This window comes from Cornus florida, unplaced genomic scaffold (genome assembly GCF_030987335.1).
Source record: "Cornus florida cultivar Cherokee Brave unplaced genomic scaffold, ASM3098733v1 CherokeeBrave_3.0.0_Hap2_Chr04, whole genome shotgun sequence".
Classification (NCBI taxonomy): domain Eukaryota; kingdom Viridiplantae; phylum Streptophyta; class Magnoliopsida; order Cornales; family Cornaceae; genus Cornus; species Cornus florida.
Genome location: NW_026775574.1, coordinates 41464191 through 41608369, shown reverse-complemented (window position 1 = coordinate 41608369; position 144179 = coordinate 41464191). Strand labels below are relative to the sequence as shown.

At 35.2% G+C, this 144179-nt stretch overlaps 3 protein-coding genes, 1 long non-coding RNA gene and 1 other non-coding gene across 9 annotated transcripts; 4 read left to right on the top strand and 1 right to left on the bottom strand.

Annotated features, from left to right (window-relative positions):
- Positions 1–47184: 47184 nt before the first annotated feature.
- On the bottom strand, positions 47185–49086 carry LOC132303197 (uncharacterized). The gene is made up of 2 exons (XR_009481119.1): positions 48434–49086; positions 47185–48106 (listed from the first exon to the last, which is right to left on the bottom strand). It is a non-coding gene; the product is annotated as an uncharacterized LOC132303197 (long non-coding RNA).
- A 10891-nt stretch (positions 49087–59977) lies between these two features.
- LOC132303195 (magnesium transporter MRS2-F-like) lies at positions 59978–84757 on the top strand. The gene is made up of 4 exons (XM_059800357.1): positions 59978–60510; positions 63137–63298; positions 75039–75167; positions 84484–84757. Exons 1-4 carry the CDS (start codon positions 60124–60126, stop codon positions 84538–84540), a joined length of 735 nt encoding a protein of 244 aa, XP_059656340.1. The 5' UTR covers positions 59978–60123; the 3' UTR covers positions 84541–84757.
- Positions 70980–71077, top strand: LOC132305609 (U6 spliceosomal RNA). Its single transcript, XR_009481650.1, has one exon. It is a non-coding gene; the product is annotated as a U6 spliceosomal RNA (small nuclear RNA).
- LOC132303196 (magnesium transporter MRS2-F-like) lies at positions 81770–92532 on the top strand. 3 transcript variants are annotated; one of them, XM_059800360.1, is made up of 5 exons: positions 81770–82006; positions 82784–82869; positions 88246–88391; positions 90999–91128; positions 92046–92532. In XM_059800360.1, exons 3-5 carry the CDS (start codon positions 88288–88290, stop codon positions 92319–92321), a joined length of 510 nt encoding a protein of 169 aa, XP_059656343.1. In that variant the 5' UTR covers positions 81770–82006; positions 82784–82869; positions 88246–88287; the 3' UTR covers positions 92322–92532. The 3 variants fall into 3 exon arrangements, with proteins under 3 accessions (XP_059656343.1, XP_059656342.1, XP_059656341.1); XM_059800359.1 differs by having other exon boundaries at positions 82778–82869; XM_059800358.1 differs by lacking the exon at positions 82784–82869.
- A 21296-nt stretch (positions 92533–113828) lies between these two features.
- Positions 113829–122886, top strand: LOC132303194 (filament-like plant protein). Of its 3 annotated transcripts, none has more exons than XM_059800353.1 (5): positions 113829–114291; positions 115118–115311; positions 117238–117418; positions 118589–119931; positions 122265–122886. In XM_059800353.1, the coding sequence occupies exons 2-5, from the start codon at positions 115201–115203 to the stop codon at positions 122634–122636; spliced, it is 2007 nt and encodes a 668-aa protein (XP_059656336.1). In that variant the 5' UTR covers positions 113829–114291; positions 115118–115200; the 3' UTR covers positions 122637–122886. The 3 variants fall into 3 exon arrangements, with proteins under 3 accessions (XP_059656336.1, XP_059656339.1, XP_059656338.1); XM_059800356.1 differs by lacking the exon at positions 113829–114291 and adding an exon at positions 114313–114420; XM_059800355.1 differs by lacking the exon at positions 113829–114291 and adding an exon at positions 114586–115017.
- The last annotated feature ends 21293 nt before the right edge of the window (positions 122887–144179 follow it).

Here is a 144179-nt window from a genome sequence, read left to right as displayed (position 1 = left end):
GAATTTAATTAAACATCAATAGTTAAATTCTCTAAATTCCAAGTTAATCCAATTAACCTCAATTTAATATATATTGAAAGACATGTCATGGTCATCATATATATCAAATAACAAGTTAAGTGATTAAAACACTTAAAACAAAATTAATCAAGCTAATTAATTAATTTCCTCTAGATTTTTAAACAATTCCAAATGCCCTCAATTTAATCTATGTTAGAGAACATGCCAAGGCCTATTTAAATACCACATTACAACTTGATTTAATACTTGATACAACCACGTGAATTAAACTTTCACTAAAGATAAATATTAAATAAAAGTTGTAATTCTTAATCAAATGATCCAAATTTAATATATGTTAATCAACATATCTAAGCATAATTTCCTATCATGTTACAATTCAAATCAAAGTTATACATCATCATAAATTTTAAATCTTATACAAAGAAATAAAAATTACTAACTTTCTAGATTTGATATAAGGCATACATATATGTTGTATAATCATGGCAAACACACAATACAACACACAAATAATCCTAAAACATTCCCTACCTCAATTGGAAAAAAAATCCCAATTACCACCAAAATGAAATCGCCCCAAATTTTCGGTCCGCAAAACAGATTTTTCAGCTTGCTACCTTCAACTTGTAAAATTCATAAAAAATTCAATTCTAACCCAAATTGAATGAATCCAAAGCCCAATGAAAGCTTAAACACTGTAATTTGATAATATTAATTTAGTTTAACAAAATATTTTCCCAATTGAAATAGTTTTGACCCACAACTTTGAAACAAATTCTGCCCAGAAAATACATTTTCAGCCTGTAACTTCCAACTTTGAAAATTCATGAAAAATTTATTTAACATCCAAATTGGGCAAACCTAATTTATTTTGGAAGTAAACATATGAGAGTGTAAAACTGAAAATTTAAGCCATGATCCAATGTCAAAAGTTTAGTGAAATAAATCATCTAAAAATATGTTTTCCAGCTGCAATAAAAACATGGACAGCAGATAGTTTTGGATTTTTAAAAAAATTTAGAAATTCTCTAAAATCGTGAAAAATTCTGACTGGTGTAAAACCCATGGGGGAAGTTCTAGTAAAAATTTTAAGGCAATTGAAGCACCACAGCTCCATATAAAAATTTATTTCCGGACCGAAAAGGAAAAGCTTCAAATTTCCAGCAACTAGCTTGCAATTTCAAAAATTCATAACTAATTCATTTTAACTCCAAATTACATGAAACCAAAACTAAATGAAAGCTAATTGAGTATATTTTCATATTCTATATTTAATTTGACAAGATTAATTTCAAGTTAAAACAGTTTAAGGGCAAAATATAAGTCCTTCTCTTCCATGCATGTAAAACACTCAATAATGACATAAAAATACTTCAAAATAATAGATTAATACCTCACTAGAGAATTGAATCTCTAGATAACAAAGCAAAACTAGGAGTTAGGCTAGATCCTTCAAGTGTTTTGAAGAGGAGGATGAGGGGAACAAAAAGTATTCCAAGTTTTATGGTCTAAAGTAAGTGGAAGGGCCTCAAAGATCAAGGTCAATGCCTAAGGCTTCAAGCTTCATCCATGGAGGTTAGGATTTTCTTGTAAGGAAGAGAATGAAATAATGTGGTTAAGTATGAGTGGAGGAAATAAAAATCCTCCACTCACTATGTGCTTTTACACCATGGTTAACACACACATCTATGGTCAATTGCACAAAAACCCTCATTTAAAACCATAATCCCAAAGTGGCCCAAAGATATTTGCAAGACTAAATTGTGAACCTACACTTGTCACCAATCCATGGCTCCTACCTAGGCTTAATCCCACACCTACACTTGTCAACCATCCAAGCTAACAAGTGCACCAATCCTAAGCCAACAAGTGGGTGAATCCTCACCCTCCAAATGTCATCATCCAATGCATTAAAGTGTTTCCACACAAATGTCAACAAGTGGACCAATGAGAGTGTGACACTTGTCACACTTTTCAAAAATTACAAAAAGGTCCTTTTTAAAAATATCTTCCAAATTTAATTGCAAAATGATCCCCAAGATGAAAATTAGTTACTTTATTTAATTACACTAAAACCCCACAAGTTAAGAATAATTACACTAAAGTATGCATTAGTGCCCCTTTATGAAAGAAGTAAGCAATCAACATGTTTTTCTAGAAAAGTAAAAATACCACTATCATGGAAATCAAATATCATGAATGCATGCAAAACTGGAATCAAATCCGAGCACAAAAAGTGAGGTTATGCAAGGAAAAAGGATAAACGAGAAAAAAACAAAATGTAAATAGTGTTCGGAAAAATAAAATATGAAAATGACACAATTCCCAAAGGAAGTTGTCAATCTAAGGAAAAGAGTCTCGGAAATCATTCCAGAGTACTCGAGACGACATCAGGTGATGAAAAACCAAACCCAAAAAGGAAAAGACAAATGAAAAAAAATATCCGTTAAAATCTGAGAAAAAGAAAATGAAGAAAAATAACCGGGTCATTACAATAAATATCAGCAGGAACAAAATGTAATGCAGTATCCTCGAGAATGTGCTGACGAGACAACTTGGCAAGAGCATGGGCGACCTCATTACCATGCCTAAGTACATGGCTAAGTCGATAATAAGTGAATCGCTGAAGTGCCACTCGAATGTCAAACGAGACTGAATGAAACTCAACCGGACCACAATTATCGCCTTCAACTACTTGGACTACCAACAAAGAATCACACTCGAACCAGCACTTTTCATAAGACAAAGTTGAGGCCCAGATAACTGTTTTACGCAAACACATAGCCTCAGCCATAATAGCAGTCGAAGCTGGAAAAGGGGAAAAAAGCATAGCATGTAAAATAATTCCCCTAGAATCCCTAAAAACAGCACCACCACCCCCAATCTGAGTAACCGAAGAAAAGGAAGCATCCACATTACATTTAATAATACCCTCCGGTGGAGGCAACCAACGAGAAGGGGAAGGATGGCCTCCGGCCTGCGAAGGAGTTAAATCAACACCTGAAGAACTAGAAGCCTCCTTAAACTCCCAAAAGGAGGAAAAAACTAACGAAACCACCCCTGGCCGATCAAAAAGCCAGTCATCAAATATGAATTTATTCTGAGCCTTCCAGATACCCCAACAGCAAAAATCCACCAACTCTAAAACATTTTGAACCTCGTCCTTCGTCCCCGAGCACTCTACTAAAGTCATCCACCAATCCACAAACGAAAAAGATTGGTCCACCGAAAAATCAAAATTGAAAGGCAATAATTTTCAGATCTGAATAGAATAAGGACAAAAGAAAAGCATATGGTCCAATGATTCCTTCTCAACACCACACCTGGGACACACAACATCAACAAACATCACATGGATTCTAAGAAGATGGAACATTTCCATAAAAAATACTGTAACTTTGGAGGGATTTTGCATTTCCAAATACTACGCCATAGCAAGTGTAGTCGAGAAGTAACAGAGTCAGCATCCTGGAGTTGGCTTTCCCCCTGGTGCCCCAATCGAAAAGCCAGACAATAGGCGGACTTGACCGAAAATTTACCATTAGGCTCGCCATCCCACCCCAACCTATCTGCTCTAGAAAATAAGCTAAATGGATAATTAAGAATAGCTTGAACAATGGAAGATGGAAATAAAGATTGAAGCAAATTGACATTCCAACCAGTGCGCTGAGATTCAAACAAATTTGCCACTAATTCAGGAAGCTCCAAATGAGAAGGTCGGGTCAACCGACCAGACAAACTAGGAACCCATCGATCATTCCAAATATTAATAGAAAGACCATTTCCCACAATCCATTTGAATCCCGCAGCAATGAGAGATTGCGTAGACCAAATACTACGCCAAGCCCACGAAGGATTTGAGCCTAATCGCGCCTCTAAAAAGGAGCAATTGCAAAAATATTTGGCTTTGAATAGCCTAAAAGCCATCCCAGTATGGTTAACCATAAAATTCCAACCTTGTTTAGCTAACAAAGCATCATTATAGGCCTCAAAATTTTGAAAACCTAACCCCCCTTCCTCTTTTATATTACACAAACGGTCCTATTTTACCCAATTAATAGAAGCAGAGGCACTTTCTTTACTCCACCAAAAAGTACAAACATACTTCAGAATGGAATTGCAAAGATTATGGGGCAGCTTAAAGCATGACATAACATATGTGGGCAAGGCACTCAAAACTGATTTAATTAAAATTGCTTTACCTAAGAGCAGAGATTTTCAAGAGGCTAAGCAAGGAGCGACACGTTAGGAGATATAATAAAAAAACATCCCACTTAGACCGACCAATAATCGCAGGCATTCCCAAATATTTTGCACACAAACCCTCTTCCTGAATTCCAAGCAACTGACATAAAGCAACACGATCCTCCAAACAAGTATTACGTGAAAAGAACATAGAGGATTTAGAAAAATTTATTTGTGGCCCAGATGCCCATTCATACCTTTGCAATAGGTGCTTAAGAAAAACAATCTCAGTAGTAGATGCTTGACAGAATACAATGGAATCATCCACAAAGAATAAGTGAGTAATAGATGGAGCATGGGGACACACCCGAATCCCAGATAAAACTCTATGCTGGAGAGCCACCTGTAAAGATTGAGACAAAGCTTCAGTGCACAAAATAAATAAATAAGGAGATAAAGGATCCCCTTGGCGGAGACCTCGCGCGGGACGAAACAACCCCACAGGTTTACCATTGATCATGACAAAATACGAAACCGTGGAAATGCATGCCTTAATTAAATTAATCCAATGAGCATGAAAACCCAATTTGTTAAGCATTCCAAACAGAAAAGGCCATTCAATGCGATCGTAAGCCTCACTTATATCCAATTTCAATGCAAGGAATGAATGTTTACCTTTACGTTTAATTTTTAAGTAATGAAGAATCTCATAAGAGATCAAAATTTTATCAGTAATATGATAGCTCGGAACAAATGCACTTTAAGATTCACTAATAAGAGATGGAATAATTTCACGAAGCCGATTAGCAAGCACTTTAGCAATAATCCGATAAGCAACAGAACATAATGAGATTGGTCGATAATGGGAAACCTGTGTGGGTGATTCAGTTTTAGGAATTAAAACAATATTAGTATGATTTAGACTAGATAAAAGATGACCCGAATGCATAAAGCTACATACTACAGCAATGAAATCCGCCTTAAAAATATTCTAATATCGCTGATAAAATAACGGAGTCATACCATCAGGACCCAGAGCTTTGCAAGGCTACATAGCAAAAATAACTGCATGAATTTCCTCCTCAGATGGCGGCCGAATCAATCGATTATTCATATCAAGAGTAACTCGGGGCGGAATGTGCTATAAGAAATTATCAATACCAATCGGATCAGAAGTACGAAACAAGTCCTAAAAATAGGTAAGAAAAGGAGCTTGAATCTGAGAATCCTCTTCAATCCAACGACCAGATGAATCCTCAAGCCTAGAAATATGATTGCGCCGTTGGCGATGAAGAGTAGAGGTATGGAAAAATTTAAAGTTGCGATCCCCCAATTGTAACCATTGAATCCGTGACTTCTGAAACCAATATAGTTCCTCCTGCCGCCATGAAGAGTGCAACTGTTGCTTCACAAGATGGACCTGCTCAAGATCGTAATCATCCAGGTTCTCTTTCAAATGTTGTAATATAATTTCAGCTTGCTCAATCTGGCGTCTTGAGTTAAAGTTGTTAATCCGAGCCCAGTTGATGAAAGAACGTTTACATGACTTGATTTTTTTATAACACCGAAACAAACGAGACTCAAAAACTAGAATACTCCATGCATGCCAAACAATATGCTCAGACCTAGGATCAAACACTGATGAGCGCTGAAAAGTGCGTATTTAAACCCCTTAAGCTTAGGTATTCTAGGACCTTTATCTATCTTATTTTACTGTTTTGTATTGATTTCGTATTATTTCCATTTTCAGGTACTTATCCCCAAAATAAGCTAACTCAGCCAAATAAGAGCATAATTGAAGCAATTCTGGGATAAATCAAAGAAAGGAGCAAAGTAGAGCAAAAGGAAGCAAAGGGTGGAATTTTAGCAACTTCGATCGATCTCAAGAAAAGTTTGATCGATCCAACTTTCATCGATCTCAGCACTTCAAGATGGATCTGAGCTATGTTTGTTCCTATTCAAAAATCTCAAAGTTCGATCGATCCAACCTCATTCTACGATCGATCGAACCATCTTGTCCTTATCCAAATGATTGATCTTATCCAGTTGTACCACCCTACCAACCACTTTTGTCCTTTTTCCAAAAATATCTTCAAAATATCTCAAATTTGTTTTTATCCAAAAAGGCACCACCATTGAGGATCGATCCAACTTAAATTCGATAGATCTCAGCCATGTTCGATTGATCATACCTCAAGTTCGATCGATCGAACCTCCCAAATCCCAAGAAAAATCCAAATTCCAGCTCATTAAAAGTTGTCTTATATCCAATCAATAGAGGATTATTGGTGTACGAGCCCAGCTCATTTGGGGTGATTTTTGACCTACCTATATAAGGAATATGAGCCACTTTGTTAGAGAGCCTTTTGATATACTTTTGATACACATACTTAGGGAGGAGCAAAAGAGGAGAAGGAGGCTAGAGACACCATTGGAGACTCTTCATCAACCAAGCAGCAAATTTCTTCCATGGAGCTTGGCCTTGAGGGTTGGAGGACATCATCCATGAGTGGCTAGACATCCTCTTGGGGCTAGAGTTAGCCCTAAGCATGCTTTCTACTTCTTGATTTATGTATTTTTGAGGGGATTTGTATTGTGATTCATGTCTTGATACTTTTATATATATAGATATTGTTTCTTCAATGATTTATGTGGTTTAATGCTTCCAATTAATCATTTCATTCTATCCATATGTCTATGTATGCTAGAATAGATGTTTATGTGTTTGTCTCTATTTCTGTGTTATTGATGCATGTCTATGTGTGTTGATGCTATAGATCTAGAGATTATCAAGACATAGTGTTTAATGTGTGTTCTTGTGGTTTATTTGATGGTTCATACTCATTTCTTGATGGATTGTACCTCTCCCTTAGTTTAATTAGCTTAATTTCATGTCATTAGCTTTGATGTAGTGTAGTTGTTAAATAGGAGGACAATCCATACTTGTTGTTGATGTTCCATACTTATGAAAAGCATGTAACATATATCTCTAACCTTTTGATGTGTTTGGATTATGAGCTTAAAGAAAGGATTAATGGCTTAATTTGATATGTTATGATATCCACCTTGTTGTTTAGATAATATATGCTTAATTTGTCATCCATGCTTGTTAGAACAACCACACACACACACACTTTGTTGCAATACATGTTTTTCCCCTCATTAATCATTCATTAAAGGTGTAGAAAAGCTATGCTTAGTGGTGATGTCTAAACCCCAAGATCTCTCTCTCTTTTATTCTCTCTATTGCATTATTGTTTACTTAGTTTAATTTGCATCTAGTTTAATTCAACCAACCAACCACTATTTTGATCACTCGACCTACTAACCCTAATTTTGATTCCTTAACCTAGTTAGACCCTCAATCCCTTGGGACGATCCCTACTCACCCTAGCTATATTTTTAGTGAAAGGTAGTAGTGGCAATTTCTAAATATAAAACTTGGCCATATTGCATAAACTTTGGGTTCGGAGTGCGACGACCACCAAGTTTTTAGCGTCGTTGCCGGGGATTGATTGATTGATTGGTAACGTCGTATTTGTGGAATCAATTAGGAATTAGTACTCTTTTGATCGTATCTTTACTTTGTTTTCAATTTTGTTGCTTATTGTATTTGTTCTTATTTGACTAGGAGTATTAAGCTAGGAAGCAAGCAAATGATATTCTAAGCAAAGGAGCTAAGCAAGCAAAGGAAAAATGCTAAAATCATAAAAAAAAAACAATTGCTAAGCTAAGCTAAAAATTTGGAGTTGAAGTGCTAAAAGACCTTTGTGAGCTTTTCTTTACTCATCCCTTAGTTAAATCGTCAGCCCGCGTGGAGGCTTGTATTTCAATTCTTAGATAAATCGTGAGCCCGCGTGGAGGCAATTTATTTTTCTTGCATATTGTTTAAGCATAAGAGTATGAGAACATTGTATGTGGAGGAAGTTTGTTGATTATTGACTTGTTGTGAAGGTGAAGTGTTTGTGTCATTGCTTGTTGTTGCATTGTGCATGCATGGTCGTAGATCGTTGAGACCCACTCTTGTCCCTTTAAATTTTCATCTTTAATCGATTGTTCGAAACCCTAAGGGAAGAGATAGTTCTAGTCAATCCATTTCATCAATGGAAGGACACAATGAGGACCATGTGGAGGACCTTGGTCACATAAACCAACAAGGTATCCTTCACCCCAATGTGCATCATGATAACATGCAAGTTCCATTAGGCATGCCAAGGCCATTTGTTCATCCACCACAACAACAAGGCCAAGTTCCATTGGGAATGCCAAGGCCAATCTATGCTCCACCACCTCCCATTATTCAAGGCAACCAAGGTGCCCATGTTGCACCTCCAATTGCTAATCCTCCCCTTGCTTTAAGAGATCACTATGTGCCTAATGAATATAATGCACCCACATGCATTCAATTGCCACCATTTAGAGCACACCACTATGAAATCAAGCCACAAACAATTCAAATGCTTCCTAATTATCATAGACTTCCAAGTGAAGAACCTTACAAGCATTTGGATGAGTTTCTTGAAATATGTTCCACCTTAAAATACACGGACATGCCGGAGGAGGTCTTTAGGCTTAAACTTTTTCCATTCACTCTTAAAGACAAGGCAAAATATTGGTTTAACAATCTTAGGCCTTTTTTAATAACTTCTTAGGCGGAAATGGAACAAGAGTTCTTGAAGAAGTACTATCCAGTTTCTAAGACCAATGCCATAAGAAACTCAATTCGAGAATTTTCACATGGGAATGGGGAAACATTTCATGAGGCATGGGGACGCTTTAATGAATTGCTTAGGAAGTGTTTACATCATGACATGCCCAAATGGCAATTAGTTCAATATTTCTTTGAGAGCTTATCGGACAATTACAAAGGCATGGTTAATGCTTCCATAGGTGGCTCTTACATTAATAGGTATAAGGATGACGTGTGGCATCTTTATGATAGCATGAATGAAAATTCTTTGCATCGTACTGTATCTTCGAAGAATGGTAGAAATTTTAGTGGTAGGAAGAATGTTGGCTTACATCAAGTCGACCACTCCAATGAAATTGCCGCCGAAATGAAATCATTATCTCAAAAGTTTGATCAATTTTTTATCAACCAAAACTCGGCGAATCAAGTATCTTCCTTCCCTAACCATTCTCATCATGCATCTAATGAGACATGTATGACTTGCTCAAGTGTTTTACATTCTACTTCCAATTGTCCCCATGGACATGTGCAAAGTGAGCATCATGAACAAGCAAATGTTGTTTTTACTAATCAAGGGAACAATCCTTATGGAAATCATTACAATCCTAGTTGGAGGAATCACCCAAATTTCTCTTGGAAAAACCAAGGGGAGAGCTCAAACCTTTCCCAAGGCAGTTTTCAAGAAAAGTACATTCCACCTCCACTACAAGGCCAAGGTTCCTAAGGTTTTAGATCATCATACCAATCACAAGGAAATCAATTCTCTAATTCTCATTTTCCTAATCAATCATCATATTCCCAAGGAAATGTTAGAAGTCTCGCTTTTAAAGAGAAAGTTTTGACCACTTTGGGCACTTTAGGGGCAAACACACAATTACTTCATTCTCACTCTCAATCTATTGCTAAGCTATAAACTCAAGTAGGGCAAATAGCTAGTACTTTGAATGCAAGAGAGAAGGGAAAAATGCCTTTAAATACCCCACAAAAGCAATAATGTGTTGTGGAGACTCATTCCTCATCGGAAGGTCACACAATAGAGCATGTCAATGCGGTGACTACCTTGAGAAATGGAAGGGTTGTGGACAACCAAGTGGGTGTGTCCAATGAAGAGAGTGAACCGGTGCAACCACGAGTTAACACCTGTCCCATTTCATATCATATTCCTCATTCATTGCATATGCATGACCATATAAATGAGAATGCGTTGACAAGTGATTTGAAAAGTGATTTTGAAAAGAAAGATTTGCAAAATGACTTGAAAACTTCTTGTGTTGAAGAGACTTCAAAGAAAAATTCTGAAAAAGTTTTTGAACCAAAAACTCCATTTCCGGATGCCTTAAAAGGATCCATTTCAAATGAAAAACAAAAGGCCAAAGTAAATGAAATCATGAACGTGTTTAGGCAAGTGAAAGTCAATCTTCCACTTTTGGATGCAATCAAGCAAATTCCGGCTTATGCCAAATTCTTGAAGGACTTGTGCACCCAAAAGAGGAAGAACAAAAGCCAAACACCTAGAAAAGTGGTCTTAACCAAGCAAGTGAGCTCAATTTTGCAGCATAACACTCTTCCAAAGTTTAAGGACCCCGGTTCACCTACCACTTCATGCATCATTGGTGACCATATCATTAATTGGGCTCTTCTTGACCTAGGAACAAGTATTAATCTTCTTCCATACTCGGTATATGTCAAATTAGGCTTAGGAGACTTGAAACCAACGTCAGTGGTTTTACAACTTGCCAACCAGTTAATCAAAAAGCCTAGGAGTATCATTGAGGATGTTTTGATTAAAATTGATAAATTCTTCTTTCCCATTAATTTCGTTGTCATTGACACGGAACCGGTTCCAAATCCTAAGAGCCAAATTCCCGTTATCCTTGGCCGTCCTTTCTTGGCAACTGCAAATGCCAACATTAATTGTAAGACGGGGATGATGAAGATCTCATTTGGCCACATGAAGGTAAAGTTGAATATTTTTAATCCAACCCCCAATTCATTTGACAAGCATGAACAGATTAATGTTGTAGAAAAATGTCATGACCTTAAAAGTGAAGGAATTGAGTTTTTGTGTGAGACCAAAGTTCCAAAAAGTCCATCTTCAACCTTGAAACCAAATAAAGTTGTTTCAAAATCTTGTTTTGAAAGGGCGTGAAAGCCTAAAGATTCTCTTGAGCAAGGACCGAAAACGTCTTTTGAGCTTAATCCAACAAGTTCCTTAAAAAACCATTTGTTGGGTGGAGTTCAAAGCACTTATCACCCCATTGAGGAGGGGATGTACTACAAGATGTTTGATCTGGGCTAAAAGAGCCCAACGTCTTGCTACAGATGTTAAAGACTAGCAAGACATTTCATAAAGTGTCAAAACCCTATTCCTCCCTCATTTCTATCTTTAATTTCATTTCTTGCGAAGTTTAGATATTGGCTTTGGGTTCATATGCATTGCTAGGAACTTTAATTAGGATTGCATGCACTTTTATGTTGAAATTGAGCATTTTGCATAAGTTCGATTGATCTCAAAGGAGAATTCGATCGATCGAACTTCGACCTGCATCCAACACTTAGAAAATTTTCGACCTGTATCCACCTACATCCAAATCACCTCTCTGTCCCATTGATCGAATTTGTTCTCAGATCGATCATAAGTCCTTAAATTGATCCAAAACTCAAGATCGATCGATCTTAAGCTCGAAGACTTAGAAAAATTTCTGAACCCAAAAACCTGCATATTTTTAGCTCTCTGTCAGATCGATCGAAAATTTGTTCAGATCGATCTCATTTCTGGAATTCATTGCTTTGACTTTGTTTTGAATTTTTAATTTTAAAATTCCAAAAATATTTTATTTTATTTATTTTATTTTATTTTATTTTATTCCATTTTATTTTCCAAAAATCACAAAAAGATTTTATTTTATTTTAATTCTTCAAAAATCCAAAAATTTTTATTTTTAATTTTTAATTTTTAGTTTAAGTTTTTAATTTTTAATTTAAATTAAAAAAAAAATCTCAAAAATTTCAAAAATACTTTTAGAAGAGATCGATGCCAGTTCGATCGATCTGAGGATTCAGTTCGATCGATCGAACTGGCATGAGAATTTAAAAAAAAAAAAAAAAAAAAAAAAAAAAAAAAAATGAACCGAGGGTTTCTAGATCGATCTAACCCTCTCAAACCCCTTTGTCTCTCGTCGCCGCTGCACCCACCTTCTCCATCTCCGGCGAGATCTAAACGTCGATTCTCTCTCTCTCCTCTCGGATCTTCATCTCATTTCATCTCATCTCATCCTTCAATTTGGGTAAGATCTGAATCTCATCTTATATTTCAAGCTTCAATTTGCTTCATATATGTTTTTTTTTTCATGTTAATCCCAGATGTTTTAATGATGATTATTGCAATATCTGAAGATTTGAAGCTTTGTATGTATGTGTATATATGGTTGTATTTATTTTCGAAATTTGATATTTTTTTGGGAGTTTGGGCCTCGTTAAGTGATTAGGATTGATGCTATGTTATGTTGATGGGCCCACGACCTTGTTCGTGAAGGCCCCGTGCCATCCACGTCACAGATCTGTGACTGCTCATGTTCTTCGCACAGTTCGATCGATCGAACCTATTTCTCAGATCGATCTAGTGAGATCGATCGAACTTAGTTTGTTAATTTCTCAGATCGATCATGTGAGATCAATCTCACATTTTTTGTGATCGATCGAACTTCACAGATTTCATATACACATTTCATGCATCTTATCTTGTGTCCATGATATCTCATTCATGCCCAATGCCTGTGATTTTCCACATTGGATGCATTTTACACTTATACTGCTTAGCATGTTCACATCCTGTCACTTCCATAGATTCATGTCATTTATCTGTTTTGTCTATCTTACTTGATATACATGATTCTATTTTGTGCTTTAAATTATTTATTCTGGCACTGACTTCTCTTGCAAGTTTTCAATTATTTTACAGGCCATGGCTCAGGTCAAGACTGTAGCTTGCGAACACTATTACCGCCAAGGTAGGCAGACTTTGGATGACGGGGCCGGTCCATCTCATGCCTAGGACCTCATACAGGAGGAGCCAGTGGAGCCCACACAGTCTCCCCATTCTAACAGCAGATTACACTCTGATGTTGGCGCATCTCCTTCTCATTCGACTGAGGCTGAGCATATACCATCTCCACCACCACAGCCAGCTCAGCCAAACGAGGAGTTAGACCAACCATTATGTAGATACTCACGCCTTTCAGTGGCGCACGAGTTGGTCTTCGATATAGATTTCTTTTCCCGATCGGTACGTACCCGATTAGCATATGATGATATACTACGGAGAGGCAGCCATTCTTACCCCTGTCACAGACCCGGAGTACCCGAGGCTAGTACGGATGTTTTTCCAGAACCTCCGGCCTGCCCCACGTAACACGGCGGAGCTGAGGACCACCATTGATGGTCACTTAATTTCTATTACAGTGGACACATTGTCCAGATCTTGCCACTGTCCATATCACTGCCCTCCAGAGCTACAGGACACATATCCCACTCTCTACAGGCCATCATATGCGGACGTGGCAGTTCTTCTCACAGGTCACTATGCCGATGGCGAGACTTTCGCCACCCGCACTTATCTTCCAGACGACCTGTGGTTTTTCGGATCTGTCTTATACCATAACATCTTTATGGCCGGCCATAAGATACAGCGGAGAGGCGACTTTTTGACAGCTCTATACGCATTCTATTCAGGGCATTGGCTATCTATCCCAGCACTCATCTGGAGCATGATGAGGAAGCTCTATGATGACTACATTAGCAAGGAGAGGCCCAGAAGGGCTAAGTATCTCCCATTCGGCCACCTCATCACCCAGATTCTACATGATCAGCATTATCTCTTTCAACGACGGGAGCGCCCTGAGAGAGGATCCTGTACCTTCTAGAAGAAGGACTGGGATAAGAGCTACAACACTATTATCGCGAGATTACAATATGACGTAGTAGAGGCGGCAGAGGAGCTAGAGGCTGAGGAGGCAACAGCAGCAGCAGGCCCGGTAGCGGATGACATACCAGTCGATTCGGCTGCCGTACATATAGACATCGATTTGGAGTAGCCTGCCGAGGACGCAGAGCAACACTTCCCAGTTGGGTCACCCATTCACGTACAAGAGCAGACTCAGGATCATCGTTCTCCCGATCCAACACCTCAGGCTCCAGATCACATACCCAGCTTTGGAGAGCGTCTTCAGACTCTGGAGGACATAGTGGTATCTATCCGCGCAGAGACTGTCGCCCTCAGAGCTGACATTGCTTCCCTCCGCACGGATGTCATGGCCGCATTTCGTGATCTATCCCGAGACATCCGCAGAGCACACCCTGCCGGTCCTGCCTCATCCACTTGAGATTCCCAGTCCCTCTTCCTTATTATACTTGATATTTGTGATACTTGCTACATTTTTGTCACTGTATACTATTTTTGCAACCGTTCTGTCGGCTTTAATTTTATGATATACTATGCACTTTATCCTGTTTTATATATATGCTTTCTTTATGGATGTCATATTCTTATATTCTTATATCTGTCTATTTGACTCCATCAGGTGCATCTCAGTGACTTCAGTGAGAGAGAGTGCTACACAATTTTCAGGACCATCCTTTTTCCTCTCTCCTTACTTCATTTCTTATCCCATTTACATTTGCATGTCCACTGTGCACTATTATTATCCCCTTTATTGTCTAATGAACTTTTATCCAGTGCTATCTTTTCAGAACCATAGTTAATCCCAAGTTTGGGGGGCTATGCCACCCACTTTAGATACTTCAGTCCCGACCATTCTTTGCCTTAATTTCACTGGTATACTCTTTCCTTTTGTTCTCTTTGCACATTGAGGACACTGTGCCATTTAAGTTTGGGGGTAATGGTGTTTTGCAGTGTTTGTTTTTAAATTCAAAATTTTGAACATGACTTGTGTATTTGAGGGATTTTCTATGATTGGTCCATGATTAGCTATGATTTTGATCTTTTGAGGACTATATTGCTTAGAATTTAAAAATTGCATGACTTGAGAGTCCAATACTCCTTGTATGCCCTGTGGATGCCATTTAGGAGTAAATTTTTCAAAAAAATTGATATCTTGCGTACACTTGTGGTCCACATCATCTTGATTTTGTGATTGTTTTGATATTCACTCTAGTATTCTACACTAGCACAGGCGCACACTAGCATTTATTTGTGGGGTACATGATTTGTTGATTATTGAATTGGTTATATCCCAATTGGGCTAATAGTGCATTGAAAGCTTTCGTTCTTGATAAAGGTGGATAACAACCCCTTTTCACTAAGTAGCCGAGATTCTAGCCTCATCAAGCACTGAACTTCTCACACCGAAAGGTGGAGGGCCCAAACTCTAGGTTAATAAATGAACTTAAAAAAAAAAAAAAAAAAAAAAAAAAAAGAAAAAAGAAAAAAGGACTTCTCCCAAAAGGTGAGAAGTGGGAAATGATTAGATGGCGGTTGTTTTGATTTATAGCCTAATTGATTTGAGTTTGTAAGTCCTTAGAGGTGTTTGAACACCTAATGCCCTAAAGCCGTCCGGTTTGGGAGTCATTGACCTAACGCTCGATCTCATAGATCGCTAGAAAGCTTAATAGATCAACACATTGCACTATGCTTCCATCTTTGATCCTTAAAAAAATAATAATAATAAATAAATAAAAAATAAAAAAATAATAATCGATTGAAAAGAATAAGCGCACCTAGAACAATAAAGCTTTAATAAAATGTCCACTTTTTGTCTTGATGATTGATACTAGATTTGTGTGCTAGTTTGAGGGTAAGGATGTGATTAATTCTTTAGTTGGCTAAGATAGCAACATATTTGATGCATGTCCACTCAAAAAGGATTCTAGACTTGTTTTGATTTGCATGATCATTTTCTTAATGTGTAGAGGACCATACTTGCTTGCTTGATGTTGAAATTTTGGGAGATTGCTTAGAAATGTTTGAAAAATTGCATACTTGAGGTAGTTTTCTCCCAATGCTTGTTTACAATATTGGTGCCTCTTTTGAAAGAGAGTTTAATGTTTGTGGGTATCATTTCTGGAAACCCTCACGAGACTTCACTCGTCCACTAGGGGTAACCTAGGGGTTAAAAAGGCTTGTTGCATATGCTAAGTGCAATCGTGTTCCCTACGAAAGTGGCGTTATCCATTTATTACTTTCTAGTTCATAGTTGTATAGTTGTTCATTTCATTCCTTTACTTTCTAGTTCATTGCTAGGGACTAGCAATATTTAAGTTTGGGGGTGTGATGAGCGCTGAAAAATGCGTATTTAAACCCCTTAAGCTTAGGTATTCTATGACCATTATCTATCTTATTTTACCGTTTTGTATTGATTTCGTGTTATTTCCATTTTCAGGTACTTATCCCCAAAATAAGCTAACTCAACCAAATAAGAGCATAATTAAAGCAATTCTAGGATGATCAAAGAAAGGAGCAAAGTAGAGCAAAAGGAAGCAAAGGGTGGAATTTCAGCAACTTCGATCGATCTCAAGAAAAGTTCAATCGATCCAACTTTCATCGATCTCAACACTTCAAGATGGATCTGAGCTATGTTTGTTCCTATTCAAATATCTCAAAGTTTGATCGATCTAACCCCATTCTATGATCGATCGAACCATCTTGTCCTTATCCAAATGATTGATCTTATCCAATTGTACCACCCTACCAACCACTTTTGTCCTTTTCCCAAAATATCTTCAAAATATCTCAGATTTGTTTTTATCCAAAAAGGCGCCGCCATTGAGGATCGATCCAACTTAAATTCGATAGATCTCAGCCATGTTCGATCGATCGTACCTCAAGTTCGATCGATCGAACCTCCCAAATCCCGAGAAAAATCTAAATTCCAGCTCATTAAAAGTTGTCTCATATCCAATCATTACAGGATTATTGGTGTACGAGCCCAACTCATTTGGGGTGATTTTTGACCTACCTATATAAGGAATATGAGCCACTTTTTGAGAGAGCCTTTTGATATACTTTTGATACACATAATTAGGGAGGAAGAAAAGAGGAGGAGGAGGCTAGAGACATCATTGGAGACTCTTCATCAACCAAGGAGCAGATTTCTTCCATGGAGCTTGCCCTTGAGGGTTGGAGGACATCATCCATGAGTGGCTAGACATCCTTTTAGGGCTAGAGTTAGCCCTAAGCATGCTTTCTACTTCTTGATTTATGTATTTTTGAGGGGATTTGTATTGTGATTCATGTCTTGACACTTTTATATATATAGATCTTGTTTCTTCAATGATTTATGTGGTTTAATGCTTCCAATTGATCATTTCATTCTATCCATATGTCTATGTATGCTAGAATAGATGTTCATGTGTTTGTCTCTATTTCTTATGTTATTGATGCATATCTATGTGTGTTGATGTTATAGATCTAGCGATTGTCAAGACATAGTGCTTAATGTCAAATTCTTGTGGTTTATTTAATGGTTCATACTCATTTCTTGATGGATTATACCTCTCCCTTAGTTTAATTAGCTTAATTTCATGCCATTAGCTTTGATGTAGTGTAGTTGTTAAATGGGAGGACAATCCATGCTTGTTGTTGATGTTCCATACTTATGAAAAGCAAGTAACATATATCTCTAACCTTGTGATGTGTTTGGATTGTGAGCTTAAAGAAAGGATTAATGGCTTAATTTGATATGTTGTGCTATCCACCTTGTTGTTTAGACAATATATGCTTAATTTGTCATCCATGCTTGTTAGAACAACCACACACACACACTTTGTTGCAATACATATTTTTCCCCTCATTAATCATTCATTAAAGGTGTAGAAAAGCTATGCTTAGTGGTGATGTCTAAACCCCAAGATCTCTCTCTCTTTTATTCTCTCTATTGCATTATTGTTTACTTAGTTTAATTTTCATCTAGTTTAATTCAACCAACCAACTACTATTTTGATCACTCAACCTACTAACCCTAATTTTGATTCCTTAACCTAGTTTGACCCTCAATCCCTTGGGACGATCCCTACTCACCCTAACTATATTTTTAGTGAAAGGTAGTAGTGGCAATTTCTAAATGTAAAACTTAGCCACATTGCATAAATTTTGGGTTTAACGACGATCCACCACCAGACACCCACCGGGTGTCAAAATGAAATTGACAAGATTTTTTAGGAAAATGCGGTACAAGCTCAAGAAGTAAAGCACTATGATCAAACCCCGCCACCGTAAGATGACGAAGTCATGCCTGAGGAAACATCTGTCTCCACTCCTTACTACTTAAAGCACGATCCAGACGTTCCTGAATATTACCCTATCCACGACGGTGGTTACACCACGTAAAAGGATAGCCCATAAATCCCATATCCAATAATCCACAATCAGACACCAAAGTTTGAAAATTCTTGAGAACCCAATATGGTTTTGCAAGACCACCCCGTTTTTCGATCGGAGATAACAAATCATTAAAATCACCAATAAGAAACCACCCATTACCCCACAAAGGCTGTTGTCTTTTAAGGTATTCCCATTGAGTCGCACGAATACGATCGTCAGTACTGGCATAAATAAAAGTAATAAACCACGAACCGGTCCAAACTGAACATAACTCCACTGTAATTTAATATTCACAAAAATCCATAATTTTAAATAAATTGTCGATCCGCCAAAACAAAGCGATACCCCCCGCCGGTCCCACTGAATCCACACACCAAACAGAAGGCAGCTTGAGTCGGTGTTTCAACCGTTGAAGATTCCGCAAACCAGTTTTAGTCTCAAGAAGAGCAATAATATCCGGATTATAAGTCCGTTGAATTCTCAGTAATTGGCCAACAGCAAGAGGATTACCAATACCTTGACAATTCCAAACCAACACTCGTAGAGAAGGAGGATGAAACACACAATGAGATATAAATAGAATATTATGAAGAGAGGGAACAACAGAGGTACCTGAGGAAGATGCAATGTCGCCAGAAATAGGACAATGACGACGCAAAGGATTAGTGCTCGAGAAAGAAGAAAAAGGACGGCCCAAATCAGTGGAAACAAACTCAGAATGGCGGCCCAAACAAACAGCCCGACTTGGGCTCAATCCAGAATCCTAGATTGGAAACAGAGGCCCAGCAGGAAGTAGAAGCCCGGCCCACAAAAGAAGGCTCAGCACCCTCGCGTACACCAGACGTTGGATAACTGGCTTGGGAGGCGTGCACAACATCAATGGAAACCGCCGCCGGGCAAGCCATTTGCTGATTGAGCAAGAAAGACAAGAACTCCCAAGCAACCAGAAAGAAGACAGTCTAGACAATCAAATGCCTCAGAGGCGCCACCAGAAACAACACCAGGAAACCAGCGGTCTTCCAAATCTCGAGCAACAGACAAAAAAATAGCCAGAGCCCTCTCACCAATCAAGCAGTAACCAAGGTGAAGAAGGAGCTGTTAGGAAATGTGTGCCCTAGCATAGCAAATTCTAATTATGGATTGTAAAAGTCATGGTTTCTTATTTGGATATTATTATTAAAGCATTATACAATTGGTGAATGAAATGTATTATTTTTCGATTCTTTATGGAATTGATGGTGTCTACTTGATTACAAAATATATTTATATATGTATGCAATGGCAATTAATACTATGATATAAATTAGTAATCATAAATGGTTTAAAGTCGGTAATTATGGATGGACATTTAATTAGTTAAGACTTAAACCGAGTCCACGATAGATTGAGATATATTGCGAGAGCTGTCGTATGCAATTGCTCTCTATCACAGTCATGGCTTTTGACTCTCAAGCATGAGAGAAGTATAGACTCTTTTATTAATTAATAATTACTTTGATTTGTTCGGCGGATACCTCGGGATCCTTAGATCGACACTTTGGGTAGTTATGTAATTAATAATTAGAGGTCTATATTCTCAATATTTGCATCAGTGCTATTTGTATTTATTTTGTTTTGATTATGGTTGATCACAAATTAAATTCGAAGGCCTTCGTATGTTTTAGACAAATGTTTTCTATATATATTTATTTAATAAATTATTATTATTTTTTTGTCAAATAAATATTTTATTGTGATCGAGCCGGAAATAATCAAAGGTAACAAAATAGTTATATTAATTATGTTGTCGGATTGATGGCTTTAATTATCCGATAAATAATTAAGTATAGAGGGGTCAAAATGCAACATTGACTTAGAGGTTATTTACTATTTAATTGGAGTGCAATTAATTTCTTTTAGTGGAGTAGAAATTAATTTATGAATTAATTGAATTGGGTCCATGGTTTAATGGACCGGACCAATTATTAATTTATAGGAGCCAAGAAAATAGTAAGCCCAAAAGGATTCTCACCAATAGCCCAAGTTGATATTGGAGTCATGTTAGGATTGAGAAAGTTGAATTAGAGATGGAGAATGATTTATTGTTTCCTTATTCTTATTTTTATTTTGCCTATATATACATGAATTCATGTATATTTTAGGGGTGACTTGGAGAACAAGAAAAAGGAATACACTTTCTCTCTCTAGATTTTAGGGTTTTGTTTTCTATTCTAAAGGAGGCTACCACCAGCCTAGATTCCAAGGTCATTCATCAAGGCATATTGGTGATTCCTAAAGGAAAGATAATAATCTAACGGAAGGAGAAAGGATCTTGCTAAAGGGATCTACAATAAGTGAGAACATTCACTTTAGAGGAAAGTTCAAAAGGTTTACTCAGACCTTTGATGTAAGTATTCAATCTGTTTATTGAATTATGCATCATCTTTTATTTCTCTTTGCATAAAACTTGTCTCTGTGTGATGAATCAAGATCCGTGATTGCAAATCCCTCAAAAGTTTTAAAAACTTGCACGTTTCCCAACAGTGGTATTAGAGCACATGGTTTGATTCATTACTAGAGAACATGTGTTTATAAAAATCATATTCATGGATCCAAATTATATATACATATATAAAATTATTGATATATGTTGATGTATGATTTATTATGTTGATATATATTAATACATGATGATGTATGTATAATTGTGAATGGATGATGATGTGTGTTTGGGCCATGGATGAAGCTTATAGTTATATAGAATGTAATTTTATTTTTTGGATGAATGTAATTAAGGCTTTGTTTTAGCCGTTTGAAAATTCAATGATGTAATTTAATGTTTTCCATTGTATTTCAAATTGTAAGTATTTATTAAAGCCATGTAATATTCATCAAAGGATGCTATGAAGCTTCAAGAGGGTCCGAAAGGGTTAAATTATGCTTCAGTAATTTTCTGGAATTTTTTTGAATTTTTTGGGAATTTTTTGAGGCTTAATTTAATTTTCTAGGATTTTTCCGGATTTTTTGGAATTTTTTCGGCTTTTTTCTGGTGGCCGGAGCTTCGCCGGCGACGAGAAGGGGCGTCGGAGGTGGCCCGGATCAGGTGTGGCATGTATTTGGTAAGCCTGGCGCGTGTTCCACACGCGCCAGGGAGTTGCATGGAGGGGACAAGCTGGCGCGTGGATCTCACGCGCCAGCCAAGGGTGTGTCACCCTCCACGTGCTTGAAGGCGCGTGGAGGCACGTCCCACGTGCCCCAGGCGCGTGGGAGCGCGTGAGGGCACATCCCACGCGCCCCAATCGCGTGCCGGCGCGTGGGGGTGCGTGGGAGCGCGTGCAGCCTGCCCTAGGCGCGTGCCAGCGCGTGTAGGGTCCTCCGGGCTCGTTCCAAGCGGTGTTTTGCTTCTCCTGACGCGTACAAGCTTCCTGTGGGTGTTTACAGACAGTTGAAGGACGCCCGTACAACAAGAATAGTTTTTAACTGTTAAAAGCTGAATCCATTGGCCATTTATATTGCTTCTGTCTATTATTTGATGCATGGAATAGTTTAATGCTTATTATAATTGTTCATGCATTGGATCTATGATTTTTAATTAAATGGCTTGATTTATATTAATTAAATTATGAAGAAAAATTGGATTAGATTGCTAATTAATTTGAGAGCATTTATTGGGAAACAGAAAAATTATTTTTGTAAATTATTTTTTGCCTCAAATTAAAGATTAGTGAATCATTTAAAATCCATATATTTTCTAAATTTAATTGGATTAAAATCAAGGCGTTTTGCATGCATTAAATCATGAATTAAAAACCCTAGTTTTATATTATTAAAAATTGAGTGGGAGCGGGGATTTTTTATACATTACCCCATGGCCTTCATAATTATAACCATTATGATTAGATCTTTAAAAATAAGGCTCCACGCATGATTTAAAGAGTCTAGATTACAAGAATGGTTGCCTCACGAAAATATATTTATTAAATAACCATTATAGTTAGATCTTTAAAAATAAGGCCCTACGCATGATTTAAAGAGTCTAAGCTATTAATGGCAATATATTTAATATTTGTTTTTTTGTTGGAGCATTAATTATGTTATACACTCAATCTAAAATCAATAGTATTAGCTCCCCAATGGAGTGGTCTATACTAGGTGATTTTAGAAAGGCTAAATCTAATCGGGAATTATTTCATATTTAGATAAGGCATTGTCTAAAGAGATATGGAAATAATGAGTTATTCTCGTCAATAAGCAATAATGAATTCCGCCAACCGGATAAGTTATTGGCATATTAATTGTCCGATTTTTCATGCAATGTGGTTAAGGGACCCACAATTAATTAATTATTTTATACTTGCATGATTATTATTATTCACTTTATTTATTGTATGAATGCTTTTATTTTCAGATTTATCATGACTAGTCCATTCAGTCCACTTGCAAACATACTAAAAGAAAATCGATTAACTAGACCTAATTATATCGATTGGAAAAGGCAACTAGATATTGTACTCACATATGAGGGGTTGAATTATGTGCTTACTACTCCCAGACCTTCTCCACCTTTTCCTGAGGATCCTCCTGAGGAGCATGAAGTTTTTAAGAAATGGAATAAAGCAGATGAGATGACTAGGTGCTACATTCTTGCTTCACTCTCGAATGTACTCCAAAGTCAACATCTTCAATATCTCACTTCTGCAGACATCATGCTTAACCTTAAGGAAATGTTTGGGCAAATTGGTAAGAGTGCACGCCAAAATGCTATGACAAATTTGATGACCATTAAGATGGTCCAAGGTACTTTAGTTCGGGAACATGCTTTAAAAATGATTGGTTTTTTAAATGAACTGGAAATCCTTGGATGCAACTTGGATGGTGAACTTCAGGTTGACATGATTATCGCTTCATTGCCAGACTCATTTAACTCTTTTAGGGTTAATTATTACATGAATAAGCTTGAGTACACACTCGCTGAACTATTGAATGAGTTGGTAACCTTTGAAGGGATAAACAAAAGCAAGGGTGCATCTATCAACTACACTCAGTCTGCTAGACCATCCACTTCTAGGCCCAAGAGGAGGGGCAAGAAAAAGAAGAAGGATGGTGCCAAAACTGTGGTTGTGCCAAACAAAGTAATCCAAAAGGATAAGGGAAAGAAGAAAGTGCGGGTTGAAGGCGAAGGAAACTGCTTCCATTGCGGTCAACCGGGTCACTGGAAACCTAACTGCCCAATACTTCGCACACAAGGCAAAGGAAAAGGTATATTCATTGTTGAGGCATGTAATGTGGTTGAATCTATAGATTCCTGGTGCATAAATTCTGGAGCCACTAATCATGTTTGCAATTCATTGCAGGGATTCCAGGAGTCCAGAAGCCTCAATGAAGGAGAGATATACTTGCATATGGGATCTAATGCCAAGGTGGAAGCTAAAGCAGTGGGAGTGGTTCATATGCAGTTTGATAGTGGGAGGAGTCTTATTTTAGAAGATTGTCTTTATGCGCCAAATGTTAGGCACAATTTAATTTCAGTTTCTTCGTTGGTTTGCAAAAATTATATTTTTACTTTTGGAAAAAATGTTTTAATTAAATTAAATGGTTGTGTTATAACTTCTGGTGCATTGAAAGATAATCTATATGTTTTAACTCCTAGCTCATATCAAATGCAAAATTATGAATTAAATGCAACTTCATCTAGATTGAATGTTAAAAGAAAAGCAGTTTCTCCAAACTCATTGTATCATTGGCATCTACGATTGGGTCACATCAATCAAAATAGGATTCAAAGGTTGGTTAAAGAAGGTTTATTACCTTGTGAGGTAGAGGAGCCTATGCCAACTTGTGAATCCTGTATTGAAGGAAAGATGACTCGAAGGGCTTACTCAGCCAAAGGAGATAGAGCCAAAGAACAATTAGAGTTGGTGCACACAGACGTGTGTGGTCCCATGAACACCCAAGCGAGAGGAGGGTTTGAGTGCTTCATCACTTTCATTGATGATTATTCACGTTTTGGATATATTTACCTAATGCGACACAAGTCAGAAGCTTATGGAAAATTCCGTGAGTTTTAGGCGGAAGTGGAGAGTAAATTAGGTAAACTTATCAAAACACTTCGATCTGATCGAGGAGGTGAATACCTCTTGGGGGAGTTCAAGGATCATATGGTCAATGAGGGTATTGTGCGCCAGTTATCCGCACCTGACTGCCCTCAACAGAATGGAGTGGCAGAAAGGAGAAATAGAACTTTACTTAACATGGTTAGATCTATGATGAGTTTTGCTACATTACCTCTATCATTTTGGGGATTAGCCTTAGAATCAGCGATGTATATTTTGAACTGTGTTCCATCCAAGTCTGTTTCAGGAACGCCATATGAGCTATGGTTTGGACGTAAACCTAGTTTAAATCACATGCATATATGGGGGTGTCCAGCACACGTGCGAAAGAAACAGGCAGACAAGTTGGAAGCAAGATCAGATGCATGCTTATTTGTTGGCTATCCTAAGGGCACTAGAGGTGGATTATTTTATGATCCCAGGGACAATAAAGTTATTGTCAGCACTCATGCTGTTTACCTGGAGGAGGATTATATTATGAACTACAAACCTAGTAGCCAAATAGTGTTAAAGGAGATGGTTGGCACGTCAGATATACCCCCAGTGGACACACCTAATATAAATACTGAGAATGATGAGACACAAGAAGTCCCTGTTGATTTACCATCATCTAGTACATCGATTCCTACACCGGTCCTTCGGCGTAGTGGGAGGACTATCATCCAACCCGAAAAACTCACACTTTTGGGTGAGGTCTATGAGGCCATCCCCGATAAGCATGAGTCGGACCCAGTAAGCTATGCGGAAGCGTTGACCGATATAGATGCGAATCGTTGGAAAGATGCCATGAAATCAGAGTTGGAATCGATGTATTCTAACAAAGTCTGGGATGTTGTAGAACTTCCTAGTGGGGTTCATCCCATTTGTTGTAAGTGGATCTACAAACGAAAGAGAGGAATGGATGGGAATGTTGAGACATTCAAAGCTAGACTGGTTGCCATAGGCTTCACTCAACGTGAAGGTATTGATTATGAGGATACATTCTCACCAGTTGCAATGCTTAAATCTATTCGCATTCTTTTGGCCATTAGTGCTTATTATGACTATGAGATATGGCAGATGGATGTTAAGACGGCATTTTTAAATGGCCATCTTGAACAAGACATCTACATGAGGCAACCAGACGGTTTCGTAGTTAAAGGTCGTGAGGACTGTGTATGTAAGTTGAATAGGTCTATTTATGGACTTAAGCAAGCTTCACGCACATGGAACATTTGTTTTGATCAGGCAGTCAAATTATTTGGCTTTGAACAAAACATGTTTGAACCTTGCGTTTACAAGAAAAAATAGGGTAATGTCATCATGATTCTCGTTTTATATGTTGATGACATCTTGCTCATTGGTAATGATGTAGAAGCATTGTCATCAGTTAAAAGGTGGTTGTTCAATAAATTTGAGATGAAAGATCTTGGAGAAGCAAGCTATATTCTTGGGATCAAGCTTATGCGAGATCGGGTTAAAAAGAAAATAGGCTTGTCTCAAGAGTCTTACATTGACAAAGTTCTGATCAGGTTTGGAATGGAAAACTCTAAGAAAGGGTTTTTGCCATTTAGACATGGGTTGGCTCTTTCTAATGACCAGTCTCCCAAGACTGATAAAGAAATTGAGCAAATAAGGCGGGTACCATACGCTTCGGCAGTTGGTAGTCTCATGTATGCCATGGTCTGTACCAGACCGGACATCTGCTACTCTGTAGGGATTGTCAGTAGATATCAGTCCAATCATGGACTTGATCATTGGTCAGCTGTGAAGAATATCTTAAAATACCTTAGAAGAACTAAGAATCTAATGCTCATTTATGGAGGTGATGATCTGGTTTCAGTCGGATATACGGATTCTGATTTTCAATCAGATCCTGATGCCAGGAGATCTACATCTGGATATGTGTTCAAGTTCAATGAAGGGGCAGTTAGTTGGAAGAGTGAAGCAGGGTTGTACTGCTGACTCAACCATGGAAGCAGAATACATTGCAGCCTCTGAGGCAGCAAAAGAAGCTGTTTGGTTGAGAAACTTTCTAATTGAACTGGAGGTTGTGGAGCACATAGATCGGCCTATAATGCTTCATTGCGACAATAGTGCAGCTATAGCCCAAACCAAGGACCCAAAATTTCATAAAGGAACAAGACACATTCAGAGGAAACATCATGTGGTTCATGATATAGTAAAGCGAGGAGATATACTTATGGCTCAGATTGCATCGGAACATAACCTTGCTGATCCATTCACAAAGGTTTTACCGATCAAGATGTTTGATCGTCATATGGAGAACATGGGAGTTAGATGTGATTTGAATTGGCTATAAGTGCAAGTGGGAGCTGTTAGGATATGTGTGCCCTAGCATAGCAAATTCTAATTATGGATTGTAAAAGTCATGGTTTCTTATTTGGATATTATTATTAAAGCATTATACAATTGGTGAATGAAATGTATTATTTTTTGATTCTTTATGGAATTGATGGTGTCTACTTGATTACAAAATATATTTATATATGTATGTAATGGCAATTAATACTATGATATAAATTAGTAATCATAAATGGTTTAAAGTCGGTAATTATGGATGGACATTTAATTAGTTAAGACTTAAACCGAGTCCACGATAGATTGAGATATATTGCGAGAGCTGTCGTATGCAATTGCTCTCTATCACAGTCATGGCTTTTGACTCTCAAGTATGAGAGAAGTATAGACTCTTTTATTAATTAATAATTACTTTGATTTGTTCGGCGGATACCTCGGGATCCTTAGATCGACACTTTGGGTAGTTATGTAATTAATAATTAGAGGTCTATATTCTCAATATTTGCATCAGTGCTATTTGTATTTATTTTGTTTTGATTATGGTTGATCACAAATTAAATTCGAAGGCCTTCGTATGTTTTAGACAAATGTTTTCTATATATATTTATTTAATAAATTATTATTATTTTTTTGTCAAATAAATATTTTATTGTGATCGAGCCGGAAATAATCAAAGGTAACAAAATAGTTATATTAATTATGTTGTCGGATTGATGGCTTTAATTATCCAATAAATAATTAAGCAAAGAGGGGTCAAAATGCAACATTGACTTAGAGGTTATTTACAATTTAATTGGAGTGCAATTAATTTCTTTTAGTGGAGTAGAAATTAATTTATGAATTAATTGAATTGGGTCCATGGTTTAATGGACCGGACCAATTATTAATTTATAGGAGCCAAGAAAATAGTAAGCCCAAAAGGATTCTCACCAATAGCCCAAGTTGATATTGGAGTCATGTTAGGATTGAGAAAGTTGAATTAGAGATGGAGAATGATTTATTGTTTCCTTATTCTTATTTTTATTTTGCCTATATATACATGAGTTCATGTATATTTTAGGGGTGACTTGGAGAACAAGAAAAATGAATACACTTTCTCTCTCTAGATTTTAGGGTTTTGTTTTCTCTTCTAAAGGAGGCTACCACTAGCCTAGATTCCAAGGTCATTCATCAAGGCATATTGGTGATTCCTAAAGGGAAGATAATAATCTAACGGAAGGAGAAAGGATCTTGCTAAAGGGATCTACAATAAGTGAGAACATTCACTTTAGAGGAAAGTTCCAAAGGTTTACTCAGACCTTTGATGTAAGTATTCAATCTGTTTATTAAATTATGCATCATCTTTTATTTCTCTTTGCATAAAACTTGTCTCTATGTGATGAATCAAGATCCGTGATTGCAAATCCTTCAAAAGTTTTAAAAACTTGCACGTTTCCCAACAGGAGCACCAACCACTAATACCATCAACAAACGGACCCCAAACCACAGTAGCAATGGACACCATGACGCTCACAAATAGAAGCAAGTCACAGATCACAAATAACCTCAATAGTAGCGAGGAACAAACAGATAGCGAAGTAAGATAGAGGAGGATAACCAATTACCAACAACAACCATAAAATCCTCCCCAAAAAGAGGAGCAAGAAACACAAATCTCGATGTAACGAGCGAACCTCTGATCACAAAGAAGCCTCGACGGCGGCGAGGAAAAATTATTGTGTGTGAAAACAGAAGATGAAGAAGATAGACTTAAAACTGCATTCAAATTAAGTTTTTAATATTGATTCTCACGGGGTCTGATTCGGTTCCTGGTGGATTCAACACTACTTTCACTTGAATTTTGCAACCTATCGGGAATTTCAGAGGGACGTGGAAGGTCATGAGTAGCTATTGGAGTCATTGTGGTATCATAGATAAAACGTTGAGTTTCAATCCTCAAGTATTATTCGACAGAATCATACAAATTCATAGAACATTATTTTATTGCGCGACATGTATGAGGACAAGGAATACCTGACATCTCCCACTCCCTACAAGTGCATTAACCACCTTCACCAAGAACAACCTTATACATTACATTATCTGTATCCCAAAGCGAACGCACAATATGTCAGCTCCATCAAAACCAAGCCCTTTTTCATGTTATCTTAAACTTTTTATCCTTTAACGGACTTACTGGAACATTCCACTTCTCCATCTGCATCTGTTTTTTTGAAATAGCAATTCAGTTTAATGTTTGTGTAGTGCTACAAAACAAATTGACTAATTGATAAACCTCATTCCTTATAGACCCATGCATTGAAACACTATACCTAATTCATGTAGTATTTATCCCACCATTTTGTCATAAGGAGAGCATTGGACCAATTCTCAGGAGAACGTTTCAACACCCACTGGTGCAGCAGTGGTCGAAATGCGCCAATGCACTCATCCTACACGTGTAGTATTGGCGCATTTCGACCAATTCTAGGGAGATGAGTGCATTGGTGCATTTCGACCGCTGCTGCACCAAATTGGAATGTTCTCTTGAGAATTGGTCGAATGCTCTCCTTATGACAAGACAATAGGATAAATACTACACAAATCAGGTAGTGTGTTTCAATGCATGGGTCTATAAGGAGTGAGGTTTATCAATTAGTCAATTCCAAACAAGGCACCTTAAAAATCAAAGGGTCATGCCAAAGAAACCGCCTACACGTGTACGGGTAAAGGCAATATTATTTAAGAGAGTGGTGGCGGTTTCTTTGGCACGACCCTTGATCTTTAAGGTGCGTGCCTTGTTTGGAATTGATGAACTTCATGTAGTTATCCGTTAAATGTCGAATATACCAAAAAAACATGATATCGAGATCCAAACACTTCTTTTACATATGTTAACAAACTCCCATTCCTATAAGTTAGGATAGTGATATCCCACTCCTTGACTATTTCTTTCATCTTTAAAATATACCATCTCTAATTTTCTCCATTCTCCAAGGGTACTACTCTATAAGCAAAAGGATACATTCCATTGCTTGCATCGTACGCCGTAGCGCCAAGTAATGTGCCCCAGAAAGGCCCAGTGAGGAAACAAGCATCCATGGAAATTAAAGGTCTACAGTGTTCAAAGCCTCGAATCGAACATTCGTATGCCATGAATAATTTTTTGAATTTATTGTCAGCAATAGTTTCTAACTCAACAACAGACCCAGGCTTCTTTAATGTGTTCACAATAATATTGGAGTATAAAGTAACCTTGCTCAGGCCTTCCATCGATTAACTGTTTTGAAACCTCTTTTATCCTCCACATTTGTATACAAGTCATTTTCATCTTGGGTTTATGTTTCGATCATTGTACATATCCTTGGGATACTGTTGTGATTCAATTAACTTTGGGGCTATCATTTTACCTAACATCTTTGGACTAATTTTTACCTTTATATCAGACATGTCCTGCGCACTGTGTGTATGTCCATTTGTAAACCTCTTCACCCTCACTGTATCACAATTCCCGTCACAACGAGCACTAACTAATTTTCCAAGGATATCCTTCAACTTGACGTACTATCTTATAGTATTTTCGACTACAATGTAGAAACTTAGGGCCTGTTTGGTGTTTGTTCTATTATGTTCTGTGTTGTTCCCTACAGTGCTACAGTAGCCCATTTCAGAACACATGTTGTTTGGCCCGTCTTGTTGTGTTCTCAACAATAGTGGAACACTTTCAGAACACATCCACTATTTGGCCCAAAAGGTGGAACAACAATTTGGTGTTCTATGTTGTTCCAGGCCCATCTTTTCATCTTGTATGTAAGTCATTTTCATCTTGAGTTTATGTTTCGATCATTGTACATATCCTTGGGATACTGTTGTGATTCAATTAACTTTGGGGCTATCATTTTACCTACCATCTTTGGACTAATTTTTACCTTTATATCAGACATGTCCTGCGCAATATGTGTATGTCCATTTGTAAACCTCTTCACCCTCACTGTATCACAATTCCCGTCACAATGAGCAGTAACTAATTTTCCAAGGATATCCTTCAACTTGACGTACTTTCTTATAGTATTTTCGACTACAATGTAGAAACTTAGGGCCTGTTTGGTGTTTGTTCTACTATGTTCTGTGTTGTTCCCTACAGTGCTACAGTAGCCCATTTCAGAACACATGTTGTTTGGCCTGTCTTGTTGTGTTCTCAACAATAGTGGAACACTTTCATAACACATCCACTATTTGGCCCAAAAGGTGGAACAACAATTTGGTGTTCTATGTTGTTCCAGGCCCATCTTTTTTATTGTAGCGGAGATAATTTTTATTAGGGCAAATCATTTCAGCCTTTCAGCCTCCCAATCGCCTCCATCTCTATTATCGTTCTCAACTCTGGAACTTGCTCCCTCTCTCTCTCTACAACTGCAAACACAAAATCTACAAGGATCAGAAGTTCCAAACCCGCCTCAATCTGTACCCCCCCCCCCCCCCCCCTTCTCTCTTTCTCCAACTACAAACTACAAAATCTACAAGAATCAGAAGTTCAAAATCTACAATTTTTTTGAACTCTGCAATTTAGATTGTGAGTATGGGTTTTGTTTTAATTTTTTTTCAGATTGTGAGTATGGGTTTTGTTTTAATTTTTTTTAGGGCAAATCATTTCAGCCTCCCAAATGCCTCCATCTCTATTCTCGATCTCTCTCTCTGCAACTGCAAACTGTTATGGGTTTTGTTTTAATTTTTTTTAGGGCAAATCATTTCAGCCTCCCAAATGCCTCCATCTCTATTCTCGCTCTCTCTCTCTCTCTGCAACGGCAAACTTGTATGGGATTTGTTTTAATTTTTTTTAGGGCAAATCATTTCAGCCTCCCAAATGCCTCCATCTCTATTCTCGATCTCTCTCTCTGCAACTGCAAACTGTTATGGGTTTTGTTTTAATTTTTTTTAGGGCAAATCATTTCAGCCTCCCAAATGCCTCCATCTCTATTTTCGCTCTCTCTCTCTCTCTGCAACGGTAAACTTGTATGGGATTTGTTTTAATTTTTTTTAGGGCAAATCATTTCAGCCTCCCAAACGCTTCCATCTCTATTTTCGCACTCTCTCTCTCTCTGCAACTGCAAACTTGTATGGGTTTTGTTTTACTTTTTTTTTAGGGCAAATCATTTTAGCCTCCCAAACGCCTCCATCTCTATTCTCATTCTCAACTCTGCAATATTTTTTTTTAGGGCAAATCATTTCAGCCTCCCAATTGCCCTAGTCTCTCTCTCACACACAACTGCAATTCTGTGTGTATGGGTTTTGTTTTAATTTTTTTTCTAAATCAACTAATCAAGCTCTGTAATTCTTATTTTGCAAACTAATCAAGCTTTGTAATTAATTTATTTTAATCGTCAAAAAAATAATAATAATAATTTCTATTCCAAAATTCTCACTCCAAATTTTCATCCCAAACATGTTTTGTTCCCATTTCAGAACACTACATCACAAAACACTTATTCTGTTTTAGGCTAGAGCATTACACTACACTACACAACACTTCCCAAACGGGCCCTTAATTCCCAAATAATTCCTCAAAGCAAATTCATTTTCCAACTTTATCGAATGTCCCGTCGAACCAATAGTGTTCTCTCAATAAATTTAAAAACAATTAGCTATAAACTAGCATTGCTTGTAATTTGTTCAAACTTAAAGTGATCCAAAATTCAACACGCTTAAAAAAGAAAATATATCTACTGTGAGCCACCCCAACTTTCTCTCCCACCTGACCAAAAACTACATTCCCTATTCTTAGGGTTTCCTAACACGTTTAGGGTTCCTTGCTGCCATCAAGGTTTTTTGTGTTTTAGGCTAGAGCATTACACTACACTACACAACACTTCCCAAACGGGCCCTTAATTCCCATATAATTCCTCAAAGCAAATTCATTTACCAACTTTATCGGATGTCCCGTCGAACCAATAGTGTTCTCTCAATAAATTTAAAAAAAATTAGCTATAAACTAGCATTGCTTGTAATTTGTTCAAACTTAAAGTGATCCAAAATTTAACACGCTTAAAAAAGAAAATATATCTACTGTGAGCCACCCCAACTTTCTCTCCCACCTGACCAAAAACTGTGTTCCCTATTCTTAGGGTTTCCTAACACGTTTAGGGTTCCTTGCTGCCATCAAGGTTTTTTGTGTGTGTATAGTTTTCTCGCATCGATTGCTAGTGGTGTGATCGGCTCTACCAATTCTGGGTGTTATTGGGCTCGATTTTTACTCTTCTTCTTCCTTTTCTTTGTTTCTCCTTTTTCCTTTTATGTGTTAAATAGGGATTTTTTATTCCTTTTGTGGGTTCGATAGCGATTTAGGTATTTCAGTTTGGTTTTTTGCTTTTTGTGTTATGTCTTCCTTTGGGTGTTATTCCCGATTTCGGCTTGCTATTGGCAAGCTTCTTGTTCTGTGGAAAATTTGGTGGAATTATATTTCGTTGTTTTGGCTTCTATCAATTGATTTGTTCCATCTTGTGACTGTCTTACATGGTGGGTTGCATTGGTGTTGTTTCTTATTTTTTTAGGGCTTGGTGGTTGTGGTTACTGTCTATTGGCGAATCTTTCATTAGGGTTGTGATTGGTACTGTGTGTTGCTTTCTTTAAACTCCTTTCTTCGGCTCTATAGTTCCCTTTGGAACTGGATTGGGATTGGAGGTACCATTCCGGTGGTGTTGTACTGCCGGCTTTGGTGGTCTGATCGGCGATGTATGTGGTTCTTCTCTTTTTGGGTGATTTGTTGTATGCACATTGATCACCGGTGGGATGCTTGATTTGCTTTTCGTTTTGTTAGCTAGTCAGTTTTGTGGGTCGGCGGCTATTTGGTGTGCCCATTTTCAGCTGATATCATGGCTGACGTGTTGTCATGACTCTCTAGATGCTTCATTTGGATTGTTGTGGGGCTTGCCTCTTGAATTTGTTCTTTGGTGATCTAAGGCGGTGATACTACAAATGTCATGGATGACGTTAGACCCTGATTTGCTTACTGATTTGTTTGGATTGCTGTGGACCCCTAATATTGACTTTAATCTGGGTGTATAAGGCGGTGCTGAGGCTTGTTCTTTTAGGTACGAATTTTGATACTGCTCAGTCTTATTTTCTTTGCCTATGTAAAAAGTGTATGGTTGGGATTGTTTGGCATAATGACTATGTTTTTGTTTTCATTGTTGTGGGTTTTATATCTTAGTCTCATGATGTTGCTCTCCGTGGTACCATCTTTTTCTACGATTGGATTCTTTGCTTCCTTCTGTTTCTCAATCTCTTTGTGTCTTACTTTTTAGTTCAATTTTTGTTTGATTCCAATGGTGGGGCGACTTTAGTGGGGGGTTATGGGTTCCTTTGTGTATTTTTTTTGGACTTTTATTGTTAGGTTGGCAATGGAAGATACTTTTATTGCCCAATTCCGTGGTATGACGTTGACCCAAAAGGAAAAGGAGCCTATTCAGCTGTCGGTGGATGATATTGCCAAGATTGATCACTTATGTCGATCGAGTTTATTTGGGAAGGTGTGGGCCTCTAAAACTACTACTTTGTCTAGTGCAAAGTTTACCTTTGGTAAACTGTTTAACAAATTATGGCCAAAAGACAAGCAACAGAAGCCTCTTGCCAAGCGGTTACAAATTTTTAAGGTGGCGCAAAATTTGTTTCAGATGGTTATATTAAATACTACTGTTCGGCAGCGTATGTTGGATGGTTGTCCATGCTGAGATTTTATCTCTTATAGTACAGCTGTAGGATTGAATTATTTACTCCTTGATTGAGGGCTAATTGGTAGGTAATTAGTTACCTATTTTAGCTAATCATATTAAATAAATTGGATGTAACACTCATCAATGAATTATCGAATATAATTTTAATTCTCGTATTCGTTCTTTGAATTGCAAGATGGTATCAGAGCCATCCTTGAACCGTATTTTTTAAATCTCTTTGAATTTATCTTTGAAATTCATTGACTTGTACACATACATTCATTCACCATACACATACAACAGACGCCCACTGCTATCACAAATTGAGCCCGCTACCACCATTGATTCACCAATCTCCAGGTCCGCCGTCGCTGTCCATAGCCGCCGCAGAACCACTGCACTGTCCATAGTTGTCGCACTGTCCATAGACGTCATCGGATCTGCTCTCGATCCGGCCATCCCAGAACCGACGAACCATTGCACCTTCACTGCCTCACCGTTGCACCGCCGCCAGCACTCTGCCATTGCCGGATCTGGATCTGCCATCTCCAGATCTCTTTACCATGGCCGGATCTCTCTGTCGTCGCCGGCTCTCTCTGCCATCGCAGCCATTCCAGATTCTAGTTGAATCTATTATTTTGAATCTCTTTTTGTTTTTCATTTAAATAAATAAATAAATAAATATATATATATATATATACATATACATATAAAAAATAAAAAATAAAAAAAACCTCTTTTTGGCCACAAGTGTAATCCTATTCCAGTTCTGGATTAGTTCAAAACTAAACCAGTTTTGTAACCTCATTTGAAAACTAGGTCTGTGATAAACCAGTTCAAAAAAAAAATAATAATAAAATAAAATATTGAATCATCTAGAGCAGACAAGTCTACCTATAAATACACTCATTGCAACTAGACTGGTCATACCAAAAGTCGCTGTTTCAAACTTGTGGGATATCCGAAATGGTGGGATCCTCGCCGTTGGAAGAAGAATTCAACAAAGACCTCCACTATAGCAGTTGTTAAGAAAACAGATACTAGTGGTTGGGGAAGGATCTTTGACACTCACTGATAATCTGCATTTAGATTCTATTTTAGTTGTTCATCTTTAGATTCTAATCTTTTGTCAGTTTCCCAAATAACCACAACTTTATCTTGTGTTGTCATTTTTTGGCCTGATTTTTGTGTGTTTAAGGACATCCAAACAAAGCAAACGATTGGTTGTGGTATTAGGCGAGGGAAACTGTATTACTTGGACTTAATGTCCAAAAGTTCTGGCAAGCTGCGACAAGCATTGATAGTGGATGGTTCTGAGGGGGAGAGAAAACAATCTGAAATCTGGCTGTGGCATCGACGTCTAGGGCATGCTTCTTTGGTTATCTGAAAAAATTATTTCCTAATTTGTTTGCAAAATGTGATGTTTCTAGTTTCTGCTGTGATGTTTGTGAACTAGCAAAGATCCACCGTGTTTCGTATCCATTATGTTTGCATAAAAGTCCACTTCCTTTTATACTTATACATTTTGATGTTTGGGGTCCGTTCAAAGTCACTACTTTAGGTGGATCCCATTGGTTTGTTACTTTTATTGATGACCGTACCAAGATGACCTAGTTGTGCTTGATGAAGTCCAAAAGTGAAGTGAACTTATTATTTCAAAAGTTTCATAAAATAGTTGAAACTCAATACAATGCACATGTTCAGGTTCTCCATAGTGACAATAGTGGAGAATATCAAAGTTTTGACCTTCAGCAGTATTTGGAAGCACATGGAACTATTCATCAAACCACTTGTTCCAATACACCCCAGCAGAATGGGGTTGCAGAGCGAAAAAATCGACACTTGTTAGAGGTTATTCGTGCTTCATTGATAGAAGCACATATGTCATTATCGTATTGGGGAGAAGCACTTACCTCTACAGCATATCTCTTCAATCAAGTACCTTCCAGCTCTATTGCCTTCCGGACACCATTGCAAGCTCTCACTGACGCAGTTGTTGCCCCAACTGTCCTAAATCTACCTACTCATATATTTGGTTGTGTAGCATTTGTACACCTCCATAAGCATCAACGTAACAAGCTAACTCCTCAAGCATTGTGATGTGTTTTTCTCGGATATGCTACTCATCAAAAGGGGTATTGCTGTTATCACCCTCCCATTCGACGAATGTTTATCACAATGGATGTTGTCTTCCATGAAGACTCAATGTATTTTTGTTCTGTGTATGAACTTCAGGGGGAGTACCAGAATGAAATTCAGACTCTATATTATGATTATCACATTTTTTATGACGGCGATTCTAATGTTAATGACTCACAAGTTAGACCAATCAATCAGGAATCAGGCGAATTAGATTCGAGTGGTATAAGTTTGGATCCAAATGGTGATGCACGCCCAGAAATGGAAAGTAACCAATCAGGAAGCAGGAGAATTGGATTCGAGTGGTATAAGTTTGAATCCAAGTGGTGATGCACGCCTAGAAATGGAAAGTATGGCGCCAAGCCCATCGTCGTCCGAGTTCGAGTCCCTCATAACTGATATATCAAACCAATCACTTACTGAGGATGTTCCTGATTTAGTGTATGAGCCATTTAGAAAACAATTACCACCGCGTCACACTAGAGGTATTCCTAAACCCACATATGATCCCGAACTTTCTAGTAAAGTTAAGTATCCCATGAATAATTATGTATCGAACCATCATTTATCATAATCAAATTTGTCATTTGTAAATCAATTATCTACTGTATCTATTCCTAACAGTTTACAGGAAGCCTTAGCTGACCCTAGGTGGAAAGCAGCTATGAACGAGGAGATGAAATCCTTGCAGAAAAATGAAACTTGGAAACTCATTGATCCTCCACTCGGAAATAAACCAGTTGGATTTACACTGTGAAGTATAAAGCAGATGGCACAGTTGAACGCTTTAAAACAAGATTGGTGGTGAAAGGTTACACCTAAACCTATGGAATCGATTACACAGAGACGTTCGCACCTGTAGCCAAAATAAACACAGTTCGTGTCTTGTTGTCTTTAGCTACGAACTTGGATTGGCCATTGCAACAATTCGATGTGAAGAATGCCTTTCTGCATGGTGAATTATCTGAAGAAATCTACATGGATCTCCTACCAGGATGTATGATACCCGAAAAGTATAGTCGGAAGGTTTGCAGGTTAAAAAAAATCATTATATGGGTTGAAACAATCTCTAAGAACATGGTTTGGAAAATTCACAAAGTCTATGATAGCCTTTGGCTACTGTCAGAGCAATTCAGACCATACGTTATTTCTGAAGAAACAACAGGGTAAGATCACTGCACTCATTGTATATGTAGATGACATGGTGGTTACAGGGAATAATCTTAAAGAAACGAAGGCTCTCAAGAAGTACTTGTCCATAGAATTCGAAATGAAAGATCTAGGTCTTTTGAGATATTTTCTTAGGATCGAAGTATCTCGATCTAATAAAGGAATCTTTCTATCTCAAAGAAAATATGCCTTAGATCTATTATAAGAGACTGGCATGACAGCATGTCAACCAGCTAAGACACCAGTGGAAGAAGGACTGAAGTTATGTATTGAGTCCAACCAAGTACCTGCTAATAAAGGAAGATACCAAAGACTTGTAGGGAGATTGATGTACTTAGCACACACGAGACCGAATCTGGCTTATGCATTGAGCATTGTTAAGTTTATGCATGATCCTGGAGAGCAACATACGAATGCAGTTATGCGCATTTTGAGGTATTTGAAATCTGCTCCTGGAAAAGGAATTTTGTTCACTAAAAATGCTGGTTATCAAAGCATAGCTGCATATACTGATGCTAACTGGGCTGAAGCTATAGATGATAAGCAATCTACTTCTAGTTACTTTACCTTTGTAGGATGTAATCTTGTTACATGGAGAAGCAAGAAACTAAATGTTGTTGCTCGCTTGAGTGCAAAAGCTGAATTCAGAGGTATGGCGCTTGCACTTTGTGAAACATTGTGGTCAAGACTTCTATTGCGAGATTTAAGTTATCTACCTGGGCAACCTATTCGACTATATTGTGACAATAAAGCAGCATGTGATACATGATTGTACGAAGCATGTTGAAATAGACAGATTCTTCATTAATGAGAAGTTGGATGGGAAAATTGTGGAGTTGCTTAAGATTCGATCTGAGGATCAACTAGCCGACATTCTCACCAAAGCAGTCTCAAATCAAGTGTTTTCAAAAATTTTAGACAAGTTGGGCATGTGTGACATCTATGCACCAATTTGAGGGGGAGTGTTGAGATTTTATCTCTTATAGTACAGCTGTAGGATTAAATTATTTACTCCTTGATTTAGGGCTAATTGGTAGGTCATTAGTTACCTATTTTAGCTAATCCTATTCTATAAATTGGAAGTAATACTCATCAATGAATTATCGAATATAATTTTAATTCTCGTATTCGTTCTTTGAATTGCAAGAGTCCATAGCTTTTTGACGGTCATTTAGTGGTGATTAAAGAATGGGAGGAGGGTTTATTAGGGTCTGATGCTATGTTTCAAGTCTCTCCTTTCTGGATCCAACTTTATGATGTGAATGCTAATTTTCTTTCTAAGAAAGTTGGGAACCAAATTGCTTCTACCTTTGGTTGCTGTTTAAAAGTTGAGCTGAGGGATAAAAGTATAACTGAAGGGAAATGGGAAATAATAGTCGTGTTCTTAGGCTTCGGGTGGAGATGGATATCACGTAGCCTCTTTGGCGCTATATTTTTCTTACTAGTCTAACGGGTGATGAGTCAAGAGCGCAAGTTAGGTATGAGAAGCTTCCGTCTTTTTCTTTTGCTTGTGGGATTATCGGTCATCAATGGAAATCTGTCCGAACGGGCTGTCTATGGGTCCTGATGATCTTAAGGAGTATTAGAAGATGGGGATACTGGTAATGAGGGAGGTCTTGCTGGCTCTAAATCATCTTCCATGTTTCGTCAGATTTCTCCTTGGGAGGGTAATCAGTTTGATCTGCATGCTAGTGGTATGGGTTTTCTTATGGGAGCCAAATCCAGGAATGCTGTGGTGGTTCTTCCAAGTGTGGGAACAGGATATTGGTAAGGGTGAAGTTGCTGGGCCTGTGGGTCTTCCTGTCGTGTCGATGGATACCAATCTTATTCCAGGTTCATCGTCCCCGAGTCATGTGGCCTCACTACAAAATGATGACATTCTGGTCTCGGCACCGGTCACATCTTCTATTAAAGGTCGCATTCTTCCTTTGCAAAAGTGGGATCAATTCTCTAAAGGTTGGAAGAAAGGTAAAAGTCGTGTCAAACCAGTGTTTGGGTCTACTTCTAATTCGTCCACCACTTATCAGAGCCAAGGTTCTTCCCCAGTTCAGAGGGTCGCAAACGCCGTCAATCCATTTCTGGTGGTTCTCAAGGAGGCCGTGTGCGTGGGGAGAAAAAGCTTAAAGTTGTGGTTGCTGGTACAGTTGCTTAGACCGTGGTAATGGATGCGGTTGGGAGTGAGGTTGGGTTGAAATCTAAATCTTCTTAAAAGGCTGGGCTCATCTGATAGAGTCATATAATTCCGAATCGTCTCAGTCTTTTGCGATTCAACTAGCATTGCTTGTGGGGGCTAGTACTCCCACGGTGTCTGACACCTTTTAATCCATGTTATTGTCAAGATAGTGATCTTGGCATGGGTGTTAGTTAGTGTTGCTAGCTTTTGTTTTTGTGGTACTTTGTGGTTCTCGTATGGATGCTGTTGTGTTATCCTTGCCTGTATATGCCATATGGCGCTCTTCTTGCCAGGCCAAAAAAAAAAATTTCATTTACCAACAGTTTGAAAGCTTCCGGACTTTCAAACAATCCACACATCCCATCTAATTTTTGAACCAGGGCCGCATAGATCAAGCCCACCCATACGTTTTTATCAAAACATTGACTTACACTTATTAGAGGTGCACTATTGGATTAGATGTCTTCTAAAGGATGATTGAATGCATGAGACCCTGTGATTCAATTATACAGGATTCAATATTTAAAGTACTCTCTCCGTCCCTTTTCAATTGTCCACCTCGTATACTGTGACTCCCATTGAATGCATGAGACCCTGTGATTCAATTATACAGGATTCAATATTTAAAGTACTCTCTCCGTCCCTTTTCAATTGTCCACCTCGTATACTGTGACTCCCATAATTGGGAGTCACAGTATACGAGGTGGACAATTGAAAAGGAATGGAGGGAGTATATAATAACTAAAAACTATGATTGGTAGTATGCGAGAAGCCATGCACAATAAATGTACCTTGAGCTAATAGTATTAGATGGCAAGATTGCGTCCTCAACGGTTCTATACACATCAATGAAGTAAATCGCAGCTGCATTATCATTCATTTTAAACATTGCCCTATGGGAGTCACAGTATACGAGGTGGACAATTAAAAAGGACGGAGGGAGTATATAATAACTAAAAACTATGATTGGTAGTATGCGAGAAGCCATGCACAATAAATGTACCTTGAGCTAATAGTATTAGATGGCAAGATTGCGTCCTCAACGGTTCTATACACATCAATGAAGTAAATCGCAGCTGCATTATCATTCATTTTAAACATTGCCCTTAATGAACCGTTGCTATTCAAATATAATAATTTGCTCTTGTTAAATTTATTTCTATGCAATAACTTTTTTCCATCCAACTGGAATTCAAGTGATGTGGATAATTGCTGCAAAAACCCTACATGTGTCGTTTCAACATTCACAACAATACCCATTATCGTACCACCACGATGGTTAATTTCACCGCCGGATGGTATGATTTCACCATCAAAGTGGCATAGACAAATGAACTCATTAACCTAGTTTTCCAACATTGATGTAGTGCTATATAAGGAATGCAAACATAATTAATTACAAATCTTCCTCACCCCATGCAATATAGTTAGGTATTTTATTAGTTGAAATTCTAACAATTTCATGCTCATCACAACCCGTGTCAATGAGGACTATATAATCTTTGGTCTAAAGGACAAACTTTGTATAATAATTAATTAAAATTAAAACACTTTAAATTATCCCAACAATGAATCAAAATGATTAGTAGTGTGAATAGATGCTTTATTTTCCAAGTCTTGGTTTCATACCCCACTAGAATTGCTTAAAGGGAAACAAAGTTCCCTAGCTAGCATCCATCCTATGTACCATTAGTTATTTCTTTTAAGTCCAAATGCACATAAAATGAGCATTTTTCTCTAAAAGTATAGAAGAAAAGTTGATGTTTCACTTTATTTAACTGAATAAAGTTCAGAAATATGAAAGGACTCACCAGCATTAGCCAATCATAAAAGTGTTGTCAGATAGAAAGATTGAGAAAATTGCCCTTAAAACTCTACTTTTCCCAGCTACAAAAATTATTATTATTATTTTTAACATTTTCTATTACTTGAAAATTAAATGTGGGGTCAGAGTTTTTACTAAAGACGTATTATAGCTTAGTAATATCTCATGTATGTCATGAAGTGGAAGGTTAACAGTTATTTGCTAATTATAAGAGAACAAAGGGGGTTAGAATTTTTAGTGAAAGTCCAATTTGAATTAATTTCCAAGGATTTTGAAGCTAGGAAGAAGAAGATAACAAGATCATCGGCCACTTTTTTTCCATATCTTATCATCAAAAACATGAAATAAAACAATACCAATAATCAATCTCTTTAATTAATTAATTGAGAACATTCAAAAGCACTTATGCAATTTCATTAGCATAATTTCAAGATTAGCATCCACAAACCATTTTTAAAATTGAACCTTTATTTATTGGTGTTTTAATTTCAATACACATAATATGCCTTCAAACAGTAGAATTAGTAAAAGTAGAAATATATAAATACCAATAACAAACAAGTGTAGTGTTGAACATATATAACAAATGACTCCTTTAAAAGTTCTCAACATCAAATATCAAATCCTCAACATCTAATACTAAAAAGCCCCCAAAAGAAAATAAGTGAAGAAACAGCTGGAAATCAACAATAAATTGCCAATACAATACTTAATGCGTAAATATAATCATATATATATATATATGAATTGAATATTAATTCAAGTACCAGACTGTGAGCATTGGCTCACTTCCACATAAAAAATTGGGTAAAATGCAAAAAAATAAACCTGAACTATTGGGGTATTGCAACTAACCCCCCGAATTACAAACCCCCCCCCCCCCCCCCCCTCCCCCCCAAACTATGCATTTGTTGCAATTTACTCTCTGAGTCAAAATTCCGATACCGAAAATGCCAAAAGACCATTGTACCTAAATAAAACGACACAATTTAAGGCTAAGGAAATCTGCAGTTGCTAATGTGGAAAGGGCAATCTAAAGGACTAATGAAAAGGCGACAACAAGGCAATTGTGATAAGGCTATAGATATATTCCCTCAACCACACAACCCCAGTGGCGCCATTTTCTGTCTTCATCAAGTAGCAGTTGTAGAGTTTTGCAAGTCCTCGATCTCTTGACTAAAACATTAACATCTCTCTTGGTACAAGTGTTGAAGCCTACATCAATAACTCTCTCACCCTAAATAATTGATTGAAATCATTTCTAAGTTGAGTTTGTAGATGAATTTTTGAGTAGTTTTATAACCATTGTCGTTGTTTTCTTGGTATATATAAAGCATATTTTTCATTTTGAAAGGATTCGAAGTCTACATATGATGTTGATGTTGTTGTTTTCAAGTAATTTTTCGATGCCTTTGTGTCACTTAATTTTTAGTTTTTTTTTTTTTGCCTTTTTCTGTTGATGACTTGGTTTCACCTTTTTTCTACCTTTTTTTTGTCGAATGTTGTCTGCCTTTGTGTTGCTTAATTTTTAGGTTTTTTTGTGTCTTTTTCTATTGATGTAGTTGCTTTCAAGTCTTAATTGTGCCATTATTTTTTGTCAAATGTTGTCTGTCTTTATGTTGCATAATTTTTACCTTTCTATGTTTTATTATGTTGATGTAGTTGCTTTCAAGCCTTTTTTCTGCGATCTTTTTTTTTTTTTTGTTCAAATGTTGTCTCGATCAGTAAACTTTGTCTTCATGAAACAGTATAAAATTATTCATGTCATTGGTGGTCCCTCTATTGAATATGTGTTTTTTATGCTTTGTAGTGGTTAGGTAGTCCTTGTGTATAAAATTTTGTTAGTTGTCATTTATTGAATTGTCTTTGTTATATGAATGTTTTTTTACACCTGTTCAGTGTATGTGCACACTTGCTGATAATAATTTGTCTGTACACTTAATGATTGAATTGATGGTCTGTACATTTATTCACTGAGCCCACTTGTTTATTTAATTATGTTGTTATAGATGGATGGTAAGTACACCATTGAAGTGCATCATAGGGGTATTTTTGAGAAATCACACCCTATGACATACATGAGAGGAAAAATCTCAAATTTTGATAATGTAGACCAGATAAGATGTCCTTTATTCAGATTCAAGGATGGCAACTCAGTTGGGATATGGGGAGGTCAGTGAAGTGTTCTACAAAGTACCTTATCAATGACAAAAGTTTAATGAAGTCAAATGTGACTTAGATGTATTTAGAATGTTTTATAACCATGAAGCCCATAAGGAAATCAACAAAATTAAGTTGTACATTGTTGCACCAATCTTGTTGAATGAACCACCAAATGAGGATATCTTAGGTGAGGATATCTTAGGTGATGATGTGGGCTGGCGTGTAGGGTGGGATGAATCAGACCCATTGCTCCTGCGTCAAGTCCATATGGTCCTAATGATGAGTTGATAAGCTTGAATGGATCTGATGATGAAGTTCTTGATAGTGGTTCTATGTACCAAGAATACATTCCTTCAAGGGATTTAGGAGAAAAAGAACTAAAAATAGGTATGAAATTTGGCTCTGCTGAAGATTTTAGGTTGGCACTTAGAGAGACAGCATTGAGAGGTAAGTTTGATATAAAGTTCACAAAGAATGATGGAGATAAGGTAAGTGCAATATGTAAGGCTGAATATGGTTGGAGAATATATACAAGTAAAACAGAAGGTGAGGATTGTTTAATAGTTAAGACATATGTGCAAGACCATGCAAACTGTCTTTGGTTTCATAGCAATGCACAAGCCTCATCATCCTTTATTGCAAACAAATACTTAGAACAACTGAGATTGAACCCAAAGATGCCTTTGAGTACACTTAAGAGCACTATTGCTTCTGATTTGGACATTGATGTGTCCAAACACAAAGTGTATAGGGCTAAGAGGAAAGCATTAGAGATGATTACTGCAGTTTAATATGAAAAAATGAGAGATTATTGTTAAATTGCAAACTGAGCCCACTGGTGTTGAGAATGAGAGAAGGTTTATGAGGGTATTTATCTGTTATGATGCAATGAAAACTGGTTTTAAAGAATGTTGTAAGCCTCGTATTGGTGTGGATGGTTGCTTCCTAAAGGGACCATATGGTGGCCACCTTTTGAGTGCAGTGGCCAATGATGGAAATAGACAGATGTTTCCAGTGGCAATTGCAGTTGTGGAGTCTGAGACAAAAGATTCTTGGGAATGGTTTATGGGAGAATTGATGGATGCTATAGGACCTTACCAAGATATAACTTTTATATCAGATAGACAGAAGGTACACTTTCTATTTAATTTACTTCTATTTATGTTTAAATTCTATTTTAATTTAATTTTGTGGTCTGTTTTATTCTACTTTTTTTAACACTAATTTTCTGTTTCATTTGTCTCATGTGTAGGGTTTAGTAGAAACCTTTGAGAACATTATAGAAGGTTCAAACCATAGATTTTGTGTAAGGCATCTGTATAAGAATTTCAAACTCAAGTTCAAAGGATAACAACTAAAAATAGAGTTATAGGAGGTAGCAAGGGCATATACTAAAGCAGACTTTGAACAACATATGAGGAAAATAAGGGACTTAAATGTGGAAGCTTATGAGTGGTTAAGGAAGGTGCCAGCTGTTTTGTGGTCAAGGTCAGGCTTTACCCAAACTTCAAAATGTGATATGGTCATCAACAACATATGTGAAAGTTGGAATGTAGTTATTGTTGATGTAAGAGATAAGCCAATAATATACATGATGGAATGGATTAGGAGGCATCTAATGCTAAGGTTTCAATGCAAGAGAGAATGGATGTTATTACAACAAGGCTTGTTGTGTCTAGAAATTCAAAAGAATCTTAACAAAGTGAAACACCAAGCTAGAATGTGTAAGGTGCATTCTATTGGTGATCAAAAGTATGAGGTTGAATGCTATGGAATAAGTGAAACAGTTGACATTGACAAGAAAAATTGTAGTTGTAGGGTGTGGAATTTGACTGGCATCCCCTGTAGGCATGTTGTAGCATGCATCTTTATGAAGACGGAAGCTCCTGAGGCATATGTTCACCCATACTATCACAGAGAAACCTACCTCAAGTCCTATGCTGGTTTAATCCTACCCATTCCAATAGGAAGGTTAATGAAAACAAACCCCATTCAACCACTGCTTCCACTACACTATAGGAAGCCCACTGGTAGGCAAAAAAGGCTAGAAATAAGAAGAATGATGAACCCAAGGGTGGAACCTAACTTAGTAGGTCTAAGGAAAATTTGAAGCGTTCAAGTTGTAAGAAGAGTGGCCATAACACAAGGACCCGCAAAGCACCTGAGCCATTGGTGATTGAGAAACCTCCTCCAAGAAGGGGAGGTAGAGCACCCATTCTTGGAAGGGGAAGAACAAGAGTACCTAAGGGCATGACAAGCAGAGGAAGAGGAAGAAAGGGAGGAAGAGGGAGAGCCAGAGGAATTGAAATTCCAGCTCTAGTACCTTCAAACCAAGAGTTACTTTTAATATGATATTTATGATAATTTTCATGTTATGTCTACCTTAGCTAAGCTAACTTGTACCACTCATTTTAGGTTTTAAACATACCCTTTACACAACTGTCACAAAGTCAGGCATCATCTTCTTCTAGGTATGCTGAAAATAATCCCTTATGTTCTTTTTATGTTGGTATGACTTGTTATAAATCATAACAAATTGGTTGGTTTATTAACAGGTTCATGATGGACAGTGAGTATGCCTGTTGGTAGTGAAGACAGCCAGTAATTGCAACTTTTGTTGATGTTTTTTGTTAGTGGATGGCCACTTTTATCTACAGTCTTATTGCTGTCAATGGTTTTTGTCACTCCAAGTTGGAGTTGGAGGTTGTTTTGTTGCTGCCATGGCTCATGCTGACTTTTTGGTTATTGTATATGCTCATGGGATAGGAGAACTTTAGTTCTATTTCCATATATGTATGTTATTAAGTAGTAGTGATGTTGCTTATGTTTAGAATGGTTATGTTCTTATGTAATTACAGTGTACTTTGGTTGAACAGGCTTAGTGTCATTGAACAGGTATACTGTCATTAAACTGGTTATTTCCATAAATTTGTTTCATTGCAATTAAAGGTTCATGGTGCTCAGTCATTTGGTTTTAATGTATATTTATTTGCTTGCAGTGTGTTTTGAATGCTTTGAAAAATTACAATGTAGTTTGGTTGAACAGGCTTTTAGTGTCATTTAACATGTATATTGTCATTAAACAGGTTATTAAATTGCACTTTTAATGTGTTCCATTTGTAGTTGTCATCGAACAGGTCATTAAATTGCACTTTGCATGTGTCATTGGCATGTATTGCAGTGTAGTTTGGTTTTCACAGGCTTAGTGTACTTTGAATATGTTCCATTTGTTGTCAATGCAGGCTTGCGTTATTGCAGTGCAGTGTGTTTGTGCATAATATCACGTCAAAAGCACAACACCATGGCACTTAACATTACAGACTATGCAACGACCCGAAATTAGGGGCACAAATAAAACATAATTCGGAAACCGTCAGAATAAATTCTCCAAAAATCATCCAATTTAAAATCCATAGTCCATTCATTGTCCCAAAACACGTCACAAACAACCTCAAAATCTACATAATGGGTACTCCAAATTTCATACAAAAAAAAAAAACAAAATTCATCAGGACAAGAGTGCTGAGTTAGGAGGAAAATCTGCGCAACAACTACTTAAAAATTCGTAGAAAATTCGTTTTAAATCAAAACGGAACAAACAAAAATGATTTGAAAACTAGATTCAAAGTGAAACACAGCTGAGAAACTCACAGATGCTAAAGATTTTCCAATTAAATCAGATTTGAGAAGTAAATCAGCAATACTTAGTTTGAAGAAAACCTGGGCAGCAGATACTTCAGAATTTTTAGAAAATTCATTTGACCTCCGAAATTGACAAAGTAAATTCATTTTGACAGTAGGCTTATGAAAGAATAAATCTGGAAGTTTTGATAAAGATCCGGTGTCAAGAAGTTGGTGAAGTAATTTATTTAAATTCTTATTTCCAGCAGGTGTAAAATCTGGACAGTAGATAATCTCGAATTTTTATAAAAATATATGCTACTCTAAAAATTATGAAATTTTATGGAGAAGTACTAGATACATAAAGGAAGTTTTGGTAAAAATTTAAAAGCATTTAGAGCAATACAGCTCCTTGGAGAAATTATTTAATTTTCACAAAAATACAAAATCCTTGTTTTCTTACTTAAGCTCCAAATACAAATTTCATCACAACTACAATAGAAGGATAGGTATAACCAGTCTCTAAGTGAACATAGAATGGTTTAGATACAAATTAGGCACTTGAAATCACAAATACATCCAATTCCTCAAATAAATTCATGCAAACATTTTCTCAAACACTTTATACACAAAACTAAATGGTCTCCAATGCTATAATTTTCAGCCACTCCCAATTGTTCTCCAATGATCAATACAACCTGCAATATGGTAGGGTGAGACACAAGGTCCCAGTAGGAATAAACTGTAACAAAAGTTTCTAAGGAAATTCCAGCATAAGACATAGCCATGAAGAACATGCTTTTCAAGTATAGGAGTAATATGCAGCTCAATTACACATAAGAATGAAGCAACAACCTTCAAATAGATTCGGCACAAGGATTTTAACAATAATGACAATAATCAAGTAGTAATCAAGGGTTCTGCAAAGCAGATGAAATTGTAACACAAGGAACACTTTCATGGCTACAAAACGTAAAATAGGGAACCAAAATCACCAAATAAACAAATGTTACAGTAAACCCTACCTCAATCATGCTAGAAAAGGTGAGATAATGATGGAAATGAACATGCATAAGGTGATAGTGAGAGGCTGGTGGAAATCTGGCCAGCACTTCCTTAATCCTTTCTTCCCTTTATTTTCTTCCATGGCTGAACCTCCCTCTTCTTATTCTCTCGGTTCTGCTCCTCCTTCTCTCTAATCCTCTCTTCCTCTTTCCCTTTCCTACACCTTGGTTTCTGTTTCATGCCCCAAGTGAGGGACACAATTGAATTGTAAAAGCCACGGATTACTACTGTGTCTTTATGTGGGCTGATTGTGAGGACACATCATTTAAGTTTTCCTATAAGATTGCCACACGTATCTCCACTAACAATTCTTTCTTTAATTTACAAAACCTCCACCAATAAAAATTAAATCACTTTAATGTCCCAACTCTTCTAACAAGTGATAAAGACCCCAAATGATATAAAAGTCTCAAAATAAAAAAAAAAATCATCCATTAATCAAATTTTTAAGCTTAATCCAAAATCCGAGGTATTACAGACTACCACTTAAAAAACACAATAACTACCAAGGATTCTTGCAAATAGGCATTTCATTAGTCAACAACACTGTTACAAAACAGAGTTTGGCATCATCTTCCTACATAACATCCAACTATATAACCCAAACCTCCATAACATCATACACCCAAACCTCCATATAACATCATACAACAACCAAAACAGTCTTAACCTACATTTCATTCACTTAAGGGCAGAGAAAGAAATAAAACTAAAATAGAGAACCCAAAGAATATAATGCTTCCCACAAACATAGCCATTGCAAATGATGTGATGGAATTGAGAGCTGTTGGAGGAACTTCATCAGCCAGAGGGACAAGAGGACCAGCTTGAGGACGTCAATTGATGTTTGGTATCAAAGCAGGAGTCCCCCATTCAAAAAACTTGCAAACTCTTCTACTGCACTTATAATATAGCCTCCCAAGATTATCCGCGGAATCAGAAATGACGAACTCAGAAATGAATATAGAAGCTATCTAGCCACACCAACACCTCTTATTCATCATTCGAGGCCACCATTATCCATTATCAAGACCTTCAAAAAATTAGAACTATATATATATGTACACGATCTCTATTTGTACAGTTAAACTTGTCAATATAAAGGCAAATACAGAGAGAGGATTACCTTATATATATCTATATACCCTATAAAAATGTATTCAATTTATAATATTTATATACATTTTAAAACACTTAATTTAATGTAAAAATTATTATGACGTGACTTTTCAACTTTGCAATTTACGTTATACACTTTTTAATTCCTAAAAGTTGCACCGTATAGAATTTCAACCTTTTTTATATTACTTACCAATACACTCTTACACATACAGATTAAACTAAAAATATTAAGCATAACTAGGTTTTGTTTTTGGAGATAATTGCATTTTGTTTGAGTTATTGATATAAAGAAAAATAAAGTAAAATAAGGGTTACCAAAAATTCCTCTTTCGATTTTGACTCACCCAATCAAAAAGTCTATATATACATTTTAAAACACTTAACTAATTAGTTAAAAAATATTATTACGTGACTTTTCAAGTTTTCAATTTACATTGTTTTTTTCAAACACTTAATTTAATGTAAAAATTATTATGACTTGACTTTTCAACTTTGCAATTTACGTGATACACTTTTTAATTCCTAAAAGTTGCACCGTAAAAATTATTATGACGTGACTTTTCAACTTTGCAATTTACGTTATACACTTTTTAATTCCTAAAAGTTGCACCGTATAGAATTTCAACCTTTTTTATATTATTTACCAATACACTCTTACACATACAGATTAAACTAAAAATATTAAGCATAACATAGGCTTTGTTTTTGGAGATAATTGCATTTTGTTTGAGTTATTGATATAAAGAAAAATAAAGTAAAATAAGGGTTACCAAAAAAATCCTCTTTCGATTTTAACTCACCCAATCAAAAAGTCTATATATACATTTTAAAACACTTAACTAATTAGTTAAAAAATATTATTACGTGACTTTTCAAGTTTTCAATTTACATTGTTTTTTTCAAACACTTAATTTAATGTAAAAATTATTATGACTTGACTTTTCAACTTTGCAATTTACGTTATACACTTTTTAATTCCTAAAAGTTGCACCGTATAGGATTTCAACCTTCTTTATATTATTTACCAATACACTCTTACACATACAGATTAAACTAAAAATATTAAGCATAACATAGGTTTTGTTTTTGGACATAATTGCATTTTGTTTAAGTTATTGATATAAAGAAAAATAAAGTAAAATAAGGGTTACCAAAAAATCCTCTTTCGATTTTAACTCACCCAATCAAAAAGTTTATATATACATTTTAAAACACTTAAGTAATTAGTTAAAAAAATATTATTACGTGACTTTTCAAGTTTTCAATTTATATTGTTTTTTTCAGGTTTCTAATTTTCGCTGTTATACACCTTTTGATTCTTAAACGTTGTACCTTTAGGATTTTAACGGTTTTTGATATTTCATGCCAATACACTTTTACACCTTTAGCTAGATTTTTAATATGATTTTTTTTTTTTGAAAGTTACCTACTTAACTACTAGCACCTATTTGCAAAGCCAAAAATCTAAATAAAATACACACACTCTTTAGATAATATTCTATTTTATATATTTTGATTATCAAGTTGTCTTCTTTTAGAAAAGAGTTTCTTTTAAATTCACACACTTATTCATATTAAACACCTTTTTTTTTTCATAATCAAAGAGTTTCTGTGCGGTTCTCTATTTATTTTTTTTAATAAAAAATAATAATTCATGCCAATACACTTTTACACCTTTAGATAGATTTTTAATATGAAAAATAATTTTTTTGAAAAGTTACCTTAACTACTGGCACCTGTTTGTAAAGCGGAAAAAAAACACACATACTCTCTCTCTTCAAACACCTTTTCTATTTTATATATTTTGCCTATCAAGTTGTTTTCTTTTAGAAAAGAGTTTCTTTTAAATTCACACACTTATTCCTATTAAACACTTTTTTTTTTCATAAAGACTTTCTGTCCAGTTAAAATATATCACCTCTCTATTTATAATTTTATTTTTTTTATTAAAAAAATACGTGAAATATTTCAATTACCTAATTTTATACTGAAATATGAATGATTATTAAAAAAATAAATATGAATGGTTATGAAGAAAGTTAATGGTAAAAAACATTTTATAGTTGAATAGACCTTTCATTTCATGAATAGGTGTGTTGTAGCCTATAAATAAAATAGTAGTCCAATAAAAACAATATATGTTTTACATGTTCCTCTTTGTTTCTTTTCTAATCTTTCTTCTTTTGTCCATCCAATATACTCTATCATGATATATATATATATATATATGTATGTATGTATATATATCTTGAATTTATGATCAACATGTAAATGAAAGAGTTGATAAATGTTATTCAACGTCACAATTGTCCTCAGTCTCCTGACTCTCCAAGAGGCCAGAAATAAGTTTCTTACTGTCTCATTCTAATATGTTTTTATTAATTGATATTTTACTGGATTATTATTATTTTATAATGTTTTATTTATACTATTTATATTATGTAATAACAAAGTGTTTTGGCCTCTTTATATCTTATTTGTGTATATAATGTGTTTATTTTTTCATGTTGATTTTCTATCTAATTCTTATTCCTTTTTTGTTTAATTCTCTAGGAAATGTTGTTCTTTCATAAACGTTCTCTACTTTGCCTAATTCTTTCCAAAGTATTTATGATTCTGTTATATAATGTCTTTATATTTGGAAGAGATTTTTGGAAGTATGTTCGTTGGAGATTTAGGATAAGAATGCAAAGGTGTTTAGAAAAACTTATTAAAAGTGTTTAATGGAGTTTTATTTTTCATTATATTAAGTGAAATAAATAAGTGCATCTTATACCTTTTATGAATTTAGAAACACTTTTAATAGCAAACACTTTTAGAGAAACGAGATGGTTGACAGTTATAGATTCTATGTATGAATAAATCGTAATACTTACTCTATATAATATCTTTTATTTATTTTTAACCTTTCATTTATCTTTCATATATTCTTTTTTTTTATTATTATTACATAAATCTACTACCCTCTTACATATGTACTCTAGAGGAATTTTAATGGTTTGAAAAATAAATTTCAACTTTATTTGAACAACTTTATAGGTCTCTATATACATAATATGTTATCATACATATTGTATTCTATTCAGTCATATATTAAAAAAACAAAATAGATATATGACATATAGGTATAATTATTAAATTTTTATTGCAAGTAATGTTTGGTCATGATGTAGTGTTTAGAAACGTTATTGTTATATTCTAATACATCATATGATTTTATATAATAAATTTCTTGTAGAGTTGATTCATTAGTTTTTTTCATTGCTTTGCAAAATAAAATTATATTCTTTAATTGTTCGATAATAAATACCGCAAGAATATTGGGGTTTCCATAAAATTTTGTATAAAGAGATTTTGAAGATGATGAAAAGTATGAAGAGGATTGAATTAGTGAGTTTTAAATCCTTATTTATCTTTGAGATTAATAGTCAAATAGTACTCGAACGAATGATTGAATGATAACTTAAAATTTTGAATAAATCAAATTAATTTACTACTTTTATTCAATTATTTTAATTCCATTATAGATTTTTCTACTATTTTATTATATCTTAAAATAAGATTAAGTTATAATTACGTGCATCGCACGTGGTTCTATCTAGTATATATATGTATATATATTAACTGACATCGATAAAGAGCGAAATAGAGAAAGAGAATTACCTTATAGTCGATACAGATCTGAGATTCACAGAGAGGAGTACAACACAATAAATACAGAGAGAGGAATACCTTATATATATATATATATATATTAACTAACATCAATATGGAGCGAAATAGAGAGAGAGAATTACCTTATAGTCGAGACAGATCTGAGATTCACAGAGAGGAGTAGACACAACAAATACAGAGACAGTGTGATTAATCGACGATGAACTGATGGAACGAGAGATAGAGGATCCACGACGAATAGATAATCATATGGATTAAGAGGATTGAGGGGTATGGCGAATCAATTTAGGGGTTTTCTGAAATTATTTTAGGGTTCCAATAGTTGGGTGTACATACGGGTGTTATATATATATATAAGGATTGAGAGTTAAGGTGTGTTTGGCTGCGACGGTTATAACAGGGGAAAATTGGTCCTTTTAGATTTGTAAGGGCATTGTTGTCCAACAAAATTAATTCTTATATCAGGTGTCACACACGCGCTCAAATTAGAGACGTTTTGGCCAGATTATTGCCGAAGGGGGCAATCTGCAACAAATGTGACAAGTTCAGGGGATTTTCTGCATTTTTTGTAGTACAGGGGGTTGTTTGCATGTTCCCCAATAATTCAGGGGGGTTTTTTGCATTTTACCCTAAAAAATTATTGCAAGTACTACTGCAACTTCAAAACTAAACTAGCACTACACCATTGCTTAAAAATGACAGATTTTGGGAAGAAAAAATTTGTTTATTGATAGAGGACTTGTATCTTTATACGGTCAGTTAGGTTGCCGAATTGTTTCCTCGTCGTCTTGAAAGAAATCTCCTGTGTGTGGGTCAACACTTTATAAATAGGAAAAATTTAATTGAGAGAGAGAGAGAAGCCATGCACCTGAGGGTTGTATTAGGGATGCACATGGTTCGGATTGGACTGGTTTGGAAATATTTTGGAACCAAATCGTTTGTAACGATTCCATAAAAATTGAAACCAAACCAAACCAAATTGTGAAACCAATGGAACCAAACCAAACCAAACCGTGAAAAAATGGTTTGGTTCAGTTCGGTTCCACGGTTATAGTCTTTTTTATAATTTCATCTAATATATATATATATAGATTTTTATTATAAAATAATTTTTTATATATATTATTAGAGCATCTCCAATGGTTGTGTATATATTTTTGTGTAAATCTGAAGTGTCAGAGTAGATTTACATAAAAATGTTGTACTACCTATTTTTAGGTCCAGCGGTTGTTTTATAACTTTTGTGTAAAAAAAAATCCCCCAATAATAAACCAACCATGTATCATACCCAAGGCCTTACATAACTTTTACAAACCTACTTGATTCACTTTACTTTTTTGCGATTAAACATCACGTCTCAATCATCCTCAATTAGGAAAATAATAATAATTTCTCCCTATATTTCACTTTCCCATCCCGCCAATAGCAAAAATGTGCAACAACAATTGCAATTGAATAGACTAATCACGAAAAAATAAAAAATAATTTGTATAACTGTATCAAATAACAATTATATAAAAACGTGATTAAAGTATATATCTAATTTTTAGCTAGTACATATTTATTTCATTATAATAGAATGTAAAATGATAAAAAATCTAAAAAAAACCCTAGAATCTACGGCGATGATTGCAGAAGATAAGATCAAACGAAAATGATGAATCTATGTTTATTAAAATATATATATGTGTGTGTGTGTGTGTGTGTGTGTGTGTATTAATGATGGTTGGGTAGTTTTATCTTGCTACCAGTTGCAAATTCTTCTCTATGGCGCTCTAGAAAAGTGAGAAACAAAGAGGCGTAAAGGAATGTGAGAGAAGAAAGAGAACCGTGAGTGGGAAATGGGGAGGAGAGAGAAAATATGGTTACGTAGCTGTGTAAAAAGGCTGTGTAAAATACACAACCCTTTTACACATTGGTGATGTGACAGTATATCTTAACAGACTGTTAAAGATGGAGAAAATTCAAAAATCATATGTGACAGTGTATATTTTACACAAAAGGGTTTTTTAACAGACCACTAGAGATGCTCTTATATATAGTTGAGTGATTAAAAGACTAATCTTATTATTCTATTATTTATATAAGACAAAACATATAAATATATATACAATTTATAAAACGGTTCGGTTCAATCTTGTAGAGCCTTAAACCATAACTGAACCATTTATAAATGGTTCCATGTTTATCAGTTCAACCGGATTTTTGTGCACCCCTGGGTTGTATAAAGTAAGACTCAAATCGTTGCCGGTGACGTTGTCGAGAGGGAGACAGTAATAAAGGTCCAGTTAGATGAAAGGTAAAGGTGTGAGGTAGGCGACAAGGTGGAGTAAACAGTCAATCGTGTTGCTATGAACTCGAATCGCCGACCATGTTGCTATGAACTCAGATCATGATTGTCGCCATTGTTGAGCTGAATGAATTAGGGCAAAGTTAGGGCACGAGGTGGGCCGCAAAGTTTGGGCACGAGGTGAGCGGTAAGTTAGGGCATGAGGGGGGCGAAGGCGGTGAGAGGAAGACAACTGATTTGGGTGTTTGGTCTTGTGATTTGTTAGATGATATGTAGGAATATAATGAGGGTAACAGTCATTTTATTTTTAGTTCAAATATGAAATATTTTATAAAATTTTAGTATGGAGGGTATGTGTGTAAATGACTCAAAAGTGATTAAGGACTGTTCGAACCAAAATAGTAGAATTCCTTATTTAGTACTCCCTCTATCCCATATTAGATGTCCACTTCAAAAATTTTAACCTACTACTACCTTTTATCTTTGGGTTATTTAAAGTTATTTTTAGTCGCAATTTGTAAGTTAAAATTTTCAAAGTTAACAATTAATATGGAACGAAGGTAGTAATTATTTTAGTTTGGAGGCCCTTTCACCCATATACTATTTGAATATGGTCATATTTGTAAGGCCACAATAATAACCTCACTTATTAAATTTTCCTTCTGTGTTTGCTAGTTTGATATTACAAACCTATAAAAGAATGGGCCCGCAAACCACGTAATGGTTGCTGGCACTAAGCCAACAATTACTTGATTATATATACTTTAATTTTTCTACTCTATTATATATACTTTAATTTTTCTACTCCAAAGGTTGGACGCGTTTTGGATGCAATGACAGAGTCTGTTTTTTTATTTGAAAATTATATTAGATTAATTTTTAAATTTTAATTAAATTTGAACGAATTAAAAGTGTAAAATTATGGCTTTGCTCCTTTCATTAATCGAGTACTACACGGGCATTGAGAATCTTACCAACCGGGGGAGTCTTTTACAAAACAAACTGTTTGCTTCCGGATAGGAGATTCAAAGGGAAGAATCTTACCTGAGTTGCTTTTATGTCCCAGAAAAAACCTCAGCTTCTAGTTCTCACGTGAAATATGAGTCCTTTTAGGTTCATTATTTCAATCATTAAGGAAGTTCTCACGTAAAATTATGAGTTTCTTTTGACAATATTTAATAACAATAATATGTAGACTTGGGTGTCAAAAGAAAGCCACTTCCTTAATGATTGAAATAATGAACCTAAAAGGATTCATATTTCACGTGAGAACTACAAGCTGAGGTTTTTTCTGGGACATAAAAGCAACTCAGGTAGTGTCAAAAGAAAGCCACTTCCTTAATGATTGAAATAATGAACCTAAAAGGATTCATATTTCACGTGAGAACTACAAGCTGAGGTTTTTTCTGGGACATAAAAGCAACTCAGGTAGTGTCAAAAGAAAGCCACTTCCTTAATGATTGAAATAATGAACCTAAAAGGATTCATATTTCACGTGAGAACTACAAGCTGAGGTTTTTTCTGGGACATAAAAGCAACTCAGGTAAGATTCTTCCCTTTGAATCTCCTATCCGGAAGCAAACAGTTTGTTTTGTAAAAGACTCCCCCGGTTGGTAAGATTCTCAATGCCCGTGTAGTACTCGATTAATGAAAGGAGCAAAGCCATAATTTTACATCATATATATATATAATTTTTACCAAAACAATATATGTAAAAAATAAAACATTGACTCATAATATTTTTATTTAGTACATTAACAATGATTTTTCACATTATTCATTGTTGTTTCAAAATTTAATTCATTGAATTAAATATACTAAAAAAAAAAATCATATTCAATGAATCAAGAATAAGATATGAAAAAAAAATAACACAATTACCTAATTGTTCTAATATATCATATATGTAGAAAAAATAAAAATAAAAAAACCATGATAACTAAATCTAACCTTATAAGTTATAACCATATAATTCAATCCATCAGAAAATTTGATAAAGTTGAATATGTGATTTCATTGATTTGGACTGCAAATAAAAAAATAAAAAATTCTAAATTTTATTTAGAGAATAATAATTAATAACACAATTACACAACTAAATTTTGAAAGAACAAGTCCAAAAATAATTTTGATAATAATAACTAATAATTTTTCTAATTAAATTATAATATCAAATAATAATCGTAAAATTTAGATGATAAAAAAAATATATTAGATTACCTATCTGCCGCACTGTGTTGAGTCTCTGTCTATTGTTAACTCCGCTTGCCGCTTGCTTTGTTTGATTGTGGAAAATATTTGAAGACTGAAGATGTAATGGAAACAATCTATTTGTTTGTGTAAAGTCAAAAGTATGATAGAATATCTTGGTGAAATGTGTTTTTTTTTTTTTTTTTTTTTTTTTTTTTTTTTTTTTTTTTTATAAAAAATGGAAAAGAATATAATATTTTGGGAAAATGAAAAAATATATATATCATATTTTCTGAAAAAGTATAAATTGATAGATAACCGTGAATGAGCTTTTGGTTATATATATATATACACACACACGTGCACCGTCAAATTTTAGAGGCTTTTGGTTATATATATATATATATATATATATACACATACGTGCTTTGTCAAATTTTAGAGAAGACAATTACACAAATACAAAAATCTTTCCATATAAAATTTTAAAAAATTAAAAATTTTGTGGGGGCAACTACCCCCACTTGTCCCCATGTGGCTACGCCACTGTTGACGGATGAAACTCATAAAAGAAAGAAAAGAATGTGCAACAAAGCTCTTGTTTGGCGTGTGTTATGATAGTATTTTTTTAATATTAGTATTTAAATTTGGACTCATATTATACTTGATCGGTTGATATTGGTTTGGAATACTTCATAACATATTAGATTTTTTTTGCCCAATTTCATATCACCACATTGGTGATATTGTGTATTTTGGTATCGTAGCCCAGAAATTAAAGAAAATTTTCAAAATAAATTTTCATTATCAAACATGGTTCCGATTTCTATCCAAAACACTCCTACAACAAAACGGTTGTTTTGGTATTAACAAAAAGTACAAAGCCTAAAACACATCGCGTGCCAAATAGCCCCTAGTGTATCATAATGTTTTAGGACCTTCTAGATCCAACAGTGACATTCATTTTTCTGATTTTTTTAACTAGTGTTATTTTTCATTAGTGAATATATTAAAAAATGAATATTATTACTATATTTAGTTGAATTTTACCAAAATGCCGCAATCAATGGGTAGGGGAAAATGTGGTGTCTACATAGTTAATATTAAAGGAATATTCATATTATATGTGAAAGAAACTCTTTCAGAAAAGGTTTGATTGAAAAGGAAATATATAAATATGTGATAGAAATTCTTTTAAAATAAATAAATGACAGAAACTCAAAATAGGAATAGATTATTGGGATAAATAATATTATAAAAAATAAAAATATCCTAATGAATGATAAATTTTTTTATTGGTAATAAATATGCTGTCAATCTTCTAAAACTAATTTACTTGTATTCAAAAGTGTAGAGATGTATAAATTATAGATATAGACTGTACTATTTATTGTTTTGTTAATTTTGGAAGGAAAAATTAGTTTTTAATGACCAAAATTAAAGATAATAGCTTTGAAGGAACGATAAAGTTGGAAAAAGATAGGATAGTTATCAATCTTGAAATTTAATTGCTTTTGAATTTTTAGGTATATTAACTAGGAAAAAAAAAGAAAAAAAAAAAAAAAGAGAGAGAGATTTAATATGCGAGCACATCAAATTGTCCTCTCTGTTTGAATAACTCAAATTTTCTGCCCCGAGACGAAGAATAACTATACACCACTGTTTTATTTTTTATAATATTATTTATTCCAATAATCTATAAAACAGATACACCACTGTTTTAACAACTATCAATTAGGCCACGCTAATGCCATGTTGTTATTTAGAGAGAGTTTGAAATTACAATATAATTAGGGAATAAGTTTAAAAAACTAAATTTTATTATTAAAAATACATTATAAATAAAAGAATAAATAAATAAATGTTATAAAACTTAAAAATATGATATAAATAGTTTGTTCTTTTTATAATATAGATATAGGTAATGTGTCATACTGTGTCATTAGTATAATATCATATTCGTTTCTCTATCCATATTCGTATTTTCGATAAAAGACGTGCCAAAATATTTGAAGAAGCCTAATCCATTCCGAACAATGTATACATGATTCTCTTATTGGGCCCGTAACTCGTGCGGCCCAACCCACCCCCAATTATCGGTCCATTTCAATTATCTTCACCAACAGAATCCGAATTTGGCGGGAACCACGTACACGACAAGAGTATGTATAACTAATTTAACTGATTTCATTTATTCGGAAATTGAAGCAAACAAGTTCACGGAACCTTCAAACCCTAGAAACGAAATTGAAGCAAATAAGTTCACGGAACCTTGAAACCACCTTCCTAGAAAGAGATTCACCATAAAGAGATTAAAAAAGCGCGGAAGAAACTAGTTGAAAAAAAGAAAAACACACACATTTTCACCCAACAATGGTTTCGAGAAACCATCCATACGGAGAGGAAGAATTGGGCAGAGCGGCGATGGTTCACGTGCAACCGCGGCGGAAGGGTATTGGGACTCGGGTGTGGCTGGTGGTGTCGGAATCGGGTGATTTGCGGCTGGAGGAGGTCGGAAAGCACTCGATCATGCGGAGGACGGGGCTGCCCGGGCGTGATCTTAGGGTTCTGGATCCGATGCTGTCGTACCCTTCGACGATTCTTGGGAGAGAGAGGGCGATTGTCATCAATTTGGAGCACATCAAGGCAATCATCACAGCCAAGGAGGTCTTGATGGTTAATACTACCAACCCTTTGGTTGTCCAATTCGTGGAGGATCTTCAGCACCGGGTTTCCGGTTCCAATGCCGTGCCCAATCAGGTTATCTTTGTCACAATTTAATTTTCTATTGCATGTATTACCATTATTTTTGTGCTCATTATATATATATATATATATATATATATATATATATGTAGTATATGTATTATGTATTATGGTTTTATTTAGTGGTTGTAAATGTTGTTGCAATACTTGTCAAGTTGGAGTTGCAGGATGAGGGCAAGAGAGCATCATGTGGCATGTGATATATACACATTACACACACATATATGTGTATATATGTATATCTCTGCTTTGACTGTTATTTCTATGAAATTTTCTTACTTGGTTCCTTGTTCCAGACAAAAAATCTAGACATGGTTTCATAGACTTATGATACATATTCCTATAAGATTTATAGAACTTATTGAGGACATATATAAGGATACCAAAACTAGATTTCTTACCGTATGTGGGGGGAACAAATGATTTTCCTATAAAGGTAGGATTACACTATTATTTAGGGTAATCTTTATGAAATTAATTGTGGCCACTATTAGCAAGACAAATAAGAGAGAATAGACTTAGGTGGTGTGGACATATTCGATGCAAATTTTGGTTTTTATAGAAGGTAAAAGATAAAGAGTTCGACCAAAAGTAACATGGAATGAAGTGACAGAAATGATTTTAAGAAATTAAATCGAGCTGGATTAATGGCTTATGTTAGAAAAGATTGGAAAAATATGATCCATGTGGCCAACATCGTTCATACGGGATAAAGGCAAGATTGATGTTGGTTCCTTATTCTAGGACTGTGTTTATTGAGGATCTCTCTTTGTGCTTTTGCGAAAGTTATGCGCACTGCTAGAGAGGATTCAAATTGAATGAGTTTGGTCCCATTTTGGGTTTATGTAAAGATATTTGCTTAATTTTAAATTTTTTTTAATAAAAGAAAACTTCATTACCCTTCACATTCATGATGGAAACAATTTATTTGTATTTTTTTTTTTTTTTTTTGTATTTAATAGTGAAAAAATTTCAAACCATAAATTGTATTTAAAATTGATTCAATATAATTTTCAAACCATAAATTGCATGATTCAAAATTTATTAAAATTTATTTGTATTTTTTTTTTGTATTTAATAGTGAAAAGTTGAAGTGGTATAAAATTGGTTAGGGTTATATGATTCAATATAATTTTCAAACCATAAATTGTATCAAGTTCTTTATTTTTAAATCATTTTTTATATTTATCGTGTGTCACAAGTCCTAACATACATTTTAATTCTCAAAATGAATCCGTGAACAGAAAATAATAAGTGAAACTGTCGAATGAAAGGCAATAGTGTTTTAGTAATAGTCATGTGCAGGAAAATGCAAGTGTCAAAAATTCTTTACCATCAGAATTAAAATTGAAATAGATATAAACTTTAGAATATGATGTTCCATTTATAATTTCATTGATTAGTGAAAGTAGAACATAGCAAAATTTGAACTTTAAAATTTCCCAGTGGTGTACATGTGGTATATTATCACATGATTTAGATTTTAAGTTCTAACCTATCGGGAATTCGTCTTTCAAAAAATTTGCCTATAATTATGAATTTCACGCCTCTTTAGAAAAAGTTTAGTATAACAATCATACTCCCATTAATGTAAAGGCCAGAAACAAGTCATGTTAGATTATAAACACTATAGAAAGATTCTTTTACATGCTCTCTTCAATCTAAATTAAAACTAGACAGAACATTTACAGAAAGAACTATTAATATTATTTAGAGAGAGAAAATACTTTTCTTCTCTTTAATCTATATGCATCTTTAGAGAAATTTTACAAATTTTATGTTTATGTTAATCATTCTATAAAAAGACAAAAACCGTCCATATCTTCATGAGACATGTTTTATCACGTATCGTGTAGTGTATCACATGTGTATTATAAGATATATTTTAGGTGGGACACATAGAATGATAGAACAGATATTATTGATTTACCTCTAAAACGTATTGAATGTCATGTGATGTATCGTCATCACAAGGTACTACGTCCTGGATGGATCTTTCATAAATGGGATGTTTAGACATTTTATGGATATATAATCAATTCACTGTAAATCACAAGGCTTGTAGAACCATATAACTCACTTTTTCAGGCATTTGAACAAGTTTATTTTTTCTTGTTTTTTCGTTTACTAAATATATGGGCTTGTGCAATGTAACAGTTTAGGCTTCCATGAAAAGAAAGGGTACCATGTTAGTGGTGTCACTAGTCATTATATTTTGTCCATCTATTTTAGTGGGTCCTGTGACTACGTCTCAACATTTAATTAGTTGATGATACCCTGTCATGTATCACCGGTGCATTAAAGTGTTTTTTATTTTTTATGAAAGCACCTTTTCAAAAAAAAAATTGAAAATCCATTTATTTATGATAATGGCTGCAACTTTTGTAATGACTTCCTTGAGGTCAACTTTTGTGTTTAAATGCATCACAACAAAACGTTTCAATTTTCAGACGTTCAAATATTCTTTCTTTATACCTCTTTTAGTGAAATATTAGTTGGAAAGATGAACTGCTACATATATATCTAAGATGCTTAATAATTGAAGAAGCTAAGTATATTTCTGGTTGACAAATATAAATAATTCAGTAAGTTAAATACTTCATTGCTTCTCTCTATAAAGGCAAATGATAGCATTGGCGCAGACGCAGAGGATAACATTGCAAAGAACAACCCTATTAGCATGAAAGAGGCTCCAGTAGCTGCTGGTACAAAATTATTACCATTTGAGTTTAGAGCACTTGAAGGTTGTCTTGAGTCTGCTTGCAGATGCCTTGAGTCTGAGGTATGCAGTTCATCATTTTATCTTTCTTATCACTTCTTTTTCCTTAAAACAACAGTTCCTCTGACTAAAATCATTAAGCTGAATTTGGGAGCACCAAATCGATGCATTGGAATTAGAATCGGAGGAATTTAGTTTAAAGTTGAAAGAAATTTTGAACTAATTTTTTTTTTTTTTTGATAAGTAAAAATAACATTAAATTTTGAACTAAATTTTCTCCAATTTCAATTCCAAGGATCCAACTTGGTGCTCCCACACACGACATTATATCATTCATGCGCAGCACTGTGAATAGTTCCTTATCATCTCACTTTTTGGTAGGTACTTGTTGGATGAGAGTATGATTTTTTTTTAAATTTTCAAATTGTAAATGTCAAATTTGCGACTTAAATAATTAAAATGTAAATGTCAAATTTGCGACTTAAATAATTAAAATAGTTCCATATGGGCAACTGGGGCAAAATTGGCCAGATGTTACAGTACAATTGAAAAATGGAGATGCATGCATTTTATACCCTCACATAAATGAAAGTTTGAATCATTCAATTTATCGTAGGAAATTGGAGTTTTAAATTGTAAAATGGTTTTTATAGGAGGCTGTCCTTAACTATATTCAAAAGGAAATCAGACAAAGCACTATAAATCGTACAAGACAGCATGTTTAGAATTCCCTTAGACGGTGAGGTTGGTAAGAGTAGACGGTATACACATGGAAAAAATACAAATGCACACGTATTCAAAGGATGAACTAGCATTCCTGCTAACTTCAATAATAGTATAAAACATGATAATAATATCAACTGAACCTATTATAATGATGAACACTAAAAAAGTTCTCAATAGAAGGTCTATTGACCGTTACAAACACCTCAACCATTACAACACCGTCTTAAATGTCTCAAAGTATCAAATATAGATTTTCAGAAAAAGAATATAAATAGTGTCTACATCAGAATGTAAATAGAAATATATCCAGAGTTTGAATCAAGGTCATCTGAAGACATGGTATCTACGTCCTTTCATCTGAAAAATGATAGGGATTGTAACAAGCTAGATAAGAAATACACCTATTCCTAAAATAGGTCATTAATCTACTAGTCACCATTTAAGGAAGATAGAAATTGTAGTTAAATCTTGGTTATTTGTATCTTTAAATGGACTAGCGTAAGCATGTTGTCAGCTGGTGATTTACATAGGTTTCAAAATCGTTTAATCCCTAAACCTTAGGACACAAGACACAACTATACTGTCATTGTAACAAACTTTTTCTTCATCTTTAACATAGAATAAATGACGGCACTATGCTTATGTACACGTCACTATGTGCGATTTCACCCCACTAGGGGCGATTTGTGAGGCGATCTGTGTTTTGGTTGTTTGGAATGAAATCTTTTCTGGACATCGCAAGGTTACCAAGAATTTCGCTTGGGGGAGATGTGAAGTCAGCGGTTCCTCATCGCGGTCCGTCGTTGTATATCGACGGGGAATCCGTCAGAGGAAGGATATCTGTTCTCTCCTCTTGTTTGGTAGGAAAATTTGACAAGGAAGTGGGGAGTTGCGATCGCGTGAAAGAATGGGCAGCGAGGGCTTGGAATACGACTTGTGGAGTGGGGGTTTCATCGTTATCCGATTCAATGCTTCTTTTCCGGTTTCCTTCTCAGGCAGAGGCCAAACGTGTGTTGAAAGAAGGGCGAAGACAATGGGGTTCTGCAACTTTGAGGATCGATGTGTGGTCCTTTCGTGTTGGTTGCCGTGGCGTTCTCAGTGATCAAGGTCTCAAGCAAATCCGGTTGTTTGGACTTCCATTACATTTATGGTGCCATGCTCTGTTCGTCGAAGTGGGAGAACTTTGTGGTGGTTATGTCAGATCTGACGCGGATGAGACCAGGGATGCTGAAAGCGTTCGGATAATAGTACGAGTTGGTCGTGATTGTCCGAAGTTTGTGTATATCAACGACGACACTTTCTGCTACAAGGTCGCGATTTGGGAAGAAATTTCGCCGGAGCTTGTTCCTTCAACGGAAAGTCTTGAAGGCAGTGACGGATCTCATCTTATGTCGGAAGAAAAATGGAACGAGCTTCTTAGCAAAGGTGAAGAAGGGATTCTCGAAATTCAACAGTGGCTGAAGGATCGTGAAATTCAGCAAAAGGTGAAGTTTATTGGAGGTAGACGACGAGGTGAGATTCACACGCCGAGCAAACGCGTCGTTGATGAGCAACACCGGTGTACACGTGGTGAACGGTGGGCTACCCCTTCAGATTCAGCTTTATCCTTATCTCTTGAAGATAAGGTAGGGAAGGATTATTTTCGGGCTGATAAAGGTTTTACTTTGGGCCATAAGTTATCAAGACAGGTTAGGAAATTTGGGCCTGATAATCATGGGCTCATTCAATCTCAACCTTACAGAGCATATTTGGGTTCTGGGCCTGTTAGAAGAAGACTACAGAAAGGGCCACTAAGATTTGGTCAAACTGGGCAACTCCAAACTGGGCCTCTCAAGTCTGGGCCTATTAGAAAGGTACGAAAAGGGCCTAACTCATTATCTATCTCACTTACAAACATCAAACCTGGTCCTAATGAATCACAAGCCCATACCAAACCCTCTAATATTTGGATGAAATCCGAGAGGAGATTGACGAACGTCGGACGCCATGGATCTCGGTGGACTCGGAATGAAAAGCAGAAATGGGTCGCACGTTCTCGCACTTCTTCTCCAGGTTTGAGTCCTAATCTTTCTCTCAACACTCTTTCTACTTCTTCTCCTTCTTCTTCGGGTAAAGTGGCTAGCGACAGGAATGTTGTTGAGAATGTTTCGGGTCAACAGAGAAGTATCATTGGGATTTCGACTTCTAAATCAGAGTTGGACGTCTCAAAGGTTACTACCGAGAGTACGGATTTTTTCAATGGAGTGACAGTTTGTGTTGGAAAAGATTTGCACTTCAAATTGAATAATGATTCAGCCGTAGCTTTGCTTAAAGAGCTTCGGCTATTTACTTCAGTTAAAGGTTTGAGCAATTTTTCATCTGAGCATGAGGAGTTTTCAGTAATCCCATCCAAAGAAGTTAATGCTTCGGAAATAGAGGGGATTTTACATGAAGGAGAGGTTGATGTTGCTCTTCAGCAGCACCCTTTTAACGTATCTTTTTCCGGGACAGATCCTGTTCACGATGAAGTGGACTTTATGGAACCTTTGGCTGTTGTGCGGCCTGATTGTTTGGAGACAACCACTGATCTGGGCATGGAATGGGTCATCGAGAATGTTAGAGCAGTTAGTGAAGCTTTGGGTGTCTCTGCAGAAGGTTATGAGGAACAAACCCTGTGTATTCTCCACGAAATTATTGCAGGAAATGGTAGCAGTGAACCTATTCGTGACACAAAAGAAGTCAAAGTCAGAAATTCACATCGGAAAGGCGAACAGGAAGTGAAGAATTTGATTTCTTGTGTTAACTACAATGGAAAGAATGGGTCGACCAAAGAAAGGGGGAGAACCAGGAGTGGTAAAAGGGGAGGAGGTGAATTGATTGTTTTTGGTTCTTCATGAAGCTACGACTTATAACATGGAATGTTCGTGGTCTTAATGACCCGAAAAGAAGAAGAGTTATCAAGGTCGCTTTGAGGAAGTAGAGTGCTCATGTTGTCTGCTTACAAGAAACTAAATTGGCTGATATTACTACTGAGATTGTCAGGAGTCTTTGGGGATGTAGGTTTGTGGACTTTGAAGTTTTAAATGCAACAGGCACTTCAGGTGGTATTCTCCTCATGTGGGATCGTAGATGGTTGTCAAGTTTGAATTGTTGGAAGGGTATTTTCTCGGTGTCATGCATGTTTCAGATGGAAGTAGACAATTTCAAATGGACGTTTTCAGGTGTGTATGGGCCTGTTACTGATAGTGATAAACCAGTCCTGTGGGAAGAGCTTTGCTTTGTTAAGGACTTATGGTCATTGCCTTGGTGCTTAGGTGGGGATTTTAACTCTGTTAGATCCCCATTTAAGAGATCCACAGGAGGTAGGTGGTCTTCAGAAATGACCATGTTTTCAGAATTTATTGACAATAATTTTCTTATCGATCTTCCGTTGGAAGGAGCGGCTTTTACTTGGTCTAATGGTAGGGAACCAGTTACTTTTTCTCGATTGGATCGTTTCCTGATTTCTGGGGCTTGGGAAGAGCATTTCCCGGATGTCTCTCAGGCTGTGTTGGTTAGAGTCACATCTGATCATGTACCTCTTGTTTTGGATTGTGGTGGTTTGAGGTCTAGACGCACTCCTTTTAGATTCGAAAACATGTGGCTTAGATCTGAAGACTTTCAAGGGAAGGTTCAGTCTTGGTGGCAAAAAGGGTCTTTCACAGGCTCTGCTAGTTTTGTGTTAGCTAGAAAGCTTCAGTTTCTTAAAACTGAGCTTAAGAGATGGAATAAAGAAGTTTTTGGGAATCTTGAATGGAAAAAGAATAGAGCCCTTGCTGATATTGCTGAGCTTGATCGTTTAGCTGAGGTGGGACAGAGTAGGGAGTCTTTACGCTCTCAAAGAGCCTCTTGTTAAGCGGTTTTTGCTGAGATTGCTCATATGGAGGAGATTTCGTGGCGTCAAAAGTCTCGGGCTTTGTGGTTAAAAGATGGTGATCAGAATACAAAATTCTTTCATAGACTGGCCAATGCTCACAGAAGGTGTAATCATATCGGAAGTATTCGGGTTAATGGTTTTGATTTGTGGAGAGAAGAAGATGTGCGCGGAGGAATTGCTTCTTTTTACCAGCAGCTTTACACTGAAACTTTGGATCGAAGACCTACTCTAGATGGTCTTCCATTTAATACTATTTCTGCGATGGATAGGGATAGTATTGAGATTCCATTCACGGAAGAGGAAGTGCTTAAGGCACTTTCTAGTTGCAACGGGGACAAAGCACCAGGGCCAGACGGATTTACTATGCGCTTTTTTAAGGAGAGTTGGGAGGTGGTGCGAGAGGAGGTGATGAGTACTTTTCAGGATTTTTATTCTCATGGCACATTTGAAAAATCTTTGAATGCATCTTTTATTGCTCTCATCCCTAAAAAGGGCGGTGCATCTGATATCAAGGATTTTCGGCCAATTAGCTTAATCGGATGTATGTATAAGCTTATTGCCAAGGTTCTTGTTTCCAGGATGAGTAAAGTGTTGGATGGTCTTATCTCAGAATCGCAGAACGCTTTTGTTGGTGGAAGGCAGATTTTGGATTCTGTTCTTATTGCTGGGGAATGTGTTGACTCTAGATTAAGAAGCGGGGTTCCTGGCGTTTTGTGTAAGCTTGATATCGAGAAAGCTTATGATCATGTTAATTGGAAGTTTGTTTTGTATCTTCTTCGGAGGATGGGATTTGGTGATAGATGGATAAAATGGATTGACACTTGTATCTCATCAGTTATGTTTTCTGTTCTTGTGAATGGCTCTCCTGCGGGTTTTTTTGCTAGCTCACGTGGTCTGCGACAAGGTGATCCATTATCTTCTTTTCTTTTTCTCATCGTTATGGAAGGTCTGACTAGATTAATGAGAAAAGCGGAAGATTTGGGTTACATTAGGGGGTTCAGAGTTGGCAGAGATGTTGATCATCAGATCCAGATTTCCCATCTTTTATTTGCTGATGATACTTTGGTATTTTGTGATGCTGATATTTCTCAACTCAGATATCTGAGGTGCACTCTTGCTTGCTTCCAAGCAGTTTCTGGACTTAAGATTAATGTCGGAAAGAGTGTGCTTGTTCCAGTGGGGGATGTTCCAGATATTTCCTCCTTAGCTGCTGTTTTAGGGTGCGGAGTTGGTTCTTTTCCTCTTCCTTATTTAGGATTGCCTTTGGGAGTTTCTTCTACTCTGGTTGGGAATTGGGACTCAGTGATTAATAGATATGAGAAAAGATTAGCAGGATGGAAAAAGCAGTATCTATCTAAGGGTGGGAAAGTCACACTTATAAAGAGTACTCTTTCATCCCTTCCTACCTATTTTTTGTCTTTGTTTCAAATTCCATGTTCTGTTGCTGATAGAATTGAAAAAATTCAGAGGGATTTTCTGTGGGGTGGAAGGGGAGAGGAGTTTAAGTATTATCTTGTTAATTGGGATCAAGTTTGCCAACCATTGAGATTCGGAGGGTTAGGCATTCGAAAAATTGTTCCTTTTAATCGTGCTCTCTTAGGAAAGTGGTTATGGCGATTTGGAAGGGAACGACATCGTCAGTGGAGAAGAGTTGTCTCGTGTCGTTTTGGTGAGGGGAGTGGGGGTTGGTCATCTCTTCCAGTTACTATTACGGGAGGCGTTGGTTTGTGGAAATTTATTCGGAAGGGATGGGATGTTTTCTCTACTCTTATTAGATTCAAAGTTCGTAATGGCAGGCATGTTCATTTTTGGGAGGATCTTTGGTGTGGTGACCAGTTGCTTTCACACTCATTTCCTAGGCTTTATAGCATTGCAACTAATAAGCATGTTTTCGTGATTGATTGTTATCATCTTGATAACAATGGAGTTACGTGGGATGTGCGGTTTAGGCGGCTTTTCAGGATTGGGAAATGGAGGAAGTTTCTGCTTTTTTGGATATTTTGTATAGGCAGAAGGATATTGGCAGAGGGTGTGATGATATTTTGTGGGTTCCTTTGGCTCATGGTCGGTATGATGTCCGCTCTATGTTTATTCATTTATCCAATTTCGTTGTTTCCGAGTTTCCTTGGAAGTCCGTGTGGTGCTCTAAAGCCCCTCTTCGAATCGCGTTCTTCGCTTGGACAGCTACATTGGGGAAGATTTTGACTTTGGACAATTTGAGAAAGAGAGGCAACATCATTGTTAATTGGTGTTGTTTATGCAAAGACGATAGTGAATCCGTGGATCATATTCTTTTGCATTGTCCTGTGGCGTTTGGTTGTTGGAGTTTTATTTTCAGCATTTTCGGCATTTTTTGGGTAATGCCTAAGCACTCCTCTCAGTTGATTAACGCTTGGAAAAGCTGTCCTGTTAAGAAACAAGCTCGTGCTTATTGGAAGATTGTTCCTCATTGTGTCTGGTGGTGTTTGTGGCGTGAGAGAAATAACAGATCCTTTGAAGGAAAAGAATCGTCCTTAGCTAATTTAAAAATTCATATTCTTCGTTCTTTATTCTTTTATGTTAGAGGAAGTACATGCTCCTCGATTGATGATTTCTTTGATCTCTTGGATTCTATTGGTCCTTAGATCTTTTCTCTTGTATTAGGGATGCGTTCCCCTTTTGAACGTTTTTCTAATATATTTTTACTTATCAAAAAAAAAAAAAAAAAAAAAAAAAAAAAAAAAAAAAAATCTTTAACATAGAAAATTGATGTTCTGTGCAAAATTGTTCATTAAATTTGTTGGGAGAATATCATAGACGTTTGGGTCAGAAGGCGCTAACCCATTACAGTTGGTATTAGGGCTAAAGGTTTCAAGTTCAAATCTCACCGTTACCCAAATTAAAAAATTGAAAAACACGTGTTGGACCAAAAGAATGCCATACGTGAGGGGGCATGTTTAACTTACACCCTCTCTAATAGCTTATATTTTTAGAGTAGATGGTTGTTAACATGGTATCAGAGTCAGTCTTGAGTTCAAATCTCACCGTCACTCTAATTAAAAACTAAAAAACACGTGTTAGACTGAAAGAAGGACCAAAAGAAGGCCACACGTGAGAAGGCATGTTAAAGAATTTATATATTTAAGTTACACCATCTCTATTAGCTTAAACTTTTAGAGTAGATTAGCATGGCCCCTGAGCAAGGATGACATGCACAATTCGAGAAAATGGTCCAAATTTTTACTTATAAAAAAAAAAAGGCCTAGAAGGGTGGTGAATAGGTTTTACTTGCTCTTTTATCCAATTTTTACTTATTTTAATTTTACCTAAATAAAGCTAAAATCAAACCCACAGAGAAAAAATAAAGTGCTAGTATAGTAAATAAAGTTTGAGAGATGACACCAGGGGCGGCTCAATCTAATTTGGGGCCTTAGGCGAAAAGTAAAAAGTGACTTTTTCAACAATATAAATAAAATTAGTCACAACTCAAAAACAAAATATATAAATATATATACACACAAATTTATAATAACAAAAGTTAATAAAATTAAAAAATAATTAAAGAAAAAGAACCATTGAACCTTATTTAGAAAATCCAATTCTATACAAATTTTTCAATAGAATAAAAATGCGTTCATAACAACTGTAAACTTGTAATGAGATGGGGAGGAGAATGCTTGCTGGAAAGAAGAAGATAAAACATAAAAATAAAAAAAATAAAAAAAAAAGAATAAAAAAGAATATGGAAAGTTTTCGCCATTTTTCCAAACAACAACATTAAATGGATATTTAATATTTTAGTGTTGGTGTAACTTACCCAAAAATGTTTTTAGTGCTGGTGTAAAAAACGTGAATGAGAGAGAAAGAAAGAAGGAAAAAAATTTATTTAATGATACAATTTTTGGGCCCAATATTTAATTTCTATATTGGTTAGGATTTATTGTAAAACGTGAACGAGAGTAGAAAAAAGGAGGAAAAAAAAATTCATATAAGGATATAAATCGTTGGAGCCCAATATTAAATTTATGTATCAATTAGAGTTCAATGGAACAAAGGAGGGGAGAGAAAAGAGAAAAAAAGAAGAAGTTATTTTAGGATATAAATATTTGAGGCCCAATATAAAATCGGAATGAACAAGGAGGGAGAGAAAAGAAGTTATTTTAGGATATAAATATTTAAGGCCTAATATAAAATTGAAATGAGTGGGATAAAAAAAAAAAAAAAAAAAAAAGAAGCTATTTTAGGATATAAATCTTTGAGGCCTAATATAAATTTTTTATATTTATTAGAGTTTAACAATATTAGGAAATAATTATAGTATAACTTAATATAAGGAAATTTTAAAATTTTGGGGCCTTCCTATTGGCTGGGGCATTAGGCGACCGCCTAAGTCGCCTAAAGCTCGAGCCGGCCCTGGATGACACCAGGATTTTTAGTAAGGAAACCTCGACTGGTGGAAATCAACCAATTGTTTAGGGAAAAACCTCGTGGACTATACTGTCCAAAGCAAAAATGATCCAAAGTACACTGAACTTTGACTTAGGCTCACACCCTATCGTTCTACTAAAAACCAATTGCTAACAATCCCTGGCTTTGTGACTCTCCCGTCCAACAACTCTCGACCTCAGGCTTTACTCTTGATCTCTGTAGAATGATTTCTGGTAGATTAAACAACACTCCACGAATGCTTTGACCCCTTCAAAGTGTGATCAAATTGCCCCTTTTCTTCAATTTTGAATTTAATGAAGAACAATTAAAACCCTGCTTCTCGGAATCTCTGAATCTTCAATTGTGCTCCAATTCTGACCAGATAAAGAACACCACTCCTAAATCACTCGTGTATATGTGTGCGCTCTCAAAAATAAAATCAGAAAAATCAGATTTGATTTTCTAAACAAAAATATATCTCAAAGGCTCTCACAAAATTTTTGTTCCAAAAAGCCGTGTAACCCTAAGTGAGAAAACATATTTTTATAGACTTTTAAAAACCTAATTGTACATGGAAAACAAGTTAATTTCGTGCATGTTCAATATAGCAAAAGTCTGTCCAAAGTAGAAGGCCAAACCAGACCAGGAAACAAAGTTTCTAAAATGGTTTGAGGGACTTGAACCGGTTCAGGAGTGACTTGAACCAATTCAAGTTAGCCAGACTTAAACATGGAGTATTTCATCAAAAGTTAATCTTGTTCCTTGATAACTTGAACTAGTTCAGGTTACGTAGAATGTAAAATCTTCCAAAAACCTAATTTTGAATATCCCAAGTGTCCTCACACACTCTCTTACCTTCCTAAAGCGTAATTCTCATAATCCCAGAGTGTATCGAAGTATGAACACTTGAATTTCTTCAATTCCACTTCCAATCTTGAGTCTTGACAAATTAAACCACAAATTTACAACTTGATCGGATTCGTTTTGACAACGAAATTAGCCAAAATACAAATATATATTTCACAGATGGTTAACAAATTTGCCTATGCACTGTGCAATGTCCGTGCACTAAAGAAATGGATTTAGAAGGTATCTTATGATACACTTATGAACTAGGTATTTTTTCTTTTGTTCCTTTGTTGGAAAAGTATAGATTATATATGGAATGGGATACATCCATTATGCAAACTCAAGCTTTATCGGACATGACAGGTTACTCCACACATTGATGTTTCCATGTAAAATAGGGTTGTTTGATATCTTGGAAGTCAGTATGAGTTGGCAACTTTAAGTTGATATGCAATAGCAATTAATTCTATGCTTTGGAATAAGTTGATAAGTTTGGCTGCAAAAATCAATGTCGTGACATTTATGGGCCATGGCCACTTGGCTTATATGTGGATGGAAGGATTTCATATCAATTCATCAGAGAGAAAGAGTCAAACTTATTGATCAAATAATTATGCAAAACATCATATTACTAGTCTGCAAATATTCACATTATTATTGTTGGAGGCATCTTAGCATGAGAACAGGCAAAATTTGTTAATGATAAAGATATGGTTTTCTGCTATTTATTTAAGATTGATCAGATTTTTTATTATTATTATTATTTTTGCTGAAATAAATCTATAATTTGGAAGGTACTAGAATTATTACATAATAACTATGCCAAGTGAAATCACTTGAATCAAATCATTGTATATGATTCAAAGATCTTTTAAATTTTGGAGGCATTTCTGGTTCTTTTGCTCTGATACGAGTGGGGCTTTCTTTGCTTTAATTTGGCATTCACTCTTCTTTTGTTCTCCAAAAGATTAAGAGAGTTACACGCAAAAATGGAACCTTGTCATCGTCATTTTCTGTTTTTTCCCCCTTATTCCATCTAGATAAGCTGAACCTTCGAGATCTTTTAGATATGAAATTAGATTTTGGTATTTTAGGTAATTTTTAGTTGTAATGGCGAAACTAGATTTCATACTCAATCCCAAATAGTTTAAATAAGGCTTTGTTTAGTTTATTTGAATTAATTTATAGTTATCGATTTGTAAATTAGTACACTGATCTATGATAAAGAAAGGTTGAGGATTAGTAGTTTATGTTCTCTCTCTTCTTGGTAGAAAATTTGGATTTAAGCGAACTACTTGGTATCTTATTGCACAAGCATTGGTGGAATAGAAGAAGTGAAGTGCTTTGGAGTTCCATCACTAAGATATTTGAGATGTATACTAGTTTAAGTCAGCCCAGAAGCTAATTGCAGCTAAGAGTGATACTAGAATAGGCAATGCCTTCAGATTATTTCTGGCCAGAGTTATTATAGTTGCCATTTGAATTTGTTAGGATGCATACTGTTGTTTGACTCCGAGCTTAATTCCTAGGGATGATGTATCTGTAAAGGCGTTGTGAATGGTCTTGCAAATCCTAGGGTTTGACTCTTCTTAGACAAGGTGAATAGACAAGATAACTTTGTGTTCATATGAATATGCATATTAGGAAGTCAAAATTTAGATTTATCTGAACATCATTTTGGGATATCTCGTAGAATGAGTCTTTAATTTTTGTCACCTAACTACTTCCTGTAATATCTTATTTGACTTCTCATTTCCGTAATAATATGAAAGAGTTTTATATATATGTGTATATATAAACTCAAAGCTAAACCTTCTTTTTCCTTTTCCTGATTTGCAATTGTTTAATTTTCCATTTGCTTCCTCTATTGCTCCTACATGTTCCTGAAATTTATTGCAAAACTTGATTTACTTGTATCTATATCAGACCGAAACACTGGAGCAGGAAGCATATCCAGCTTTGGATGAACTGACTTCTAAAGTTAGCACACTTAATCTTGAGCGTGTCAGACAGATAAAGAGTCGTCTAGTCGCAATATCTGGTCGTGTACAGAAGGTAAACAATACTATGCTATGTGATGGCTACCACCCTACAAAGAATAATGTGAAAAAATGTTCCAATTTCAAAAAGTTTTATTTATTATGAAATTGTTGCACTTAAAGCATTAGATACATATAATCAGAGGCTTCCTTTTTGTTGCAATATCAGTGACATTTGAATGTGTATTTCATTCTTAAGCTGCTTTAGTTCGGAATTTCAGTTTATGTAAATAGAATTCTTTATGATTGATTCTTTCTTTTACGTTTCAAGCTTGGTTTTCCAAGTGGGGAAAGTTCACAAGTGTTATATCTGTTGAGATTATTAACTTTCTATATGTTAAAAGTTTGTTATAAGGTGAAGCTTCTAGTAGTTGTCAATTAGTATAGTCATCTCATAAAATTGAATAAGCAAATTAACAGTTTGAAACTGATGAATTATATAAAATTTTAAGTAAATATACTGGTGAAGAACTTAACAAGTATCACATATAGGGTTGTTTTTCTTCTTCACTTGGAGCCATGCTAAACTTCATTTACTTACGATTGTGGAATGTTCTCACACAAATGGTGCATCACCTGGGTATCATGAAGTGGGGAAAATATCCACCACATCGCTTGGGAAGGAAGAGCAAGGAAACATCACGAGCCTAAATTACATAGTCAAGTTTATCTATCTTGTAGTATGGACCTAGAAAACTCAATTTTGGAGTAGCCCCCAAATTGGACTCACATCTATTCACGTATTTATTCCATTTTAATAAGAATTCACCATAAGTAAACATAATAGGCCTGGACCAATATGGGAGTAACTTCAGGGCTGAAGTTAAATTTTCAGAAGGAATGGGTACAGTGAAGGATTCTACGAGAAGAGTGGCCAAGGTAGGGGAGTAAGGCAAGAAAAAAGAGGCGAGGATTCTGGTCACCATTTCCGACCAAGTCATGAATTCCAAGTTTATAGCCGGTTGATAGGCAAAAAGTGGTCGAGAGTTTAAAAACTGAAATGGGTTGTTGCTGGAGGTGGTGGCTCAGGAATGTTCTCTGCCTTGAATTCAGTGAACTCTTCTCTCTCTTCATATGCTTCTTCTTCTTCTACTCCTTCTTTTGGGGTGGTGAGGATAGTGGGTGAGTGGGAGGGAAGAGGGAGGATACCGGTGGACCAAAAACTTGCGACGATACCTAAAGTGGATGGAGAAGGGAGTGGTCCAGTATCTTTAGTCAGGGAGGAAGGAGGGGTGAATCACTCAGTGGAAGAGAGGGGTTTGATCAATCTGTTGGCGAATGCTATTAAACAGAGGAATGATTTTCTTTGGATGAGGTACAGTTGTATGTTGATTGATGATGTAGGTTCTGAACATTTGCAACCAGAGTTTAGAGCTAAAAGTGGAAAGGATGAGTTTGATGTTAATGAGGATGCTGAGGAGAATTCGTATCAGTTATGGGACACTGGGGCTGAAGGTGGAGAGAGTATTGTGGGATTTCACACTCTTTTAGCAGTAATCGGAGATAGCCAAAAACTCTCGGAGGTGGATGGTGTGGATGATAACTGGTTTATGAAAGGTATTGAAGAGGAAAGTAAGCTTTTGGGGTTGACTTGGAAAGGGGAGGATATGCAAGTATGGAGTTATTTCAAGCAGTAGAGGATGAATGGGTGAGGTAGAAGGAAAAGAGTTTGACTGTTTTGAAAGGGGTGAGAGAGCTGAAAGGCTTGTTTTCTGAAGTGAATTATGAGGGAAGGAGGAATGGGGGAAGGAGGGGGAGTGGAAGACTCAATGGTTGTCAATGAAGCTTAATATAATGTCTTGGAACATTCGGGAACTGAATGACCCGAGAAAGAGGAAGGTGGTGAAAGCCTTGACTCGGAAATGGAGGGTGTATATGGTTTGTTTGCAGGAGACCAAATTGGATGTGGAGGAGGCTAAGGTTATGAAAAGTTTTGGGGGGGGGGGACTGGGAGGTTATCGATGCAGAGGGGACTGCTGGGGGAATTGTTGTTCTTTGGGATAGGAGATGGATGTCGAAGGTTGATGTGTGGAAATAGAGGCATTCTTTATCATTATTGTTTGAGTTTGAGGAATATGGCTCGAAGTGGTGTTTTTCGGGTGTCTATGGGCCTGTAGGGGATGTGGAGTGTAGTGTTGTGGGTGGAATTGGGTACAATTAAAAGCAGATGGGGGTTCCGTGGTGTGTTAGGGGGGACTTTAATGTTGTTCTTAACACGAGTGAGAGATATTTTAGGGGTGCGTGGGATAGAGCAATGGCTGATTTTTCTGAGTTTGTGGAAGATAACAAGTTGTTGGACCTTCCTATGGTGGGAGGCGCATTTACAAGGTCGAGTGGGCGGGATCCTCCTTCTTTTTCTAGGCTGGACAGATTTCTTATTTCAGGGGAGATGGAGGAGAAATTCCCGGATGTGGCTCAAGTGGCGCGTGTCAGGGCAATTTTTGATCATATAACTATTTTACTTGATTGTGGAGCGATTAGGAGAGGAAGAACCCCTTTTAGATTTGAAAACATGTGGCTACGAGTGGATGACTTCAAAGAAAAGGTTATGAATTGGTGAGGTGCTTATGATGTGAGGGGTAACCCAAGTTTCAAATTGGCAAATAAGTTGAGATACTTAAAGGGCAACATTAATATCTGGAATAAGGAGGTGTTTGGTAAGTTGAAGTGGAGGAAGAATCAGCTAGGATAGGAATGAAGGTGCTTAGGGGATTTCCGTGTTGGAGAGGAGTAGAAGGGAGGAGTGCAAGGCTGAGTTTGAAGAGATTGCAGTGATGGAAGAAGTTTCGTGGAGACAGAAGTCGAGAGCCTTGTTGCTTAAAGAAGGTGATAGAAATACTCAATTTTTTCACCGATTAGCTAATGCGCATAGAAGAGGGAACAGTATTGGGAGGATAAGTTTGATGGTATCATGGCTGAAACTGAAGAGGAGATCCGAACAGGGTTTGTGGCATTTTATCAGGAGTTGTTCACAGAGTTTGTCTCTTGGAGGTCGGGGATGGATGATATTGAGTTTGATACAATTTCTGATGAGGATAAAGGGGATTTGGAGAGGCACTTTGGGGAGGAGGAAGTTTTGAAGCTCTTAGGAGTTGTGATGGAGATAAAGCTCTGGGGCCAAATGGGTTTACAATTGCATTTTTCCAAAAGAACTGGGAGGTGGTGAGAGAGGATGTGATGGGAGTAATGCATGCTTTTTTCGAGGAAGGGAGTTTTGAGAAAAGTTTGAATGCCACTTTCATTACTCTTATACCTAAGAAGGGTGGAGCAATTGAAGCTAAGGATTTCAGACCAATTAGTTTGGTGGGAGCGGTTTATAAGATTATTGCGAAGATTCTAGCTAATAGGTTAAGGAAAGTGATAAATGGGGTTATTGCAGAGTCTCAAAATGCATTCGTTGGTGGAAGGCAAATTCTCAACCTGGTTCTTATTGCTAGTGAATGCATTGATGCAAGAGTTAAGAGTAGTGAACCGGGGATTGTGTGTAAATTGGATATAGAAAAAGCATATAATCATGTGAATTAGGTGTTCTTATTTTATGTGTTGGAGAGAATGGGTTTTGGCACCAAATGGAGAGGGTGGATTCATCAATGTATTTTGACTACTAGGTTTTCTATCTTAGGGCTAGTTTGGTGTGGTGGACTGGAATAAAAGAAAGTGGAATGAAATGACTTTTTTTTCCATTCTCATGTTTGGTGCGCAATTTTAAACCTGGAATCGTCATTCTCCACCATTCTTGGAGAATGGTCATTCCATCAAAATCATTCCACATTCAAACAAAAGGAATGACCATTCCATTCCCACTTTTAAAAAAATACAAACTAAAAAAAATAAAAAATAAAATAAAGATGAAGGTGTCCTTAACAAATTACAAACCCACCACAACAATCCTGTGTGTTCACAAACAATGAAGAATCAAAGCCAGCCCCGACGAGCAAGACTCTGTCGGCGGAATGAACCGACGAGTTATTCACCTTCTTCATACCTTTTTTTTAGGAATGGGAATCAGGAAGAACCACATGAAATTTCGGCAGTGTCTCTGGCGGACAACTGGGTTTTATTAAAAATTAATATTTTTATATAATTAATTCATTATAGAGAAGGACAACAATGCTCTTAACTTTGAATGGCCGACAAGGGCAACGTCTTACCAGCGGTAAAGCTTGCAGTTTTGACAAAGGCAACGAAGTTATAGAGCTACACTCGATTCTTGTATAGAGCTTCGGCGAGTCCACAACCGTTTTGAACTGGGTTTCGTTATCGGACTGAAGCACGCTGTTGGTTCGTTATTTGGCCGGAATCAGATCTCTTACAGGTCATTGGAGTTGTCCCCTCTGTCAATGACGATCTGGCAGAACAGAAGTATCTTTTTCTCTATTAGTCGATTCCTCTCTAACAATTGTTTTTGGTATTTTTGGTGGATTTCAAAATTCATTTATTCAAATGAATAGTGGTGATGGTCGTGGTCGTGGTCATGGTTATGGCAGTGGGAATGTTGATAGTTATGGAGACTCTGTGTTTATCTCTCTATCTCATCTATTTTCTCTCTCTATCATCTCTTCTCCTTTTTGCTTTTGTTAATTTTTTTAGTTAATTTTGTTTTAAATAATATAAATTCATTCCATTCCAACTTTACACATTTCAAGTTTGCAACCAAACGGTAGAATGAGAATCAACATTCCCATTCCATTCTCTTCTCATTCCATTCCCACCTTCATTCTCATTTTATTTCAATTCATTCCTACACACCAAATTAGCCCTTAGTGAATGGATCACCAGGCTTTTTTGCAAGTTCGAGAGGTTTACGTCAGGGGACCCATTGTCCCTTTTTTCTATTCATTATTGTAATGGAAGCCTTTAGTAAACTCATGAAAAGGGCAGAGGTTCTCAGTTTTATTCAAGGTTCTGCGATGGGCCGAGTGCCAAATCAGATTGTGACATCTCATTTGTTGTTTGCTGACAACACTATTGTGTTTTGTGATACGAGTGTGGATCAAGTGAGACACTTGAGGTGTGTGTTGGCCAGTTTTCAAGTGGTTTCGGGGTTGAAGATTAATATAGGGAAGAGTGTGATTGTTCTAGTAGGGGATGTGGATCATATTCTTGAGTTGGCAGCTATTTTAGGTTACGGAGTGGAGGCTTTTCCCTTTTTCTTATTTGGGGTTGCCATTGGGTGCTTCCTCGAGGAGAGTTGCTGTTCTGGATCCAGTGGTGGAACGTTTTCAAAAGAGGTTATTTGGGTGGAAGAAGCAATACTTGTCGAAAGAAGGTAACGAAAGAGGGTAAACTTACATTGCTGAAGAGTACCCTATCTAACCTTCCGACATATTTCATGTCTTTGTTTCCAATCCCCAAAACAGTGATTTGTAGACTTAATAAGATTCAGGGGAATTTTTTGTAGGGGGGTGTAGGGGAGGAGTTTAAGTACCACCTTGTGAAATGGAAGAAAGTGTACACCCCGATTCAAAGAAGAGGCTTACAAATTCGAGGTTGGAAATGTTTAACAAAGCTTTGCAAGGGAAATGGATTTGGAGATTTGGGTGCAAAAGGTCCGTGTTTTGGAGGCGTGTTATTACTTGTCGGTTTAGGGAAGAGGAGGGAGGTTGGGTCTCTGGAGGTGTGAATGCATCAGTAGGTTTGGGTGCATGGAAAGGTATTAGGAAGGGGTGGGATGAATTCTTTAAGCGGATACGGTTTCGAGTGAGGGATGGTCGGCATGTGAGGTTTTGGACGGATGTTTGGTGTAGGGATGTGGTGTAATGACCCGGTCATTTTTTTTCCTTTTCTTTTTCTCAGATTTTAACGGATATTTTTTTTCCGTTGTCTTTTCCTTTTTGGGTTCGGTTTTTCATCACTTGATATCGTCTCGAGTGCTCTGGAATGATTTCCGAGACTCTTTTCCTCGGATTGACAACTTCCTTTGGGGATTGTGTCATTTCCATATTTTATTTTTCCGAACACTATTCACATTTTGTCTTTTTCTAGTTTATCCTTTTTCCTTGCACAACCTCACTTTTTGTGCTCGGATTTGATTTTGGTTTTGCATGCATTCATGATATTTGATTTCCATGATAGTGGTATTTTTACTTTTCTAAAAAAACATATTGATTGCTTACTTCTTTCATAAAGGGGCATTAATGCATACTTTAGTGTAATTATTCTTAACTTGTGGGGTTTTAGTGTAATTAAATAAAGTAATTATTTTTCATCTTGGGGACCATTTTTCAATTAAATTTGGAAGATATTTTCAAAAAGGACATTTTTACAATTTTTGAAAAGTGTGACAAGTGTCACACTCTCATTGGTCCACTTGTTGACATTTGTGTGGAAACACTTTAATGCATTAGATGATGACATTTGGAGGGTGAGATTCACCCACTTGTTGGCCTGGGATTGGTGCACTTGTTGGCTTGGATGGTTGACAAGTGTAGGTGTGGGATTAAGCCTAAGAAGGAGCCATGGATTGGTGACAAGTGTAGGTTCACAATTTAGTCTTGCAAATATCTTTGGGCCACTTTGGGATTATAGTTTTAAAGGAGGGTTTTTGTGCAATTGACCATAGATGTGTGTGTTGACCATGGTGTAAGAGCACATAGTGAGTGGAGGATTTCTATTTCCTCCACTCACACTTAACCACATTATTTCATTCTCTTCCTTACAAGAAAACCCTAGCCTCCATGGATGGAGCTTGAAGCCTTAGGCATTGACCTTGATCTTTGAGGCCCTTTCACTTACTTTAGACCATAAAGTTTGGAATATTTTTTGTTCCCCTCATCCTCCTCTTCAAAACCCTTGAAGGATCTAGCCTAACTCCTAGTTTTGCTTTGGTATCTAGAGATTCAATTCTCTAGCGAGGTATTGATCTATTATTTTGAAATATTTTTATGTCATTATTGAGTGTTTTACATGCATGGAAGAGAAGGACTGTATTTTGCCCTTAAACTGTTTTAATTTAAAATGAATCTTGTCAAATTAAATATAGAATATGAAAATATACTCAATTAGCTTTCATTTAGTTTTGGTTTCACGTAATTTGGATTTAAAATGAATTAGTTATGAATTTTTGAAGTTGCAAGCTAGTTGCTGGAAATTTGAAGCTTTTCCTTTTCAGTCCGGAAATGAATTTTTTATATGGAGTTGTGTTGCTTCAATTGCCTTGAAATTTTTACTGGAACTTCCCCCATGTGTTTTACACTACTCAGAATTTTTTTACAATTTTAGAGCATTTCTAAATTTTTTTAAAAATTCGAAACTATCTGCTTTCCATGTTTTTATTGCAGCTGGAAAACATATTTTTAGATGATTTATTTCACTAACCTTTTGACATTGGATCATGGCATAAATTTCCAGTTTTACACTCTCATATGTTTACTTCCAAAATAAATTTGGTTTGCCCAATTTGGATGTCAAATGAATTTTTCATGAATTTTCAAAGTTGGATGCTACAGGCTGAAAATGTGTTTTCTGGGCAGAATTTGTTTCAAAGTTGTGGGTCAAAACTGTTTCAATTGGGAAAATATTTTGTTAAACTAAATTGATATTATCAAATTAAAATGTTTAAGCTTTCATTGGGCTTTGGATTAATTCAATTTGGGTTAGAATTGAATTTTTTATGAATTTTACAAGTTGAAGGTAGCAAGCTGAAAAATCTGTTTTGCGGACCAAAAATTTGGTGCGATTTCATTTCGGTGGTAATTGGGATTTTCATTCCAATTGAGGTAGGGAATGTTTTAGGATTATTTGTGTGTTGTATTGTGTGTTTGCCATGATTATACAACATATATGTATGTCTTGTATCAAATCTAGAAAGTTAGTAATTTTTATTTCTTTGTATAAGATTTAAAATTTATGATGATATATAACTTTGATTTGAATTGTAACATATTAGGAAATTATGCTTAGATATGTTGGTTAACACATATTAAATTTGGATCATTTGATTAAGAATTACAACTTTTATTTAATATTTATCTTTAGTGAAAGTTTAATTCACATGGTTGTATTAAGCATTAAATCAAGTTGTAATGTGGTATTTAAATAGGCCTTGGCATGTTCTCTAACATAGATTAAATTGAGGGCATTTGGAATTGTTTAAAAATCTAGAGGAAATTAATTAATTAGCTTGATTAATTTTGTTTTAAGTATTTTAATCACTTAACTTGTCATTTGATGTTACATATATGATGACCAAGACATGTCTTTCAATATATATTAAATTGAGGTTATTTGGATTAACTTGGAATTTAGAGAATTTAACTATTTATGTTTAATTAAATTATACTTTATTACTCCATGGATTTAATTGCATTTTGGAAATTGTTTCTATATTTAAATCATGGATTTGGATTTGATGTATGTTCACTTGATTACTTTTGAGCATTGGATAACATAGTTGTTACTTTTATATTCATGAGAATATGTTTTTCCTTATTGAATATATTGTTACTATGTGTAAGGAATTGCACACTTTGTATTTGACATCTTACATGCCATAGTAGTTGTGAATTTTGAGCATGTATTGTATAAGTTTTCAAATTTTGGATTGTGCTTGGTAAATAGTTGATATCTTGTATATACATGTTGATATATATACGTTGTTGCACAATTTGTTGATTTTGGAAACTTGGGGATGTCGTTGTTTGGCTACGGCTAAGACTTGGTTCTAGTACGGGGGATTGTCCCTCTATATAGACTAGTGCGCACATAGGGAGGTTACCCATGGGCTAGTAACCCTAAAGTAACTATGTTGTCAGTCTGATCCGGTGTGACGTCCGAGTATCCACTTTGTTTGATTTCGTATTTCATTTCAAGTTGATAACTAGATGATATCGTAACTTGTTGTTCCTTATTTGATTTCCTATTTTGAGCTTAAGATGTAGCTTTGTGAAAGCATGCTTCGTGCGTTGTATTGGAAGTTCCATTGTTGGTTAAATTGCATCGATATCATAATTTGTGTTTTGATGTTCAAATGTAGTTTAGGAATGACCTTATAGTTTCATTTTGAACATAGACGTTAGGTGGCATGACCCACACTTGTTGTTTTCGTATTTTGGATTTCAAGTTGAAGACTTTGAGAATCTATATCTGGTTACCTTGTATAACATGTTTCCATGTTGTTTGAATTGCATAAACAATGTGATTACGATAGAAATGATCTAGGTAGCTTAGGATGCTCCCTGGGTCTCATCTTGACATAGACGTTAGGTGGCATGAGCCCCTTTAACATGTTTCACCATAAGTTGATAAAATTGTAAAATGCTAGGTCGATGCATGCTCATCTCCTACGAGTAGCTTTATGTTACTCACCCCTACGATAATGGGGCATATTTCAGGTACAGGACTCAGGATTTGAAGATTCCATTGCTCCTTGGATGGCTTACAGTTTCTAAGTTTCTATTTTATGCAAGTGTTAGCATAAGATGTCTCTTTGTAGCCTTATTTGTTTAAACTTGTATTCGTTGATTCGTATATGTAAAGTGTACGTAAGTGCACTCTTTTCAATGTATTTAACATGTATGAGATGAGGCCGGAGGCCAATGACATGTATCTCGTTTTCTATGCATTTTTGTTTTCAAAGTTTATTATGAAAATATTGGAAAATGTTAAGTCATTGCTTCATAACTTTCGCATCGGGTGTTGGAATTTCATTCTGCCTGGACTCAGAATCAGACGATTCTTGAGTCTAATTTTGTTCATTTTTCATTGTCCTTCCAATGGTGTACACGGTGGCACCCTTTTCATTGAGAAATGACCATTTTGCCCTTAGTTCATCTCTTTTCGGGTTAGGCATTCTTGCTTCATTTACTTGGCTCATTTGAGTTCCGTGGCTTCATGGAGAGTCATTTTGGGGCCTTAGGGATGACGTACATCTCTTGAGGTCATTTGGCTTCTTTCGCTTCCGCATTTCGGGTCCGTTATTGGGTCAACTTCCGGTTTATCACTAACGCACCGGGTTGAGAAATCCGGGTTGTTACATGTGGTGTTGGCTTGTAGGTTTCCTAGACTTTATAGGATGGTTGAGGAGAAGCATGAGGTGGTGGCAGATTGTTTTAGGTTAAAGAATGGGAGAGCTAGTTGGGATGTGAGATTTCGCAAAAATTTTAATGATCAGGAGTTGTTGGAGTTTACCTAATTAATGGGTTTAATTTATAGTCAAGTCATGGAGGGAGAAGGAAGGGATGAGATGGTGTGGATGGGGGATTCTAGAGGGGTGTTTAAGGTGAGGCTATTTTATAAAAGTCTTACGAATTCGATAAGCAACGGGTTTCCTTAGAAAGCTGTATGGAGGACTTCAGCTCCACTTAAGGTGGCTTTTTTCACGTGGACAATGGTGCTTGGCAGCATTCTTACTCTGGATAATCTCAGGTACAGACGCCAAATAACAATTAATTGGTGTTGTATATGTAAGAAGGCGGGCGAGTTGGTAAATCATCTCTTGTTGCATTGTAGAGTGGCAGCGGACGTTTGGAGTTTGGTCCTGAATGTCTTTGGGGTGGAATGGGTAGTGTCAAGTAATACGATGGATATGGTAGAAGCTTGGAGAGGGAGACGAGTGGAAAGTCGGGTTAGGAAGGCGTGGAGGGTTGCACCTCTTTGTATTTGGTGGGAGTTGTGGCACGAGCGGAATAGAAGATCTTTCGAAGGGCAGGAGTGGCCGGTGTGGGTTATCAAGGCAAATTTTTTGCATTCTCTTTATTCTTGGGTTAATGGGAAAAATTGCTCATCTGTAGATGGTTTGTTGGAATTTGTTAACAACTTATCGTTGTAATATGTATCCTGTGATTTCTGTTTGCTTTGTTAAGGGTTCGCTCCCCTCTGAACGTGTTTGTTAATACTTTTTTACTTATTAAAAAAAAAAAAAAGTAAACATAATAAATTAATATAATGGTCCGTACTCATGTTAGTGCCTATTGATTATAATTTCACTAGGATCTGATGAACACACTGCTCATTTGTCGAAACACAATGCCTTGGAATCATATATGGTTCATTTAGAATTATAGATGTCCAGTTCCAATAGACGAATAGGGACTTTAACATTAATAGTTTTGCTTGTTTTTAGCGATGCCAAATTGCTGATTTTGGCGTCATCCTAAACAACCTCAATTCTAGTACTTCACACTAAATGATACTTTGGGTAATTTTCTCGGTGAAGTAAGGCTACTCACGGGTTCTTAGGCAATAATCCTTTTTTTTTTTGGTAACAGATTCAGCTCGAGCACAACATCTTAGGAAACTCTTGTTGCATGTTTGAACATTTGCGGAACTCTATTTGATTTCCTAGTATTAACCACAACATATAGGAAGGTTCCTGCTTCTTTTTTTTTTTTCATCTCTTTTGAGCAATAGTAGGACTAGTATTTGGGCCACCACAATGATATTCCTACACCCATGATTATCTAATTCAAAGAGTTGGACTTCAAATATATTCAAACTTATATACATATGTGTGTGTGTGTGTGTGTGAGAGAGAGAGAGAGAGAGTGATAGACTAATTGAACTCACCACTAACTGGAAATAAATAAACAAACTTCGACATAGATTTTTTAACACTTAACCAAGCAATTATATGTCCACCACACATTTTGTTAGATCTTAATTTTATCTTGATTCTCATTTTATGGCACAAGGAATGATGAATCTTCTTAATATATATACACACACACACACATTTGCTACTATGAATACACCACCTCTACTAATTAGTTTTAGGATTTAAGATTATTAAATTTAATTTCTCTAGACTAATTTTTCTCCTATTAGAATACATTTTCCGATAGATTGCTTAGGATTTTGACTAATGGTTGCTTCTTATCATATTTAGTTAAATCATCTTTACTGACATGCACAGGTTCATTGAATTATATTAAGAGTCTCCTTTATAGTATTTTGTGGTTTGTTATATGACTTAATATTCTTATTAACGCCTTCTATTTTTCTTGTTAAAAATTTTATTTTGCTTCCCCTTTCTATGTTTAATGGTTGCTTCTTAGTATACACAGATTCATAGAATTAATTCATTATAATTTTTCTTCTCCATTTCTTGTGTGTTGAAAGCGATGAAACCTAGTGTGATCAACCTTATCACTTTAAGAACAGTACAGAGTAGGGTACTGATAAAACTTTATATGAAATTATATTTTACTAAAAATTTAAGATAATTCTTAGTAAACCTAGCTACATTTTGTTGAGGAATTTGTTTTTATGGAGTAGTCATGGCTAGAGTCAAGGACTTTTCAGAACTAGCTTTGAAACAGAAGCTTGATTAAATCCTAATCCAGTCTTTTATCATTTGAAGAATAACCAATAGTAAGTAGGATGTCTAATTTTTAAATACCTTGATTAATTTTGCTGTTACTTTTTTATTCTTTTATCCTTCACTCTCTAAATCTTCATTTTCTTTTTAATTCACTGTTTTCAGATTTAATCCCTTACTTATTTCATTTTATTAGAATCAATTTTTCCAATTAAGTCTTTCTTTTACTATTGTTATATTCTTAGCTTTTTCTTTTTCAGCTTCCCCAAGAGGATTCTCAAGTTTCTTAATTTTCTCTTTTATTTGCCTTCTTAGCAAGCCTCAATGTATTTTCAAACAATCATTAGATGCAAGTTGGAATTTATTTTGATCTTTATCTTTCTTTTCACGTTCACTACTGGTAAAAGTTTATGTATTGTCCTCTATTTTTCTATCTAAAGTGTTAACAGCCATCTACTCCAAAAGTTTAAGCTGTTAGACAGAGTATAACTTAAATATATAAATCCTTCAACACGCCCCCTCACATGTGGCCTTCTTTTGGTCCAACATGTTTTTTTTTTTTTTTTTTTTTTTTCAAATTATTTATTTATTTATTAGGGTGACCGTGAGGTTTGAACTTGAGATCTTTGGCTTTGATACCATGTTGAAATATTTTCCTCAATTTACAATTGATTGAAATTGTAAATTTTTTCTTTTCTATATTTTCATTGTTAGTATATTTGGCATTTTATTATAATTTATGGATTTACATTAAAAAAATTCCATTGTTTTAACATCTTATCCCTGCCCATGAGCATGCTGATTATAGACTTCTTATTTGTTCATTTATTTATTTTAGGTGAGAGATGAACTTGAGCATCTGTTAGATGATGACAATGATATGGCTGAGATGTATTTGACAGAAAAACTTGATGATCATTTAACAGATGAAACACCATTAAGAGAGGAAACAGACGGCGAAGCACTTGAAGATGATGATGAAAGGTGATTATTGATGAACTAAATTTAATTTTATTTTTATTGCATTTAATGCATGTGACGGAGTGCACAGATTTTTGGTCTATTTAAAGAAAAAAAAATTGATAGGTTTATCAATTAAGTCCTTGTTGCTAAGGGTATCCTTCACTGAGTACAATTCTGAATATACTTAATTTTCCTTTGACTATGACTCTGGCATAGTTTCTCTCTTTTCCTTCTTTTTCGGTCATCCTTTTGGAGGAAAATAACCTAATCTCATGGATGGGTTTCAGCCTGATCCCTACAACTATATACAAAATGGAACAATGACTACAAAGGAGTAGGCAAGGAAATTTTAAATGGACAGAATCTATAACATGATTTATAAAGAACCCTACTCTTTTGCTGCATTTGGTTGGAGCGATTGAAAAATAGACAGAAGGGAGAGGTGGAGGGATGAATGAGGCCTCCGTAGGGAAGGGAAGGTGTCTCCCTCACTTTTTTATTTGGTTGAAGGGAAGGGATGGTGGAAATGATGGATGAGGTGACACTTTTTTCTTGTTTAGTTGGAAGGAAGGGGAGGAGAGTTTTCATATCTTTTTACCAATATTACCCTCATTATATAAATTATAAAAACCAAGTTTTTTTTTTTTTTATTTCATCCCTCCTTGCTTCCTCCCTCTCTTCCTTTCCTCCAAACCAAACATGAGAAGGCTCATCCATGTCTCCTTTCTTCCAACCTTTCTCAATCCATCCCTCCAACCAAACATAGTACTTAAGCTTGAACATTCCGTTTGTACATGGGACAGTAGAACTAATGTGATGTTGAAGTTCATGCTTCTGTTCCTCCTAGCACTTAGTGAAGACACAAAAGCTTCCATTTATATATTTTTTATTTTTACAAACGAAATGCTTAGTGAATTAATACTTATGCTCAGTACTAAAAGAGCAACACAATAACCGGGTAGCAGAACATAGCAGCAGACAGAAGTAAACCAAACTTTGTAAAGAAGCTATTTAGAAAGTTCTAGGAGGCTTCGAAGACTAGGATTGAATGAGCCTAAATTTTATCTTCATCCTCATTTAAACTTCTTCCTAGAATTTATTGTCTTTTCACGAAATCTTTATGAGCTGATAAGTATTCTAATAAAAGAGAAGGACTGTGCAAAATAGCCAATTACGCAAACAACAAAATACTAGCATTTAGGTTCAAAATCCTTCATTATATCCAACGAACATAGCCGGGGAATGATTAATTGCACTTAACCTTCAGTTTAATTTTAAGTCTCAGATATTTCTATAGAATGAATGGGCAATACAGAGTTCTCCCAATTATATAACTGCTATAATTCTTCTTTGGACTAGTAATCTTGCCCAAAGGACCATGAAGCTATATGTCCAGTAGCTACTATTGGTCAAAAGTGTAAAAACCAGCTTTTTCCTTCCACTTCATTCTAAGAAACTTTAAGAAGCGCTTCAGTTCCCTTTGGTTACAGATGAATGAGAAAAGTCCCATTGATGAGGAGAGTTTTCCTTCCAATTTGAAATGAAGCCATATAAGGGAAAACAATATTTATGGTTTCACAGGGCTGGTGCTGATGTACTACAAAAATGTTGTGGAAAAAAGAAAAGCATATGAAGCTGCTAGGGTTCTCCCTGTAGACTGCTGTAGCATTAATCACTCAATGTCACAACTGCCTGTAGTATTCAAGTGCGAAATGAATTTTGGTTCCGTATGATCTTTCCTAACAAATCTCCATGTTGGCAGTCCATCCAAAGACCAAGTTTCATGGAGCCACTACCTTTCACTATCATTTGGAAAGATCAGTGAACTAAGGCAATGCAATTATTTTAGTAATAAATCTATGGCCCCTTCATTACTGCTGACCATATTTTAGCCTGTAGCCAATGGCATGTATTGAGGCAACAGGAATGATCCCTCATCAGGTATGACTAGTTTGGGGTGGTTGAGACTATTATCAATCAGGTTTATGATATTCTAACGATCCATTTGTCATTTGGTGCTATCAGTCGTTTTACTGAGTTATTCTTTCGGTGCCTTAGCAATGTCAAGTATGTTCATCTCATTTGTCAGCGTCTTAGTCATTCATTACTGTTGCAGTACCTTTTTTCATGGAAGCTTCTCACTCTATCAATCTTGGAATTTTCTCTTCTTTTCTTTTTCCCAAGTGTGGTTTTATTTGAACTAAAAGAACACTGTATAAGGCTTGAAGTGAGGTCATACCCTCACATTACAAGAAAGCTAGAGAAGAAGCACTTCCATTAACCAGAAAGAATAAAGAATAAATGAATAAAGCACAAGACCAAAACACAAACAAGCAAAGGATGAGACAACTTCTCCTAAGCAAATTATAACAGTGCAGCCTATATATACCAATACTTGTCATGAAGTTGGTTAAGATCAGAAATCTACAGCCCCAAGGAGTCCAACACTTCCCACACAACCATCCTTGCAGACTGAATATTACACTGGGATAGCCCCCCATGCAGCCTTTCAATATCACTCTTCTTATTTTCCAATCGTATGCTTTTTGATTTGCAATCACATTTCCTTACAGAAATGTTAACTGATCACTAATTACCTTTTAATTCTTTCTGATAATTTACATCCAGGGATGAAGAATCGAAGTCTGAAGACGGTTCTACAATTTCCACGGGTTTTAAACCGAATATCGAGGAGCTGGAGATGCTTTTAGAAGCATATTTTGCACAGATAGATGGAATTTCACAAAAACTTTATAATGTATGTTTCTCTTGTTTCCCTTTCTCGCATTAGTTGTAATGTTGGCAACACAGCAAAGACAGACTTCATTGGCAAAATTTAGACAACTTCCAATTGGTCAGGTTCTGAAAACAATTCTTCTACTTAACTCATTACATATAATTTGGAAGGACGAAACTTGAACCGAAACAGTCTATTAGGGAAAACCTGAAGCCAGCCTGCCAACTTCATTTAATCAAATATTGAAGAATTTAAAAGATTAGTAGCTAATAAAATGTATCATAGAAATTGCACTCACATTGGTTTCAGGTCTACTATGAAGTTCATACTTAGCCTGAATGCCCTGAACTAACTTGTTTATGTTGGGCTGAACTCAGGTTACTTGAATGCATCCCATTTATTAAGTTTGTTGTTGGAAACCCATGTTTCATTTATTTAGGGGGAAAAAAAAAACCCATGTTTCATTTTAAGTTTGACTTGTTAGCCCTGTCATCTAACTTACATGGAAACCAGCATGACAGTAAGAATGTGTTTTGGTTGGAAGCCTTGCAATATCAATAATGTTTAATGTTGTGAGAAATACATAAAAAGGAAAACCCTTTTGTGCTATGGATATGTTCTAATTATATTTATAAAAAAAGGGCAATGGATATGAGTGCAAGTAATTATTAATTATAAAAAATAAAAATAAAAAGCAAAAACCAAGACTAAGTGGTGCATCAAGGAGGAGTAAAATCAGTCATTTTATTCATTGATGCCACATATGAAAGATCAAAATTAAAATTCTCTTACATTATTTTTCCACTTAAATCATTAATTTACATTGTGCTTCTGTAATTCCCTTCATCAGATTCAGTAAAATAATTTCTTCTTTTTTCTTTTTTTTTCTTGCACTTCCTGTGATTCTGTGACAGTATTTGGCTTGTTATTTCCTTTAGATGACCGAGTATGTGGATGACACGGAGGACTTTATTAACATCATGCTGGATGACAAGCAAAATCAGCTGCTACAAATGGGGGTGATGCTCAGTACGGCAAATATGATACTCAATGCAGGTATTGTGGTTGTGGGGCTCTTTGGAATGAACATCACTATCGAACTCTTTGATGCTAAACCTATAAAGTTTTGGGAAACCACCTTTGGTACAGTAGGAGGTTGTGTGTGTTTATATTTGATAGCAATGGGCTGGGGTAAGAAAAAGAATTTGTTGTAGGAAAACCTTGAGACTGGGAACCACAAGTCATTTTACTTGATTTCGGGGGTTGTTTTTTCTATTCATAAACTTGAGACTGGAGTTTCTGTTGATTTGAGAAGATCTCTACTTTTTGAGGACAAGAACAAAACTGTGAATCACTTTCGATTTGAAACTCAATCTAAATGAAATTATGTTCATCATCAATGGAGTACATCACTGCTTTCTTAAATTGTCTGCTTACATAAAGCTTGAGGTGCCACTTTTCTCGTAAAATGATTGCTTCCATATCGATTGAACCATTCTCTGGTGTGTGTATCTAGCAGTATGCTAATGTAAAGCTTCAAATTGTGAAACAATGATCATGCTTGTGTGTTGGACAGGGAGGGAGGATGGTGTTAATATGTGTTTATTCATTATCTAAAGTTAATAAACAACCATGTTGACTATTCTAAAGATTTCACAAACATAGAAACTGAAAGAAATCTGGAGGAAGCTACCATCTTCATTTCTTTCAATTCAATTTTCAAAATAAACAGAATACCTCATGATGAGAAACTGTTCGAGCATGGACTACTGAGGACTGGGTTAAATGCCAAGTATATGTAGCACTAAAATTATCGCAGTGGAGGTTGCACCAATGAGATCTTTAATTTACTTTTTATCATTAATACACCAATGAGATTTTAAAAGAGAAATACTTGGTTCTTAAAATAAGCAAACAGCTTTTCTGTGTCTTGTATTGCTTCTTGAGTTTCATGTGGATGTCTAACTTGCTTTCTTTTCTTTTTGTTTGTTTTTGGAAGTGATTTTTCTCACTTCGATGTGATGTAATGTGAGGTATGCCCTCACTTTCTCTCTCTTGTAGATTTCTCCCAAGGAATTGTTTACGCCAAGTTCTTATCCACTTGAGCCAACCCTTTGGAGTCTCTTTCTTGTGCATTACTTCTTATCCACTTGAGCCAACCCTTTGGGGTCTCTTTCTTGTGCATTACTTCTTTTTATTTTAAAAACCTCCACATTTAGGGGGAAAAAATATTACATTCATCAAGCACTTAATGAGGTATTATGAGGGTGAGGGTGCGAATGCTCTGATGTTATTAACCTTGCGGTGCGCTGATGAAAGGCATTAGTTTGGCCACATCTAATTCTATTTATAATATGTGTATGGGCTCCACAATAATGATACAAAATGAATTTTTCCGTTAACATCCTTCCTTCCGTTAACTCATATGTTAATGTATTACATAAAAAGAAAAAACAAATAAGAAATAAAAACTAACCCTAAACAAAACAAACCAAAACACCAACCCTAAACAAACCAAAACACCAACCATAAACAAAACAAAACGCCAAAGAGCAAGCTCCCGCCCAAAGAACCCTAAATTCAATCAAGGGTTTCTCACATTTTGACTTAGGATTTATTGATTGAAGCATGTATGATATGTATATATCTTGTGTAGAAAGAATATATGATTTAGTAGTATGCTAAATTCTAGTATTTTCACGTGTGGTAGTGATATAGAACTCTTGTAGAATTATTAATGTTATATGCAATTCTTATTGACTTGAATTGCTATATTTATTGTGATGATAATTCTATACTCTTGTTGATTACTAATTGTGGTTATTTTAGAAGCTTATTACTATAATGTTAAGATTTAGTATATAAAGCTTATTGTGGAGGCATTATTTAAATTGATAAGCTGGTGGTATTGTATTGTATTTTATATCATGATGAGAACTTGTTATTTGATATGCCATTTTAGACTTGGAACCCTAAGACATGGTTTGTGTGGTTTCAAAATACTTATGCATGGAAGGTGGTTTACATGCCTTAATTATTGTGTATAAGTTTTGAACTTAATTATGATTTTTGAATTCTCTTGGGACATTATTACAAATGGAATGGCTAGAGTTTGGCTCTAAAGCCAGAGGTATGAGTTATCCCCATTTTTAATGCGCAGTAGGGTGGTATTCCCAGTGGGTTAGTGCCTGGAATAACCGTTTAGGTCTTGGTTTACTCTGAGATTTGATGTCAAGTTTTCCACTATTTGATTTCGCATTCAATGCCAAGTTAACAACCAATGCTTAACTGTGACTTGTAATTTTAGTTAATGGCGAATTAATGTTGTTAAGTGCAATGATATTGCTATTGTGTTGTTATAGAATTATTGTGTTAGCTTAAGATGATCCTTTAGAATACCTTGAACATAGACGTTAAGTGGAATGATCCCTTGTATTCGTCTATATTAATCTTGCAATGATATTGAAACTTTAGGGTATACGCATATGATTCCTACAAGTAACTTGATTACTCACCCTAATTGTTTAGGTTATTTTACAGGTAAGGAGACTATGTTCTCGGATACTCATTATCCTTAGAGGCTTATGAGCAATTTAGAACATTTTTATATATTGCCATGCAAATGTTTAGCATGCTTTACTTTTGCTGCTATATTTTTGGTATACCATAGATGTATGGTATTTTACAAGCTAATGTGGCTTCTTTGATGTGTAATGTGTATCTAAGTACACTTGGCGATGATTATTTTGTATGCATAACATGAGGTCAAGGGCCATTAAAATTAAAGTTCTCAAGTATGTTTTAAAACTCAAGTTTTGCCAAAATAGTCTATTTTGTGAAAGTTGGAGGTTTGGTATGTCAAAATTTGAAAATGGATTGTAATGAGGCCGTAGGCCATTGTAGCGCGTCTACTACATCATTTTATGTTTGCGTGCATGTTCACATCTCATAAAACTCTTAAGTTTTGACTTTTGAACTATTATTGGATGATTTATGAATTTTTATGCAAAATTCATGCATTGAAGTAAGTTTCAAGCTTTCCTTTTGATTTAGCATGTTGTGTATGCTTGAGCGAGGCTAGGGAATGTTTTAAAACTTGTTTCAGGTCATTTGGAATGTATGTATTGCTTTAAGGTTGGACCGAGCACTTTCCCCATGCATTGCAACAGCAGTTTTTGTTACTGTCTGCTATGTCGGTCGACTGACAAGAGTTATCAGCCGGCTGACACATACTCAAGACCAATTCCAGTAGGCTTTCTAGTAAAAAATGTCATTTTGGCCGGCTGATGATTAAGCTTCAGTCAGCTGATGATGGAGTTTCAACCGGCTGGTCCTTGTCGTCGGTCAGCTGATCCTCCCTTGAACCTTTTCATTTCAGTTTTCTTGGACAACTTTATTGCACCAACTTTAAAGGGCCATATCTCACTCGTTTTAAATCCAAATGTGACGACCCTGAATTTTTCAACCCAGTGTGTCCTGTGATGAACCAAAGATGACCCGATAATGGATTCGAAATGCGGAAGCAAAATGGTCTCAAGAGATGTACGTCACCTCTAAGGCACCAGGATGACTCCCCATAAAGCCTCGAAACTCAAATGAGCCAAGCAATAAAGCAAGAATGTCAAACCTGAAAAGAAATAAACTAAGGGCAAAATGGTCATTTTACACTGAAATGGGTGCTACCGTGCACACCATTGGAAAGACAACGAAAAATGAACAAAGTTAGACTCAAGAATTGCCTGATTCTGAATCTGAACGGAAAAGATATGAAATTAAATCAAAGTGGCCTTCTCCGTTTAAGAGTTACCACGAACCTATCTCACTAAAACTATAATAACTCACACTATAAATGGAGTTTTGATGAGTGGTTGGTACCATTGGAAAGCTAACTTTAAGCTCTTGAATTTAGACTCAAGAACGACCCAATTTAGATCTAAAATGAAAGAGATATGATCTCCCAAAGTTAGAATAACAAAGTTATCCAAGGAAAATATGAAGAAAATGGTTCCAGGGAGGATCGATCGACCGACGGTAAGGGTCAGCCGGCTGAAACTCAATCATTAGCCAACCGAACCCCAATGATCAGTCGGCTGAAACGATGTTTTTCAATAAGGTCTCGAGGGCTTTGTCAACCAGCTGATTGATCCTCATCAGCCGACCGACACATCTGCTGCAGCACAAAAAGCTGCTGCAATGTGTGTGTGACATGCTTGGTCTATCTCTAAGGCTATACATACATTCTACATAATCCGAACAAGTTTGAAAACATTCCCTAGCGTCATTCAAGTGTCCAAAATATGCTAAAGCAAGAGAAAACTTAAAATGACATCCCATGCATGAATTTTTCATAAAAATTCATAAAATCGCCCAAAAATAGGTTAATGTTGAAACTTAAGAGTTTTGTGAAAAGTGGACATGCATGCAAACACAAAAAGACATTTAAGACGCGTCCCAATGATCCGCGGCTTCAAAATGTCCTAAATGCAAAATATAACCTCTCAACATCCAAAAATGCCTAAAAATGCAATAAATGAAACCAAAATGTGAAATCTAGAACAAAATGATGTTTGGCCTTGGCCACACCTCATGCATGATCATAGAGACTCTACAAAAGAAAAAGAATGGAATTCCCACGCCCTATGCAACCATGGTGAGGCAAAGACTTAACATTTTCCATTATTTCCATAGTAAACCTTGAAAACGAAAGTACATAGAATACAAGATACATGTCATTGGCCTCCGGCCTCATCTTATACATGTCAAATACATTGAAAAGAGTTTACTTATGTACACATTACATACATGAAACCAAGAATACAAGTTTTGATACATAAGGCTACAAAAAATGGCATTTCATGCTAACACTTGCACGAAATGGAAACTTAAAGCTACAAGTCATCCGAGGACTGATGAGTATCATGAACCAAGCCTTCATACCTAAAACAAATCCCCAGTAACTTCGGGGTGAGTAACATAAAGCTACTTGTAGGAATTGAGCATGCATTGACCTAGCATTTTACAAAATTATCACCTTAAGGTGAAACATATTAAAGGGGCTCATGCCACCTAACATCTATGTCAAGATGAGACTCAGGGAGCATCATAAGTTACCTTAGATCATTTCTAGCATAAATCACATCATCCATGCGATTTAAATAATATAGAAACATACTATACAACGCAACAAGATAAAGGTTCTCAAAAGTATCAACTTGCAATCTAGGATACGAAAACAACTAAAGTGGGTCATGCCACCTAACGTCTACGTTCCAAATGAATCTATAGAATCATTCTTAAGCTACATTTGAACATCGAAACACAAATCACAATATTGATGCAATTTAATTAACATTGGAACTTCCAATACAACGTATAAGCATGATTTCTCAAAGTTAACATCTTGAAACTTAAAATGGGAAATCAACTAAGGAACAACAAGTTACGATATCATCTAGTTATCAACTTGAAATGAAATGCGAAATCAATCAAAGTGGATACTTGGATGTCATGTCGAATCAGACTAACACCATAGTTACTTTAGGGTTACTAGCCCATGGTAAACCTCCCTATGTGCGCACTAGACTATAGAGGGACAATCCCTCGTACTAGAACCATGTCCTTGCCGTAGTCAAACAGCAACATCCCCAAGTTTCCAAAATCAACAAGTTATACAACAACGTATATATCAACATGTATATACAAGATAATCAACTATCTACTATGCACAACCGAATTTGGAAACACATACAATACATGCTTTAAGTCCACAACTACTAAGACATGACAAATGTCGAATCTTCAGTGTGCGATTCGTTACATGCTATGGCAATATCATTCAATATTGAAAACATAAACTCGTGCATTTAATGCAAATCCAAAATCATGATTTTAAACATACAACCAACGTCAAATACATCATTAAATCCTTAATGCAATAGAAACAGAAATTAATTAAATAAACTAATTTATTTCCATATGTTTCAATTCTCAACCAAATGATCCATAATTAACACATGTTAAGCAACATTGCATGGTCATTACATACATCCATTCAAAATCTTAATTAGCCCAATGGAACAACAAAGTAGAATTTAATTAAATCATGATAATTAAATCTCTAACTTCTAAAGCAATTTCAAATGGTCTCAAATTAATATATGCTAGTAAACAAGTCCCAGTCATTTCAAATATCAAGTTTAAAACTCAATTAAGCCAATGGAACCCATAAATCGATTTTAATTAATTCATTTAATTAAAATCTCTAGATTTTCATACCCATCCAAATGCTCCAAAATTAAAGTATGTTAAAGAGTATGCCAAGACTTAATTTAATAGCCTATCACAAGTTAATTTCATGCAAAGTATAGCCATGGGAATTAATCTTTCACAAAAGAAAAATATTAAATAAAAGTTGCAATTCTTATTCAAATGACCCAAATTTAATATATGCCAATAACCATACTAAGACCAAATTTACTAGCATGCTATACTTTAATTCTAAGTTATACACATCCTTGAGAATTAAATTCTATACAAGGAAAATAATTAAATTAAATTCTATGATTAATACAAAACATGCATACAGTGGTATAAGCTTATAAAATCATCAATACAACATAAATAAAAGCCTAAGACATCCCCTACCTCAATTTGAGATGAAAATCTCAAAAGCCACCAAAATGAAACGGCTCTGAATCCGACAATACTTCGGGGTTTTGTCGGGGACAACGTCGTGGACATTAAACTCCAGAGAGGACATACCAAAATCCTAACTTGACCTCAAACCTTAACTTAAAAATTGGCCAAAAATGGGTTCTAATAAGGGGAAAAGATGCGTGTAGTCAAGACAAACACAAAAACGCAAAGGCACTATGACTTTTTAACAAAGGGAAGAAGGTTTAATTGAGAGAAGAAGGGTGGCAGCCCCCCTTGGGCTACCATGGAAGCTTCTGGTCGTGCATTAAGAGAGGGGAAGATGAATTTTTAATTTTATAACCCCTTTTTTATAGGAAAACCCTAAAAGTGCCCCGAAAGGGACCAGCCGGGTCCGGAAAAGTGAAATTTGAGCAGACGCGCTCAAATGGCAAAACTCCATGAACAAAAAAGAACCAAAATAAGAAAATATGAATAACGGAAGAAACAGCGTCAAAAACTGAGTCCCGAGCAGAGAGATATGCCCCGAACAAGTTCGGCGGCAACTGAAGCCAGAAAACCTAAAACTAGAGAAAAATGACCAAAAGGAAATTCTAAGAGCACACAATTCGACGAAATGTGAAAATGAATCCTGAACGAGGATCCAGGCTCAAAACGAGGCATTTTTACAATAACTCATTAATTGCACAATGGCCCCTCCAGAAAGTGAAAACTGCAATAATGACCCAGAATGAAAATATCTTCCAAAAATATTTTCGTAAAAACCCCTGAAATAAAATATCTTTAAAAGATATTTATGAAAAACACCCCAAAAAAAGAAAAAGATTCTGAAAAACTATGCATCCATACCCCTATGGACACTAGGAGCAACCAGAGTACTTTATTGCAAAATTAAAGATACGTATTTCGTGGAAACCACTTAGAATGAAGATACGTGAAGTTAAAAACCAACTCTGAGCACGAAAAGTGAGATTGTGCCAAAAAGTGACAAACGGGGAAAAGCCAAAATAGGGAAAAGGATGAAAAGTGAATAGTGTCCAAAAAGTGAAAATGTGGAAATGACTCGGTCCTTAAAGGAAGTTTTCAATCCAAGGGAAAGAGTCTCAGAAACCATTTCTGAGCACTCGAGATGACACTAAGCGTCGAGAAACAGAACTCGAAAAAAAAATTTAAACGAAAAAAATTTATCCGTAAAATTTAAGGAAAAGAAAAGGGAAGAAAATAACCGGGTCATTACACCAAATCAGGTCGTTCTTGAGTCTAAATTCAAGAGCTTGAAGTTAGCTTTCCAATGGTACCAACCACTCATCAAAACTCCAACTATAGTAAGAATTATTTCTGTTTTAGTGAGATATGGTTGTGGTATCTCTTAAACGTAAGATGCCACATTGTCTTTCTTTTTCTTTTTTTTTTTTTTTTTTTTTTTTTACATCTTTTCCGTACGGACTCCGAATCAGACGATTCTTGAGTCTAACTTCATTCATTTTTCGTTATCTTTTCAATGGTGTGCATAGTGGCACCCATTTCAGTTTGAAATAGCCATATTATCTTTGGTTTATTTCTTTTCGGGTTTGAAATCCTTGCTTCAGTACTTGACTCATTTGAGTTTCGTAACTTCATGAGGAGTTATTTTGGTGCCTTAGGGATAAAGTACATCTCTAGAGGTCATTTAACATCTTTTGTTTCCGCATTTTGGATCCGTTAACGGCTCATCTTTTGGTCATCACTGACGCACCGGGTTTATAAAAACTTGGGTCATCACAGTATTAACCTCCAAGCTACCCAAAGCCGACAAAACTTTCTCTTCAAAAGTAGAACTCCTAAAAGGACCTTGAGAATAGGAATGAGAATTAGAACTTTGAAGATAAGAGTATTGATTCACATTTTGAGATGGATAAGATGGACGATACCCTTAAGAAGGGTTCGCACCATCTCCTTGGTTTTTCCAAGAAAAGTTCGGCTGATTTCTCCAACCCGATTGTATTGATTTGAAAATGGATTGTTCCCTTGATTTGTGAAAGCGGTATTAACTTGTTCATGTTGCTCACGTTGAACATGTCCATGGGGAAATTGGAAGTATTGTGAAGCACACTAGAACATGACATGCACGTCTCATTGAAATGATGATGGGGAGAGGAAGATGTTTGATTGGCCGAATTGTGATTCATCAAGAATTGATCAAATCTTTGAGCCAAGGTTTTCACTTCAGGAACAATGTCATTGGAACTCTCAACTTGACATAAGTTAGAGTTTTTCTTCCCTCCTAAATTAAAATTCCGACCATTGCAAAAGGATAACTATCTATGCATAGAATTCTTACTCATACTTTCAAATAATCACCGTATGTCATCCTCATGCTTGTTTAAGTATGACCCTCCCATTTAAGTATCTACCATTCCCTTATGGGTTTCCAATAGGCTTTCATAGAAGTATTGTACTAGTTGACATTTTGGAATGTCATGGTGTGGACACTTCCTAAGCAAATTCTTCAATCTCTCCCAAGATTCATGTAGAAGTTCCCCATCCTCTTGTGAGAATTCATGAATTAAGGTTCGCATAGCATTGGTTCTAAAGGCAGGGTGATATTTCTTTAAGAACTCTTGTTGCATCTCTGCCCAAGAGGTTATGGTAAAAGGCCTCAAGTTGATAAACCAATACTTGGCTTTTATCTTTAAGGGTGAATGGGAAGAGTTTCAACCTTAATACCTCCTCTGACATGTCGGTGTATATTTTACGGTGGAGCATACCTCAAGAAACTCATCCAAGTGTTTGAAGGGTTCTTCATTGCTTAACCCATAGAAATTTAGACACATTTGGATAGTTTGAGGCTTGATTTCATAATGATGCATTCTAAAATTAGGAAGCCGGATACATGTCATCGCATTATATTCATTTGGCACATAATGGTCTTTCTAAAGCATGGGAGGATTGGGAACTTGTTGTTCTACTTGAACTTCAAGATTAACTTGACCTACGAGAGGTGGTCGCACAAAGAGTGGCCTTGGCATTCCAAGTAGAACTTAGCCAATTCGTGGTTAAGGAACAAGTGGTCTAGGCATTCTGAAAGGAATGTGCATATTATCATATTGTTGCACATTGGGTTGTTGCACATTGATGAGATGGTAGATTCCTTGTTGGTCTACATAACCGAGATCTTCAACATGATCCTCCATTGATGTAATGGGATGATCAAAAGTGGAAAGAATAGCACTAAAAGTATCTCTACCCCTTGGATTACGAACAACGGACTCAAGATTAGGATTCAATGGAACAAGAGATGGATTAAGGGACCGTCGACCATGCATACACAAATAAAGTCAACACACCAACAATAATCAACAAATATCAACACTTCTCCTCCACAATAACAAGCAATCAATAATCAATCAACCTACACATACATTGTTCCCATGCTCCAATGCTTTCAACATTTAAAATAAGCGGCCTCCACAAGACCGAAGTACAATTAAGGTGAAGAAGTTTAAGATACGCTCACAAAGTTCCCAAACAATTATAGCAACTTCAAGATTCAAGGTTTGCTTCAAGGTCCAATGCATACTTTCCTTTGCTCCAAGTACCTAATTGCAATAAGTAACAAATGAGAAAACAGAAAATAAAAATAAAGACAAGGATCAAAAGAGTACTAATTCCTATTTAAATTTCAAATACGACGATGACAAATCCCCGGCAATGGCGCCAAAAACGTGGTGTGGTCTCGAGTCGAGTGCCCAAAAAATGATTAGTGAAGTGGCCACCACATTTAAAAATTTATAAAAATCACTTAACACTTATACTATGTAGTATGAAGTGAGAAGGGATCGTCCCAAGAGACCACAAGCGTATTCAGAATAAAATTCGAATTAGTAGGTCAAATGATCAAGAGAGGGGTTTGGTTGGTTTAATTAAACTACTATTGAATTGAAAGTATGCAATGTAAAAACAAGCTAAAAGTGATTAAGGTGAGAGAATAGGAGAGAGGTCTTAGGGCATTGGAATCACCGCTATGCTCTTCTTCTAAACCACTAGTCTTCGACAATTTTGGGGAGATTCAATGTTGTAAACCAAGTGTGTGCTAAAAATTGAAGCAATGAGCATAGATGACTAAACAAGTGTGAATTGTCTACTTAGGCCAGTGTGTAGCACAACTCATCAAGTGAAGACATTAACCATTCAATAAACCCACAATTGTAGCACACATCAATCTAGAGAAATGTACATCTTGTAACAATAAGCATGGATCATCAAATACAAGCATGGATTGTCTACCTATCTAGGATTTAAATGCAATTACACTACAATTATACTAATGACAAGGAAATTAAACTAATTAACTAAGATTGAAGAACAATCCATCAAGCACAAGTATAACCCATCAAATCAATCACAAGTGTATCCAATAAGCACTATGCATGACCATTACTAGATTCACAATTCAATCATACATAGACATGCATTAAATCTAGAGAATCTAGTGTAGAGACATAACCATCCATTTCATCACACATAGACATGTAAATAAATTGAAAGATTAATTAGAAGAATTGATCCATACAAATCATGTAAAAACTCAAAATCTATATAATCACAAGGTCAATACATTATTTACAACAAAAATCCCCAAAAATATCAAAGAGCTAGAGTTTTAAAAGGCAAGCCTAGGGCTTTTCCAAGCCCCAAGAGAAAGATCTAGTCAGTCATGGATGTTGTCTTGCAACCCTCAAGGGCTATCTTCATGGTTTAATTCATCTTCTTGCTCCTTTCTTGCCTCTTTTCTTGCTCATGAACCTTAATCTCTATAGAGAGAAACTATGCCTGGCTTTGCAAAAATGTAACAAAAAGTGTAACAAAACTTGGAACCCTATACAATTGGTTCAATTTGATTTAAATACAAGCCCATTTGTGTAGGCAACAAGTCAGAAAATGGCCTTCTAATTGGTGCAATCTCACAGCCCCAAGTTAGGTGGAGTTCGGGCGTGCTCGAGAATTAGACAGCTCATTGCCAACAGGATTTCGATTGATCGCCAGAGTCTTCGATGGATCGCCAATGGCTTCAATTGATCATGAATGACATGGCAAGCTTATCTTGACAACTGGCAACCTTATCTGCTTAGCTGACACTAACATGATACTACAATAGATCGCCAAAAGCTTCGATCAATCGCCAATTGGAACGAATGATGAGGTGGCAGTCTTATCCCTTTGCTGATGTGGCTTCGATGGATCGCCAACTTTCGATCGATCGTGGGGATGGTAACGGGAGCGGGTTTGGGCGGGCGTACCCTCCCCCGCCCCCACAACCGTTTAAAACTCCGCCCCCGTCTTCGCTAAAAATCACAAAAACAGGGGAACTTTTCATCCCATCCCCGTAATCGTTTAACATTTTTACCCCCGCAGGTACCCGCTCCGCCCCGTTTAAGACTATAATTTTATTAAGAGTAATGATACTTTGTCCGATCAAATTGGCCTACTCCTAATCCGAATCCTATGTGTAACTGCCACGTAATTACCTAAGTAGTTAATATTTTATTTACGGTTAAAAATACCAAAAATAAATACGAAAAGAAACTTATGAGATTTTGACGACCCATCTCTATCTTTTTTATTTCTCTATTCATCTTCTTCTTTAACTGCTTCCTTAATTCTTTCAGTGAGGAGTTGATAATGGGTTTGGTGGAGGCGTCAAATTAAAAATTAAAGAAAGAGCGCATCCGGTGGAGGCGTCAAATTGAAAATTAAAGAGAGAGTGCATCCGTTTCGTAATGAACTTTTGAAGGTTTTTTTTTTTTTTTAATCAAATCCTCAAAACTGATAAAATATATATTGAAAGAAAAAGAAAAAAAGAACATAATAGGAAGTTGGATGATGAACATGGTGTTAGAGGAGAGGATAGGACTTGACAGCTTTTGGGAGAAGATCCTTTGGGAGGCCGTACTTCGTAATGAACTTTTCAAGTTTTTTTTTTTTTTTTTTTTTTTTTTTTGTTAATCAAATCCCAAAATTGATACAATATACAGAAACCAAAATATATATTGAAAAAAAAAAAAAAAAAACATGAATACATACTTTCAATTTTATTAGGGGTTTTTTTTTTTTTTTTTTTTATCTTTAAGCAAACATATACGTTTATATGTATTTTTCACTTTGATTTTATAAACCAATAGAGACTTCTCTTTCCCATTAATTTAGCAAAGTGGGAAAGAGAGAACTGTAAGTCATAAGTTAGAGAGAAAGAATCAAGGAAGCATCAGAACGAAGAAGATGAATAGAGAAGTCAGTCTCTTAGTTTCTTTCCATATTTATTTTTATTTTTGGTATCTTTAACGCACAAATAAAATATCAACGATTTAGGTAATTATGTGGCAATTACACGTAAGGTTCGGACTAAGAGTAGGTCAATTTGATCGGAGAGAAGATCATTAGTCTTTAATTAATTATTGTTGAAATGAATTTACTCTTTTTTTTTCCCCTCATCTTCAATTCTTCACCATTACAACTTTCCTTTTAATAAAATTCATTTGTTGCTTTAATATTATTATATAGGGTACTTAATATATAGTGAGATATATATATATACACTAATGAAATAAGGATACTTAAGTAATTTGTCTATCTAAACGGGGCAGGGAGACCTTCCCCCACCCCTGCACCAAACCCGCGCAGGTTTTTATTGCATCAAACCACCCCCGCCCAAATAAGGAAAACGTTTCCCAAAATTGCCAAAAACGGGGCGAGGTGGGGCGGGTAACCAAGGGGGCGGGTCAAATTGTCATCCCTAATCGATCATGGATGAATCTTCAATCGATCGCCAATGCTCCAGGAAAAATTTTCAGATTTTTTCCGGATTTTTTTCTTGACTCCAAAAAGGGCTTAGTAGGTTGTTTTTAGCCCGTTTGAACCTTATTGACCTGAAATAGATAAAAATAAGAATTAGAACTAAAACGAGAAAGTAAGATAGATGAATGGACTAAAATACCCTTATTTAGATGCTAAAATGTGCAACATTTAAACACTTATCAAAAACCTCCACATAAACTTTATTTGATAATATATATATATATATATATATATATATATATATATATATATATATATATATAAAGTATTATCACCTCATGGGTACAGCACCCACAACTCCTCACACATACACACAACACCACCCATACCCAATACGAGGCAATCATTATTTATTTTATTTTATTTTCTTTTTTCAATCACTTGGCTACTACAAGATAAATTTGTAAACTTTAACCCAATACATAAATTTCACAAAATAAATCACTCCATATTGGGGCCTTACAGAGTTTTTCGGAACATGTCCAATTTCAATTCCGATTGTTCCGATGGGTGTCCCAGTGCTTGGACATCATGTCCAAAAAGTTTTGTGAATTATAGATCCCGTTCTGACTTCCAAATGGCCGGAACGAAAAATCAGTCCCCAACCTATTTTGCGTTCGGACACCCAGTGCCCTCGTGTGTCGTGTGTCTGAACTATAATTAGATGTCATGTATAAGTATCTCGGTATCTTTATAGCCTTATATCAGTAAATGAAGTGGAAGTGAATATATGTAAAGAGTAAGAACTGTGAACTGAAGCACGCGCATGAAGTAAGTACAAGTTTGGTGTAAAGGAATCGATTAGCTGATTAAGTAATCACAGGTATGAATTATATAATTGCTTTTGTTCCCATATGCATAACTTCTGGTAGTTGTATGTGCGTGATATCTGTATGTGCGTGATATATGTATCTAAATACATTTATATATATTTATGGCTTACATCAGTAGGTGTGGTGAACGACTATGAGAACGTGTTTGAATGCCTCAAATTGGGTTTTGATTGCACTTTAGTATTAATCAAATTCATTATTAGTTTGATTAGCAAGTGTTGATATGGGTTTAGCATGATACGGGAAAGTTAATATATATATATATATATATATATATGATGGAACAAAGAATTTACGGTAACAGTAATACAAGTCACATGGGCATGAGAGGGAGAGCGAATTCGAGAGCGGCAAAATTAAGAGTAAAAATGAGAGCGCGAGAGCGAAAGATGTGACTTAGGTTGTGATTAAGGAAGGAGGCACACTTTGGAGTTTGGGGTCTATTGTGCGAAATAAAACAATATATTTTTATTATTTAATTATTATTCTTTTAATTGATTTAAAATAAAAAAATATAGGTAAAATAGTAATAATATTCCAAAAAGTACAGAAAATTCCAGAATATTAGTTTTAAGTATAATTAACTTAGTTTTATTGAAATCCATATTTTTGGATGATGTTTAGATAGTTAACCAAATTAAAATCTAAAAAAGTATTATTTTTCACCACTAATTGGAGAGTACGGAAAAACAATAAAGAGTTCAACTCTAAAATTTTGCAAAGACTTATATCTAATGTTAGGGCGTGTCCATAATTTTTGTACTCTCACTGTTTGAGTCTTTAGAGTTATGGTTTTAAATTAAAGTATATTTTGAGTACATTAATTATTATTTAAAATTATTAAATATTAATGCTCTTCATAATTCAATATAATCGATAATTATTGAATGTGATTTGACTATCAGAGGGGTAGTTCGGGACTCATCCTATAATGACTTTTGGGCATGGTCCAAGACCTACCTATTTGGAATTGCACTATCTTATTATTATGGCCATTGGGTTTAATGTATCATTGTGTAGATGTGGTCTGAGACCATTTGGGGGGGTAGATTTTCAATCCAGCCACATGTGTGTTTTTAGTAATTCAGGACTATACGATTCACACTACTTTATTGGAGGAGAGTCCAGAACTCATATGAGATATGTGAGTTTAGTATTGTTAAATAAATCATTTTGTTATATAAATTAACATGAGATATGCATCTTAGTTTAATGCACTTATTTGAATTGCTTTTATAAATGAGAATGATTTTGTTTAGTATTTCTTGTAATGAGAATGATTTTGTTTAGTATTTCTTGTTGAGCGCATGAACTTAAATATACGTTGATTAAACATTTGATAGCTCATTTATGCATTTATTATTTTTAGTTCTTTCCGTATTAGGAACATTGTATTAAGAAGATGTTTTGTGTAATTTTGTTTATATGGTCCAGAGGTTATGAATTTGCTTAGAGATTAGTATTTTGATGATTCTTTTAATAAATTGTATGATGGATATTCATCTGTTAAGTATTACATATTATGAATGTTATTGAGTCTTAATGTAAGTTGTCCTCCAAATTTTATATTCGGGATTTGACAAATATAACATCCATATATTTATACACATAAGTAGTTGGTATTTTAATAATAAAATTTATAATTCAATAAACCAATAAAATAAATAAATATTAGCATTTCAGGGCATGTCTAACGGTAAACACTTCTATATGTACGACTACAATTCTTGAGAACCAAGTGGAACATGTTGCGAACAGATTGTTGACTAGATTATGTTATGGGGTTGTCTAAATCCTTGATCCATTGTCATATTAAAAAGGGTAAATCATACTATTTTTTTTTTTAAATTTCGTCAAATTATACATCATTGAGTATTTATTGAGCATTTATATACGGATAGGTCGTCAAATTATACACGGATAGGTCATTGAGCATTTTATTATTTTGAGGATGGAAAGCGACTTTGAGTATAAAACGTCAATAATATTCTTATATTAAGATAATATATAATATTATATTATATATAAGAGAATGGTAAAATTGTCATTTTATAAAACTTTGTCAATAATTTTGTTGTAAAAAAAGGCTAGGCTTTTTGCTCATTACACACCCCAAATCTCAGGGAGGTTAAAGTAATAAATTTTAAAATAACTATCCATATATAATTTGTCTAGACTTCAAAAAAGATCAGTATTATTTATTCTTTTAAGAAGTTTTTAGAAGTTACATGCATGTAGATAATTTTTGAGATTTGAGCAATGACACATGGTTCTCTTGTGAAAAAAATAATAATAGTAGTAAATCTGCTCTTAACTATTTAAATTGATAAAGGATTTTTTTCAACTAAAATAATAAATAAATTATAATTTTCTAAATATATATATATGTACACGATGCAATAAATAATAATTAGAAACAAAGTAAAAAATAACTTACTAGCAGAGGGGTGAGAAACTCTCAAATTATTATTAAATCAACTATCCGTATATTTTTATTTTTATTATTTTAATCTTATATTTTAAAAAATAATAATAATAACCAAAATAAAAATAAAAACCAAAATATCATAAGAAAATTGGTTTTAGAACCCTCAAATTATGAAGATCTTGGACCGAAAATTTTGTTGGAAAAATGCCAAAATTATGTCGGAAAAGTCACCGATTGAGGCTTTGGAAGAATGGATTTGGTTGAACAAAATTAATATCCGCAATAAATAGGTTGAAACCGTTTTGTTAAGTTAGCCCAACAGCGTAATTTATATGCAAGATTTTAAATCTTCAGTAAGGTTAATATAGTAAGTTCACATATTCATTTAATAGACAATAACACTCAAGTATAATTATTCACTTAATGGGGGAAGGCAAGTATAATTATTCAAAATATAGCGAAGTTCACTGTATTTAAAAAAAAAAAAAAAAAATTCCAACTCGAGCAGGGTACATCGGATTCTAATAAAATCATATCTAATTTGATCCAAATCTGATTAGAGAATTTTACAATTCGATCTGATCCGATAATTTGACAGATCACAACTTATCAAATTTATATTCGATATTCTATTTTAATGGCATTCGATCCGATAATTTGGAGAATTACACTCCATTTAACAAAGCAAGAGGAAGAAGATGAAAAATTAGGCTAATAAATTGTAAAACCGTTATAAAAAAATATTTATATAAGACAAGAAGATTATATAAGACAAGAAGGAGGGAAATTTTTCTTTAAAAAGAAAAAATAGATAATTTTGATGTTAAAAGAAGAAGAAGAAAGAAAGAAAGAAAGAAATTTAGGGCTTGTAATAAAGAATAATGAAAGGAATTTAGAGAAAGGAGAAGAAAAGGAGAGAGAGAGAGAGAGAGAGAGAGAGAGAAATTACATGAAGGTGATGGATTAGCGTTCAGAAAGATACTCGACGATCATATGCTATTGGGAGCTACGAGTATGCATGCTTGAATATCATATTATGGTACAATTAGAAGTTAGAAAATTTCTTTCATTAGCCAAATATTTCCTATATATATATATTTATTTACACACAAATACATATATAATATATGCTACTGTTATATAATACTAGTAAAACACGTCCTATACACGTGAAAGGAAGTGTGTGTTTAACTATAAAGTAAAAAATATTATAAAGATAAAATATATATATATAAGAATAATTTCGTATTATTATTTATTGAATAAATATCATTATAAAATTTAAAATAAATTATAAAAATTAAATACAAATTTAATCTTTTATTGGTATATTTTGATATAGAATTGTTGTTATCTTTTATTTGTTGAAATAAACTATATATTTCATTCTCTAATTAATTTCTTTTTATTAAATTTCATTATTTTCTACAACTATTATAGTATTTTTTTTTCTCTAATTAGATTTTCTTTTATCAAAATTCCATATTTCCTACAACTATATTATTATGAGTATTTCCTTCTCTAATTAAATTTTCTTTTATTAAATTAAATAAATAAATTTTTTAATATTATATATTCCTTTCTCTAATTAGATTTCTTTTATTATATTTGAGTTCTTCAGTTTTTTTTTTTAATTATATATTTCCTTCTCTAATTAGATTTTCTTTTATTAAAATTTAGAATTTTTTTCTTTCTCTAATTAGATTTTCTTTTTTTAAATTTTAGTATTTTCAACTACTATATTGTTATTATTAGTATTTTTACTATTAAATTATTAAATAAATTAACACTCAAATACTGAAAATTAATAAACCTACTAAAGTATTAATTAACCTTTTTAAATTTTATTAAACAAAAATCTATTTAAATTCATTAATAAACAATAATTTATTTGAATTTAATTTATTATATGATTTTATAATAATAATTTTTAATATAATTAAACAACAATAAAAAAATTAGAAAAGCATGATTTAATGACAAACAATCCACACATACAAAAATAATAAAATTTTGTAATGTCTAATTGCGGAAAAATTTAAAAAAACTTTACTTAATTATGCATATTTTTAAATATGTCAACTTTTTAAAACTAATAGATTTGACGGCTAAATTTATCAACTAATTCTAAAAGTATACAAAAACACTATTTAGACTCTTTAATGATCCTAAATATCCTTGTCTCTTTTGAAAAGTCCCACATGCTTCCAAGTTCATAAATTCCATTATTTCTTGTGACAAGTTCCAACAGACAAAACATGGCCAGTTTTAAGGTTCTCTAGTTTAAGTGATCGTCATTTGGACAAGTTTCAAAACATGAGCCATACGAAGTCTTCAACTCTGTTGTCACCTTCTTCCTTTTCAATAAAATCAGAGAAATTAACTATAACCCCTCTGGCTTATTCCTTATTTCTTCTCTCTCAAACCCATTTTATCTCACTAGTTTTCCTTATCAAAACCCATCTTTTATATCACTTCTGTGTACCACTGCTATCCTTTTCTTTTGGGTCATCAAAACAACTAAAAATTGTTTCCTTCTAAGTTCAAAAGTTCTTTTTAATTTTTTTTTTGTTTAAATTTGATATGAGTTTTTCGAAAAAGCATCAACCAAATGGAAGCCTAAAATCCAAAGGAAAGAAATGGGTGATAGCTGAAATTGCAATTTTTGTTTTTTTGTTTTCGGGTTTCTCTAGTTTATTTGTTTATATTTATATTAGATGAGTACAATATATCTTTATATAATGGGTATTTTTGTTTAGATCAAGATATTTGCTTAATAGGTATTTTTTTTTTAAAAAAAATTTCTTACATTTTGTCTGTTGGACTTCGTCACCGGAAATAATAGAGTTTATGGACTTAGAACCACAACCGTACTTTTCGGAAGAGACAAGGTTATTTAAGACCATTAAAGAGTCTAAATAATATTTTTGTATACTTTTGTTATGAATAAAGTTGGCACTCAAACCTAATAAATTTAAAAAGTTAGCATTTTTAAAAATATGCATAGTTAAGTAGATTATTTATAAATTTTCCCAAATATATATATGCAATAAATTATTTTTTGTGATTTTGGTCTAGAATAGTTTTTCAAGTAAAGTTATAGTTTAATTTTTCAAGTAAAATTATAGTTTTTTAGTTGGTATGAAATTCTTATGAGTATTAGTAGTTAGGTCGCGAGAGTACTTTTCCCTATAATTTTATATTAATTTGTAGGAGTGTTTGTCTTTGATTAGGAATATTTAATAAAAATAAAATACCAAAATATAATCTGATTAAAAGTATAAAGCCAACATACCCCGAATCAGATTATATATAATTATAAAGCCCCAACACAGCGAACGTAAAAACATAAAGATTTCTAAGAAATCTCTTTTTTTTAAATAATAATAAATAAATGATACAATAAGAAAAAATAAAAAGTAAAAAATAAATATGTTTTTAAAATAAATATAGAAATATGTTCTTTTGCTTTTAGAAACTCTTTGTATTTTTTATTTATTAATAGAAATTCATAAAAATTGGCATTGCGGTGTTGCCTGAGTAGTAGTAAAGAGTCATCCCTTTAGTGACTCCAAACTTATGGGTTCGCCCCCCACCCTGTAAGTTTAGAGCTCGATTCTCTTCCCCTTACTTACTAAGTGTTGTGGTTTTGTGAAGTTTGATTAGATAATTATTTTTTAGAAATATTTAATTATTTGAAAATTTCAAGACTACTAAATTTTAGGAAAAATTTAGTTTTTTGATCTGATTTAACTTCTTTATTGGTTATAAATATCAACTCTAATCAAATTTTAGAGGGTCTGGAAATTATATATAAATTTGTGCCAAAAACAAGAGAGAGTAATTGAGAAAGATTGGGAGAAAATTTTCCATTGTAATTTTTCATCTTGTTCATAGTGAATTTGTTCGGTGTGCTCCATGAGCGTAACCCCAAGATTTGGGTGAACCATGTATATATTGTGTTCTGTAATTGTTTGTTTATTCTTTGAACCATGTACATCTTGTGTTCTGTGATTGCTTGTTTATTCTTTAAATAGTATTGTTTATTTTGCATTTCCGCCACAACAACTAGTATCAAATCTGATTAATTGTGCAACTCTAACAATAACCTACTAACCATTGTCGGGATAAAAAAGTAAAAAAACTCTTGGAAACACCCTGTTGTTACTTGTTAGTCTTATAGAACACAAAAATTCTTTTTTAAAAATAAATATAGAAATATGTTATATATATATATATATATATATAAAAGATGGAAATTCATGAAATTGGATATATGTTTTTTTTAAAAAAAAATATATATATATATAGGTAAGATGGAAATTCATGAAATTGGATTATATGTTCTTTATATATATATATATATATATATATATATATAGGATGGACACCCTATCGGATTATATACTTCCATTTATATCTAACTTAGTGGATCCAGGTTGAAAGCCAATCCATTGACACAGTCTAAAGTAGGATAAGTGTAAAAAAGTTATGACACAATTTCTTATAATATAGTAGGCATTACATGGTGATCTAGTTGATAAATGGTAACTCTCTCTATGGTTATTTCTTTGTTTGAGTTTTTATATCCTTAGATTAAAAAAAAATAAAAAAAATTCTTTATGATACGTGGACTCAAATTACATAATAACATTGATCAATTAGCGGTGGTTCAACCAGAGCCATCGGTGTGGAGACGTGGAACACATTAAATCCGAGTTTTTTTCTGCACACTTTGATTCATCTTTTTATGTTGGTTTCATCCGAGTCATTTAACCTCAACCCTCTCACCCGCCCCAACTGTTTAATATAACAACAACATTAAAACCCACCAATATTTTAGTACCTATTCATTTATTTATTTTATTATTACTCTTACTATAGTTAGTAGTATTATTGTCTTTCTTTTGTACTAATTTTTTGTTTTATTATTAATATTAGCAGTAATTTTTTGTTTTATTATTCTATTATTGCTCAGAGGTGTGTAGCGTTAATCTCGTTAATCATTGAGGGAAAAAGTCAAAAACCAACAAAAATACAGCAAAAAGTCGATTCTGAAAGTGTAGAGAGAGAGAGAGAGAGAGAGAGGAGAGAGAGAGGGCTTCTCTGCCGTCTGCAGTGGATACATTAATTTATCAGTGGCGGTTGTTAAGCCCAGACAACCATGAGCGGGAATAACGCAATCTCCATTTGAAAAACAAAGCCCCAAAGTTAGGGTGAGAGAGAGAAAGAAAAAACATATATATATATATATATATATACAGAGAGAGAGAGAGAGAGAGAGATTTTAGTCTATAGAGTCTAGACATTCAGACTTTTCTCTGTTGTCAAATTTTGAATACAAATTGGTGGAAGAAATATCTTAATGTCAGTCCCAACAGATTGGACAGTTCTCTATTCTTCTATATCGTCTACGTTGTTGCTGTCATTCCACAGGTCTCTACAGATTATTATTTTTTTGATCAGTTATTTGATTCTATACACTGCAGACGAACTCTTATTTCTCAATAATTTTACTGGGTATCTTGTGATTCAATCAATGGTTGATCGATGCTACAGTTTATGGTACCTTCTTTTCGTCTCAGTTTACATCTTTGTTTTGTGTGTGTGTGTGCGTGTTTTTTTTTTTTTTTTTTTTTTTACTTTTCGAAATTGGTTTGCTGTTTTGCTTTCACGGGTCTGTAATTTTTTTTAATGATTTTCTTTTAAGGCCTATTTTCAATTTTCCAGTCTTAATTCAGACCATAAAAAGGAAAGCAGATTTTGTGGTGGGTATTTGCGATTTCTTAGTTGGTTTTTGTTTTATTGGTCTCTCTCTTGACAGTGATTGGGGTTTGAGAGGTACCCATCAGATGAGTTGTTCAAATTTTGTGTTTCAAGTAAAAGACAATTGGTTTTAGGGTTCAAAAAGGGTTTCAATTTTACATCGTACCTTTACTTTTCTAATTTCTTTCCAGGGCTTGTAAAAGAAGGGTTTCAACTTTTGTTGGTGGTTGGATGGTTGGGGAGTTGATTCTAAGCAAAGTTTGAGAATCACCCAAAAATCCATTTTTGGGTTTCTTTTACATTTGAGCTATTTGAGAAAAATTGACCCCTTTTGCCTCATGGGTTTCTGTTACATACTTTGGAGGTCCTGAATTGGTTTTGGAATTTGGATTATAGGTTTTATGCATATTTTGCTTTTTTGAGTTGTATAATTTGTGTGTAAGTGGAAGCACACGGGTTTCAATTTGCTTAGCCTTTGTGCTGTTGTACTTGTCAGAAACCAATTGAAGGATTGATGGGTGAAATTGAAGATGAAGTGTCTGTGAAGAGATACTGATTGTTCCTTCTCTGGAGTTCAAGATGGACAGAAGGAGTTGGCTGTGGCGGAGAAAGTCTTCCGAGAAGAGTCCCGGTGAAGCTGAAAGTTCAGGATCAATGTCATCTCATTCTGATAGATTCTCTGATGATCAAGTTAGTCCTTTTCTTATTGTCTTCTTAATAATATCACTCTTTGCTCATTATATGAATGTATGAACCATGATCTTTGCTTATTCCACCTACTTTTTCCCCCTCATAGTCGCCACGCTTATCCTTAATCATGAACTATTTTATGCTTATAATCTGTCATGGTGAGTTGACTAATTTGTTTATTATCAGGTTCATACTTCCTTCTTCTATTAAAGATAATTTAATATGAAGTAAAAGATAAAACAAACCTAATCCTGAAGCTCCTTATCCTGAGGTTTTCATTTTTCAGAGGTCAAGAAAATAATCTCAGCAATTCTAGTAGGACATTGAATTATTTTCTTTCCATACATCTTTTAGGCTACTTGAATCCAATAAATATAGGGAAAATTTTCTTTGTTAATTATGAAATTCTGGAGTATCGGGTTATGCAATCCTTAAACTTACATGTTTTGAAGAGTTGAAATTTGCTTCTTCTTTTTTTTTTTTTTCCCTTATTCTTTTTCCTGCTTGGATAATAGAAAAGAGGTAGATAAGTAGGAATCAGTTGAGACATTAGTTTAGTAAAGGAATGTGTTTATCATGCTTATCTACTTTTTTTCTATTCAAAAGGTGGATGGTACCTTGTCTGGAAATATGTAAAATGTTTTGGGCCAGAAAAGTTTTGAAAACTTGAATAATTGGAAGTTGTTTGAGCTTTGGATTAGCTCCACTTTTATGTCAAATATCCATGACTCAAACTCCTTGAGTGTTAAAATTGCTATAGCACTTCTATTAAATTATCTAAAGACAGGTGAAAATTTCCAGATCAATCATGGTGGTTGTTCAGAAATTCGGTTATTTACCATTAGATTGCAGTGGACCACATTTCTGTGGATATCCACAAGTGTGGATATCCATATTTGCTGGACCACAGTTGACCAAAATACTAGTTTTCCACTTTTCCTTGTTGCAAGCATTCTGCCAGAATCATTGTTGAATCTATCTTCATTTAATAACATGTCGCATTTTACTATTTTTCATTTAATAACATGTCACAGTTTTTTATTTTTTTATTTTATTTTTTAGCACACATACTCCCACTTACTTTACCCTTATGGGACTTGAAACCCCAACCTGCCACAGTGCCACTTCAGAAGGTAGAGGAATACTACTAGGAAACAGTTTTTTTTTTTAGCACACATACTCCCACTTACTTTACCCTTATGGGACTTGAAACCCCAACCTGCCACAGTGCCACTTCAAAAGGTAGAGGAATACTACTAGGCTACAACCCTTGTTTTTGTTTTTTCTCCCCCTTATACCTGGAACTTTCAGAGACTGCTTCCATTAACGTTTTGAACTACCAAGGAATAGGACACAAAATGAAGCAATAATTGATCCACTGATGATAAAATTATCATCCTTGAACCTGGTAATGGCTGGAAAATTCAAATAGCCATGATGCTGGTCAACTAACTCAATGCTGGGTTCCTTTGAATGGTAAACAATTATGTGAAAACAAAAACAATTTGGGAACTTGCATTTTAAGTGGGATTTTTTGTTTTTACCATTGGATAATTTTTTTTTTTCCTTAATTGGTACTCACACACACATGCCCTGACTTCCCTTTGAGAAGTAGGAGCCTGGTACCACTAGGCCACTGACCTGTTGGTTCATTGGATAAAAATTGTTAACCGGATGAAACCACAAATACTATATTGTTGAATCTTATTTAATTTTCTCTTATCTTTGATTTCATTATTTTGTGGAATTAATCAATAGCATGTTCTATGCAGTTTATGTAACCTACCTTGATTTTATCTTTTGTAAGATGAAAATTATAATTTTAGGTTTCCTACAGCTTTTCCTATTCGATGCATTTAACATTGCCTTTATCCTTTAAAATTATTGGTTTGATAAATTCTGATGGATCTTGGTTTATTACCAAAGGCATATTCAAGCCATCTTACTCAATCACCAGAAGTCACATCTAAAGGTGCTACAAGTGATGGAGAAGTTAATGATAGTGTGAAGACTCTAAAAGATAAACTGTCAGCAGCTCTTCTTACAATTAGTGCCAAGGAAGACTTGGTAAAGCAGCATGCCAAAGTTGCAGAGGAAGCTGTCTCAGGTATCACTTGGTTCTATCTCTATGTGAAATTTAAGTAGGAAACTGTGTTGCACCAGGATTTTTACTTGTTGTAGTAAGTATTAATTTTGGTATTATAAAGGATTGTCAGGCCCATCTTTACCCCTACAATATGAAAATAGGAGAGAACACATGGTTAGAACCAAGGATGATAAAAGAGAGGGAGTTTCCGGCATGTAATTTCTTCCCCTTAGGTCAAAACAAGAAACCATGCTCATTACTTGTTCTAAAATAATTTTTGGCTAAACTATTATAATTATGTCTTTCATTTATTTGTGTTCACTAAATTTTCTCCTAATCTCTTCAAGGGAAATGGTTTCCACTCTTCACAAATGTCTTGACTCAAGTTTCTTAAACTGGGGGACTACTGCTTGCTGCAATCATAAAATCCACTGCCTAACATGAGAAATTAGGTTCAAGTCTGATAACAGCCACCTTGTGCAAATAATACCTCTCTTAAACTAAGAAGCTATTTCTTGGTAAAATGGTAAAGTTCTTGGGGCCTGGGCTGTCAAGCATGAGTCAGGTTCAAGTTAGATAGCAGACACTTTGCGCAAACAATACCAAATGTTAGTTTTGTATTCAGTTTACTCCTGCCAGCACCTTGTATTGGCAAGGCCAACATCCCACAATAGCATAACCAAAACTGGCTACTGGAATTAAGTTTCTCAAAATTGCAGCAGATGATTACCCACCATATATTTTCAAACCTTCTCTCTTTATGGCTACTTTGATTGTATGATAATATGAAGAAGAAAAAAATATTTTGTTTGGTTCCCTTTCTCTCTTAAGGTCGATACTCGATACTTTTTCCTTTCGTTTCATTTGTTGGCGTTGTTTCTCTGTGCATTTTCCATACTAGTAACTTTGTCATTCTGTTGTGTGTTGCTGGGAAATACTTTAATTTTTTAAACATTCTGGTTGAACCATAGATACATTGTCATTAAGCCATTCTTACATGAAAAGTTTGTTTAATTTAAAACTTCAATGTTTCTTCTTATATAACATTTGTCCTCAACTTGAGGATTTAAGTTGTTTTGTTAGTAAATGTAGGTATATTATTGTCTCTGCAGTAAGTCTGCATATGCTCTTGCTTGTTTTTGTTATGATTTGACAAGTGTTAGGCTGTTGTTTTGCTATTTCAATTTCTAGGATGGGAAAAGGCTGAAAGGGAGGTGTTCACTTTAAAGCAACAACTTGAGGCTGCAACTCAGAGGAACTCTGCCCTTGAAGATCGTGTTGGCCACCTTGATGGAGCACTCAAGGAGTGTCTAAGACAGCTTCGACAAGCAAGAGAAGAGCAAGAGCAGAAGACCCGTGAAGCTGTTGCCGAGAAAACTCGTGAATGGGAATCTACGAAGTCTGAACTCGAGAGTCATCTTGTGGAGCTTCAGTCCCAACTGCAGGTGTCTAGAACTGAAGCTTCCATCTCTGTTGATGCTAATCTTAATCCTAGACTTGAGGCTGCAGAGAAAGAGAACTCAGCCCTCAAGCTTGAGCTTCTTTCTAGAGCTGAGGAGCTACAACATAGGACTATTGAGAGGGACTTGAGCACCCTAGCCGCTGAAACAGCTAGCAAGCAACATCTGGAGAGCATAAAGAAGGTGGCTAAGCTTGAAGCTGAGTGCCGCAGGCTAAAAGCTGTTGCTCGCAAAGCATCACCTGGTAATGATTACAGGTCTTTTACTGCTTCGTCAGTTTTTGTTGAATCTTTCACAGATAGCCAATCAGATAGTGGGGAGAGGCAACTGGTTGTTGTTGAAACCGACACCCGCAAGATGGGTGGAATGGAGCCAAATGAGTGTGAGCCAAGCCATTCTGATTCATGGGCATCTGCTTTGATAGCAGAGCTTGATCAATTTAAGAATGAGAAAGCTCCTGGAAGAACACTTATGGCCCCTTCAATTGAGATTAATCTCATGGATGATTTCCTCGAAATGGAAAGGCTTGCAGCATTACCTGAGACAGAAAGTGGAAGCTGTTGTGCTGAGTCAGGAGCTTCGTTAGATCAATCCAGTGGTGGGGTAGGGCCTTTAAAAGCTGATCTTGAAGCCATGATCAATCGGACAGCTGAACTGGAGGAGAAATTGGAGAAGATGGAAGTGGAGAAAGTGGAACTGGATATGGCTCTACATGAGTGCCAGAATCAGCTTAATACATCAAGGAATCAATTAAAGGAAGCAGAGATGGAGTTGGTAGAGCTGCAAACTCAGTTAGCTACAGCAAATGAAGCAAGGAGAGCAACTGCGGGAGAACTCGAGGCTAGTGATTCAAAGAGAGAAGTGGCAGAGTCACGACTCATAGTTGCAGAAGCTGATATAAAAGCATTGCTTTTGAAAGTTGGTTCCTTGGACAAAGAAGTTCAAAGGGAAAGGGATTTGTCAGGGAAATCTGTCTCCAAGTGTCAGAAATTGGAAGAGGAGATCTTGAGAATGAAACGTGAAGTTGAGCTCCGAAATGCAGCAAGTTCTAGTGAAATGTTGAAAATAAAGCAGGTCAGTTCACTTAAAAAATTCTTAATTCAGTTTTCTAATCCTTAAAATGCATGAGTGATGCTGAACAGGTCTTAAAGGAGGCAAGCAACATGTTAAATCTTTCCATATTTTGAAAGTTTTTGGCCATATCATGTGGAAGCTAGTGCTTACGCTGCCATATCATTGTACCTTTATTAAAATCCTAATGTTTTCCACTGGGAAAATGGAACAGTTAAATCTCGTATATGAGCCCCCTCGGATCCATAAACGATAGAGATTTAGGTTGTTTTTTTTTATTTGCCTTCAGAATTCTGATGGCCGTAGTATAAGTTAGAGTATATCTTTTTGGAACCTTAGTAGTAGCTTTGATAGATTACTATTCTTTCGGGTTGAAAATAACGGGAAGCTCCGCATGCATGGCCATGAGCCTATTGTCACACCCCGCAATGGAATGTAAGCCACACAAACGCCACGTAGGTGCACAACAGGATGATGACGTAGGTAGTCTGCGTGGCCAAAACATTCTATACTTCACTTCACTTGTGTGGAGTTATCTAGAGTTGTAGTGTTGCCTAGAACTCTCTAGAGTAATCTAGCATTGTATAGAGATGTCTTAGATATTTTTTGGAGCATTCTAGAACCCAATTCTAGAATACTCCCGGCCGTTGGATCGATGACACTTCTACATATCCTAGTCATTCATTGTAAGGCTCGTGGCCAACAAAATAGGGTGGGACCGTGGGAGCTCATTTGTCCCACACCAAGCAACCAAGTTGTAAGGATTCTCCAGGAGCAATACAAGCTACATTCACTCAAACTCTGTTTTGCTCACTTGTCTACTTCTCTTCCTTCACTTCTCTTTACTAAGAAAGCTAGGTAGCTAGGTTGACTTGGCACTTCAAGAGTGCTTGAAAATATCTATGGCCGCACGAACACTTGGAAACCGCCAAGGCTGTGACACTAAGCTAACATTGGATTAATGTTACATGAACTCGAGAACATGTGATGTGGGTAGGTTTTCATCTAGATGTGCCGAATGTATCTAAAAAGCATGTCTAAGGACATGAAGAGATGATTGAATCATAGAAGTTTCTAGTTTTTTTTCCTCCATGTGATAGGATGAAATCATGCATCTGTAAGGTAGTGTCTAATGCAAGCTTTTTACTCCAAGAACCCTCCATGTAAGACCATATTAAAAAAGCATTCATGTAACTTCTAGTAAAGTGTATATAGGTTTGTCACTTTCTTTAATTTGATACGTATATCATCTGTTTATTGAGGTGTGTCATACATAACTTTACCCAACAAATTGTGTTGTGTTTTGTGTAACCGGCTTTTCATACATTTAAAAAGTGCCCATGTTACATTGCAAGGATAAGAATCTAATGCAGGTCTTTCTGCACTGGCTTCAACTGGGCCTCACAATCCAGATCTCTCCATGTTTAAATCAATCGTTGAACCCCCCAGTATGGTCCTTATTCCAGAATTTTGGTATGACCTGCTTGTTGCTGGAGTTGTTTCTAGTAAGTTCATTTAACTAACAATTTTAGGAATTCGGAGAAGATAGGGTCGTATGTTCGTAAATTTTACAGACAGTCATTAGGCCCACTATCTTACGTGGAGTGGAGGGTTGGACTTTAAAAAGAAACAAAAACAACTCATTTATGTAGGTGAAAAGAGAATGTTGAGATGGATAATAGGAGTCACTGCTTACAAATTAATATTTTGAGGGACATATTAGGAGTGGCGGCAGTGGCATCCACAGTAATAAATGAAGAGAAAGGAAACTTAAGTGGTGCAAACATATACAGCGTAGACTTGTAAATGCATCAATAAGAAAAAGAAAGATTTAGTGCGTGTTAAAGGTAAAAAGACAAGGAGGTCGACCAAAACTAACATTAGATATGGTTAATAGATATCATTTAAAAAAAAATAAATATCATATTAGAAACAGATTATAATAGAAATGATTGTAGTAAGTGAATTAATGTTGTCTATCCTTCTTTTGGGATAATGACAGGAATGATGGTGATAATTTGGTTAGTAATTTAGTCAACTTATGGGATCAAAATTCAAACCTTTTCTTTTTTGCCCTTTAAAACATGACGAGTAGAAGAGTAGGACCACATTACCAATGAATCAATGCCTACTACAAGAGCACCTGGGGGGTTCCTAAAAATTTTATATCTCTATCCCCCTGGTTGACATGTACTATTATCATCGGTTTATCAGCAGGGCATTGCAGGGGTAATTGCATAAATTGTGTTTCTACAAACATATATAACTACTAAATAGGTCATTGTGCTTATATTTACTGTTTTGATAGATTTTTTCTCATATTATATCTATGACAGGACGATGAGTTAGCGGTGGCAGCCAGTAAATTTGCAGAGTGCCAGAAAACTATTGCAGCTCTTGGCCAACAGTTGAAAGCTCTTGCAACACTAGAAGACTTCCTAAGCGACTCAGATAAGTCGTCGGAGCTCCCTATTGAAGGATCGCAGTTTCCTGAAGATGGTGCAGAATCACAGAAATTGGATTCTAGTGACTTGTACACGTTACAAAGAGATGTTGAAGCTTCAAAGCTAATTAATGGTAATTCAGGTCCTTTAAAAAATAGTAGAGACGGAGATTCATTGTTTTTAGGGAGCCCGGCCATCATCACTTCTGAAAAGAATCAAAATGGGTGTAGGGAGTTTCTCCCTAGGATTAAGAGCGGGAGTTGAAATGAAAACAGTGAGAATAGAAAAAGTGAAATGGAAAATATGTTTCGGGCTTGCAATTGTGAAGCATGTAGTGTACTTTTTGTTAGCAAGGCACAGAAAATATTTGTGAATTAGCAGTTGTATTTAAACATATGGTGTCTCTTTGGGAACTCAGATAGGAGAAAGAAGAAAAAATGATTTATAAACCTAAAAAATGAAATTGTATTCTTCTGTTTATATTTTAAATTACTCAGCTGTGTTTCTGCTTTTAGTTACTCTTTTTTTTTTTTTCTTATGTGATACAGTTTGGAAGTAACTTCAAGGAAGAATGGTCCAAGTGTCAAATGATACCATTTATTTTTTCTTTTATACTGGTAACTGTCTTTGTTCAATAAACTTGTAATCAACAACCAACTGACATAATTTCCGGGGGGAAAAAAAAAAAAAAAACCAACTGAAAAAAAAAGGGTTCTTATTGTATTAAATATTGACTTAAGTGCTTCATAAGCCTTAGGTCTGGGTTCGAGTCTCCGCTGGGTGTTCTTGGTGGCTAGCCTCCGCTACCCCTGTAGTGATTTACTCGACCCGGGTGGAAAGGCGTCCTTCCGGGCTCTCGGAAATTAATCGGGTTGTTGAGGGGCCCTAAGGATTCGTGCCTTTCCAGATACCCCGGGTTAACCAAAAAAAAAAAAAAAACGAACGACAAAATTTGTGTTAAAGAAAAAAAATGTTGTGCAATATGATTTAGTGAAGGCAATCCTTCCATTTACAGCAACAAAGAGAGAAATTTGGCCTTATTCAACTCGTCTTCTGCAGATTTAAAGTAAAAAACCATAGCCATCTGTTCTTTGAATCCCCTCTAACTTCCATAATTTGGAGCTGTATTGGGAAAAAATGTTGCAGGCAATGGCAGTCCAATAACTTCTTGGATTATTTCTTTGATACAAGAAATCAGACTTTTTCCAATTCTTATAAATATTGATGTCTCTTTAGAAAGAAGTATTATTGATATTGTTAAGAATGGAGTGTGGTCCCTCAAGGGCTACAAAAAGTCTTAAGTGGGTCTGGTGGCAAATAGAATGGGTGTTCCCATTCAATTTTCAATTAATGGTCCTCCCTTTGAAGCTTTTTCCATTCTGGTTGATTCACATGGTTGTGGTGTATAGGCCTCTTTTGAGGTAGTGGGACAGTCTCATTCTTTCTGGGTGTTAATCATGGTTGTGTGGGTGTACGGGGAGAAATTATTCTTTCGTCCTAGCCAATCATGTTTTGACATATAAGCAAATGTATCAGTTTTATCTTATTTTTTTTTTTCTTTATGTGTCAACATGTGATTGGCCGGGACCAATGATCCCTTAACCATGTAATAATTTATAGTGTATGCGACCTGTTTTGAGGTGATGGGACATTCTGATTCTTTCTAGGTACTACTTCCAATAGCTATGGATATTCTATTGAAGTTGCTGCCTTTCTGGCTGCCGAGATCTCAACCCAATTGCACTCTTGCTGCCATATGTTTGTGGAGTAGATATTGAGTGCGCCGTACTAATGACTTGATAAGCCTATAATTAATGAAAATCATCATAACAGTTAGTTTAGAACAGTTTTTAAAAATAAGTAGGATCAATTTCATAAAATAGTGTATTTCTAATGATCGGGCATACCTATGACTTGGTATGCCCAGCGCAATGTATATCTTCTCCTATTTTCATATGCTTTTCTTTCCATAGTCATGTCCATAGTTGAGGAATGAAAGAAACACACGAGCTTCGTCAACTTTGAGGCTTCGTTTGGATTGATGGAATTAGAAGGAAAGGAAAAGAAAAGAAAAGGAAGCCAGGGATAGTGATTTTCATGTTTGGTTCGACATTGAAGAGAAAATAAAGGATGTAGACGCCTCATTTTGCCCCTATGTCGCTCTTTAACTCTAGAACCACCTCAAAACTTTTCATATTTAATATTGAGGAAAAAAGAGGGTAAGTCACTTGGTTTTAGTGTCGCAAGAAACATTAAGTCTAATTTCGACTTCTCGTACAAACAATTCCTTGGGGGGGGGGGGGGGGGGGGGGGGGGACCAAAAAAAAAAAAAGAAAGTTGATGAGAATAGGACGAAACCATTTGCAAGTGAAATTAAGTAGCTATCTATGTAGGTTATTCTCTTCTCCTAATTTTCAAGTGAATCTTTATCAAATGATACGATTGTAAATAAATGAGATATGTCACGACATAAATTACTACTCCCACTTAGATATCTATTAAGCATAAAGGGAATCTTATAATAATTACGTCACAGAATCAAGTTGCTACTACTTGTGATAATAAAGCATAGAATCTCCCATATTGTTGTAGATGCGAGGTTCTGCACGACCCAGAATGACACCATTTCTTGTAAAGAATGCCTATTGATGACATGCCTGCCCGCTCTTTGATAATCAAATTAGTTGTTGGAGCTTTGAAATAAATGCACGAGTATTATAATTAATTTTATTCATACCTGTTCTGCTTGATTAAACTTGTATTTATAGCTGGTTCAGCTTGTTGCAACTTGTTGGAATTCGAGGAGAATTGTTGAGATTTGTGGAGTTTCTTCCTTCTGATCCAAGCGTTGTATTTAAACTTTCCTTATCTGCTTGTCATCTTTCATTTAATTTTAATCTGGTCAATTCAGCTTGTTGGATTACCTTATTCTATCTTTTTGACTACTAGTTTGTTTAGCTGCTAAGTTTTGTTTTGTTGAGCAATCTTAATTCAAATTATCCTTATAGAACAAAATATGAGGGTCAAAGAATTCATGATGCACGCCTTGAAAAAAAAAAAAAAACTTGACAATTCAATAGGATAGAAAAAGAGGAAAGATTAGTTGGGAACCAAAAAGAAAAATTTACAAGTCCACTGTCACTAAAACAATTAGAAATCAGAATAAGATCAATCTTTGAGACTCATTAAAATAAATACCTCACTAAGACAATTATATATATATTAACCTACCCCTTAACTTTAAAATAATAAAAAAACAACATCTATTTTTATTCTCTCTTTTCCTACCCCCACCGTCCCCAACAAAACAATAACTATAGGAGAAAAAAAAAAAAGGAAAAAATTTGTGTTAATCAGCAAGTTCTGTATACTTAAACAAAATACCCAGCAAGGTATGAGAAACTAAAACAAAATAAGGATTAATTTCACTGACACCCCTTTAGGTTTGGTCAAATATCATCTTCAAATATTTTTCGAAATTAACTATCACTTAGACTCCAATTTATTCCTTTTCCATTACTTTTTCGTTAGAACGGTGCAAAATAACAATTTTATCCTTTTTTTTTTTATTTTTTAAAATCTATTTTAATCCAAAATATCAAAAGCCTGAAATAACTAAATTGTCCTCATTTATTATTCTGTCATCCCCAAAACTATTCATTAAAATAAATAAGGCGGTGTATAACCGACCAAGATATATAATATATAATAAACAAAAGTAAATGTAACTGAAATCAAACTTATAATAATATAGCAGAGAATGATTAAAAGTAACTTACAAATTACTGATAATAGTCTGATAAATACAGCATACTGGTATGGAATTACACTCAGAAAAGATAAATCAAACTTATAATAATATAACAGAGAATGACTTAAAGTAACTTACAAATTACTGATAATAGTCTGACAAATACAGCATACTGGTATGGAATTACACTCAGAAAAGAAAAATAAAACTGAACTGAAGATTACAATTTGAAACTAAGAAAATGTTCTGAAGCCTGAAATCTCTCAAATGAAGCCTGCCATGCAATGAGACTGAACACTGCTTTTATAATCGGGCTCCTGCACTGTTGGAGGATGCTTCAGCGCGAATCTTGGCTTTTTGAAAAGTGACTTTTGCTTTTGACAGCTTTGACTGTAGATGAATAGTAACTTTCACTGTGGATGAATAGTATCTTTGTGACGGCCCAAGTTTTTCAACCCGGTGCGCCAGTGATGAACCGAAAGATGACCCGATAACGGATCCGAAGTGCGGAAGTAAAAGACAAAACAACGGTCTCTAGAGATACAACATGGCTCTAAGACACCATTATGACCCTTAACGAGGTCACGGAACCCAAAGGAATCAAATGGGGAAGCAACGCTTCAAAAACGAACAAGAATGAACCTAGGGGAAAAATTGTTATTTCCAGCTAAAAAGTGGGTGTCACCGAGCACACCATTGGAAAGACAACGAAAAATTAATGAATTTAGACTCAAGAATCACTTGATTCGAAGTCCGGATGAAGAAGATATGGCTAACGGAAGAAGAAGGGGCAAAACGGTCAAAAAGTGCAAACACTAGATCATCTAACCGGTTAGGAGACCTTCCTAACCGGTTAGGAGGCCAAAAAATTTGACCAAAACACTGCCCATGCACATGTAACCGGTTACCAAACTCCTCGTAACCGTTTACATGTGAAGAGGGCAGAATACTCAGCAAGGAAAACCTGGCAGCAGGGGTTTTTCCGGGAAAAATGGAAATTTGAGGACCAAGATGACATTTTCTGGAAAAACTCAAAGAAGAAACCCCCCTCAAAATTGAGTTTTCTACGTGACTCGCAAGAAAAATCGAAAAATACGCAATGTGAAATGCCCAAAATGCCCTCCCAAGAAAACTGGTCCAAAGGGTCCAAAAAGCTGCTAAATTTAAAAATTGAGAGCTGAACTTCGGATGCGATTTCCGATGCCAAGATGGCATTTTCTGGAAAAACACGAAAAAGAAACCCCCCCCCCCCCCCCCCAAAAATCATATTTTCTATTCAACCATATGAAGCACGGAATTTATTTCCCAAAGAAAATACCCAAAATACCCTTAGGTCAGAAAATGCAACAAAAGTGTAAAATGAGTCCGTAGGAGGCTCATTTCACCAAAGAAGAAGCTTTGCCCGGAAAAGACCATGCACGCAAACGTAACTTACCTAGTAAGATGTGCTACAATGGTCCATGGCCCAAAAATATGGCCGATGCAAAATATGACCCCCCAACGGCCAAAATGCCAAAAATGAAGTTTGGAACGAAAACTTGGAATTTAAAATCATGAGATGGTTTCAAAATACCATTTGGCCCTTGGCCGCACTTCATACATAATTAATGAGGCCCTATGGAAGAATCAAAATGGAATTCCCACACCCAATGCAAACATGGTGAAACAAAAACTTAATATTTTTCAATACTTTCATAATACTCCATGAAGTCAAAAATTACATAGGATACAAATTACATGGCATTGGCCTCCGGCCTCATCTCATACATGTCAAATACATTGTAAAGAGTGCACTCATGTATACATTACATATATGGAATCAAATGTATACATGTTGACATATAAGACTACAATTGGCATTCCAAGCCAACCTTCACCAAAAATGGAAGTCTCCAAGTCCACAAACCATCCAAGCATAATGAAGACCTCAACTTTGATTCTTGTACCTAAAATATGCCCCAGTATCATAGGGGTGAGTAACATAAAGCAACTCGTAGGAAATGAGCATGCATCGACCTACGTTTTACAAGTTTGCATGCTTTAATCATTGTGGTTCATTCCACCTAACGTCTATGTCAAAGGTGAGACTCAAGGAGCATCCTAGCTACCTAAGATCATTTCTAGCATCAATCACCTCATTCATGCAATTTTAGCAACATAGGGTCATGCTTACACAAAGCAACAACATAGGAGCATGCTTACACAAAGCAACAACATAGGAGCATGCTTACACAACGCAACAACAAAAGAGCATGTTTACATAAAGCAACAACATATAGATTTTCAAGGTTATCAACTTGAAGTCTAAAATGCAACATCAACTAAATATAACAATTTAGCATAATTAGAATATCTAATACCACACATTAAGACATAGATTCTCTAGGTTATCAATTAGAAATCTAAAAGTGTGAAATCAACTAAATATATCAATTTAGTATGGATGTACTTAACAACATCAAAATCGCCAATAGCCAAAACCACAAGTCAACAAGGTAAACATGATTGTCAACTTGGAATTGAATGCGAAAACAAATAGTGGAAAACTTGGACATCACGCTTGGAATTCTGCCGAGACCTCAATGGTTATTCCGGGCACTAACCAGCAGGGAAGACCACCCTAAGTGCGCACTATCTCAATGACTTAGAGGACTCACGTCCCCGTACTAGAGCCAAACCCTAGCCATCTCAACTCAACAATGTTCTAAGATTCCAAAATAAGCCAAATAAGTTCATAACTTATACATATTACTACTACATAGTAACAAGTTAGCAATATAACTCTCAATTGTGCATAATAAGCATTTCATATCCATAATGCTACGAAATCACAAGCCAACAATATATTCATATTAAAAACATACTCTCATGAATATAAACTTAACAACAATGCTCTTCAATGCATATAACATAATCTAGTGAATACATCACAAGTCTAAATCCATGCTCTTAAAATAGAAACAATTTGTAAAACATGATTAGATCCATGGATAAACAAGATAGAATTTAATTATATCAAAATAATTAAACTCTCTAGATTTCAAATCATTTCCAATTGGCCCCAATTTAATTTATGTTAATAGACATATCATGGTCATTACATATATTCACACACAAGCTTAATTAGGCCCATGAAACCTTAAAAAAATAGATTTTAATTAATTCCCTTAATTAAAGTTTCTAGATTTCCAAACTCAACCAAATGCTCTCAAATTAAAGTATGTTAACAAACATGCCAAAACTCAATTTAGAAGCATAATACAACTCAATTTCATGCAAGGTACGGCCATGAACTTTAATCTTTTACAAAAGATAAATATTAATTAAAAAGAGCAATTCTTATTTAATTAATTCCAATTTAATATATGTTAACCAACATATTAAAACAAGAGTTTCTACCATGCCACAATTCAAAACCAAGTTTCTCATCATCATGAAAATTAAATCTTATACAGAGAATTAAATATTTCAAATTTCCTAGATTTGATATAAGGCATGCATATAGGTTGTATAAACATGGAAAACACACAATACAACACATATAAAATCCTAAAACATTCCCTACCTCCATTTGAGATGAAATCTCAAATCCCCACCAAAATAAATCGGCTCCGAATCTGACGAAACTCCTAGGTTTTGTTGGGGACAACACCACGAACATGAATCCCAAGGAAGTCCCATCAAAAACACAACTTGACTTCAAACCCGAACTCAAGAAATGGCCAAAACGAGATTCCAATCGGTTGGAATGGAAGGCCTCGCCGAGGGAAGCAATAAACACAAAGGCATCACCACTTTTTAATGAAGGGAAGAAGTCCAAAAGAGGAGAGAGAAGATGGCAGCCATGGATGGAGCTTGGACCGGCCATGAGAGAGGAGAGAGAGAGAAAAATCTGATTTTTTCTTTCTAAGACCTCCTATTTATAGAAAAACTCAAAAAGTGCCCTGAACGGGCCTCGCCGGGTCCGGAAAAGTGGAATTCACGCAGACGCACTCAAATGGCAAAACTCCATGAATGAAAAAGATTTCAAATGAGAAAATATGAACAACGGAAGAAATGGCGTCAAAAACCGAGTCCCGAGCAGAGAGTTATGCCCAAAACAAGTTTGGCATAAACCGGGGCCAGAAACCCTGAAATTGGAAAACATCATCCAAGAGGAAATTCTAAGAGTCCACGACTCGACGAAATGTGAAAATGAATCCCGTACGAGAATCCAGGCTCAAAACAAGACATTGGGCAATAACTTTCATTAATTACACAATGACCCCTCCAAAAAGTGAAAACTGCGAAATTGCCCCAGAATGAAAATATCTTCCAAAAGATATTTTCTTAGATACCCCTAAAATAAATATCTTCAAAAGATATTTATGAAAAACACCCCAAAAAAAGAAAAAGTTTCCAAAGAACTTTGCATTTATGCCCCTATGGACACCGGGAGCAACCGGAGTACTTTCTCATGAAAGTAAAGATACGTATCTCATAGAAATCATTGGGAATGAAGATACGTGAAGTCAGAAACCAACTCTGAATACAAGAAGTGTGGTTACGCAAACAAAGTGCCAAACGAGGAAAAGACGAAATAGGGAAAAAGACGGAATAGGGAAAAGGACGAAAAGTGAATAGTGTCGAAAAACGAAAAATGTGGAAATGACTCGGTCCTTAAAGGAAGTTGTCAATCCAAAGAAAAGAGTTTCAGAAATCACTCCAGAGCACTTGAGACGACACTAATCGACAAGAAACCAAACTCAGAAGGGAAAGACAACGGAAAAAATTTATCCAAAAAATCCGGGTCATTACAATCTTGTCGGGGTACTATAGAAACAGTGATTCTGCCGACAGTTACTGTAGAAATAGTGACTTTGACTGGTTACGTAGCATTCTTGACTTTTACTATATCACTTTTACTGTAGCAAATAGTAACTTTGACCAAATAGTGACTTTTTCTTCCATATCAATTTTCAATTGAATGAATCTTGGTATGGATTCTGACTATCTTGGAACACAAAGTCGTCATACAAATTAACTACTAGGTGACTTGATTCAGTAGCAGAGGAAGCATCAGCTAATTCTTCTTCTTCTTTAGACAGCTCTTGGATGCGATCAGTTAGTGAGGCTGCCATCTTCTTGAGCTCTTCTAATTCCGACTTGGGAGTATTTTTTTCGTGACTTGGTGGAAACAGTAGAACCAGTAGGGGAAGGCTGTTTCTGTTGAATGACTTGCTTTGTCTGAAGAGTGACTTGAGTTTGGGGGGTAACTTGGGTGGAGGATTGTATGGGATAATCATCGTTGACATATCCAGTAATCCTATCAAATTTAAAAGTATCCCACAATTTAACATAGTGGCGACGGATGACTATGTTGTCTTGGATATCATATTGCCATTTAAATATCCATGGGACTTTGTATTTACAACAAAATAATAAGAGTAATGGAAATTGGGAACTATGTTTGTTAACTTTGTGAACAGTGTGAAAATATTTGACTTGATTTGCAAGGGAGAGGGGGAGGATTTCTGGAATAGCACCATGAAGAGTCCACCATCTCAGGAACCAGGTAGGGATTTGACTTTTGAAATAACTATCAAAGTTGATGAACCATGAATGAGTAAATGACTCATTTTGATATAAGAGAACGGATGACCAGGTTGTCATATAATCATAATATGTAAACTGTATATTATGATCAGGTAATGGTTGGGGTTAGTAAGGGTGACTGCCCCATTCTTCCATGGAGATTATTCGACAGATATACAAGGAATGGTAAATAACTTTGGAAGAATCATTTTTATCATAAGTTGTCTTGACTGTGATAGAGTTAGTATGGTATAGTATGTCTATGTAAAACCTAAGAGTTTTAGAAGGATGACCTGGGGCGTAGTGAAGGTTACTTGGAAAATAGGAACGGGCCAATTCAAGTGGGTCTTTAATGTGACTAAGGTGTGGCTCAATGAAAAACAAGGAAGTAGGGGTTTTTTCAATATATGGACTTGATGGTTTTTTAGTAGTGAACTGTTGGGACTGGGCTTGAATATGGGGTTGGACTTGGGATCTGGTGTTGGATTAACCAGGGCTGACTTAAAAGTTGAAGGGGAAGCAAGAGGTTGGAATCTGTTGGTTACTGCTAATGCAGAAGAGGATTGTGACTGGGATCCGGTAATTGGAGCTTTGCCGGAGCAAATATCAAACTGTTTAACTAGTTGGGGCCTCAGGGGAGGCTGCCGGTCGGCCATCAGATTTCTGCAAGAATTCTCTTGTAAGAAAATCTGGAATGGAATTATTACTGCATTTGATATATTCTATATCAAAATCAAATATACTTAATATAGCTTGCCAGCGGGCAAAAATTTGTTTAGAAGTAATATTTACATCTTTTTCTAAAACATATTTTGCACTTTGACAATCAACTCTGACTAAAAACTGTTGATTTAAAATATCATCTTGAAACTTACTAATACACAAAATAATAGATAAAATTTCTTTTTTTAATAGTACTATAATTACTATGTGCTTTCGTCTAAACACCAGAATGGAATCGAACTAATTTTTCAGGTGTATTTGGGCTGACTCGTTGTTTGAGGATGCCACCATAACCAATGTCAGAGGCATCAGTTTCAATGATTTTAAAAGAATCAATAGTGGGAATACCAAGACAAGTCAATGTCTTAACATACTGTTTGATAGATTTGATTGTGCTATGAACAGAAGTCCATGGAGGAGGATTACTTTGAAGGCGCTCAAATAGTGGTTTACATTGCTTGCGAAGATCTTTGTAAAAATCAGCAATGTAATTGAGGGATCCTAAGAACCTCTGGAGTTGTGACTTATCGAGGATTTCATTTGGAAATTTATCAGCAAATTGGATTGAGCGATCGATAGGACAAATTTGTCCTTGGTGAATATGATAACCAAGAAAACGGATTTTTGTTTGAAATAACCTGATTTTAGAAGCAGAGACTACAAGACCATTTTTCTGGATGACAGCAAGAAATATTTTTAAATGTTTCCAATGCTCATCAAGTGATTTTGAAAATAGGAGGATATCATCAATATAGACAATAGAGAAATGACTGTAAGGATTGAAGATGTCATTCATAATATTTTGGAATTCACTGGGGGCATTTTTTTAATCCAAAGGGCATAACTTTCCACTCATAATGACCAAAGGGGGTGGTAAAGGCAGTCTTATACCTATCCTTTTTTCTTAAACGGATTTGCCAAAATCCTAATTTCATATCAAATTTGGAAAAGATGACTGCTTGGCTAAGGTGGCTAATAAGGTCTTTCTTATTAGGGATAGGGTACCTAATCCATTCTAAGACCTTATTGAGTGGTTTGTAGTTTATGACTAAACGAAGAACTCCTTTTTCTATTTCAGAGTTTTTCTGAACATAGAAAGCCGGGCAGGACCAGGGTGACTTACTTTTTCTAATAATCTTTTTATGTAAAAGATCATTAATTTCTTTTTTTACAAAATTTCATTACTTCTGGACTCATCTGAATTGTTCTTACTTTAGTTGGAATGTGTCTTCTCCTAAAGCCTTTGATGTAAGGTAACTTAACTGAATGTCTTTTTCTATGCTAGAAGGTAGTTGGTAGATCAGAGCAATCCTGATTTTTTATTTGTTGTTCAAAATCTTGAATTTTTTGTTGGAGCACTGGATCAGCTAACTGATCATCAATATGTTTATAATTGACTTCTTCTTTTAAGAAATTCAATTGTTGAGTCTTGCTCTGCAATAAATTTATTGACTTTGTTACTAAAGAATCAATGACTGATTTTAATTCTTTCCGAGAAGGAGGACTTAGGAATTTAAATTGAACCTTTTGACCGAAGGGTCTAGTGACTAAACCTTCATTATTAGTTGTAAAGGGATAAAGGAGGTAAATAAATGGAACTCCTAAGATTAACTTATCAGTCATATTTTTGACCAAGACAAAGGATGTCTTAAAACATACATTGTTTTGGCAAATATGGGCTTTAGATAACTTGTATTTTATGTCCATTTTACTCCCATTAGCTGAACTTAGCCTTTCAGAGGTTTTCTCATAGTGTTTAGTGGGTATGAGACCTTCCTGACTGCAATTAAGATCAGCTCCTGTATCGATCAAAGTAACGACTTCAAGCTTGAAATCTTTGTTGATGATAAGGGTAACTTTAGCATACCATTTTTGAAATGATATATGATTTAAAGTTTGGTGTTTTTTAGAAGATTTTGAATTGTAAGAATGTTCAGAGGCTTCTTCATTAGATGATTCTTTTCCTTTGAAGGAAAAGGCAGGATTTGTGTTTAATTCCTGAATATCATTTTTCATGACTTGGTTTTCTAACTTAAGAATTTTAATTTCAGTTTTTGTTATGTTAATCTCTGTTTGGAGATCTTGAATAGTGACTTCTTTAGGCTTATTATTAAATCTTTCTAAAATTTTATATAGACTAAAATTGGGTTTACTAAAGGTTGGGGGTTCAGGTTCTGAGTTACCTAATAATACCTTAAGTTTTTTAAGATACAATGTTTTTAACTCAGGGTCATCAACTTTACTGATTAAATCAATAAGTAGATGTTCTTGTTCATCATTTTTGGTGAGAACATTAAGTGACTTAGTAGGATTACAGCAACTATCTTTACATCCTAATGTAATATTAGGAGAGCTGGGGGAAGCATCGGATGACTGTGAGGAAGAACTAACTTCAGGGTCACTACTACTATCCTTAGTATCTCTTAACTGGAGTATGTGATAAATAGAGTCTTTAATTTCATCAGATATTTGTAACTGATTGATTTTCTTTTTTGCATAACAATCCTTTGCAAAGTGACCTAACCGACCACATTTGTAACATTTAACTTTGTTAACATCTGTGGTATTTGTATTATCCTTTTTCTTAGAAATCTTTTTACTGCTAGATCTCTTCTTAGGTTTAGACTTTTGAGAGTAATATTCATTTTTAGGGAATGCGGGTTTTCTGTAATATCTATGATAACCTTTGGAACTTTTCCTTTGAGGTTTGGGGTTTTGTCTGGAGTGAGCTATAGGGGGAAGACCATATTGTTCACAAAAGGTTCCCATTTCATATTTAGCTCTCTTTCTATCATCTTGTAACTGGTTACTAATTTTTATGTCAATACACATCCTTAATCCTTCCTTTTGGATTCAGCTGATGATATTGCCATAAGTGAGGTTATCATAATCAATATTACCTGTGGCTTTACTAAGAGTGTCTTTAATTTTGTGGGCAAAGAGATTGGGTAAACCATTAATGAATTTTTCTTTCCAAAATGGTTTATTACTATCACCTTTAAGCATAACTCTGGACAATAATACATCTTTATACCACCTAAAATCACTCATGGTCGGACAAGTGAGATTGGTAAGTTGGTCATGCATTCTAGAGGTGATGTTACTTGGGGTACCAATGAAATGGTCAACTATAGTATACACTAGTGTGTTAACTTCATTAGGGATACCACGGCCTATGGCTTCATTAAAGATGGGAAGACTATTATCATCTTGTTGAACAACATTTCTTATTTGGGTTTGAGAATCTTCAGTGAGATGTTTTTTCCACCAGGATTTTAACATTCCTGAGAATCCCGAAGTAAGTAGATCAACAATTTCTGGTTGACCTAGGTTATGGGTAGTGACATAATTATTGGCTACCATAGATATATGACTAAGTTTATTAAGAATTTCTTGTTCAGATAAGCCGTCTATATTCCATTCATAGAGTTTATCAGAAGAAACAGAGAATTGATTTTGAATATTCTTTTCCTCAAATTGGAGGTCTGGAGGTGTTGGTCTGGGATACCAATTTTTGGTAAGGCTAGTGGGATTGACTCTTTTGTTAGTAATCCGATTGAGTTCCAAATTGGAGAAAACATTTTCAATTTTTTGAACGTCAGAGGGGTGATTAGAATGATCCGAAGAGGAACTATCAGAACTGTCAGTATTATTAATGACAGTGAGGATTTTTTCTTCTTTTTCTTCTTTGACTTTAGACTTACCTTTTTCAATTTGAGAATAACTTCAATTTGGTGAACAACAGAAGGATCTGGCAATGCTGGGGGAAGACCCTTTCTGTGTGTGGGCATGGAAATGATGGGTGTTTCCATGGGAAGAGTAATAAGAGGCTTGACTGAAGGTTTTGGAGATTGAGCCAGTGAGAGCTCAATTTTGTCTAACTGGGTACCAAGGGTGTGTAGGTACTGATTAGTAAAATTATTTTGTTTAATTATTTTTTGAGTATTAGCATCGGCTGTGGTACTGGCTTTCAGGGGAGAAGCAGTAATTTCAGTTCCCATGTGATCAAGAATCATGTATTCTAAAGGAGGATGGGAAGAGGAAACTGTGGTTGTATCAGTGGTTTTCCAATTAACTTTGGTGATGACATTAACTTGATTATAACAGTTTTCCAGATAATCAAAAAATTTGATTTCTAGTTGATGTTCGACCATGAATTTTTGCCAATGACGGAGAATTTTATTTTGTTCTTTTGCAGTATGGGTTTTGCGAAAAGATCTATGCTTTTCTTTGTTACTGGAGGATGAGTATTCATCGTGTAATTTTGAAAGATTATACTTAAAAGGTTTACTAATAGTAGTTAACTGAGGATTGATTGCATTGTATTCTGCAATGAGATCAGATGGTGTAGGAGAGGTAGGTGTAGATTTAGCTTTTAGAGTAACATAACAAGGACGAGTAACCTGTTCTTCAATTTGAATGCCTTTTAATTTTGTATCTGTTGGTTGGAGATGATGAAATCTAGAATTTTTTCTCTCTAGAGAAGGAATTTCACTTTTTTTATCTAGTAGATGTGCATCAGATCTACTACAAGAAGTGGAAGGACGTGAGCAAGACAGAAAGCGTTGTTCATCAAAGCTTATTCTGACTGTTCCGTTAATAAATTCCTGTATTTTATCAAGATTACCAACATCATTTTGTATTTTGACTGGGTGATTCTCATTTTTGAGAAACCATTCATTGGGTAAGGAAATATCTTTCCAGGCTATGGTTTTCTTAAGTTGAATATTAGCATCCGGAGTGCTACTTTTAATGAGTAGTGTATGACCTTTGATATCTTTTTTAAGGGCTTTAACATTAAGATTAGTTTTTCTGGTTTTGTAATAGATTCTATAGATCAGACCTAATGGTTGTGATCCTGGAAGCATTTTATAACCTGAAGTTTTAACATTAAGAGTTAAGGCCTTTAGAAGGTGAGGGTCAGTAAGGCTAAGGGTGAGATTAGGATAGCAGTTAAAATGAACTGGACCATTACAAAGACTGGTTTTAACTATTCCTAGAAGACTATCATTATAATCTAGAAATCTAGCATCACGAAGGGCTAAGAGGATTGAGGCATTAAAACCAATATTGGTGAATGGGTTGACTGCCACTTGAACAAGACCTATGTGAATGAAGTTATAACCACGATCTTTGTGACTTTTAATTGCTTGAGCTATGAATAACTGACATTTTTCATGTTCTTTAGATAGAGAGTAAATTTGCTCTATAGTCTTGACTGCGTAGTCACTAAGTAAGGTTGACTTAAGGATACTAGTTTTGTAGATTTCACGGGTTGGGATCCTAGGGATATTCCAATCACTAAAATCTAAATTAACATCTTCAACTCGGTAATCTTCTTCATTAACTATGTTTGGGACTGGAGGAAGACTAGTACTAGCTCTGGATCTAGAGCTTATAGAAGAGGAAGATCTAAATAACCTATTCATGGTTTGCTTAACTCTCACTATTCTTGATGGGTTGACTGGTTGAAACAAACTATTTTCATGGTTCTCTCTCAGTGGTATCTATATCCTATCCATGAGCTCATCCGCTCATACTGCACCGCTCAGGCCCTCTCTTTGGGACTTACTGTTTGGATCTAGGACTTACTGTTTACATCTGGACTCACTAGAAAGGAAATATAAGTACAAAGTGAGAAACAAAAAATAGTATGTTAGAACAGAATCAACATAACCAAGATAAGATAGAGTAAAGAAGCAGGATAGATTATTCAATCAACCACCAAATGGCTGTGATACCAAAAGGGGAAGCGCACATTAACTTAACACAAATATATATATATATATATATATATATATATATATATATATATATATATAAAGAATAATTTTAAATAATAATTATAAATTTATAATTATTATTTGGTTGGTGTAAATAATGAGAAATATATATCTATATATATATAAATATAGAATAATTTTAAATTTATGTAATGAAAGTCAAAGGGTATGCAAGTCATTTCAACCATTTTTTAAGTCAAAATATAGTTAGAAGGGTAGCAAAGTCATTTTACATGCAAAAAAAGTATCTGACACACCTGAAAAGTAACTTTTCAGATGTAAGTGAAAAGTGGACCAAATGTTTGTAATGCGATTGATAATTATTTTGGAAAGATGATTCAATGTAATATTTGGCCAAATCTAAAAGGTGCCAATGAAATTAACTCAAAAAACAAAAATTAATAACCAAAACTCGATTTCTTTCGGGGACTTGATAATGTCTCCAAAATTAATCAGGTGTGATGAGTGTGCGAAAAAATGCTCTAAAAAAGTCTTTGCTTCACCAAATTGAAGACTATGCAACTGAGTATCATAGGGAATTTGTAGATTCCTATGTGTATTTTTCTCTAAATTGAATACAATTATGTCAAAGTAACCACTTATGTATCACAAATAAAATTTCATCCTTGTTTGAAAAATCCAAAGGCTTCACTAGATACTTTGGAATCGTAAAGCCAAGATAAGTCCAAGACTTGCTCTTGCCATAATCCTTTATCACCCAAAATTTAGTATATATGATATCTGGTCTAAACGATGACGCCGATACAATATTGAAATATAGTATATTATATATGTGTATGATATTTTGTTTCCTTCTCCTTTTTTTCTTTATATATATGTTTAATATAATCTATTATATATATTACACATATATATTATATTCGTTTTCCTTTATTTCATTCTTAATTTACTCCTTAATTTATTTCTTTTGTTTCCCTTCTTTCCTCCTTAATTTATTCCTTTTGTCAACTTTATGTCCTATATATTGTGTATTAATACAATATAAACGTATCAAGAAATAATAAGAGAAATGTAGTCTTAGTGATTCTTGATCCATGGATGTAGGCCTTAGTGCCGAACCATGTATATACTATGTTCTCTATCTTTCTCTCATCCATCTTCCTATTTTACATTTTATATTTTCCCATCCTAAAGTTAACATGTTGTTTTTTTTTTTTTTTTTTTTTTGGTTCAGATACCTCTTTGTTTTCCTTTTTCAATCAACTGCGCGCTTCCAAGTGACGTCCCACCCATCAAGCGCCGACGCTTCCAAGTAGATCTCACTCGAAGCGTTGTTCCGATTATTTCCCGACTTTGTTTCGGCCACTTCCCCGGCTTTGTTCCGGCCACTTCCCCTGCTTTGTTCCGGCCACTTCCTAGGCTTTGTTCCGGCATTTCTCGGCTTTGTTTCGACTATTCCCCGGTTTAGTTCTGGCCTTTTACCGGCTTTGTTCCGGATCTCTTTCATTTCTCAGATGGATTACCCGGGTGTCTCCCAGTGTTGCTCCAGCCCATTTCTCGGTGTTGTTCCAGCCCTGTCCCTGATGTTGTTCCGGCCTTTTGGATACTGTTTGCTACACCATCGTTTTCAAGGTTTCATCTCTAAACTTAAGTTGGCTTCGAGAAACCCATCTTGAGTTTGCGGGAGAATATTGAAATATATATTATATATACGTATTATATTCTGTTTCTTTCTCCCTTCTTTCCTTATAAATATGTATAATATATTATACATATATATTATATTCATTTTCCTTTCTTTCCTCTTTGATTTACTCCTTGATTTATTCCTTTTGTTTCTCTTCTTTCCTCCTTGATTTATTCCTTTTGTCAACTTTATTTCCTATATATTGTGTATCAATACAATGTAAACGTATTAAGAAATAATAAGAGAAATGTAGCCTCAGTGGCTCTCGATCCATCGATGTAGGCCTTAGTGCCGAACCATGTATATATTGTGTTCTCAATCTTTCTCTCTTCCATCTTCCTATTTTACATCTTATATTTCTGCATCATAAATTTAACAAACAATGACATCCTCTAAGAAGTGCAATCAATTAAGCTTTAGATGACGTTTTAAAATCAGGTAAAAGATAATCTTAAAATTTCTCCACTGCTAAATTAAGAAAAATTATCTTACTATTATCCAGAGTTAACCAATAGAGAGCTCCATTAAAAAAAGTCGTTGGTTCAAAGAAACTAACATGGCCATGGTTAGGGGTGTCTTCAATCCGTCTCTAAGAATTTTTTTTAGTGTATATAAACTTCTTGTTAAATATGTTCTTCCATGATTAGAATACGAGATATTGATGTAAGTGGAAATTAAGGTTGTTCACAAGGAACGATAAACACTTTGAATCCACAAAGTAAGAGATAAATTCACAAATAATTGAACGTGATTTTGCTTTCTTTCATTACATGTAATTATAAAGAAAAAGAAAAACATGAACTATAAAGAAATTAACTGCAACAGAAAACCTTATTGTTGACTCAAGGTTTTTAATCAAAGGTAAACGAGATATTTTGATGATAGCAAATCATTGAAGGTGTTAAATTTAATGTTTACTTGAGTTTATAATAAACAGGTTATGTGAAAGAAATTCAAGAGAGCTTATGGGGATCAATGACAAAGCCAAGAAGGATTCTATATTTAAAGATGAAATCTTGAAGGTCAAAAAGACATTGAAGACAAAGATGGAGTGTTAGACGCTGAATGTTATACATTTTAGCCCCTTAACTTGCATGTTTTATTCTCTTAATTGTAGTTTATTTGTGATTTTACATTATTTTATTGTTTTTATTTATTTCAGGGCCTTAATTGTAATATCAGTCAAGACTAGTGATTTAGAGCTTTAAAGAAATGACATCTGTGGGACCAAGCAATGTTGAAGATTCAAGTCTAATTAGACTTAGAAAAGAGTCAAAGAGAAGCCACAAGTTGATGAGAACGGAAAAAAGAAGAAAAGGAAGAATTCTTCTCCAACAAGGAAACTTTCTCCAAAGTTGGTAACTTGAACCCGTTTTGGTATTCTGTCTGTATCTCCCTCCTCAAGTGTCAAAATAGCTAAATTCCCGCGTTGGTTGAAAGGAAATTTGAAGAGTTATAATTTTGTATTCACAAGGATTTCATAAAACAGCTATTTACATTGTCAAAACTGGGCTGGAAGTTTGTACGAATTTTTGAGTCCTTATTTGGTAGAATTTCTATATATGTCTTCTATATGAAAAAAGGAACTTTAGGGCTGATATTTTCTTATTTAAAGGCAGTTCTCTACTGACACGTCTCATGAGGTGTCGCTTCACAAGGTCAAAATATGAATGTGGTTTTGGAAGCTTTAAAATTCAAATTTAAATTTATAAGACCACCACTACTATATAGTATAGCGAGTAGGGATCATCCTCAGGGATTAAACATGTAGTTGGAATCTAACTTGGACTTTAGTGGATCACAAGATTGCAAAGAGAGGTTTGGTTTGGTTCATTACACTAAAGTTCAATTAAATGAAATGGCAATTAAATTAAACTAAGTGATCTAGGGTTTGAATGATATGAAAAGAGGGCTTAGGGTATTGGAATCACCACTAAGCTCATTCGCTAAACCACATACTTTCAATTAATTGGGGAAAACATTATATTGTAATCAAAATGCGACTACAAATTGCAATAATATGCATGGACGATCAAATTCAAGCATGAATTGTCTACCTAATCAACAAGTAAACTAAGGTGTAGCATAACCCATCAAGCCTAAGCATAATCCATCAAATTAATCAACAATTGTAGCACACATCAATCTAGAGAATAATGAAATTTGTATTAATAAGCCATGGACTACCAAATTCAAGTATGAATTGTGTACCATACAACAAGTAAACTAAGGTGTAGTGCAACCCATCAAGTCTAAGCATAATATCAAATTAATTGAAAAATTCATTCAATAAAAACCATGCATAGCCATCACTAAATACAAGTACAACAAGTATCTAGTGTAGAGATAAATTCCCAAATAATCACATATAAGACAACATGTAATTAGATAGAGAATCAATAGGAAGAATTAATCATAGAAACCATAGGAAAAACCAAGTTTCATTATATACACAAGACTATAGCACTAATCACAAGATATAAATCCCCAAAAAGATGAAAGAAAAGGGTTTAAATTACAAACTTAGGGCCCATCTAAGCCCTAAGGAGAAGTCTAGCCAATCATGGAGGAGGTGAATATGGTCATGGAGCCCTCAAGAGTAATCCCCAAATATGGCTTCATCTTCTTCTTCTTTGATTTATAGAGAGAGAGTGTGTAGTCTTGAGATGTGTTCTTGTCTCCACTCTCCTCTTTTTCCCAAAACCCTAATCTCTATCTAGAGATTTCTAAATTCTATCTACAACAAAATAAAAGCTACACAAAATGAAACTTAACTTTACAAAATGGTTCAATCCCCCTTTTATACCAAACCCTTAAAGCCTAAAATAGGTAAAAAAATAAGCCCCAAAATGATGCAATCCCGTAGCCATTTGGTAGGTGAGATATGAGCAAAACCGAGAATAAAATAGGCTATCAGCTCCAGGTGTGATCGATCGCATAGTGTTGCAATCGATCGCACCTGATAAGTGCTAAAATATTGCACATTCCAGCCTTAAATTAGGGTATTTTAGTCCTTTCACATATCTTTTCTTTCCCGTTTTAGTCCTAATTTGTGTTTTTATCAATTTCAGGTCAATAAATTCAAACAAACTAATTTCAGGTCATTAAAGCCTTTTCGGAATCAGGCAAATGCATCGAGAAAATATGAAAAAAGTTCAGATAATATGCCAAAAGGGGTCTACGATCGATCGCGAATTCCTTACGATCGATCACAAATTCTGGTGGTTGTCGCACCCCAGACCCAAAGTTTGTGCACCAAAAGATAATGGTGTAGAGCTATGATGAATGTGGCCAAGTTTTACATTTAGAAATTGCCACTACTACCTTTCACTATAAATATAGTTAGGGCAAATAGGGATCGTCCCAAGGGATTGGTGGGTCGTATTAGGTTGTGGAATCGAGATTAGGGTTAGTAAGTCGAGTGATCAAAAGATTGGTTGGTGGTTGAATTATACTAAGATGCAATTTATACTAAAATAGGCAATTAAATGTAATGGAGAGAAAATAAGAGAGAGAACTTGGGGTTTAGAGATCACCACTAAGTATAGGCTTTTTACACCCTTAATGAATGATTAATGAGGGGAAAAACATGTATTACAACATAGTGTGTGTGTGTGGTTGTTTCAACAAGCATGGATGACAAATTAAGCATATATTGTCTAAGCAACATGGTGGATAGCACAATATATCAAATTAAGCCATTAATCCTTTCTTTAAGCTCACAATCCAAATACATCACAAGGTTAGAGATATATGTTACTTGCTTTCATAAGTATGGAACATCAAACAACAAGCATGGATTGTCCTCCCATTTAACACCTAAACTACAACTACACTACAATTAAGCCAATGACATGAAATTAAACTAATTAAACTAAGGGAGAGGCACAATCCATCAAGAAATGAGTATGAACCATCAAACAAATCACAAGAACATTCCATTAAGCACTATGTCTTGACACTCTCTAAATCTATAGCATTAATATACATAGACATGCATCAATAACACAAGAAATAAAGATAAACACATGAACATCTATTCGAGCATACATAGAGATATGGATAGAATGAAATGATCAATTGGAAGCATTAAACCACACAAATTATTGAATAAACAAGATCTATATATATAAAAGTGTCAAAACATGTATCACAGTACAAATCCCCTAAAAAATACATAAATTAAGATGTAGAAAGCATGCTTAGGGCTAACTCTAGCCACAAGAGGATGTTTAGCCACTTATGGATGGTGTCCTCCAACCCTCAAGGGCTAACTCCATGGTAGAGATTTCTCCTCTTCTTGGTTGATGGAAGAACTCCAAGCTTGT

What these genes read in the sequence shown, in the direction of transcription:
- LOC132303195 (XM_059800357.1), top strand. Translation starts at nt 60,124, where the DNA reads ATGGTTTCGAGAAACCATCCATACGGAGAGGAAGAATTGGGCAGAGCG. An exon ending in GCAGATGCCTTGAGTCTGAG is followed by an intron (nt 63,299 to 75,038) that starts GTATGCAGTTCA and finishes TATCTATATCAG; the next exon opens with ACCGAAACACTGGAGCAGGA. An exon ending in TATCTGGTCGTGTACAGAAG is followed by an intron (nt 75,168 to 84,483) that starts GTAAACAATACT and finishes GGCATATTTCAG; the next exon opens with GTACAGGACTCAGGATTTGA.
- LOC132303196 (XM_059800358.1), top strand. Translation starts at nt 88,288, where the DNA reads ATGGCTGAGATGTATTTGACAGAAAAACTTGATGATCATTTAACAGAT. An exon ending in CTTGAAGATGATGATGAAAG is followed by an intron (nt 88,392 to 90,998) that starts GTGATTATTGAT and finishes ATTTACATCCAG; the next exon opens with GGATGAAGAATCGAAGTCTG. An exon ending in TTTCACAAAAACTTTATAAT is followed by an intron (nt 91,129 to 92,045) that starts GTATGTTTCTCT and finishes TATTTCCTTTAG; the next exon opens with ATGACCGAGTATGTGGATGA.
- LOC132303194 (XM_059800353.1), top strand. Translation starts at nt 115,201, where the DNA reads ATGGACAGAAGGAGTTGGCTGTGGCGGAGAAAGTCTTCCGAGAAGAGT. An exon ending in ATAGATTCTCTGATGATCAA is followed by an intron (nt 115,312 to 117,237) that starts GTTAGTCCTTTT and finishes TTATTACCAAAG; the next exon opens with GCATATTCAAGCCATCTTAC. An exon ending in TGCAGAGGAAGCTGTCTCAG is followed by an intron (nt 117,419 to 118,588) that starts GTATCACTTGGT and finishes TTCAATTTCTAG; the next exon opens with GATGGGAAAAGGCTGAAAGG.